Genomic DNA, 144,179 nt, shown 5'->3' on the forward strand with positions numbered 1-144,179 from the left:
GGTTTTCTAGGGACACCATGATGATTTTCCCCTGGAAAGCATACTGTATGAACTGTGAATCGGACCATATGCTACTTTCTAGAGTGAAGAACAAGAGGAAATCCAGTAAAGACAAATTAAAATCAAATTAATGCCTAGCTATACTTTTCATTTCTTTTATTAACTTTCTTTTATTAACTGTTTCAAGCATTACCATTACAGTGACTATTTAGCTTCAGTGGCTGGTTCTTGTGATTTAAAAAATGTAATGCTTAACGCTTTACTGTTTCTAACTTAGCCACTAAAGAGCAGTGGTGAAGTTATTGTAAAACCCCCCAGCACATATAAAGAAGGTATAAAGGTCTTGCACATCATCAAAGAGTGGAGATTCATCTTGTAAGCCACTAACGGTTATCTGACAGTGAAATGGGCCTTCCCCTCTCTGGATTCTGGCAGCTGGTGATGGATGTGTCTGTTGTCAGAGGAGAGGGTGCAGCAGCTAGCTGACCTTGCCTCTGACTTCTCTAAGTTCTTTCTGCACTGTCATCTTCCCCAGAACCAAACACAAATTACATAACACCGCTGATGCAAAACTGTTCTGTTTACGCCATTATTAAAAAAATAAGAATAAAATTGATTGACAATGTCGGAGAAAGTCACGGGAAACAAGCGGGGAGCGATTTGCAATTACTATTCTATTAATAGTAAAACTTCTATTAAAAATACAAAAGCATAAACGTGACGAAAATGTGCATTTCTAGGTACTTGTAGGTTGTTCTGCTTAGATAGTAATCCAATCTATCTAACATGGGTTAGACACCAGGTCAGCGCACTGGACTAGCACACTGAGCTGTACTGACCTTTCAGAAGTCTGTCACAAATCAGTGAGCCTCGAAATTACTCTTTCTGTTCCCACACCTGGATCAGAATTAATCAAAAACATTGTCATTGAGCGCCTGAAGATGCTGGGAGCAGCAGACATTGATTTTCACCCGTCATCTTGTTACATATCCATGTAATGAATAAGATCACCTAAGCAATTTTGGTTAAAATCAATATTTGTTTGATATATGTTCTTCAAAGGCAGTTTCATTATCAAAAGAAGCAGTTCCTTTCATTATATCATGCATTACTTTCAGCTAAATGTTTTCTTGTCACAAACACATTTCCCTAACTATGACATTCAACAATATCAAAATGTATTGCATGAACTAAACTATGCATATGCAAACATATACTGCACATGAGTGGCGTAACTAAGGCCCATCAGGCCCTGGTGCAAATTATACTCAAGCCCCCCCTCCCCTTCAGTAGCATTACCCACACACACACTTGCGCACATGTACCAGCCAGTCAGAACCACAGACAGTGGAGCACAGGGATAAGCCAGTCCTCCTAACAGATAGCAGTCATGTTACTACCAGATAGGAGACATCGCAATGTTACATTACTCTTTCTCACTCACAATTGCTTAACAGTAAAAGCAAAAATTCTGCTCACTCATTTAAAAGGACATACGGCAAAATCATCCTCCAAGTTCCTGGCTCAATTGAAAGTATGGATAACACTCTCTTCTCTCTTGTCCCATTCTGCTCTTTGAGCAGTGCTTGATACATTTTTAGTTTTGAGAATGAGCCTTTTTTTGTGGCAGTCACTAGTAGTCTATGGTGAAATTGAGAATGAAGCAGTTGCTAGTTTAAAAAAATTCCAGTTCCTCCTTTTTATTTTTCTACCACTAGTATTTATATTCAAGCATTCTCTCAATTTTTTTTTTGCCAGCTATCTTTTGCTGAAGTACAGTAAGGCAATCACGAAACTGAGCATGATAGATCGAGCTCAGTTCAAAGCAGGCCAATCATGTGATAGATCTTGAAAAACAAATAGTTTCTTACAAACCTTCTGCGAAGCACAATTACAAACAAATACATTTACAGATAATAGAAGTATGTCATTTGCTCTACTGCCAAACTGAAAAGTAGGAAAAACACATTATTGGTTTGTAACCATGGAAGAGAAGTGGTATGCAAATACCATGCCCTCCCTACCCCTGGCCACAGTGCGATCGCACTGCCAGTCCTGTTCTTAGCTACACCCCTGCTGCACATAGTTCAGTTTAGCCACATTCCTTCATTTACATTGGTAAAGACAGTTTTGTCCAGGACAGTTACAAAGAAGACTAATGAGACCAATATGGCTTCATATAGTATGTGTGGCCATTGCAATGTGTTTATTTTCTCCAACATCACATTCCAAAATATTCTAAATATCATATCCAAAGACACAAATGAATAAATATAAATATTTATATGAAACTGTAAAAGCAGAATATTTCAATTTAAGGCCAAATGCAGCATGCAAATGTAGGAGAAAATGAATAAATGATATAAATACATATTTGTATTTTTCCCCTTTACAAAAAGTGCCTGCATTGGCATTGCATTATTTTCCTTATTTTTGAGCAGTTCCTCACCTGCATCCACGGCCATTCATTTACTATTCCATATCTCCTCTGAAGAGGGAATATGGTGAAATTGATTTTGGTGATTGAAATTGATTTCAGCGAGGAAAAGAAAATCTCTTGCCACAGTAGTGGCTCTGCAGTCTGTGTCTTTTTGAATGATGAGTTGTCCGTTTCCAAAGGGGATAACTTTTAAATCTTCCTTCTCGACGCAGCATCAAGAGTCCAGTGAGAAGAAAAATGATTTACTCAATGAAACAAACACTCTTAAAACATGTAAATTGAAGACAAAATGTCGGTAATCTGTATTTTTATGTTGTGCATAATGGCGTGAAGGTTGGCAGACCTTCGTAAGGATAAATAACTACAAGTGAGTTCACATGAGTCTACTCTTACATGGACCATACTTTATCTTTAATAAATACAATATTACACTTCGTCAGATTTAGTATCAACTTATATGATTTTAACAGGAGACATTGTAGGCATTATAGTATCGTAATATCGACAATTTTTTATGTGTATCACTCATTTGCTTATTCTATTAATTTTAGGCATGCTAATTGAATAGGCCTATATTTACAGCAGGCACAGACTCATGGCACTGAAGTCTATGCTCTACTAATCACTAATGCAGATACAGTGGCCATGCCCTTTAGATATATTAATGTATGGAGCCTGGTCTGGCCAAGAATAAACAGACAACCTCTCACAAATAGCCCCATATAATTTGCCAACCCAAAGAATATCTCAAGGGTTACTTGGGACTTCTCAGCTTCTCAGCTCGAAAATCAAGAAAGAATAGCTTCTAAATCGGTAGGCTATCCCTCTCTTGTTTCAAGAGTCATGACCTGCTCGGAATGATAATGCGCCATGTTATTATTTTTTGGGGGAGCATAAATGTTGTTGGAGCCCCGGGGCCCACACACTAGTCTTAATCCGGCCCTGGAGACGGTCTGTATTAACAAGGGACTAACAACTATAATAATGCTAGCTGTCACTCACCCATCACATTAACTCCTAATGATACTGATTAAATGATCATTTCTAAATATATTCACTGTCATTTAATTATATTGCAATTCCTTTATTTTTTATTATTCATTCATTGTGACCTACAAGACTTATATAGGCCGATCAAGGCATGATGTGTTTGTGGGCATATAGAAATATAATTTTATTTGACTACTTTTGTTGGCTGTCATTATATGCTGGGGCATGTTGGTTCATTTCAGTAATCCACCAAATTACTGTGTGTGTTCTGTATTTTAGCCACTCGTACTGTGGCTAAAATGCAGCGAAAATGAAAGCAGGCTCAGAGTTGTTTTGCTACCGTTTCTGTTCCCGATCTTTAGTTCAGTACAAGGGGCTTGATGACTGAAACACATTTTTAGTTGTTTCACATCGATCAAAAGTGGGTGCTCAATAACATGCCAAAGGAGAACATTGCAGATCACTAAAACCCTCTTTTTCTAGACTCAAAGCGCCCCATGCTGACACCTGAGGACGTTGTGCTATATCCATGTTAGAACAACAACACATTTAATACCGTGATGGAACAATGGAAAAATTTACTTTTTCGTTTTGATGGCGTACAGACTCTCACAGGTTCATACGGTACGTGGCTGAAGTCCAACGCACCCAAATGGTGTGACGGTGTTACTTTATGGAGGCAGGTGTTCGCTCATACTCCTTGCTGAGGTAAGCATTACCTTGGGAGTTTATTGCAGATAACATCAAGCGGAACAAACAAGCCAAGAAAGCAATTTAAGATTTCATCAGACCTCTCAGCTCTCATCTCAGAAAGTGCTTAGTGTCAGCACCTGGTAAATAGATCAAATAAATGTTTGCTATATACTATACAGTCACAACAGGAGGATGCAAACACTGTACTGCGTGTAGGAGGTTGTGGTGTAAGCTGGACATAAAAATGCTACTTGTGCTACGATGCATTTTATACTGTATTTGTGTGACTCGTCTCAGTTTTAAAGAAGAAAAAATAGAGAGAAGAACTTAATGGTCTATTAAATTACCATTTTAACAGGATCATATGCCCCCAAGTGGTTGTGTCCATAAAGGTGTTCGTTACTAGCATAGGCTAAGGCCACGTGGTCACAGGTCTGAGCGACTAGCACGAGCAGGAGTCTGCAAAGATAGGACACTTTTGGCCCCTTCCCTCCAGGGCAAAATTAGGTTGAAGTCATTCAGCGTTTCTCAGATTGTCTCTGCATTAGTTCCCACAATGCACCTGCTGCCCACGGGCAAGACCATCTCTTCCAATTCACACTAATAGCTCTGTATTACTCCTGTGTGTCTGTATAATGTAGAAAATAGTCATTGGGCAGGAGGAAGACACTGCAGAACTCACAGCACTGCTCTCCGCACATGTGCAGTTCGCACAGTGGCGGTAATGTGTGGGCATTTATTTTCAAAAGCAATGAAAAAATTATAATCAATAAAAATTCAACCAGTTTATGACCCAGCCAAAGCCTATATTCAACATTTTACTGACTAATACTCTATAGTACATTAATGGTTTTGTTTTTTGTAATTTTTTATCAAAGTGTAATTTTTTTATTGAATACATTGAACATATATTTTTGGATGTGCCATTGATTTAACTATTCCTTCACTATATAATCCAAAAATATAGAGTATATCCTAATGTGTCTGTCACACAGCCTATTTGAGTTGTTTGCTATGATTCTTTAGATAGAGACTCAATATTGTTTTGAAAAGCATGGCTCAGTATGCATTTCATTCATGTAATTATTTCTTTATTTGCGGTGTAAGATCTAAATTACCACCTGTACTCACCTCAATACGATAATATATATTTTTATTCATACTATGATTATTTGACTATTTCAATACTTGACTATGCATATCATTTTGTCATTTTAAAATTATTTTAAAACATTTATTATTGAATACATCTATTACAATATCTAATCTCTGACAATACACATTGTCAGAGCAGCAGCAGGGAACCTTTGTCTTCAATCTAAATAAGACCCCAGCCTTTGGTCTCCATCAGACCTGTGCTTCATGGCAACAGCGGTTTCAGCCAGAAAATGAATCTAATCCACAACACTGCTGCAAAGTTTATTGGCACAAAAGCACACTCCAAACTGTCCAAATTACTTGTAGAAGAGCTTTATAGTGAGAAACAATCAGGCACAGAAACAAATCTGGCATCCACGCAAAACCACTCAGCTAATCAGACTGACTCTCGTGGAGATTTCTTTCCACTCTTGTTTGTCAGCAAGTGGTTATGGGAAGTGGTAAGAATGCCCCCTCTGACTGCCTCCCAGTCTGGACTAGTACCATCATAGACCCACAGTGAGAGGGCAACTGAGGACAGTCACTAGAGCATACAATAATATACACTCACAGAGCACATTATTAGGTGTTTATTAGACTTCTTTTTTAGACTTCTACTGCTGTAGCCTATTCACTTAGAGTTATGATGCATTGTGTGTTCAGAGATGCATACCACTGTTGTAATGTGTGGTTATTTGCATTACGGTCACCTTCCTGTCAGCTTTGACCAGTCTTTGACCAGCTTTGAAGCTGCTCACTGGATTTTTTTGTTTTTGTTTTTTGCACCATTCTTTGCAAAGACATTTAGATCACATTTCTTCCCCATACTGATGGTTGATGTGAACCTTAACTGAAGCTCCTAACCCGTATCTACATGATTGTATGCATTGCACTGCTGCCACACAATTGGCTGATTAGATAATCGCATGAATAAGTAGGTTTAATAAAGTAAAAAAAAAAATCCTAATAAAGTGCTCAGTGAGTGGGTACTGTAGTCTTCTATACTAGTACTATCTCCCTCAAAGCTTGAGGCTACTTACCACTCCCATCAACACACCAGGCACCCAGCTTACCTTGGCGAAAAGCTGGTTTGAATCTGGTTTTAAAATTGTCAAGCTGGCAACAGGATGGTGGAGATGGCAACTAAGCTGGCAAGATCATGTCCAGCTGGTGAGCCAGCTTGGTACAGACAACAAACCATCACCAAATTACAGACAGTGTCCAGCTGGAGCAGCTGGTTTCGGCTAGACGCCATCTGAGAGAGCTTGCCTTCATCTCCTCCAATCAATGCTAGCCCTCTTCTGTAATACTGCATGGTCTCTAGGGTATCAATAACCATTGGCTTGCATAGGGGGGTCTCAAGAATGCAAGCCCCTCCAATCCTTGTATAGATTCAGCTGGCACAGTGGAGGCAGGAGAGGCACAACGTATAGAAAACAAAACAAGAGAGAAGAAAACGGATAGTGCTGAAGTATTTTTAAGTCTATTGTGGTTCTTCATTTCTTTTAATTGGACAAGAACTCTATTTTGTGAGCATGTCCATGGAATTGTGTGGTAAATAGTCTATCAGCACTGCGAAAAAAAAACTGATTTGGAATCAAAAAATGACAAATTGTAACTCAGGCTTCATTTCTCTGAGCTCATTATTTACTTTGACAGTATCTTTCATGTTATAGCTATTAATTAATTGAAATCGAGGAGCTGCAACAATTTCTTGCTGAAAGAACTGACATCAATCATTTATTCAACATACTTTTTATATTCGGCAAGCAGATCTGATTAGATGCATCTGTAAAGCTGTGCAGACCTTCCATTTAATCTATATAAATTTCAGTACCCCTACGTACTGTGTCCCTACATATGTCCACTGTGTATAAATGCTTATTTATTTATGCATTTATACACAATATATGACACATGGGACAGGTCGTTCTCAGCATTTCAGTTTTTAAGCACTGGGCATCCCAATGGTGATCAATTATATATATATATATATATATATATATATATATATATATGCCCTTTTGCTAATAGTTTGAGAGCAGTAAGTAAAACATAAAGGCGTGCAGACTAAGTTTCATTTCACTTTATTTCATTCAATTTGTTTTGTGCTGTAGGTTTTGCTGACTAATCAAAAGCAAACATGGCATGAAACTAAATGCACACTGAAGCATGTATTCCTGTGCTCTGAAGTTTTAACTACAGTTGCTCTGAAGTGCAAAACACAAACACAAAAACAAAATGCAAAAACAAAAACGTTAGGCCCTGGAGTGCAAATACAACATATTGTTTTTGTGTGTTGCATCTGCACCTCAGGGCTGCTTGTTGTTGAGTTTCTATTTTGCACTGGGCTACTAGTTTTTGTTTTTGTATATTGCATCTGCACCTTAGGGCTGCTCGTTTTTGTATGTTTGTTTTTGAACCTCAGGGCTGCTCCTTTTTGTTTTTGTTTTATGTTGTATTTGCAGGGTTGAAAGATTTTGTTTTTGCTCTTTTAGCCATCGTATATAACACTGATATAACCCTTAAATTATTGTCTTCTTCACGACCATTCAATATAGTGTGTAGCCGGGATTGAATTAGCATTTGTCAACTTTGTTTTTAAACTTTCAACAAAATTAAAAACTATATTTATTACATTCACAGTTTGGTGAGTTCAGTAACTCACCGTATTAGCTTAATACATCTTAGTAAAGAAATTGCTTAAACCTTTCAATTACTTGCAGTTTTAAGGACAAATGTTGATTGAATATACTGTAGGAAAATCCATCCATCCATCCATTATCTGAACCCACTTATCCTGAACAGGGTCGCAGGGGGGCTGGAGCCTATCCCAGCATACATTGGGCGAAAGGCAGAAATACACCCTGGACAGGTCGCCAGTCCGTCGCAGGGCACACACACCATTCACTAACACACACAGGCAATTTAGACCCTCCAATCAGCCTAACGTGCATGTCTTTGGACTGTGGGAGAAAACCGGACTACCCGGAGGAAACCCACGCAAACACGGGGAGAACATGTCAACTCCACAGTGCTACCCACTGCACCATCCATGCCGCCCTGTAGGAAAATGTCTTCATAAATGTTAAGAGCAGAAAGAAAATAAGAGTTTCGGATTTTTGGCTTTGAGTACATACTTTATATCCTCTCATCCAGAGCAACTTCATATTTTATATCCTTGATATACAGTATGAAGCACATGAGGTTAACTACCTTTGTCAAGGGTACAGAATCAGTGGATTACTCGGTAATTGACCCTACAACCTCTCGGTTACAAATGCAGTTCCCGAAACATTAGAATAGTTATCACTTTGAAAAGGTAGCTTTAAACAGAAGACTGCTGACACAAAAAAAGTTTTTGAGATGAATGCCCTTTTACACACATAAGCTAACATTGACTTCACTATTCTTCTGTTTCAGCTGAAAAAAATGACTCTTTTTTTCGAAGAGAAGACCACAAGGGCCTTCAATAGCTGTGAAAGAAGTGGTGTGAAATGGAAAGAGCCATCAACTGCACTCAAACTGTGCCATGCACTAAAATCTGTTGTTTTACTCAACAATGCCAGTAAAAGGTGTGAAAAAGCTTTCTGGGACAAGCAGAAATGAGCTTCTTCCTACATGCCAGCTCAATGCATTGTTACACCAACAGCTTGAAAGTGAAAACAAACTAAATGAGGGAATTGCATATTCTCTTAAAGCAGTCGGTTCATTTTGCGAAATGCAATTTATTGCTGGTAAACGGGGCTGATAAAGAAGGGCTGTGCGTTCATATTCAGTTTATGCCAAACATAGCCATGAGTAACCGTGATAATATTGTAGCAGTAAGGAAGATTCATGAACACAGTGCATTGGGTGGGCATGCCCTTGCCATGGGGAAGTGGAACAATCAATAGGAGCTGATAATTGGAGAATGCAAATAACAGAACAAAATTTATATTTATTATTTTTCCATATAGCACCTAACACAGGGCTTGGCTGTTCAACCCAGGAATTAAACAATTGAAGTAAATCAATTCGATGCACGTTCATTCAGTCCAGATGCTACAATATTATCTCACAATAACATATTTTCCATTTTCCGCAATGAATATTCAAACTACATTGAATATTCACAGAACTATTTAAAGTGACTGTAGAAGTAAATCTGTGAATGGCTACAAACTGGTTGGTTACAAACAAATGGTGTTGTTATGGTATATATTAAGCATTAGCAAAATTAGAGAAATGCATTGCAGTATCAACTTAAAATCAGTCTAAAAATATCCATGTAATCCAATGTGGGGACTAAATGGGTGCAGTTCAATCTTTTACCAGACTATGAGCTATTGGGTCAGGGTCCTAGATGACATCAAGAATTCCCTGAACTGATGGTCAATAAATGTTTTAGTCTCATTGCATATCTCCTCTCATAGTTTCATGAGATTGGTATACAGAGATTCTTTATAGATAGCTTTTTAGCAGGAGCTATGTGGCAGCATGGTGGTGTAGTAATCACCAATTTTCTGGTGCTGGCTAGTAGTCCCTTATTAGTTATTAGTAGTCCCTTAGTTCCTGTTTAGCTTATTTCGGTTTTCTCCTCGATTTCAATTTCATTTTGCAGCAGAGCAAACTTCCACTGTGATTGGTTTGTGATTTGATTCACCTGCAGCATGTTTAGAACAGCATTTCCTGTGTATTTTGCTAGTTTCTGGATGTGATGCTCTGACTTATGGTAGAACCTATGGACTTGTAAGTCGCTTTGGATTAAAAGCGTCTGCCAAATGACTAAAATGTAAATGTAAATGTAATGCAGCTCAGGGTGTGGGAACTGGCTTTTAATTGGTGATTGAGAGCAGCCTGGTGCATTCCCCTCTTGGCCAATCAGGGTGTGACAACACCCTGCCTTTTGGGCTTAAGAGAGGAAGTAACCCCCCACATCTGGTTAGTTGTCTGATCCTACGTTTTTGTAGTGAGACTTCATGGCAAAAATAACAAAATAAAAATGATTAGAGCTAGAAATTCTGATGCTTGATGATCGGTTTTGAGAATTTTTTGCTTGCTCTAGTTTCTGTCAATTTTGAGGCATTTGTATTGTCACTGTTTTGCCTGCGTCAGAGGTTTAGGGCCTATCATTGTGAAGTCTATTGGCTAGCCCTAATGATGGCCTTGCCCTGCAGGTTTTAGTTGTTTTGTTTGAGTTCATTTAGTGTGAGTACCAGAACTCCATGTTCATATACAGTATGTGTATTTTTGGGGGAATCGAAGAGAGAAAAGTGGAATAGTTCAGTTTTCTTTATTATTGAAGAGGCATTTGTTCCTCAGTTTTGTGGTTGGGAAGTGGCTCTCTGGCTTCTTCCGGATCAGCTGAAGCTGGGTATTCGTGCTGCCACAGTAGTACAGTGGACAACACTGTTGCCTCCAAATCATGCCACTGGTTTTGAATCCTGAGCATGGGGCCTCTCTGTATGGAGTTTGCATCTTGCCATTTTTCAGCTCTTAATCCCCCTACCAACATTGTCCTTATCCCTGTCTCCCTCCTCCAATACAATTTACTTGTGGGTGATCAATTTTGGGAGTTGAAGATGGTGGCGTTGAAGATGGTTGAAGATGGTGGTGGGGTGGGGTGGTGAGGCAGTCCAGACCATGAATTCCTGACTTGAAATGTCAGTTATTATAGTTATTTACATTTCTTTGAATAGATATTTGACGGATGTGTAGTGGATACATCCCTCTGTAATTCATGGTTATTTAAAAAAAATATTGTACAGTCACTTTATCTAGTAATCCAGGAAATCCAGCTTATTCAATTATATCATTGGTAGACTATATCCATATCACTGTCATAAGTAAAGAATTACAGTATAGACTCGCCAAGCACTTTATTAGGCATTTATTAGACTTATTTTTTGGACTTCTACTGCTGTAGCCGATCTACTTAGAGTTACGATGCGTTGCGTGTTCTGAGATTCTCTTCTGTATACCACTTTTGTAATGTGTGGTTATTTGCATTACTTTCACCTTCTTGTCAGCTTTGACCAGTCTGGCCATTCACCTGACATCTCTCATTAACAAGGCATTTCTCTCTGCAGAACTGCTGCTCACTGGATTATTATTATTTTTTTTTGCACCATTCTTTGCAAACTCTAGAGACTAGAGTGCATGAAAATCCAAGGAGATCAGCCGTTTCTGAGATACTCAAACCACCCAGTCTGCCACCAACAATCATTCCACGGTCAAAGTCACTTGGATCACATTTTTTCCCCATTCTGATGGTTGATGTGAACATTATCTGAAGCTCCTGACCCGTATCAACATGATTGGCTGATTAGATAATTGCATGAATAAGTAGGGGTAATAAAGTGGAAATGTTCCTAATAAAATGTTCGGTAAGTGTATGTTTGTCCAATAATGCTGTTCCCCATGGACTTCATGTGCTCCACCCCCTCCCCATTGGTTCAGGTGTCATGTTGCCTGGATGAGCAAACTGTCCAGTATATTACAGACATGACACACAGATCCATCATATTTTATTATATTTTTTTATTTTTTTGGGAGGTGGGGCTGGAAAAAATAAGGCACAATGAAGGACCTTCAAGGGAAACTATACGGATGGAATTGAATAACTATCCTTTTAGGCAATGGAATTAATATACATAGAAATGAATTCTTCTCTGTATGTCCATGACATTCAAAATCTTTACATAATAAACGGCATGAAAAAAGACCAATCAATTGATGCTCTTTAGATGCTCTGGTCACAAAATGAAATGATTGTCAATATCTCCTTTCACTCATGTCATTGGATAACAAAACTATCTAAGTGAATGTTGTCCACATTGGTTTATTGACTATGCTTTAAATGTCATTTCATTTTGAAAACGCATGAAGCAACTGTTGGGGGGCAGCCACTCATAATTCACAAAAACATAATGAAAAAAGGTGGATATCTCCCAACCAACTAATCCAAGAGAAATGGATTTTAATTTAACCACATATAAAAACTTCCCCAAAAAACACATTTCACAATTCTTGCCCACCCCTGTTTTAATACTTTCTGCAAACATGCCTGGCAAAGATGAGAGCCGTGAGCTTTTTCCTATAATTTGTGATATGGTTAGAGAACACATTTGAAGAAATCTTAGACCATTCCTCCATGCAGAACTTTTCAGAGTCACTGATATCCTTGGGATTGCAGTTATGGACAGTTCTGATCACAAGTTTTTGATGGGATTTAAGTCTGGCGACTGAGATGGTCATTGCAGAACATGGATGTTGTTTTCATTTCACCATTTCTGTGTGGATTTTGATCATTGTCCAGCTGGACAATCTACCTATGATCCCAGCTTCCTTGCAGAGACAACCAGATTTTATGCCAAAATTTCCTGCCACCGTGCTGAATTAATTGTGTCATTGATCTTGGACCGCTGACAGCGAAACATCAATGACCCACCTCCATATTTACGCATTCCTTTTTTGTCACCAAACATGCTGATGGTGCGTATGGGCAAAATGTTCTATTTTGGTCTCATATGACCATAGCACTCTCTTCCAGTGTTAATTCCAATGATGTATGGCAATCCCCAGATGATTGGTTTTCTTTATTGTGCTCAGTAAGGGCTGTCTTCGTGCCACCCTTCCAAAAAGTTTGTAGGTATGGAGGTGCCATTTTATGGTTCTTTTTTAGATTTGTTGACCCCAAGATGCAACCAATCTCTGCAATTCTTGAACCGGGATGCTTCCCTCACCATCTTCCTCACCATCAGTGGGTTCAGTGTGCACTTGCCTCCTCTTCCTGGCACGTATGAAACCATTCCGTACACTTTACTTTTTTGGTATTCTTAAAATGTTATGTATTTTTTTTTATACATATGGATTTTGCATGCTTCTTACCTCATATGTATACTCCAGTGAAATGGTGATAGAAAAATAGTGATAGAAAAAGTGATAGAATGACGTATTATTGTTAATTTAGACTGAGATTAACTAATTTGAGTATAATTGCGTAAATAGCCAATTGAACTTTGTTTGATTTTATTTACAATAACTGTTAGGGGTGCCAATTTTGAGACCTATTGTTTTCAGAAAACAATTGATTACTCAATAAAAAAACATTGAAAAAATAGAATAAACATATTGAAATAAGAGTAGGCGGCACGGATGGTGCAGTGGGCAGCACTGCCGCCTCACAGCAAGGAGGTCCTAGGTTCGAATCCCCCTCGGCCGGGGCCCCTCTTTCCTCCGGGTACTCCGGTTTCCTCCCACAGTCCAAAGACATGCAGCTTGGGCTGATTGGGGAGTCTAAATTGCCCATAGGTATGAGTGTGTGAGTGAATGGTGTGTGTGCCCTGCAATGGACTGGCAACCTGTCCAGGGTGTATTCCTGCCTTTCGCCCAATGTATACTGGGATAGGCTCCAGCCCCCCTGCGACCTTGTTCAGGATAAGTGGGTTAGGATAATGTATGTATGTAAATAAGAGTACTGAGTCTTATATGTTTCAACATAATATATAGAGTATCTTTGTTTACTAAATACAGCCTTTTTTCTTCATTTTTATCAAGTGTGCCAATAATTCTGGAGCTCACTTTATATTATGGGCATGACTGGGTTGAATATGACTGCATTTCTCTATTATATGTGGAAATTGAAAACTGCTGCCCTGGCAGGATGAATATTTGTAAATTGGCATTGAAGGGAAACCATGCCTTCGTCAGGATATTCTCCTCAACACTGGCCACGCTAAAACAGGGTCAAAAATGTGTACAATGTCCTTGATTTAATTTCTATATTTATTTGTATTATTTTTTTATCTTTTCTGTTTTAAGGCATGCTCAGTTTTACCTTTTTCCATTTTCAGTTGTGTTTTTTTTTTTCCAAGATACAAAATTGTTGGCCCTGAACTGGCTCCATAGTAATTTTGCATTTTAGTGCCTTGGTCCCCAATGTTGAACATTTCCTTAACATTCTGGACTTCAACTTAGACTCAGTTAAGGTGGGGTAGTAAACAAAAATGAAAATTTGTCTGGCCAGCAATAATGATACTGCTCCTTTTATTTATACATTACAAAATGCTTTACAGAAAGTAACTTAAAAGAAAAAAGAAAAAAGTAACAAAAGCCATATATATGCATATAAAAGTACTCAAAAAAGGATGACATGAACTGGAAATGCCTATAAAACCTGAAGACTAATGCATAAAAAAAGACTAATCAATAAAAAGCCTTTCTGAAAAAAAAGTGCTTTTAGAAGAAAAATAAAAAGTTACTGATTCAGCTGCATCTGCCTTCAGTCCCGATTTTGGAATAACCAGAAGGCTCTCATCTGTGGATCTTGGGCAATACACTGCCTACACTGGGATAAAAGGTTTGCAACACAAATAGCGGCTAAACCATGCGCTGCTTTGATTAGTAAAATGCTAAAATCAATGAGGCTAACATAGGGGTGATGTGACTGGCCTGGAAGTCACATACAGGAGCATGGCAGCATCTGGGATTCAGCAGGAGGAACCACTTTGGCATGAGAAAGTCAATCAACTCATGCTTATTGAGCCAAGTGGGAATGCTCTGTTTCAGATGTCTTTCCTGAATAACCTGTGATTACTGAGTGGGCTCAGACCTAGGGTCTGAGATGGCCTGAGCATTTCTATAATGTCTACTTCTACTATTTAAATACTTTGTATAATGGCCAGCCACCTGTTCTCTACAGGTGAATTGTCACCATGAAAGATTACTCCTTTCTGCAGAATGCTTTAACACGGTGCAAGGATTATTACTGAAGTACATAGTACATTGAGTAATTGGCATTGGCTTTATAACAAGTACATCTGAGTACATACAGTACAATCTGCCAGGAAAACGTGCAGCAGATTACAGAGCCATCAGAGCAATGTTGTGTTACATATTTCATTATCTATCTTTCACTATTTCACTTAATTAGCATTCATTATTATACTTTTTTTTGGGTATTAACATATTTTGAGGAGTCATTAACAGACATCACATCAATTCAATGTGACTGTGTGTGCGCTAACGCTGTCTGATTGAAACCTCTGGGTCCACTCTACGTGTAATGCTTTGTCTTTGATTTCCCCAGTTCATGCTAGTGGAAGGCAGTCACCTTTTAAATAGGTTTGACGATATAGAGTTATGCCTTCTCAAATAAAACAGTCCCACATGCTGGCAGTTTAATTGCTTGTGATGTTTGGCTGAGTTTTGACGTCTCCCTCCCTGCGGGAAGACATCTTACAGGATATCATTGTCCTTTGAAGAGGGTAAAATTACTTCAGTTCACTACGTTCAGTCACTCATACGTGGGCTTGAAGTGGAAACTGACCCATAGGGTCATATAGAAATATTTAGCCATCAGACACAGGGGATCTGTCACTCATATAAATGATTAGAGATCAGACACAAGTGACCTGTTTTACCCATAGAGGTCTTTAGCCAACATACACATATGAACTGTTATACCATATTTTTAGTTATCATTCTCATGGGCACTGTCACATTTACTGACTGTAGCCATGAGACAGAGGACAAAATATATATCTTCAGTACAGCTATTAGACATTTCATCTTACTTAGAGATGTATTGCTATCAGATACATTAATAGTCTTCTGTATAAAAATGTGTAGCCATCAGAAACATTGGAACTATCCAACATGAAATCCTTAACCATCAGACGCATGACGACCTTACTCACAATGATGCCTCTAACTATGTCATGCCTTCACCATCACCAGTGTTACTGCTAGCATTTAAAATGTTTTAATCAGACTTTCAAGGTGCACTTACAACACTTACATACCAATGTGTTTCCATTCAATGTATATTTTATAGCATCTCTACACATACTCCTGCAATCACCTGAACCAGCAACATGTCAAATTGCAAAGGTTTTCATCTGCATATTGTGCCTCCACCTCCCGCTCTCACACATCATATTATTATGTTTGTAGCGCATGGCAGCATTTATCAGTCACCCCTTATTTACGCGAAATCTCTGAAAGCTGCATAACCGCACCCAACCTCACTCCGAGTGAGCGTGTTTTTGCGGCGTTTCTCCGATTTTCAGACTGACAGGTGTAGCACACCCCCCACCTCCAGAGACGGTTCCTCTCAGCTGCCGAAAGCAACGCCGGTCTGCACATTTTTTCCCCCACTCGCCCCAACATTCTGTCTGCTCAGGACCCGATACTGGCCTATTTATTTAAAGGCGATAAATATTTAATTTGCGAACGTGTTGGGGAAGATCACACGAGCCCTCACAAAGGACCCACAGCTGAATATGCAATGCTCTGATGAATATTTCATCATCCCATTTCACCAGCCCCCTGTTGACTTGCCATGTGCCGCTACCCAGCGCTTGCAAGAATTAAACATGTTTTGCTTGCAATATTTATTTGTTAAAAACAGTAAGTGCTTCACAGAGTCGCCGCATGCTGGATGCAGCTGCGCCTTCCGCTGATTTGTACTGTACCTCCGTGGTTATAATATTGGCTGTGACCCAGAGTAGAACGAAACACCTGGTGCACGGTCTTAAAGTCTGCCCACATAAATCACTTACCGAAATTAATCCTTTCGTATTTACACCATATTGTCACCGTCTTACTCCTAAGCACTGCGTCTCAACAGGTTTTCACTCCCAGACATAATTATCCTCATTATTAATTGATATAAATTGTACATGTTGTACATTCTGTGCGTTAATATCTACATAAAATGCAGAGAACAGCATTTTTTCCCCCCAAAGCCACTGCACAGAGCTGCCAAATTGATTCTTGAACCTACGAAATTGAGATAATCACAGACAGAATTCAGCCACGATAGGAACACTCCAAATTTGCATCTGTGTATTGCAGGAATGGGTATTATATGCATTAGGTTTAGTTGTCTTTATTCAATGGTAAGGAGGGTAGCATTGGCAAACTGCTGACCTGCCAAAATGTGGCAGTCAAATATTGATTGTCAATAGTGAAAATACACAGGAGTAGTAATTTTTATTTAGCCAAAGCATTGATATAGTACGACATAGTCATCCCGAAAATGAACACGGTAAACGTACTAGTGCTGTATAGTTTGACTGCACTGCTCAGATAGAGCTTGGATGTCCTGTTGGCTGTTGAACATCACACACAAACAAATCCATAAACACCCTCATTTCTGAGATGCAGCCATGTAGGAAATTTCATATTATATCACTTTATGAACACCTGCTATCCCAAGCATGTTTCATTATGTTTGTAGCTACTTATTTTTAAGAAGTGCTAGGGCTTGGTGGGAGGCCAATAGTGGGAGGCAAATCAACGATTATGGGTAATATATCAATATAAAACTTTAATAAAGAAATATAGAAACACTGTCTCGGATAGATATTTCACTCAAGATGTCAAACACGACCTTGTGTACAGATATTGAATTTGGGCCACTATCTTTACACTTTTAAATTGGAGGCAACTTTTAATATTTCTGTGGGTGTTAGCTTGAAAAAGCAATGACACTTCATTTTTAAAAATTGTATCATTTTTATGAACGATACAATTCAAGGCCAACATACATTTGCGAAAGGCCAGAATTCTCAAGGATGAAGCACTGCCTGCCACATCATAGGTCAGAAAAGCTACAAGTGCTCACATGAAAACAAATTGTGCACACTTTACATAAGTGTGAATAAAATGTGTGTGGCGGAACAGAACGCTTAGCATGGATGGTTGTTCCCTTGCTTGGCTGTGGCGCTGTTCCCTATATGATGAAATTCATCAATAAAGCAATTGTTTGAGCTCCCAGCAGACTGTGCTGTGCTGCTGCTTGTAAAATTTATGAGCAGTAGTAGAAACAGACAGAGAATGGATCGAAGAGGGTCCCTGAAGCGGCAGGAAGAGAGTCGTTAGCAATAACAACACAATCAATCACATCTCATGCTCACAGAACCCTGGGCCCTTCTGCTGCATGTACGCATGCATTCCCACCTCCACGTGTGCATTTTGGATCTTGTATTTAGAAGTATTTTCTAGGTCTTTTTTTGTGTTGCAAGGGGGCAGGGTAATATGATCGTTCCTAAATTCAATTTCAAAATGGCCCATCTCTTCTCAGTTGTGTCTTTACAAATGGTTTCCTCGCAGGCCCATCCAAATGGTCTTTTCAGTACTTTTGGAACAATCATGCATGCATTCATGCTTTTCCTCAATTCTCAACTGTTATGATGTCGTAGGACTTCCTGCAAAATGGATGAAACTTCTGCTTTGAGTGAGAAAGCAACAGACAAAGCGATGGTAAGGCCGACTGCCAAAAGCACAGGAGCTGTATGTTCTGTCAGAGGATATCGCAACAGCTATTGAAAATGTAAAACTATGAAAAATAATCACAAACTTATGAAGAGCTCGGAATGTCAGTGTCTGAAGCCTTTTGCAATACATTGCACAAGATACCAAAGGGGACAAGCACAAAGGACAATGGCATTACATTTCTTAAGGAAGCATCAATAGTTAAGTGGACACACATCGATAGTTGAATGGGCGACTTTGGCTCAGGCGGTAAGAGCAGTTGTCTGGGCTGCTGGTTCAATTCCGCCCTGTGTGTGTCAGTGTCCCTGAGCAAGACACCTAACCCCCAAATGCTCTGTTCTGTGATCTTTAAAAAAAAAAAAAAAAGGTTTCTGGTGCTTGACCAGCCATCACACCAACCTTATGAATGGCATTTTTTGGACCATAAATCTCACCAATCCTTCATGTTTTGATTATTCAGAATCAAGTGTATATTATATTGTCATTTATTCAATGGAAAATCCTGGGCATGGATTTAGGTGCAAACTATACTGGACTTGGTATAAATTGGTGGATGGATAGAAGAAAATGGTAATGCATTATGAATATAACTGCACAAGACTAGGCATCTGGTGCACACATTTCTGCCTGTCATGTTACTGAAATGTGAGTTTACCAAGTTTTATTTTGTGCGTCACATTCATCGCCTTTGGTTAACTCCCTGATCCCCATCCATGCCAATCCTTACTGGTCACATACCATATTTAATTTCTTCTCACTTCCTGTGGCCTGCAAATACAGCAGAGCATTCATTGGTTCAGCTGAACCCAGACCTTGATAAATATTTTGTAGAGGTGCACACAGGCCACTGCAAATGTATGACTACCGTGACACAAAACATCATGACACCCACCATCTTGGGGTTGCCTATTTGAGAAAATGTCACTTGTTCTCTGTGAAGCAATTGAATAACCAAACAGCTGTTTGTAATTTTTTTTCTCTGACCCCCTTTCTCAGTGGGTGAACGTATCTCAATTCAGCCCAAGATTTAAAAACACTCATGCTGGAAATAATTTACCTCTGGTCTCTGCGATATAATGGCGCCACACTGTTAATGGCGGTGAAGTGCGAACCCTCGTGTTTTGCCTCAATCTTTCTACAGTCTGCAGATTCTAAAGGTCTGACCCCTAGGTCCTGGTCCCCAGAGTGAATAAGGCATTAGTGGTGTACAGACATCGGGGTAGATACATTAATACCTGCTGATAGGCTGAAAGGTGAGGTGTAGGCATCGCTATGGTGCTCTATTTTTCAGTGAAGCTTCAGAGTAATTGTAAGAGAACTTTAAAGCAATTGCAAGCATTCAAGCTACATCGCCAAGGTGTGAACGCTTCCTCAATCGGATGCAGCAGGAAGGAGTCAGTGCACATTAATCAAGCTCTTTTATGCTACAGGACCTGCTCAGCTTTGGTGTGGGAACGGATTGAAAATATATGACACTAAAAGCAACATTTTGTTGAATTATCCTAACTATATGTGTGTTCATTTACTCAATCACTTGCATCCATTGAGAATCCAGAATGAGAAATCCATGGTAAAGGATGTTCACCGCACAGACTACACCCACGTAGAGACGCTGTGTCAGAGCAGCGCTGAATATTCTTTTGGAATCAGAGAACAGGCTTGGCAGTAAGAAACCTCGGTTTTCACCCTGTAAGAGAACTACGTATTCTAAGTGCTCTGTCAGTAGAAGAAAAAAATAAATAAAAATAAAAATAAAAATAGAAATCATAATCTGCTGAGATTTGTTTATGTATGTTAAAGTATCTTTGCTAGGGAATAACATAAAAATGTGTCTAATTTCGCACATTGGATGGACATAATTTTATATTAAAATCACCCACCATTGGAGGTAAAATGTTGGAATTACTAAAACGTTTGAAAATGTTTGCTATTGACTGGGGTCTGTCTCTGAATATTTGAGACTGTCGGCCAACAGCCAGACTCTGTTGTTCAAACCATGCACTGATGTTTTCTGTTGACCTGCCAAGGCAGATCAGAATGTCTTCTTTTTCTAATATTCCCTTTCAGCTTCCTTTGTTTTAATTAATGTTTTGAGCTTTTAATTTTTTAAGAGATGTTTTTAATAAAAAGCGGTTTTGCTTGCCTGCAACTTCACTCTAAAGGCTAGACTATTCCCCAAGGACCAGGGGATTTTTTTGTTCATGCTTTTTTGGCTTTTTTTCGCTGTAGTTAATAAAATTTAAATTAGCAGCAAATGTTTTCCTGTTATGCATGTATTCTGGTGCTGTTCCAAGACACGTCCAATATTTTATTGATAGCTTTTTATAACCGATGGCTATAAGTAGAGCGGTTGCTTCAGTTCACCACAGTCCCTCCAGCAATCACAGCATACCGGCCTGCCACTAGGGGGGTTGATTAGGGCGGTCACGCCAGCCCTCACACCTGCAGTGGCTTGTTCTGCCTGTAAAAGTAAGCCCTGGAATATAACACCAGACATGCAAATTGAGAATATTCTGTAATGAGTCGCATGTATCACATTGGTACCACTTTACAATCAGGTTCCATGAATTGGCATGAACTAATGTAGTTGTTAACTAAGTTAATCTGTACAGCTCTGTTAATGTGTTTGTATATCATGCATTCATCCATGTTAACAACTACATTTGTTATTATTTTTAGTTGTTATTATTATTATTTGTTAATGCATAACTAATGAGGTTCACCCTATGGTTTGCTCATGTATAAATATCATGAAAACATTTGTTAGCTTGTTAACAAATGCATTATCTAATGAAGTTAATTTCATGCTTAATTAATGTATTTGTCCATCATTCATTCATGTTAGCAATTACATTAGTTAATGCCAAGTCATGAACCTTATTGTAAAGTGTGACCCATTATTTTTCTCCTTTTTCTCTGTGACAGAGCATCACCATTCAAACATGAATCTTTATCCCTTCCTTTTATTTCCTGTCGTGAGCATCCACAGACATTACCAGAAGAAAACAAACCAGGCCATGAGGCAGGTAATGACAAACTTTTGCATAGACAAAGCAACAACAAAAAAAGAATACAATAGTATCTCATGGATGATAAATAGAGATTTTTCAGGGCTGATATCAGCACAATGTCATCAACTCAAGAGGTAACTTTTCTTGATTTAAGCATTTTAGCAAATACTATTGTATATCTAGCTAGCTAGTTATTATAAACAATATAATTTTAACTTCTATTTGAACTAGCTAGCAATCAAGCTACACTATAATTTACTTCACTTGCAATGATAAGAACAAACAAATAAAATGTTATTTTTCCAGTTTCCTACAGACCAATTGCTCCACATTATCAACATTATTTAGAATTGTGGGTGTATTAACTTTTTGTTCTCCCCTCTCACATTCAGAGAATATGCATGCAAATATCTGCAATGGGCAAATTTGATCATTTAAATGATCTTGAAGTGCAGGCTTTGTGAGAAAGGCTAACATGGTATTTTGTGTACTTACTGAAATTCATTCATTATCCTAACCCGCTTATTCTGAACAGGGTCGCAGGGGGGCTGGAGCCTATCCCAGCATACATTGGGCGAAAGGCAGGAATACACCCTGGACAGGTCGCCAGTCCATCACAGGGCATTACTGAAATTTAACATGTATTTAGTTCAATTGAATATCATATGAATTCAGTCTCCCATTATAATCTCAAGACAGACGTTGTGTGTTGCCTCCAAATGAATTATTCAGATCATTGGCATAATTTATAATCAAGGAAAATGAATGAAAACAGGTTAAGAACAATGATCAGTTTAAAGATACATTTTACATTTTACATTTACTCTAGCATACTTGTTGTTAGATTCAGTCGTGGAATAGTCAGTGGCTCTGGAAAAACAAGCTGTGAAGTGGAGGGGCTAGAAGACAGGCTACAATGACATCAAGAACAGCTGTGAAATGATCATCTGGTGAATTCTAAAGAGAACAAACTGCAGATATCTGATTTCCAACTATTGTTGAAAATCACAGATTTTTTGAAAGTGTTAATTTCTTAAATGATTTCACAGATCTCATACAATGCAATGTGAGTGAGGGGAAATTGTCAGTTGCTAGGAAGAGCCTACGATTGAAAGAGGGTACCAGAGTGATGTACAGTTGATTAGACTAAGCAGGAGACAATCCCCCCTGGGGCAATGCAGGGTTAAGGGCCTTTGCTGAAAGGTCCAATGGCTGTGTGGATCTTACTGTGCGGGTCCCAGTCACGTACCTTTACCACTACGCTACAGGCCCCCCCATTTGCTTAATGTGGTCCATCATGGAAAGAAAGTCCATGCCTGTTTTGCCTTTAACAAAACATTGTTAGAAATGGAACATGCTAAAATTGAATTACAAAAATAAAATAAAACAGCAGTGCAATCCGGAATTTTCATATCTCCCTGTGTCCAGCTTGTATATATTCTCAGGGGTGTGTCTCTTTTTCTTGTTTTGGTAGCCTAGAATATGTTTTAGATCTTTTTTTGTCATGCTTCTAGCAGTTAGGGTTGACCGTTGCTATCCAAATCTTCTAAAAAATCTTTAAAAATCATACAGGAAATCACAGAAATGGAGCAAGTCACAGCATCCTTGAACCCAGCCATACTGATATAGCTATATCCCAATATCAACATGAAATTTTGTTATATTTAGTTTCTTATATCTCATCACCATGCTAGATCATTGGTGGGGGGGTTATTTGGTCTGTTTTGTAATCCCCCTAACCCCAGTAATTTATGCCCTTGCATGGAGAGTTTGTGCTCATGGAATGACAAGATTGGTTCCACAGACTGAATCAATATGGAGGCGGAACAGACAGTCTATAGAGATGTTTGGAGAAGCATAGGTGCTTTTTAATCATAGGGGTTCAGTTGTGAGTGAGGTTATTCTTTGTTTCATCCACAGCCTACACTTTTTGTCACTGATTCTAGTTTAGGAAACTGGAAAAATCATATTCTCATTCTTTGCATAACGAATATCAGTTGTGCAAGTTCCCAAAGCGCACTGCTTGACCATGATCACAAAAAGCAAACCACCTCGTCTCCAAGAAAGTTCCACTGTCAAGTAATGTGTTGCTAGGCTATCGGACTATCGTAGCTCACAGGCGGGGCTTAAAGAAAATACTCTATTCTGACATGTGACTTGAGGTATTACACAACATGTAATAACAACAGATTAAGAAATCGATTAATCATAGAACATTACGAGTCCATGTTACCTAAAAGTATGGGGTGCGAATGACACCTGTGTTTTTGCATGGTGCAATTGGGCATGCAAATAAATGCATATTCAATGTGGGGTATGACTACTTCATAAATCCTAAGCATTATTATAAGGTGCTCTAAATACTAGTTCCTATAATATTCTATTATTGGCGATTATCCGTCAGCAGCGCCGTGCACAACAGTGGCGGGTGCATAACGAGCACATTTGTAAAGCACATTTGTGAAATCCTGGTCAAGTCACCTGTGTTCCTATGTCCTGTCCAGAGCTCCTGGTCAGATGGTCTCATGGCTAGCACACTTGCCCTTGGCATGCTCGCAGCACATGACATGACTTGTGCTGATCATCACTATCCCTGAATAACAAGCAGCATGCCCGCAGTGCAGAGGAGGATTCTGATGGATGGGACCCTCCAATCTCAGACACACTGTGGGCACACAATTCACATATACACAGAGAGTGACCTCTTTATTAGACTCTTCTTTTTTGTAGGCGTATTGGTCCTCTGTTGCTGTAGCCCATCCACATCAAGGTTTGATGTGTTGTGTGTTGAGATGCTCTTCTGCATACCACACATTGTAGAAGTGTGTGAACGCTGCTCTATAATTAAGACCAGGCAGCATAAATTGGGTCAGGTACAGTAGAACTGCGACACAGCCATGGCCTTGGTGTTTTGAGTGAGGGGTGGCGAAGCACGCGGGCTCCATTGCAGTGTACAATTACGACTGACTGACTACTGAGTGGAGCCAAAGATGACTGTTGTATACGGAGGCCAGCATCTACAAACTGGGCTTGCGACAGTTTACCACTCATTACTGTTTATACTTTATAAAACATGGTCTAGCTGTAGTTGTGTAATGATCAAAAGAAACTCTGAATTGATCCAGGCTTTACAGAATATATTTATCTTATCTGGTGTTCAGTGAATATTCAATGATATACAGTATGTACTTTATTGATCATTATTGAGAACTTTTAAATGCACTCATGAGGATGACCCTAAAGAACATAAGTGGAAATATACAGCCAAATTCTGAGTTATGTTTTCATTAAATTTCAGGTAGGATGGATTCATTTTTAAGAGGATTTTATTGAACTTTTATTCAGATTAGTCTCTTGAGATTCAGAATCTCTTTTGGGAGTGAGACCTGGCCAAGAAAGCAAAATCTATTGAATGGAAACTGTAGTTATTATCACTTTCAGGAGTGATGTTCATACAGAGAGGTTAATTATATAGATTTCTTAGACTTTCTAAATAAAATCTTGTTTTTCTGTGTTCAGCACAAGCCTGACCTGATTAAAGGTTTGACATTGTACAGTCCCAGCCTCAAAACTGTAGCCTCAATCAAGCTAGGAGCACTGTAATAAAGAACTGTGTGATTTACATAAAAATGAAAACTAGTGTTTGATATATTCCTTCCTACATTATTTATATAAATAGTAAATAAAAGCAGACCAAGGCTCATCCCTTGGGGGACACCATTTAGGATGGGCAATGAATATATTATATTATAACATCTTCCCCTCAAGTTGAACACATGGAGTCCTATCAGAGGTAATTTATAAACCATCTCATAGATTGAACTGATAAACCTATATTTAATAAACTTTGTCTCATAACATTGAACAACTGTATTTAATACTTTGGATAAATATATAAAAGGAGACAGTGTTGTTATTGTTTTAAAGCATCAATGTCACTCATAACTCATTACAGCAGTAATGGTATCATGTTGTTCCCAAAACCTGATTGAAATGTTAGATAAGATGTCATTGTCAAATAAATACTCCTTCAGCTGATTGCTCACAAGCATTTCCCAAATGTATGCTTAAGCAGAAAGCTTTGAAATAGGCCTGTACATGTAAAATGTTTATCTGACAACATTCCTAAAAGTGGCACTTAATCACTGTCAGTGTAAATATAATACCTGTATTTGAACAGTGGCTATACATAACAATGGAACATTACATGCCCATGATTATTACCCCCATTCAAGCAGACTCTCCATATTGACAGCAGATTGGCTGTGTTAAATTGCGATGTCAAATTTGGACTTCCAGAATGCCTAAGGACACAGATTAATAATAACCTGGAAACATGTCTATATATGGGGCATTTTAGGTCAGGTTCTCCCAAATTATGTTCAAATGATGAGCCTATCTATTTTGTCAGAAGTTGGCAGGAGGCATAAACTTATTTATCTTAGCAATATAAATATTCTCAAACCGCATTTTGAGTAGTCAAAAGAGCAGTGAGCCAGTGTGTGCTCACCTTGTCACAAATGACAGGCTCAAATGAAAGAGTTCCAAACATCCTGGCTGATATCAGTGTAATGCACAAACAACATAGAGCTGTGCTTCCATATTCTCTTCAGGTGAACTATCCTGGTGATCTGCAAAAGCACAGTATTTTTATTGGGTTTTCTTTGCATAATATTATGTCATCACTGCCAAAGTTTCGATGCCAATAAAAGAATCATGCCCAAAAATGTTGCCATCAGTGATCCCAGTTACTTGCTGCCCAGAATGAAGATTTAAAGATCAAAGATGGCACACAATATAATAAAAACTAATCATATTTTCCCTTTTAAAGGCATGCTATGCAGGATTGTCACCTTGAAAATATTATGAAACAACCATGCTAAGCCATTACTATGATGCACTGACAATCTGTGTCTGTGTTCACTTCTGCCCAATACCTTGCTTGTCTACCAGTATTTGTCATTCTAAGAAGTGTTCAGGATGTTTCTGGGCGTGACCCATTTCTCTTTGTGGGCTTTATCTGAAAAGCATGTGGCCAATAGAAGAAGTGCAAGAGGAAACATTTATGGATTGGCTACTACAGCCTTAGCTGAGTTAGCAAGAGATAGGGTTGTGTTCTGGTGGTGGAAATTATTAATTGCTTTGCTGATTCAGATCAGTTTGTTCAGTTCAGTAAAACGACTCTAGTCAGTGACAATGTGATGCGGCCAGTTGAGCAAGTGCACTAATATTCCAACAAGCATGTTCAGTTCACTCTACTTGTAGTTCAGTGTTATTCGTTGCTCTATGTGCACAAATTCCATTCAGAAGCATTTTTTGTAAAAGCATCTTCGCGCATTTAAACATTTGGTGTTTTTCCCTTGTAATGAGTTTTCTAGCATATGCTACTGTATATGCCAAAACATCTACATATCTTTTGTTTTGCACCAGTTTTTGTCTAAATGTTGACAAAAAGTGACACAATTTTCAATTTCTTTTTTTTTTTACACTTGGTGATGCTAAATGTGGAAAAATTGAGCAGGATTACACTGCATCTTTTTACAAACAGAAACGAATACAGTATGCCTTTAAAGTATTACTTTTTGGCTTTTCTATGTTAACTGACAATGAGTCTTTGAATTAATATTTATCTTAATTAATGTCTCCATGTAATTTCCCCAAGACAGGGTTTCTTTGGGCATTCCCAAGTTACGTCTGTAGCTCTTGAAACCACCGTGGCTAATGAACTAGAGAAATTCTGAAGACACCCAGAGGAAATAAGATACTTTTGGCTTGAAATCCACCATAAACAAATCAGCACACCCACAGCTTTCACCGGGATCTGACTAGACTGAATACATTGTTAAATTGCTGCTCTTTCTTCATACTGCAAATTAACAGCAGACTAAGTGTATAATTCAAAGTGCTTGTCTGGGATTCTTTCTCTCAGTAGTGAATTGCATGCAGTTTGAATATGCCTTTCCTTTGTTGTCAACCAGAAAAAAACAACTGCATCAAAAGAACAGCATGCTGGGCCATGATCCATGTACTGTCTTCAGTCTCTGCTCCACAGGTCTCTCTCCCTTGGCTCAGTGTGCTCTTTCCCTCTCAAACATGTCTTTTGAAATAGCGGAGGTGTATGTAGGACTGGTGCACACAGCCACTCCCAGAATCAACCTCCCTGATCAGATTACTGCGCAGTGTAAAGCTGCCACCAGTGTTTAAACTGCAGGAAGTGTATTAAAGAAAATAAAAGTTGCCATCCTTGTGCAGGCAGAGAATGGTATCCCATGATACTTCAGCACATGAAAGAAATGATTATTGGAAAAAAATAAAATGCCACTGTGAAAAGTTTTCAGCTTCAAATTGAGGATGGAGGCCTTGAAATTGCAATGTTGTGATGCCACCCTCCAGGCCTCCCTGATTTAGCAGCTCCTGCAAAACTGCCTTTTTCGGTCAGAGGACAGGAAGGCCACGGAAACGGCCGCAGCCATTAAGGTGGTCTTTGAAAAGGGCTGCTTTCTTCATAAAAGCTGTCGCTATATATGTTTTTGTTGTCATTATGGTTTCTTTTTTTGCCTCAGTCCTTCAAAGGTTCAGTCACTCCACTCGTTATGAATAGCACACTGCTGGCTTGGCTCCAGCCAAACCCCGCTGTGTGGGCTGGGACACAAGTTGAGTCAAAACACAGTCCCTCCTGCTGATCCTTCATTACAAACCAAGGGCAAAGAGGTGTCATCTGTGCCTACTCACAAATTTCATCCTGAACTGCTTGTACACTTGAAGGCTGTAAACTAATGTTTGTCAGCTCAGCCCAAATTCATGGCATGCAGTGCAGTCAATGTACTGTGAAGAGTCTAATCAAGGAATGCAGGTCGCTCTCTATCTCACTCCCACTCTCCTCCCTCTCTCTTTCTCTCTCTCAATTGTATATACTGTATGTATAACTGTATTCAATTAATTTAATGTACAGTAATCTACTTAAATATTTCCCACATCCTATTTACAGAACTGGGTATACTTCATATAATTATACTTCGTATAATTAATTTTTATGAAGTTCATAAAATATACTTCAAATATAAACTTCATACAATTAATTTAATAAGTAGCCTATACGTAAAACAAACAAACGTATGTATTACTTTTAAGTAGATAAGGCAACACTTGAAGCTCCAAGAGGGTCACAAACATTTTTCATGCTGTGGACATCTATATTATTTGATTCAGTGTTTCAGTTGTGAGTTTGTCATATTTAATCTACAATCATGCAACTCAACGCAGGTGGATTTGTCAAGATAGCTGGATCTTGTTAATGCAAATAATGGGGGAGTATTAATGGTTTCTGAACTGTCAGGAGGCCTTTCTAACACCATTTATAAAAAAATGAATGCACTCATTGCACGTGGTGGAAGTGATTAATGTGAGGGAGTTTTTGTGGACACAAACTCCATTCTCTGTGTAAAACTGCAGACTTTACCAAGTTCATAGGCAGAATGCCTAAATTGATGCTGCTAATAGAACCATGTTCAGCGTTTGAAAATTAGAGGGTGAGACAACATTTTCATTTAATCAGTCCAGTCTAGATTTTAGGTAAAATCAAGAATGTTTGTTCTCCTTTACTGCACATGTGCACTGCCGACTGTAGTAAGAAGAATTTATAATTTTTTATTTATTTTTTTCTCCAAAAATTGCATTGCCACTGATGCCTCAGAGACAGCTTCACAAGAATGCAATTAATTGGGAGGGAAGTGTGCAGTGGGTCAGGGTTGTGTTGTGAAGATCTTTTTAATTAATACCTCTGGGTTTCTGAGGTCTCTGAGTGAGGAGTCATGAAAGACAAGCACTCAGTCAACCACATCGCTCCTACAGTGCGAGTTCCATTAGCATTAGCCGAGCGTTCACATTAATTCTTTCCTGCGTGCGCGTGCGATTCTTTACTGTGGTAAAATTAGATGAGATTTTACAGTCTGACCTAATGTCAGCAGTCAATTACAGGTCAGACATGGACATGTAGCAACTAATTTTGTTTGTTTTTTCTTCTGTTTTTTTGTTTTTTTTCTTTATACCTGGACCCCTAGTGGTATGGGCAGTGCCTCCCGCAGAACTTGGACTCATAAATCCGTGTTTATTAAAAAGGCTGACAAACAGGCTGTGAGTAAGCGCTCGGAGCCGTCAGAAGGCCTGAGTTAGCAGCGCTTCTTTTATGATTATCGGTGCTTCCTTAAGCTCAAGGCGATAAAACAAACTCAGCTTCCTCATTCTCCGACCCCTCATGACACCATAAGTCACATCGTAAACTCATTTTAAAAATATATATTTCTACAGTCACCTTGTCTGGCATATCTTTGCATGAAAAATCATAACCCTTTCAGCTTTATGGACAGCAGTGGGACAGCCAAATAAATAATTCAGAAAAAGTTTTAAATGTCCATATGTCATGTTATATACTTGCATTACATTTACTTCTGGCATATCCAATACTTGCATCTCAATGGTTCAGTTGTCCCTCTACAAGTTTATGATATTTAGGCAGTGTAGCTTTAACCAGCTTTAACAGTGGGCTTTTAACCAAAAAGTTGTCGGTAAGACTGCTGTTGTACTCTTGACGATGAGACTGAACCTGAATTGTTAGAGCATACATTCAGTGAGCACTTTATTAGGTAGAACTGAACTCCAGCAGCTTGTTAATGCAAATATTTAATCAGCCAATCATGTGGCAGCAACTAAATGCATTAAAGCGTGCAGACATGGTCAAGAGGTTCAGCCGTTTTTCAGACCAAATGAGAGAATGGGAAAGAAATGTGATCAAAGTGACTTTGACCGGGGAATAATTATTGGTGCCAGACAGGGTGCACAGCAGTCTCTAGACTTTGCAGATAATTGTTGCAAAATAATAATAAATGAATCTAATAAATAAGTTTATATCCATCTGTTTACATGTTTACTATGTAAGACTGCAAATCTGTGTCAATTGCATGGGATAAATCTGTTAAATGCCGTGACCTTATAACCTTATAATGCCGTTATAAGAAAAAATGTCTTGGTGCTGCCCAAATGCTTGAATTCTTCTTTCTGCCCCACCCCAATCATGACCTCTATGCCATATAAATGTCAGTCAAGTTATTGAACAGGAAAATTGTTGCTGCCCATTAATTGCTATCTTGACTTTTTAACATGCACTAGTCAGTCAGCCAGCTCTTAGGGATCAGTACGACATGGAACACATCACATTGTATAATATCCAACCGACTCACCAGCCATTGTTACGCCAACAGAAATTTAAATATCAATTAGAACAGTAATGACCAAAGGTGGAATATTTGAACAGAAATGGAGGGCAATCTCTTCAGTGGCAATTTACAATTTCCTAGGTTTTTGTGGATTTAGTGAACACCCATGGTGACTGGCGCTCATAAGAGCTCTATTCCACATTTCCATTCATACACATAGTGCTGGCTCCCCGTGACATACTGCCTTCTCACACGTTTCAGTTCCTCGGATCGTTTGAGTGGTTTCCTTTTTTCTCTCACTTTACAACTTGCGTTTTCATCCATTGTTGTAAAGTTGCTGCAAACGGACTGTGCTCGAACTCCTTCTCCTTCTCCTGTTTATGCAGCTTAAACTCATCTGCCTCACTGCTGGCAATACTTGTCTCGCAAGCTATGCATCTCCACACTCGCACCCAGCTCGCAACAGTCCTTTCTTCCAGAGGTTTCTGTGGTTTCCATGCAAACGGTATATTTCCATACGGGGCAGGAATGTGGCGGGCCCTCCACCAACTTAAAATGTCAAAATATAGAAATTAAATTAAACAATGTTCATTGTTTGAAAAATGCCAGTGGAAATATGTCTCAATTTGTCCAGATGAACAGGTCGTAGATTGACACTTTCAATGGACAAGAGTTTCCGGTAGATCATTTCAATATTTAAATGTTATTATCTCCATGAATAAAAACGTACAGAAACATGCAAATACTGAATAATGTCACAAATATTTCATGAACTTTCTTTAACTGCCAGGTCCATGACATGGTTAAGTATAATCAATTTCAAAATGTTCTGGTTACCCATATCAATATCTGCTTGGTACGTATTAAACAGCAATGTAATTGCTATGCCAATGTAGTATGTCAGTATTCCGATTCAAACAGGGTCTATGGTGTTTGGTGTTTTATAGGTTCAGTGAATCATTTAAATAGCTGGATTTAACAGATAACAGCCTAGCGCTGTCTTATAAAATGCAGTCTCTTAACTGATAATGATGCGTTTTGAAAGAAAAGTTTTTCACTGTGGCCAAGTTATTGAGGAGCTAGATGAAAGTGAATATTCGATGTGAAAAGTTGCACCCTCGTTGAATTTGACAGCTTTTTGTCATGTACTGATTTCTTCCCCAGTGGTAGAAAATATTTTTCTGATGATGATTGATGTACAATAATTTTATCACTATTTGAAGGGACTTAAATAAACAGAAGAGCAAGTAGGTTATAAGACACATTATGTTTTTATTATGTTTTTAGTACCAGGAGGGTAGTGCAAAAAAAATTACAATATCCTTTTTCATTGTTAGGGGATATAGGGTTAAAAAATACCTGTACACCAGCTTGTTAATGCAAATATTTACATTTATATTTTAGTCATTTGGCAGACGCTTTTAATCCAAAGCGACTTACAAGTGCATAGGTTCTTCCACAAGTCAAAGCATCACATCCATAACTAGGAAAATACACATGAAATGCTGTTCTAAACATATAGTCATCATAAGTGCAATTTTTTTTTTTTTTGGGGGGGTTAGACAAGGAGGATAGGGATATCAGAAAGGGGGGGGCAGGGGAAATCAGGAGGGAGGACTAAGGTAGAGTTTGAAAAGGTGTGTTTTGAGTCTGTGTCGAAATAGGGGGAGGGATTCTGCTGTAGGCAAGTCATTCCACCACTGAGGAACGAGAACGGAAAACAGGCGTGAACGTGCAGCTCGACCGCCAGGTGCACGTAGGGAGAGAACCATAAGGCGACCAGAGCTGGCAGACCGGAGTGGTCTAGCTGGGGAGTAGGGAGTGATCAAGGATTGTATGTAAGGTGGGGCAGTCCCCTTAGCAGCCTGAAATGCCAACACTAGGGCCTTGAATCGGATGCGTGCGGCAATAGGAAGCCAGTGGAGGCCAATGAGGAGCGAGGTGACATGAGCCGACCTTGGCTGACTGGTGATCAGGCGGGCTGCAGCATTCTGGACCAGCTGGAGGGGCTTGATGGCACACGCTGGGAGACCGGCTAGGAGGGAGTTGCAGTAATCCAGGCGGGAAATGAATGTGTTGTTAATGAGAGAGAAGGGCCAGACTGGTTGAAGCTGACAGGAAGGTGACAGTAACGCAAATCACTACACATTACAACAGTGGTATGCAGAAGAGAATCTCTGAACACACAATGTGTCAAGACTTGAAGTGGATAGACTACAGCAGAAGACTTAAGTCAAAAAAAAAGAAGTAATAAATACCTAATATGTACTGAGTATATGTACAGTACCACCTTTTGTATTTCATTGTAAGAATTATGACATTGCATATTGAGTTAACTGAACTAATTCAAAATGACTATTATAAATAAAAGTAAATCCTCAAAAGGTTTGTTGTATCTCTAACATTATCCCAAAGGAAATACAAACAGTAAGATAAAGGCTAGCTAAAGAGGCTTCAGGGGGGAGTCTCATGATATGAATGAACGATCAAAATCAGTGAGAATTTGAAATCCACTGTTGATGTAAAGGGACAGCACGGAGGCATTTGGGCAAATCCCTTCCAAGCCTATTGCCAGGCTGAGTTTGATACTATATAGTCACCTATAGCTTGAGAAAAGTGGGTTCTTAAAAATGCATGGGTCACTTTTTCAGCCTCTATGTTCCCGAGTTTCTTCCAGTACTGTGGCAGGGTGACCTTCCCGCGATGACGGGCAGAGGACAGGGAATATGTGATCAGTGGCAGAGAGTGAAATCCAGTCTGACAAGGTTAACACCAATATTGCTCTCAAATATAGTTAACACCAATGTAGTTTTACCTGAATATCGCCTATGAATACAGACCATGTCCTAGTCAGAACATTCCCTTTTCAACCAAATGTAGCCGGGTTTTTTCCTGAATGGTGTGTCACTGGGATGCACACCCACACTTGTTACCATAAGTCCAAATGACTCCAAATTCTTATCGCAGGAACTGTAATTTCTGAAAGAAGTGCCTGCAGTCAATTATTCATGTATACAGTATTAACAATATAACTTGTGGCTTTGTTTCAGTCCTGGAATAGATGACAAGACAATACTTTCGGACATTCAGTCTGAGGTATACAAGTAACTTTGTGGTCAATATAGATGATAGTCTCAACACAACAGGGATGTAACACTTTAAAAGATGTTCATATAATAATGCTTGACGATAAAGTTGGCATCCCTCACTCATAAAAAAATGACTCCTGTCCATTTACTCTGGTTTCATCGACCATGCCTCATGGACTCTGAAGCAAATGAAATGTTTGCAAATATTTTCAAATATTAACAAACTTGATGTGATGAGATGTAGACAGCCAGTTGGGAAGTGTCCATCAGTAGTTCAGTGCTGCGCTGGAATGATCCATTGGATTAGCTGCTCACATGAAGGACTAGAGAGCAAATGTTTAGCTTATTAAATCAGATTTTCAGATACCACGGTGTGAGAGATTTTCATCCATTTCCCGCTGTGGTGAACAAAAGGGCAGCTGTCACTCTCACAGCGACTGATATAGAGAAGAGCCTGCCATGAGTATGCAACCAACCTCCCAAGCCTCTTCAAGGGGGGCTCAGACTTTACCTGTTACTGCACGTTACAGCTGACACACATTCTGTGGCAAATTTAACCCAAATGTTTTTTCTCAGATACTAACTGTGAAAGTTATAGTCTCGAAAAAACTCTACTATATTATTTGGGGACAATTGCAGTAGCATACAGTACACATGGCAAACTGTGACATTCGGTCTATTTAAGACTAGACTGAAGGTGCCTGGTGGAGAGGGCACATGCACCTGGGTTGTGTTAACTAATCAGCCCAGGTGTGCCTATTTCCACAGTACAGGGCCGAGACCGGGAGATCACTCCAAAGCGCCATTTTGGTGAAGTTTTTATTTAATTTTGCTTCTCCTTTACTTAATTTCCTCGCCATGCCATTCGAAAGAAGGACGCGGCTGGAAGGTGGCCAGCTCACAGCGGTGAGCTGGAAAGCTGTAGCTCGGTTTTACTTTCTTTTGCCTTTTTTATTTTAGTTTATTATTTTTGCCCGAAGCCCATGAGGGGGAAGGGTGAAGACTTTTTATTATTTATTTTGTGTTGGTGTTGGCGCTCTCTCATTCTCCATCCGTCAACCAACCGCGAACATCCCACATCTGCCTCCCAGGGGAGTCACACGGTGTGTGACACAAACTAATTTGGATTTAAAATACTCCTGTTATGCTAAGATTACATATGCATTTCATGACATATAAATGCCATAAAAATAGTGCTAGTTGCGTTACAAGTGGGTTTTTTTCTCCCCTGGTGAGTATCCCAGCAATCCCATGCTGACTATTGTGCCAGATAGTCAAATCAACGCTCTCTCTTCATTCATCTTTAAGGAACACCATGGGACCACCAGCACTCCAATCCAACAAAACAGCAGTGCAATGAAATCCTTTTCACCATTCTCTCTTCTCATCTAGTTTGCTTCTATCCCTCGACAAATGACGAAGACGGCTCGGCAGTTCAGAAGCGTTCTGTCCTGGAACTGGGGGTGACCAGTCTTGTGGTGATTTGAATTTGTGTAAGCTTTATGTAAATTAGGATGTTCGATACAGAGCAGCATCATGAATACAAACATTCCACTCATTCCACCAGGTGTAAATATGTGCTCCCTTTTATCCATAGGTGAGCAATGTTTGAAATGCAAAATAGAAAGATGTTTGGACAGTATCTAATAGCCCATATTTATATATAGCATCGAATAATTACCAAAACATTCTGTAAATGCCATTCAAAAGATACACCAGTAATCTTCAGTATAAAACTTGTACTTGTATGCATAATACTGATTTAGTCAGTCATACACATTTGTCACAGCAAGGCTGTTTGAAAAATAAATCTGTTTACATCGATTTACATAGCCTTTTGTTTAGCTCTACCAATTTGTATAATGAGATAAGAGAAGTCCTCAGTTGGATTGGTTATATCTGAGATGGCCACAGTTCCTTGAGTGGTCTCTACCATCTTACCCGGTGTCCACAGGTTGTTATTGAGATTGCAGAGGCATCGTTCATCAGCATGCAAGCATTTAACACAACAGCAGTTTTGAGAAACTACACACTTTTCTTAGACCTCTACAAAGTACCGTTTTCTTATTACAGTGTGCAGAGTAGTGTAGCCTACTAATGAACATACATTTTAAGAAGCATCTCATTTATCTCTGCATATGGCAAAACAGTGTGCCTGAAATGGCTTTTGTCACATAACCAGAACTGTGCCAATGTGGATACACAGTAATATCACTCCCTTCAATTCTTATATACACACTCACCAAGCATTTTATTTGGTATTTATTCTACTTATTTTTTTGACTTATTGATCTTCTGCTGCTGTAACCTATCCACTTATAGGTTTGACGCGTTGTGTGTTTAGAGATGCTCTTCTGCATACCACTGTGGTAATGTGTGGATATTTGCGTTACTGTCAACTTCCTGTCAGCTTTGACCAGTCTGGCCCTTTTCCTCTGACCTCTCTCATTAACAATGTTTTTTTTTGCCCACAGAACTGCTGCTCACTGGATGTTGTTTTTGTTTTTCGCACCATTCTGAAAAACTCTGGAGACTGTTGTGCATGAAAAGCCTAGGAGAAACACAGTGTCTGAGATGCTCCAGCCATCCTCTCTGGCACCAATAATCATTCCCCGGTCAAAGTCACTGAGACCACATCTTTTCCCCCATTCTGATGGTTGAACATCAACTGAAGCTCCTGACCTGTATCTGCATGATTGTATGCATTCCACCGCTGCTACACAATTGGCTTATTAGATAATCACATGAATAAGTAGGTGTAATAAAGTAAAAATGTTCCTAATAATGTGCTGGGTGAGTCTGTATATATTCTGCAGGGATTTTTTACATATAGCTTAATTCCCATTTTGCTGAGGTGCCAAACCTGCCTTGAGCATGCATCCTAAAGTAGTAGCGGTATCATCTGTATTTTATTTCCATGGGGTCAGAGAGAATTATTTAGGGGGTTGAATGTTCAGAACTTACAATAATAATATTCAAATAATGACAAGCTAAATTGTGTAACCTTAATAATGTCTGATTGACAACCAGAATTATTTGAATAATCAATCCTAATGCATGTATGCATGTGCATCACTTGGATCGAGGTCTAAAAGCAGTGATGTCAATCCAATTCTGTACGTTTTTGGCACCCCGCCACTGTAAGGAATAGTAATTATGGCTTGCTGATATATTGTTCATTACAGTTGTTTATAAACAGAATCACGCCCAGACAGGTGCAGTTTAGATGTTTAATTAAGCAGCCCTCACAGCCAAAGAAGCGCTGCATTCTGCTGCAACATGATATTAACACTGTTAACCTGACAGCTCCAAAGGTTGGGCACAATATTCCTAGAGGCAGCTTTTCATCAACAGAAGCTCTCTTAAAAAGCATGAATAAATTACTACATTAATGTGCCAGGAGGAGGTCTGAATGAAGCGTTATTAATGGTGGTCTCGCCACGCTGAAGAGTTGTGAGGGTAATAAAGTGGCGTTGTAGCTTAAGAACTCGCTTCACAAGATTTATCTCGACGGACAAGCTCTAATGGAGGCTCGGCGGACTGACTGCTTCAGAGAATTTTTACTTCTGCGGAGCTTTCGGGAGTTGGAGTTGTGTAATATAAACTACTGTATAAAGAGCAGTAGTTAAAAAGGTTTAAAATGAGAAATATAAGTTTGCGGGTTCACACTGATTTTTGGAAAGTCACTGGAGAAGGTTTTATGCAGAAGAGCTAAGCCTATTAACACAAGCAGGCATCTTTGCACAACACCAGTTGTGTGGGGACAGTGCTCAAACGCAGGGGAGGAGTGGAAGGGGTAGTTCATGAAAAATGCATTTTTCTCTTAATTCAAAGTTGCTAACACAGCAATTTGGAACAAAGCAAAAATATAATTTTGTTTTATAATCTTCCTTTTTTTAACCTAAAACCAAAATACAGCTGAGGAGGTGAGACAAAGATATTTTTTTCCCTGGCTCTTATACAAAGAGATTAATATAATATACATATTCTCTCGGACTGCATTTGCTCCACAATCTTAAAATAAGCAGATTAATTTCTGTTGTGGCCTTTTATTCTATGTTAAAAAATATGAAAAGTGTATGCATCCTAATAAATAATAAAAACATAAAGATTAATTTATCAAAAAAGCATATGGTGCAAAGCAAATATATAATGTATAATACAATGTATAATGTATGATATATAATATAATCTTATTTCAGTTAGAGTAAAAAAAAAAAGGTTTCCTCTACATTGTCTCCCGGATACAGGAATGTGTATTTTATTTGCGACATGCTTGTCAAAAATGATAAGCCTTCGCTCTTCAACATCGTCTTAATTAAACATGAAATTATGAGACCAGCAATTTAAGTTGGTTCATCCAGAAAAGCGCTTAGATATCTTGTGGTCCTCTACGTCCGGAAGTCCCTCTGAAGCTGTAGATAAGCATCCATATGGATCCATCTTACCTGCCTGCCTTTGAAATGATAAAATCCCAGCAGGAATGGTACCAAATGAAGGATGAAATTCTGTTTGATGCCATTTTTTCCTTTTCCCAGAAGTGCTGGTTGACAGTCGTTTGAAATATTGCCTCTATTGGACCATACAGCTTCAATGTCCTTGAATGCCTGGTCCAAAATTAAGCTGTTTTATTCTCCAGTGATATTGTGTTATTAGACCAGGGCTAACTAAATAAAATAAATAAATAAGTGCCTATAATTCATGTGGGGTCATAAATGTGTGGGCCAATTTTTAGTCCCTATCCAGACATCTACCTCACCGAGAAGGTCTGGGAGTCTCCGGAAATTTGTCATCCGCGCCCTGATCCCTTTGAGTGGACAGGAATCTCCAGCGGTACAGATAGAAGTGAACTTTCAAAATTTTCATTATCTTGTTGCAAATTGACGAAACGTTGCAAATTGATGAATCACAAAGTGTGGAGGAATCACCCCCGGGTGCATAACGGTAATGTGCAGGGGAAGCCCACCGCCCCCCCCCCCCGCCAAAGGTCGGTCTCCCAGAAGGGCGGAATGCCTGCCACTCTGTCCCTGCATGTGTTTGACATTAACCTTTAAGGATATTATGCAGCTGCACAAAGGGCTGAGAATGCCCTATCATGAGAATACACAGAACCAACCAAGCGAGCGAGTGAGCAAGATATAAGCAATAGATGTGAACGTACAAAATGGTTAAGCCATCATTTTGGCTAGTACATGCAGCAATAGTGCAACACGATGAACATTTAGAACACGATTACACAACTAATAAACTGTAAAATGAATGCGGACACTACACTGCGTTGTGCTTGTGTAAGGTACTGCTACTCATAACATTCCAAAACATTCCAAGGAATCCAAAGGACTTTCATATAGCTAAGTTCCAAGTGCTACTAATAAATATTGCACATTCAGTTTTACTGATATCTGTATTTGTAATGAGAAATAAGAATTGTATCTAACTCTGAAACAGTCACTGAATTTTCAATTTACTAGACAGGGAACCAACATCTACAATCTTGTTTTTGTTTTTTTTACATTATGCAAATAAAACATAATTAAAAAGTAACATATACAGTAAATATACTGTAGGACACAACAGGGCAGGACTTAATAATTCACTTTAAAACATGCAATGTGTAAAGTAAAAGTACGAAGCACAGGGATTACACAAAATGTAGTGTTAAAAAATAGGTGGAAATATAAACCAATACTAGAATCATTTGATATATGAACATCAAAACAAAGATTTTGTTTTTAAAGCAGGACAATTCTTTACATTCAGATGGACTGCAGCTGTCCTTCTCTGGGGGGGGGGGTGTTCATTTATGTCCAGTGATCCACTTATTCCTACCCTATATAACTCTTGATTTTTATCTTTCAAACAGTTCACTTGGAAGAGGTTCTTAACCCTCCTTCTGAGTAACATGGTCCATTGTCTCTGGTAAACTTTAACATTCCTCATCTCCCACAGGAGTGGATTGATGGTGTTGCGATTGTCCATGGATGCTGGAGCTTAATGGTCTTGTATCCCAGGTTGTGCTGTAGGGGATGTTTCAGTGGTCACGGAGGACCTGTAGCAGGGACAGAGAAGACCACCATCAAATTGGCACATTGTGTTGCAAATTTGTATGAAATGTGCTCTATAAATAAAGCCTGTTAATTAATTGAACGAGAAATTGCTTTTTATTTTTCATTTACTTTTATTTTTAATCAATTTCACTAAAGGGGGGCAGCCTGCAGCCTAGTAGTTAAGGTACGTAACTGGGACCTGCAAGGTCAGTGGTTCGATCCCTGGTGTAGCCACAATAAGATTTGCACAGCCCTTAACCCCACATTGCTCTGGGGGAATTGTCTCCTGCAAGTCGCTTTTGATAAAATTGTCAGCTAGATAACATGTAATGTAATGTAACTTGTGTACACGTTATATCGAAGTTCTGTTTCAGCTTGTTCGAGGAGGCGAGAAGCTCGTGGCTGGAGTATTAAATGCGATTCCCTGCAATACTGCATGCTTAGTTGACAGCATTGGGATGACAGTAATGTAACATACAGACGCTAAATGCTAATCCATTAGACATTAATGATTTTTTTCCTTATACAGGTATACTCACATACTAACATTTAGCTGACATTTGGTGTCTCTTGTGGAGGGTGGCTAGAGGGAACCTGAGAAGTTCTGTCTAATGTTTTCCCAAAGCCATGCGACAGACCTTGAGGCCTTCTGGGAGACCAGTTAAATAGTCTGATGAGACTAATGTGCAGCTCTTTCTCTGAAAGCAAAGCTCTACGTTTGGCACAGACAAAACACAGCCCATCACCCAGGTAACACCATCCCTGCCGCCAAGCATGGTCATGGCAGCTCCGCACCATGCTGTGAAGCTGCTTTTCAGCAGGAGGGACTGGGAATCATGTTGTTATCAAGGGCAAGGACGGTTTGGGCCAAACACAGGGAAATCCTTTTTGTATTTAGGGGAAATGCAGGGCAGTGACCCAAAGCACATGGCAGAAACTACAAATGAATAGCTTATGAAGAGGAAGGTTAGTATTCTGGAATGGCCCAGCCAAAGCACAGATTTAAATTCAATTATATCCATGGTATGACCTAAAAATTGCTGTTCACCAAAGCTCTCCATTTATCTTGGAAGAGTTGGAACAAATTTGCATGGCAGAATGTGCAAAACTTCCTAAATCTAAATGTGCACACCTCATAGTCATATCCAAATAGCTGTAATAACTGCTCTGTAATTGTTGCCAAAGGCGTAGATCATTTTTTACTTGGGGAATACTTTTGTAAATGAGAAATGTCTTTCATTTAAAAGAAAACACTGAATGATTTTCTTTTGCATCATAAATGTATTTAATCGGTAGTTGATGAAGGGGAAAACATTGAAATTAATTCCAATTTTCAGGTAAAATGGGAAAGGGTGATGCTTATTTACTGAATGCCCTTCTTCAAAGCAATGTTTTAAATGAGCATAGTCTCAGTCTCAATATAAAATCATTCCAACAAAACATTTCCTTTTCTCCCAACCTAAAACGGCCTGTTTCCAACTGTTTGACATTTTTTTTAAGTAAACCCGAAGAGTAATATTTCAAGTTAATTTATCATACGACAGAAACATCAAATCACCACAGTGTCCATTGAGTTTTTCCTTTAACTATGTTTTTATACCTTCAAAAGCAAGCATGCATCATTTACTGCGTACCTCACCCTATACCTATAATAAAAAAATGTTAGAAAAGTATAAAGACTGGAAAATGCCCAGACACAGTTGGCGTCCCCATTACAGTAATCGTGGTATGGAGGTACAGTATACACTCACCAAGCACTTCATTAGGAACAACTACTTTATTACACCTACTTATTCATGTGATTAACTAATCAGCCAATTGTGTGGCAGCAGTGCAATGCATACAATCATGTAGATACGGTCCAGGGGCTTCAGGTAATGTTTACATCAACCATCAGAATGGGGAACAAAGAAGAGCATCTCTGAACACACAACGCATCATAACTCTAAGTGGATAGCCTACAGCAGTAGAAGTCTACAAAATAAGTCTAATACATACCTAATAAAGTACTCGCTGGGTGTATGTATTGTCTTTAAACTGCTATAACAAAGAATGTGGACGTAAAATCTGTCACAAATTTAGCTTGAGCTAAACACTGCACTCGGCAGGCACGACTTGTTCAGCTGTGTCCAGAGATTGCACTGCAGCACTCTCAACACCATGACTTATTGTTGACCTGGAAGGCAATTTCTTTACAGGATTAAAGACTGCAGCTTACGACCCACAGTCGAGTGCATTTGGTCGAAAGGCTGCCAAATGTGCCTGCTTTTCCACCACACTGTTTATAACAACTCACTGATCCCTTTCACAAACCAGATCCATCTCTTCTGCCTCACTTCTTAGGGAAACACAATATTTCGGTGCAAGGTTAAAGTTAGTGAACCCCCAGGCGCCGGCGGTCTCTGCTGACTGCATCCTCCCAAAAGGACATTACATTACATTATTGGCATTTGGCAGACACTCTTATCCAGAGCGACATACAGTTGATTAGGCTAAGCAGGAGACAATCCTCCCCTGGAGCAATGCAGGTTTAAGGGCCTTGCTCAAGGGCCCAACGGCTGTGCGGATTTTATTGTGGCTACACCGGGGATTAGAACCACCGACTTTGCGTGTCCCAGTCATTTACCTTAACCACTACGCTACAGGCCACCCATCCATACATCCAGACAGAGATGGGGAATGCACACTGGAGTTCATGTTCTCTACTCCCAGATATAAGCACCTTATGTGACATGGCATAGCAAACTAGATGAAAATATTAACATGTATGTGCTGCCTATCCAATTGATTTTGCAGTTTTTAAGGTTGAGAAATTATGGCGGAGAAAATGTATTATGGTAGTGCTTAAAGCTGATTTTATTAAGATGAAGAGTTGGTAGACTCAAGGGAATGACTTTTTGAATATTTCACAGTGCAACACTTTATTTTTTGTTTGCTGGTTTGGAGCTAAAACTGTTTTGTGTGTTTTTAGTGTTCTTTCCAGTTCAATAAAACTATATTCCCAGTAATTACCTTTGATTTGGTAATTATTTCATTATTTTTGGTTTGTGCTTTTTTGACCTTACAACGGCTTTATTAAATGGGTAATACATTTTAGTTTCTTTCATTTATGTGTGAGTGTGAGTGTGAGTGTGAGTGTGTCTGTGTCTGTGTCTGTGTCTGTGTCTGTGTCTGTGTGAAACAGAGTTGTCCTAGTGCTTTAATAAAACTTTATTTGAGAAACATTGAAAATCAGGGGGACACACTGGCTTTAACAAGTTAAACTCTTGTGAAAATTGCACTCCAAACAAAATGGTTAGAAGTCTGTTTGAAGTGTTATTTAGAGGACATTAAGATTTTATTCACTCAATTTTATTTACTCAATTCAATGGCACCGACAGAACCAGCTATACTTTTTCACTCTGATGTGACAATTCTACGGACAATTCCTCGGGAGAAACTGTAAAATGCACAATCTCAACTCTTTATGGTTTAAGCAATGGAAATATACGCCCCCCCCCCCCCAGTCTAAAATAATTGAGGGATGAATGAGAACTGTGGCTATTTCAGTTGGTAAATGCTAAATGCTGCAAGAGAAATGAGAAGAAAAAAAATCTACATTCATAACAGACATACAGGTGTTAACTATGTAATGCAAATCAGAACATGTTGTATGACTTGAGGGCTTGGGGGCCCAGTCATTGGATTTGCTAGCGTTTCATTTCGCCAATGAAAAGCTGATGTTCAGCGAGCGGGCGAGCGGTGGCGTAGTTTATCGGTGCGCGTCTACCTCGTCAGACACGGGCGCCCTATTGCCTCTGCACAACGACTGGAGTGGAGTGCTGGAAACGGAGCAGAAGAGATGCGCAGAATGTAAATCTCAGCTCAAAAGTCTCCCGTCCTCTTGTTTGGGAGTGATTCAAGCGCCGTATAACCGCTGAGAGACTACAGCGCCGTTGTGTCCAGCAGTTCCCGAGAAACCGGAGCTCTGAGATTCGTGGGCTAATTGCGTGGGTGCTTCGGGGAATACAGAGAGGAAGAGCATCTCTTTCTTGCAGCGACAGGGGATAATTATTTTCTGTATTTGGTCTGCTGGACAGAGGTGCACACATCGACTGCTGATCTGTGGACGCTGGTGTAACCTACTCTCGGAGCCTCTCCCTGGACTCAGTTTTGCTGGCTAATTGAGCTTGCATACCCAATTGTGGAAATGGTTCCGTTTTCAGTCTGTGTAAAGACAGCCAATAGCACCAGTTCTATTCAGTTCATATAGACAGTGGGATAAATGCTGAACTCAAAGGTTGGACCTGTAATTACGTGAAAAAGGGGAAAACACAGCATTTTGTTCAGCAGTTTGGTAAGTAGCAGTAGCCTTTATCTGGTTGTATTGTGGGAAATGTGTCGTATGCTGAAGTAGCATTGCTTTTTCCTTTGAATAGGACCGCTGGAGTTACGTTGACTACATTTTCTTTTTAACATGGCAAAACGTAAAACAAAATATGACAATTATTTCTGGTGAATATTTTTAATAAATCCCGCGATAATAAGTGTTCGTTCAATGCAAATATAATTTGCCGCATTATTATTAGTATTATTATTATTAAGATAGCCGTGAAAACATCATCCACATTGGTGAAAATACCGAAGGTTAAGAACATTTCTCGGCAACGACAGCAAAAGTTAGGCTACATTTATTTGATGAAATTGTGTTTACGGAGCGATTTTAATAGACATGCTGTGGGGATACCAGAAACCAGTCTAAATGTCCTTGTCAACTTCTCCGTGCAACGTGGTGGAAGTATTTAAAAAACAAGTCACTTCAAAATGATCGCATTTGTCGATACGGTTGGCTAGGACTATGCCATGCATATAATGCCTATGTTCTCGCGTAAAGCAGTGCAATGCTGCCCGAGGCTGTAGAGGTTTATCTCGCTGTGCTTTATATTATCATCTTGGGTATAACTCCAAATGGGGTTGTTGTGTTGTGTGCGGTCAGTGCAGAATATAGCTTTTCGCTTTTTACTGCATACAACTTCAGATGCTGTCTTTTTTATTGCACCCCCCCCCCCCCCAACTCTAGAGAAATGGGCAGGTGTTGCCTGTGGCTCTGTGCTTTTCAGCATTTCCATTAGTTTGATTATTCATCCAGAACGTAATGCAATTATTATTTCGCCGAGCGTTATTTGGCCTTTTCTATCCTTTCTCATAATACGGTGATCTTTGAAACACATTTGCGCGCTGAATGAGATGCTTTGTGCATACGATTCGGTGGCGTGACGGCGCGCGCGATGCGGCGACTCCTCTCCGGGGATTCTAGACTCTATTGGCAAAATCTGCCTCACCTCCGCTCTCAAGGAGCGTACCAACAATTCTCCAGAACTGACATTAATCCGCTGTCAGTGTAGGCGTGCCTCTTCAGACTGGCGATACTATTAGGTAGCCTAACCTCTGAGCAATTACTGGCCCCGCGCACAAAGGAGGAGAAAAACGATATTTGCGGAGGAAATACAAAATGATATAAATCTTCCAAGTAGTAGCCTACTGTATAGCAGTCAGCAGGGGTGCTAAATCCCCCCCAAGCCCACCCCTTTCCCTCCAAAAAAAAAGAAGAAAAAGAAACGGCAAATTTGAAATGCACCAAATTTACATCAACTATATCCTGACACAAAGTACTCTGGAATGCCATTTGAAGACTATACTATGGCCCTACCTTGTATTATTTCGAAAAAGGCAGACAACATTTTAATCTTATGTGTTTTTTTCTCCCCAACACCTTGGAACAGTGGGACTCGGTGGAATAGGTGTAATCATCGCTTTGGCAAAATCACATTGTGGTCTGTCGGACTCATTTGCTGGGCTCAGTGAGAAAGGACAGAGAGAAAGACAATCCCTTTACTGTCTGCCTCTTTGGCACAGTGATGCATACACGACCCTGGGGTTTGGGGTCTTGGGATGCGCCACCATGATAATGATGTATCGGGATGGATCACTGCTCCTTGTCCCACTCTCTATTAAGTGCACTCACTCTGTCGTGCTCCCATGGTTACGGTCTCCGGGACGCATCAGAGCATTCCATAGAGCATTCCATAGGGTCTCGGTCAGCAATCCAAGGTGTGAACTTCCAGGAATTCCCTTAATGTGCCACCTATAAAGGTTGACTTACCCTGGTACCAGGTCATCAAGCACAGTTTTGTTAATTCAAGTTTAAGGTTCAATGTGTTTATTTGCAGGGTTTGTATTTTGTCTGCACTATTAAACAGATATTGCATTATAGTATGGCACTAACTCCCTTTACACAAACATGCACACGCACACGCACACACACACACACACACACACACACACTTATTTGCACAATGATTTAAAAAACCCTTTCCTTCGCTTACACACAAAATTGTTCTGAATATATTTTTATAGTTCAATTACAATCTGCTGCCATATTCTTGCTTCTGTTTGTGACTCATGTCACGTTATCAAGAAAATCTCACAAAATTCTGGAGAAAGACATAAGCTATCACAAAGAACCTGAGAACCCCCTCTCCACTCCACACCCAGAAGATGATTACGTGAAAACTGGAAAAGTAATCATTCAGCCCTCTTTTGGTCAACAATGTTGTCCATTCTGAAGTTTGATGGTTAAAAAACAAAAACCCAGGCTATGTCTCTATTCCTACTGGATATGTGATTGTATGTTATATTTGGCTTTCTGTTGGTATGTGTGTGTGTGCATGTGCACATGTGTGTGAGTAATGCTTGGTTCGTCACCCAAACACAAACGTTATGTTATTGGTGCGTTTCTGTTCCTCCTGGTATCTAAGTCGTCACGTAGCAAGTAGCAAGCGCACTTGAAATAGCAGACAAGAGCATCTCAATAATTGCATTTGCATGAAATGCAGACCAGTGGCAAAGGAAAGCATTCATTCATTTCGTTCTGTCGTTTATAAATGTCGTGGAATATTTATTAATGTAGAAATTAATGCAATTTTGAAATTTTTATTTGCTCTCTGCTCTAATTTGTACTCATCAATTCAGTCTGTACATTCACAGACAGTCATCCATCTGCTGTCCCTCTTATGTAGCCCTTTTCCTTTAGACTTCACTGCACATCTATCAAATATTGGGTCCCTTTGTGCCAAAACGTTTTAATAATCCTATTTAGAGCGATTTAGTGCATCTTTAAAACCTCCGAACATTTCATACAGCAGGAGACGTGCTAGGCGGCTCGATTAGTAGGTTCAGGAATCTGGAGAGCAAGCGCAAGTGATTGAGGGCTAATTATCTACCTTGTCCAAGTGTCTGCCATCTGGATATACTACAGGACTCAAACCCTGTCATTCTCAACCTGATTACACGCTGAGAAGTTATACAGATAAATGTAACCCTCGTAGCGGTAACTGCCAATGCGCTCGGTTTCGCAATCTTGAGCTCCATCTGTACTTTGTTGCATCTTGGGTTAACTGCTGTTTAGTGCTGCTTTTCTCTTTCTTTATTTGCTGTTAACTTTTTTTTTATTATGCCAAAAACAGTGTGCACCGTGTCCTTGTATCCTGTAAGGCATCATGAATATTTCAGTGTTTGTAAATGACTGATTTTACTGTCAGATTTTCACACCCCGTTCCTCTGGCCTTTACCCAGTCTGGCCCCACCATCTTAAAACAAGTCACATCCTCGCATGTTATTCTGGCACCCCGCTCCTTCCCCGTCCCCCGCATTAGCCTCGGAGCAATTATGTAAGCCCTCCAGGGAGAGCGGACGGCTTTAACCAACCCCCCCCCTATCAATGATGTGCCAAACAAAGGCCTCACTAACCATGGTGGCATCTCATTAACTGGGGATCTATCTCGCCAAAGCCGTGCATTACGCTCGGTTATCGTGGAGGTGAAACTCCGATGCCTCATTACATTTGGCAGAACAAAGCTCGTGTTCAACATATCACTTCATAAGTCGATGGGCACCAACATCCCGTAGAGCCAAATGGGAGACATGCTGTAATTACTCACGAAATATGATGTTTTTTTCTTTCTATTCTCTGCCCCTGATTTGAGACACACAGTAGGCAGCACGTCATTGTCGTTCTGAAAGCGCAGCTCACAAATGGGCGTATTTGTTTACTGTATTTATTGATGTAATGTATCCAGCAGATATTGTGTGACTACATGTAGTTAAAGTAATGAAATTCTACTCGAGATACAGTATGTTTTTTTTTTTTTGATGAAGAAGAAGAGCAAAAGCATGTAATCCCATTTGACATGATTTACAGTTCTGACATGTGCCCTTTATACTTGAAAGCCAGGAGGAAATCCGCCGTGTTGCCATTCACATAACAGCGGCTGAGTAATAATTACTTGCACCAGGACTGTGGTGCAAAGCCAGGATTGTCCTGTGAATGATGTCATTTATAACCGATTCATGGGAGCTCCCACAGCAGAGTCTGTGTGGCCTGTTGGATTAAACTCTGTGCAAACCTCCGGCAGGCTATGTTAACATTGTAGCTTCCAGTCACTGGTTACACATGAGAGGGAAATGTTTCATCTCCAGAACCGGTATAGCCAATATAAAGTCATGACATAAGTGGTATGGTGTGTGTACTCTCATTTTGGCTGTCCACCTATTCAATTTGAAAAAAAGAATAGCTAATACAAAAACATGGAAAATGGTGGACTGTGCATTGCCATTAAGCAAGTAAAGAATTTTGATGTAAAAACTACTTGATAACCTGTCCAGGGTGTATTATTGCCTTTCGCCCAATGTATGCTGGGATAGGCTCCAGCCCCCCTGCGACCCTGTTCAGGATAAGCGGGTTAGGATAATAAATGAATGAATGAATGAATGAACTACTTGATATTAACTTTTGAATTGCAATTGTCAAATGCCAGTGATAACGCAAGGCACTGGTGAATTGCTTCGGGGCGCCATTGGTTCAGACGGTAAGATCAGTTGCCTGCCAATTGGAGGGCAACCGGTTCGATCCCACCCTGGGTGTGTCAAAGTGACCCTGAGCAGGACACCTCACCCCCAAATGCACCTGATGAGCTGTTTGGTGCCTTGCATGGCAGCCAATCACTGTGTGAGTGTGTGTATGAATGGGTGAATGAGACGCATCAGATTTACAGCACTTAGGATAAAGGCGCTATATAAATGCTTACCATTAGTGCATGTCCAACTCAATTTAGGTAATTTTCTGATCTCAGGCATAATATACACAACTGTGGTGCGGCTGGTTCAGTAAGAATATATTAACTGTAAGTGTGGCGGGGGTTTGATTTCATTATTGCTAATAAGATGGTCCTGTATTTTTCCCTTTAAAAACAGTGTGTTAGCGCCACACCCAACTGCTAATTTCGTCATGGCCGAAGAGCCAGCAATTATGAGAGGCCCTGTTACGAGAGTCTCTACGAATCATTACTCATGATATGAAAAGAAAGGTGAGACTGAATAGCTTAATAGTTCATTTTAATATTTATTTTCCCCCTCAAAGTACATTTCCATTTATATGCAAGTGCCAAAAACTAAAAACCGTGAACAGTTCTACAGGGTGAATATTCCCAGCCTGGCCAGGAACAGGAGAAAGCTGGTAGAGACACCCTCCAGAATTTACGATAGATTTTTTGGTTCTTTGCCGTCAATTTTAATACCATTATTTAAAATAAACAAAAAACAATTGTCAGCACTGCTGTAAGATCCAGCTCTGCCAGTTGAAGTGAGCTGATCAACCTGGTCTAGCTGGGTATGAGCTGGTCAACCAGCTAGTGCTTGTCTGAGCTGGTAGCTGGTCAGAGCAAAGCATGAGATGGTCAAACCATGTCAAGCTGGGAGCTGGTCTGAACTGGTCAACCAGCTACCAGTGGTTTCAGAGCTTGTGGTGTTTTTTCCAACAGGGAGTTTCATACATTCCAGAATGTACTCTCGCTGGGGAAACGGCTCTGCAGCCTGATAGTCCCTGCTGTCTTGTGCTCTCTACATCACTTGCAACTCTGCCTCTCTCCTTATGAAAGTCCTTTAAATCGTACTATGTGAGGTCCATGTCATATCCAGGGTGTATGGCTAATGTCATGTAGAACACAGCATGCCACAGAAAATCCACTTACTTTCCGAGGACTGTATTGTAATCTACTGTGCGGCCTGTCCAAACATCTGAAATGCATTTTCAACATTCGCTCAAGGTTCACTCAACATTGACCTAGTCCTGCCAAATATACAATTAAAAGCAAATTGGTAGTGTGTTCTTGACTTATGCTTTTATTAAAGTTGTGGCTACTTACTTCATATCTCACTCTATTTGATGGTTGAAGAGCCTTCTTCCGGTCTCCCTCCTTCCTTGTGTTTCTCATTTGAATAGCTTGCACTGTTACCTAACTCCATATAGATGCATTGTCTAAATTTGAGGCAAGGCATTGGATTGCATAACTGAACAGATTGCATTTGAAATGGTCAAATTGAAATATCTCTTGCATCTGTGTACATGCATTCATATGGGTAGCATGATCATAACACCACAACAAAAACATAATGCACCAGCATTTGAGTTAAAACCTGGTATGTGTCGGTTTAAATGCAAAGCACTATTCCCACTAAACTTGCACAGTGCTGATTGTTTCTATTGGCATACCCCCACTAACTCATGTCTACACCCATAGGTTCACAGCAGACTATTAAACTACCAAACCTGGCACAGGTGAAAAAGATTGCGTTTGCACGAGCCAATGCAATTCCACTTGCACCCAGGTGAGTTTGTGCTTGTGTCGTCACTAAAACAGCACCTTCTTCAGTTTTACTGCTTCATTTTGGAAACGTCCTCCCCTACTCACTCGCTCACTCAGTCGGTGAAGCAACTACCTTGACAGTTACTAGCAGGACAGTAACAGCGCCTTACAAATTCGGACAAAAGGGTGAGAGGTAGTCACAGGCATTTAACAATTGCCTGTTTGAAATGGTACTTTCAAGAGGGCTCTACATTTTGCACAAAGCACTTGGGAGCAGTGAAGTTAATGGAAGAGAATGCACATGGCTAAAATCCACAATCATCTGTGACAGGCCGGCATCCCGAACATCCATCTAAATGACAAAAACCTTTGCTGGTGGACCCACATTAAGCTGGTTGTCTCTGAGCCAGTCCTTTGGAAGAATTAATAAGACCACTGTGCCAAAGATGCTACGCAGTTCAAATCCCTGTGTATGGGTCTGGCAGGATCGGGTGATATTTCTGTAAGGCCTGCTATTCTTTCACCATGTGTGTGTGTAAAGGGCTGGTTATGTATGACACTGAGGGTTAAGTGAAAAGACTTCACACCAGGCTATAGAGCTGGGACGCTGGCAGCTCAGAGTTAGCGCAGCCTCTCAGAAGTACTATCTGGTGTAGGAAAATATAATGTTCATCTTTTTATACATTCACTTAACCTCTGCTGCTTCAACGGCAAGATCAGAATAATTTTATCATATTTTTTTCTGTCAATTCACAACTGCAAGAACATTCAATTTGTCACTAAACCCATATAAATATGTCAAGTGAACCGGATCCGTTTTTTCCATTTGTGTAAATCGAAGAAAGGTGATTCTATATTGTACCATATGATTCTATATTGTATTCCTTGCGACCTTGAATAGTTTGCCAGAATACAATGTAGCACCAAAGGGTAGTTCATTTCCTTAAAAATAGCAAAAATCATGCCGTTCTGGGTGTTGTTTTAAAACTTGACCATTCAGAAGGCAGCTCTTTTAAATATGCATAAAAAATGCTATTCCTGTGAAAGCTGGTTAAGCTGTGATTTTGACACTTTGAGCTGGTTTTAGCTTGCCGACCAGCTGTTCACCAGATGAACAACTTCTAGTCAGTTAGTCCACCAGTTTGAGCCAGCTTTGACTAGCCTCAGACCGGCTTAGACTCCCAGCTGGAATCTTAGGTGGTGTCTTTAGCAGGGATAATCTATGCTCATTGTGTAAATTGTGTACAAGACAATAGACATTTGTTTGACAAAACAAAATAAAAAAGCTATGTACACTCAATGATCACTTTTTTAGGTAGACCTGTACACCAGCTTGTTAATGCAAATATTTAATCAGCCAATCATGTGGCAGCAACTAAATGCATGCAGACTTGGTCAAGAGGTTCCACTATTTTTCAGACCAAATGTCAGATTGAGGAAGAAATGTGACTTTGACCAAGGAATGACGGTTCTTGCTAGACAGGGTGGATTGAGTATCTCAGAAACTGCTGATTTCCTGGGATTTTCATACATAACAGTCTCCAGACTTTGTAGAGAATGGTGCGAATAACAAAAAAACATCCAGTGAGCAGTAGTTCTGCAGGCAGAAATTGATGAGAGAGGTCAGAGGAGAAGGGCCAGACTGGTCGAAGCTGACTGGAAGGTGACAGTAACGCAAATAACCACACATTACAACAGTGGTATGCAGAAGAACAAATCTGAACACACAGTGCATCAAACCTCTAAGTGGATAGGCTACAGCAGCAGAAGACTTAAGTCTTAAACGTAAGTCTAATGAATACCTAATAAAGTGCTCACTGAGTTTATACTGCAGTATCTCATGGAAGACAGAGTTGTACAGACATTATTCAGGGGTGATTTGTTGGTACCTAAAAAGAAATGTACAAAATTAAATAAAACCCAGTTGGCATGCTTGGAGCCAGTTGGAGTGCACTCACGACTTTTGCAGATGGTTTTCAGAGGGTGAGTGAAGATTTCCGTGGTTAAAACTATTTTCAATGGAAAAGACTGAGTCTATCCCAAGTAGGCCCATTTCCCTCCCGGTTGCCAGCACAATCCATACGGTCCCCGTCCTCAGAAAATGGTAAACATTCAGCTGTGCACTCACTCCCTGTGCATTCTCTCAAACCCTGTTAATGTTCTGGAAACATTAAAAACCTCTTCGGTTGCGAACATGCGCACTGGTTTTGAAGAAAATCACAACACGGTTGTCCCTCCAAATTCTCGAAATGTCTGCTGTGAACTCACCCGCTGGTTCTGCATCTGCAGAGTCTACACTGCCACCAATCCCTCTTCTGACCATTTTTTGGCCAAAAAAAACTAAACTGAATCCCCCCCCCCCCCCCCCAAACCATTACATTAATTAAAAACCCAGACATCAGTTTAAACAAAGTAACAAACAGGCATGCCAGACAGGTCAACCAAAGCCATTTGGAAAAGAAAAAACAAGAAAATAAATTAGCCTCTTGTAGCTTGCTCAATATATATTCCCCTTTCCTACGAGGGCTACATTTTAATAGCTAAGTAGTATAGTTTTATTTAAGTTTTATAAAAAATAATGAATCAGTCAATCAATTAACAAAACATTTTTATGTTAGTGCACAATGAGCACAAGATAAGACAGACTAATACTGCACATGGAGCAAATATATTGCAAAAAGCAGCCTGCCATGACAGGTTTCCTGTGCAGTCTCTCAGTTTTTGTTAAACATTGCTGGTGTCATGCTGCTTCTTTTGCTTCCATATCCCTGGGTTTACCTTTAAAACTTGTTGAATACATCTCATGGGCTTTATTAACAAACTCCTTGGTTGTGTATGAAGAGGAATTAAATTGTTTTCGGTTGGTTCAAATGTATTTGTATGGTGATTTCCTTTCCACCAAAACAATAAATAGTTTGATTCAGTTGAAGACATTCATTTGAGGTCTGAGATCACTACTCATTTAAAGAGAGATTGATAAACCTGCTGCATTTTAGCCTTCCGAGAGTGGAGGGCTCCCATGCGTGGGACTAAAAGTCGTTCATCAATGAGCAGTTATTGTATAATCTACAACTGAGATTGTAGAGACTAATCTACAACCAGAGAATGCATAATGTTTTAAGTTTGGACTCCTGGCTGACAGCAGTCTACATTCGTCTGCTGTTCCCTGGACTATGCAGAAGCTACATAGCTCACTGTTTTTTCTCTCTGTCCAATGCTCATACACACACACGACTGGGAGACTGAGTAGTGGCTCATGATCAGCTCCTTAACTGCCCATGTTGCCTCATGAGCAGAATGCACTCATATAGTTTATTTCAGTCCTTATCTAAATGAGAGATAGCATTGCGCAGCATAATACTAAATGGGCGCACCGCTTACTGTATTTAGGTTGGCAGTCCGCTCCTATTAATAGGAGGAGAAAAGTAGCTTTTGAGGTCAATAATATCCAGCCCCCTTGTTCATCTTATGGAGCAGTTGGCGCTTGTTTCCTGGCTTGACAAGTAATGTATAATTCAGGGCACCTTTATGGCACAGGGTAGCTCATCTTTCGATGAATTTCCTTTACTTTTCCATTTTAATACTATGGTCATGCCTTTTGTTCAACTGCTTGAAAAGACAGGGAGGTTCTCATGCTGTGTTTAGCATACATACAGTGCATATGGCTTTTGCTGTACAGTTTTAAGCTCTGCCAAAAATAATTTGTACATCACCCCTTATTTGCAACTCACTCGATAGTGTCTTTGCAAGTAGGCAAAGTGGTGAACGGTTTGAAGATTACGCTGTCACAGAAATTTGTGTGCAAATAAGGAAAAAATGGCATTCAAAGGTGAACATTTAAGGGAGAGAAAATAAATATCCCCTTTCTTTCAAATTCCGGAAGGATGTTAGAGAGCTTGTCTCCACAGATTTGGTTCCTAAATATGGAATTTTAAATCTATTAATGAGCACAGCATTAGTGACAAGGAGTCACATTGTCAGACACAAATATCCACGTTCTATCTTGAGAGAGGCTATACCTCGCCTTTTCTGAAACTGCTTAATACGGGTTCATGTAATTACCTGAAATGATACTGGGGATTGACTTGCTATTTAAAATTGCCCACAATCTGGTATAACAAATGTGCAATTTGAGTCTTTAGAATATTGTTTGTCTTCGTCAATGGAATATATATTCTCTGTTCACTGATTCTTGTTCTCATTCTAAACCTTTTTTAAACCTTTTTTTAAAAAGATGATGAAGTAGAAATTTCAGATTCAAGTATTTTCTGTAACGTAAAAGCCTGCTATGTGTGGTTCAGTGTGTCTTATTTTAATTATGTCTATAATTACTTTTCCAACAGATTAAGAGTCTTGTATTCAAGGGAAAAGCATTCCATTCACAAGCAATTGGATGAGAGTCTTATTTGCCCTTGGCAACTGAAGATGACGTTACTATGGAAACGGCTTGTGCTCCTATCAATCATTGGCTGCCTTACAGGTAAAATACCTTTCTATTTATTCAATTTAGCAACGATCCATAGGGAAATCTTTCATTCCATGCATTTTCATTCAGCAATATATTGATACTATGTTTAATTATGATACAGACTTTGAATCTGAAAAAATCAGAACAGCCTGAAAAGCAAATGTTTGCTGTAGAAATAGTGCGAGAACTAGAGAGCTAGAATCGTATGTTATTTATACCAGCATGACTTTTATATTGACAACTCTTTTAATGCATGTTCTCTATATATGGTCCTATATGGTCTATATAAAATCCTACAAATCAAACAAGCCGAAAAGTATATTATTGAACTCATTATCATGTAAGATTAAGAAATATAGAGGGCCATATTTCATGGATGAAAAAGCAGCTGGCATAAGTTCAGAAATTGTGACAAAGGTGTGACTACTGGCCAAACAGGACACTGCATCATGCGCTGTACATAAACTGGCTTTATCGTCATAGTACGCTGCCATATTAAACACAGTGCATGTTGATGACGGAAGCTAGTTGATGTGACTTTGTGTAAGGAAAACTAAAAAAATATATATATATTCATTGCTTTTAACTACGTTGCGCTATGCAAATGAATGGTAGAACTCGCATTGAAATTGTTCAACTCTTTAGCTGCTGTGAACAGCACCCTCCTGTTCGTTTGGGTTGTGACCTAGTGCAGTGCTCTGTGGGATACTTGTGCCAGCGCAGTGTGCAGTGTTTACACACTATGATGTTTCACAGAATGTAGTGTGACGTCCAGGTAGCTTTAATACACTCTTTCATACGGACAAACTAATATTGTTTTGACATCCTAAATAGTGAGACAGTATGTGATTTCGGACGCAGCCATATATTTTTTTAGCAGCATAAAAGAAGACAGTATTATCCCTTCAGTGCTGTATTAAAAGACCCTCACATGCACACGCAGCTATTCCGTGAATTTTATTGCATCAGCCAACCTGTTGAAATACATGGCTCTAAATGAGAAATGTAGTAGTAGTAGTAGTAGTAGTAGTAGTAGTAGTAGTAGTAGTAGTAGTAGTAAAATGTAGTAGTAGTAGTAGTAGTAGTAAAATGTAGTAGTAGTAGTAGTAGTAGTAGTAGTCTCTCAAATATTTATTGCATTTGCCTTTCATGCTATCTTCCCAAAACAATTGGCTGCTTCTGTTCTTTTAATTTCATTTCAGTGCAACTGATGTCAATATTATTCGCCAGGTACAACAAAAATAAATAAATCACGAAACTCAAAGATCTGATTTTTGGTAAAAAAAATTGTTGACAGAGCATCCACATACTGTATAATTAATGTGTTAAGTAAAACTGTCAAAGCAATATGCTGAAACATTTCATAAAGATATTTTTAGGCCTTTTTCAGCTTTATTGGACAGTATAGTATAGAGAGACAGGAAGAATGGGAGCAAGAGAGGGGAAGACATGCGACAAATGTCAGATGGTGGGATTCGAACCGCCGACGTCGCGGCCCGCAGTGAGCATGCCGTCAGTGCTCTACAGGCTGCGCCACCGAGAGACCCTGGCTGAAACATTTTAATCTTTTAGCCCCTCCTTACATATCCTCACAAAGTAATGAATAATAATAACAATAATAATAATAAAAAATTATATTCAGTGAGTATTCAGTGAGTATGCTGGGAAATCTTTGTGGTTTCTGAATTTTCACTGTGATGGCACCGGGCTCATGCCAAGTTCCAATTTGTTGTAAAGCTGTACCTGTACATACCGCTGACAGAGTAGTTTTGATTTTGATTGTTCTTACCTTCACAAGGCAGCACGTAGGCATGTGTCATGGAGACCTGGTGCCTTTTAAAATATGGGCAATTCTTGCCGCACACCCCCAAACGTGTCGTCAACTTGCTTGATGTGGCATTTTATTTCAGTCAGACTGAAATCATGGCCCAAGCCATCTCTATCACAGCCATTTCCTCTTTTCTTAACTCAGCAGATGTATTCTCAGTTCTGCAGGGAGAACAGAGTATGTGTCAATCTTACAAACCTGCGAAATACATGCTGTGGTGCCAGGAATGTAGGTATGGCCAAAGTTGTGATTCATTGAAATCACTGTAGCTGTGGCCAATTACCTAATTTCTGGGCTACATAAAGGAGGCCTGTCTCGGCCCAGAGGGGGAGAGATTTTGAGAACTGGCTGGAGGTTGGGGGTGTGTTATGGTTTGTGGGGTTTGTTTGTGTTTTGTGGTTGGAACACTGCTTACCTATTGTTTTCCTTGGGAGTGTTCTGCTTATGCAAATTATTTTTGTTTCAGACTTTGCTGGCCATTTTGATTGGCCAATAAAATAAAAGGCAGCCTGCCAACAAATTATTTTGGTCTCCTCCTGTTTGTTCACCACAACGCAGTACAACACATACAATGCCTCACACAGAAATGTGACATTTCAATGGTACGTGCAGACTCTTCGGTTATCTTTGTGTAACATTCGAATGAGGGAGCCAACGGGTTACATTTTCCAGTTTGATTGCCCTACCATTGCAGACTCCCTCTTTGTGAAATCCTTGTTGGTGACCTTGCCAACCGTTAAAGGCCCAAACTTCATTTGACACAGCAATTAAGTTAGGTCGTGCCCTCTGCCTTGCGCTTGGCCATGATGAGCGCAGCCTATTCTGTGAGGAATGTGCTCCTCTACGAAGGGACCTTGTCTGTGTGATCCTGTGGAAGAGCCCTGTGTCAGCCACCAAACCTTTTCATGCGGCTATCAGTAAAAGGTATAAAGACGTTTCCATATGAAATTAAGAATGAAGTATTGATCATTTAATTTAATAAGTGCTTTACTGTTTATGCAATTAGTTGTGTGTTACATTGTTAAATTATACTTGCAGATAAATATCTCACTTATGCATGTAAAATGAAAAGGTACTTTATCTTGTAAATAATTGTATCTGTATGTAGTTACTGTATGAAGGATTTATATATGATGATGATGTTACTGTAGTGTCTGTGTATGGATATCTGCTCTTCATGTTCAATACATATTTGTTAACCCCCCCCCCCCCAAAAAAAAAACCCATAATCATCCTAAAGGTACCGCCATTATCTATGTTGGCATTTGTCTTTGAAGGCTAGTTTTCTTTTGGAAGACTGTTCAAAAAACAGTGTCATTTTATTCTCTTTTATGCCACTGGTAATAAGCTGGATTGTGTACTCCAAAATAATTATATTCTTTTATTCTAATGCAGTTGCTCAGGTAATTCTTTTCAGCAATAATGTTATTTCCACAAAAGACAGATGTAGAAATTATGCCTCTGTTTTGAGCACACTCCCTTTGCCAGGATAACGCGACTCAGTCATCTTCTATTGTGTTTTAAGAGACTGGCGAGCATATCGGAGGATCTTTGATCATTCCTCCTCACACAATCTGTCAAGATCATTCAGATCCTTCGGTCTGTGTGTGTGGACTCCCATCTTCAATACAAACCACACGTTTTAGAGACTGAGATGGCTAAACAGTAATTTTGTAAAAAAAATAATATATATTGGTCCTTGCTGGAGTTCATGAGTTATGTCATCATTGCGAAGGGATGTTATGCAAGAAATTATAGCATTTGTGACCATTTTTAAGGTGTATAGGGTTGATACCACTACACAATTGTTAAAGAAGAATATTCACAATTTCCACATATTTCAGAATTTAAATGTAACGCAGTACTTATTTTATAAAGGTGTGGATAATTTTGGAGGGCTCTGTATACACTCAGAGAGCACTTTATTAGGTACAGTAGCTTGTCACTGCAAATATTTAATCAGCCAATCACATAGCAGAAACTAAATGCGTAAAAGCATGCAAGCATGGTCAAAGAGGTTCAGCTGTTTTTCAGGCCAAATGTCAGAATGGGGAAGAAATGTGGTCTAAGTGACTGGAATGATTGTTGGCTCCAGACAGGGTGGTTTCAGTATCTCATAAACTGCTGATCTCCTGGGATTTTCACCAACAACATTCTCTAGAGTTTGCAGAGAATGGTGCGAAAAACCAAAAAGAAATATCCAGTGAGCAGCCGTTCTGCGGGCAAAAATGTGTTGTAGTTCAGAGGAGAAGGGTCAGACTGGTCATACCTGAAAGGTTTAAATAAAGTGCTTAGGGAGTGTATAATGACATAAAACTGTGTAATTTCAGGGACACTATTCTGTCAGAGAAAATGCCTTTCAGATGATATTTCTGTCTGGAATCATGATTAAAAGTACCATGCCACATAGAAGGCATAAGAATGCCCCGTAGGACCCTGCCCAACTAATCATCCCACAGTTTAATTGGTGGAACAAATAACTCCACATCTCCCTTCAGAAATGTGAGGCAAGGATTCTAACAGACATTGGCTGTCGTTGATCGCACAGGTGGAAACTGCAAAACACTGTAATGGGTGGTATGTTGTTGTTCATTCAGTGTTAGGCATTTTACTATTCCCCTGGGATATTGTCGAAATGCAATTAATCGCCAGGATCATCATTTAATATAATTTGATATCTGTATCTGTGAGCAAATGTGTTTACCCTCAAGGAAGTTCTTACATTGGGACTTCCCTTCTGGAGCACCATTTTGATTGGTTTTGGCCTGGTTCACAGTTCATTGTGAAAACAGAAGGGTATTGACCCAGTTATCAAGCTGTGCTCTCCCGGCCTCTGTCCAGACCACCTACAGGAACAAACATGGATTCTTAAATCAAACTATCCGAAGAGCAGCTTGGCCATTAGCCTCCCTTTTAGGCGTCTCTATCGGTTTGCTAATATTTTCCTATCCAATGACTAGATTAACAAGGATAGGCAACACAAATATAATCTCACAGTATTACGGCTGCATTTATGCATCTCTTTTTCAGTAACATATCATAAAAGTGGTGGTCATGGTAGCGATTTAATTGTGTCAGCATATAACCAAAAAAAAAGTGAAAATGCTAAGTCAAACAGTGGCAAACTCGTTCAATGCGACAGGCTAATTAGCCTATGGCACATGGAGAACAACTTTACATCTGGGGCAGGCTTGATAAATCAAACTTTCCCATAGAAAGCCAGTAGACAGTGGTGAACGTTGTCAGCCACACCAAATTAGCCCCAAACGAGGATATGGCAAGTCCTAGTTGGAAATCCCGGCGATACAGCCCTAAAAGCTCCTGGGTTCCATTTTCATTCTGAAAACTGTACACGCTTGCCTTGCCCCTGCTTCAAAGGTTTGCATATACTGTAGGCTATTGGCACGAACTGAAGCTGCAAATTAAAATAAATAACACAGACAGGGTTTGAGTTAAATCAGTACCATTCAGGAGAGAAGGGTGTTGTTACTATTTTAAACACAATAGCAGCAACTGCCGCAGCAGCAGTAGCAGCAACAGACAGTATTGTGCACAAACCAAACTATTCAACTATTTTGCTACATTCAGAGGTTCTTGCCATATGTTGGATATTATATTTTGTGGAAATTATGTGCATATGATATCTAAAAAATTGAAAAAAGAGAAACATCAGTTTTCATACAATCGGTGGACACAATTAACTCCATTCGTGTTAATTGTGAAAAAGCAGTTGATGAAGAACGTCCCTTCCGGTTGACGATGGAAATGAAATTATGTTTCATATTGACAAGGTTAAAGTGATTAAACGTGGCTCCTCGCCTGCTTCCTCCTCGGCTGTGCTCCGAGCTCACACAGCAGGCAGCCTGGATTCCTCCGCATTCACCGGCAGCTGAGATTTCATTCCTATTCCTGTGGATGACATGTCACAGATGATTATCTGGATCCCGAGGATGGAAGTATAGCTGAAACCGCTACCTCCCTTTCTCTTCTTGACCAATTGCCCCACGCAACCCCCCCCCCCCCCCTTCCCCTTCCCTGCGGGTTCTGAACAGAAATCCAGTTTTCTCCCAGCCATGATGCCTGTAGAAAAAAAAGGAGAGGGTGAATTTAACTGCTTCCATGCAGGCAAACGGCGCCCCGACAAATCTATGCAATTGATATTCACATGTCTATGGCATGACTCATTGGTAATTTGCACCCATTTTTCAAGGAAATCATCTCAAGGCAGAGCCATTTGGCTAATGTACAAATAAAATGTGTCATGTGTCACTTTCTTTGCTCAAAATAGGTGGGCCTGATTTCTAAATTAGGGAAACAGTTTGATGTCTAAGCTGCTTTTTATATGATTCACACTTGTATCATATTACATGTGTAAATGATATGAGGCATTTTATTTGACTTATGAATATAGATGAAGGTTAATGGCCACTACGCTGTTCTTGGAAGAAGCAGTCCAACACAGAGCAGATCCCCTCCCACATGCAGTTATGATTGACTGACTGGTTGAATCTCTCGCAATATGGTTCCCATAGTAATGGGAAGAGGACAATACTAAGCACTAGAGATATTAATGGGGCATACTACTGTGTTAAGGTAATTTGCCGACAGTTTCTCTTTTCTTTCTTATTTTTTTAAGCTGCAATAGGCAAATTTCGCTACAGTGGCACATCTTGAAAATAACACCCATTGGGCCTGCCCACAGAGAAAGAGACACACCCCACCGGCTCTGCAACACACTTTCCACACACAACGAAGAGCATAGACTGGCATGATGTTAGCTAAACTGAAAATGTCAGCTCCAAGAGTCTAGGTAAAACAACAAAACATGTTGAGCTTAGCAAAACATTTTTGGTAGCTAAGTGATGATATTACTAAATTCACTAGCTAGTCCAAACTTGGCTAACAAACATTCCCTGATGCTTCACAATCACAAATGTTAGCAAATGTTTTTCATTCAAGTTAATTTTTCTAACTTAGCTTGGCTAACCAGACTAATGCTTACCCAAAATGCATAGGGTAGCCCCAGTTTGGTAAAGCCAGATCACTGGTTTCGGAAAGGTAATTCAATATCACAGTCTTCTAATTGTATAATAGGCTGCTAAGATCATGTGCTAGGGCTGTCTTCGTCCTAAGACAGGACCCTATTGGAGTCTGGATGTATAAACAACAACTGATACTGGCTACAGCTGGCAAGCAGGGTTCAAGGCGGTTCTGTCTGACGTGATCTGACAGAAAATGTTAGCTTACCGAGCTAGCCTTGGTAAACTACCTAACTTCACCTACCACACCGTAACATTAGCAAACATTGAATTCTTCCATGAACTTGCCATTGATTCATGTAACATTATCAACACTAGCTACCTAGTAAATTAATTGTTGGTAACTTTCAGTCCCAACCCCAATATGATGTGGCCCCACCCAAATCCCATGGAGGTTTTGCTTTAAGTAGTTAAGTTGGGTTTAGGGTTTTAGTAGGGTTTTAATAGGGGCTCTAAACAATAGTATAGCAGTTATTTTGATTGGTTGAAAAGGTATACGGTGTTCCATATAGTAATCTTGCGGTTTTATGGTATGCTTGAGTGCCATATGGTAATCTTGGCTCTGAAAGGGTTAATTGACTGACAGAAGCAGAAGGTCCAGGTAAATTAGTGTCAAAATGTGGGCCTACCTGTCCAGCATGCAATTTGTCTGCGCCAATGTTTATTAGTTCCAGTTTTTTCAATCTAGCCAATTTGATTTTCTTCTTTTTGCATTCAGAGTGCTGGAGCAGTTCATTTGTCTGCCATTGGCAAAACTCTTTCTTTCTCGACACACCTAGCTATTCGTGCTGTTATCTGAATGAGGCACAAAGCCAATCTCAAGTTTATTGGTTGAAGACGTGAACCAATCTCTTTGCCTATCTCTTTGATTGGGTAACACTGTCAACAACTTTAATTTGTAAGCAGGTTTGGGCCAAATCCCTGGTTTTAGCAGAATTTGAGTGTATGGCAGACCTGGGTCAAATGATCATTGAAAATATTTAATAGCCATTCATATACATTTATTTCCATTATTTATGGATGAAATGTACAAATAAAAGTATTGTATTTGTTTTGTTTATTTTTAAATACTTTATTGCAAATCATTTTATTTACATATTTCAGCAATTAAATTTCAATAGTTTGACATATCATTGTCCATGTGAGGCTTGTAAATGATATTGGAAAAGGTATACATTTCAGCAGATTTCATTTCATTTATATTTTAACTGTAGGTTGGGGGATGGGGACTGGTATTTAGAAACAGTGACGTGAAACAAAAAGATTTTCCCCTCCTGATTTCCACTGTTATTGAATATTTGTCACGGAATGGTTTCAGATCTTTAGACAAAATTGAATATGAGGCAAAGGGAAACTGGATAAACACAAAACATTTTTTTAATTATTTAATTTATTTAATGAAAAATGAGATCATCCATATCACCCGTGTGAAAAGTGAAAAAGTAATTGGCCCCTTTGTTTCTTAATCAACCAGGTGATGAAAGTCTCAAAGTAGCCTTTTTTTAACAGTTGGGCCAGGTTGCAGTAAAGAAATTCCTAAAGGAGTTCTGGAAATAGGGGTCTGATGAGACTTGCTGGCAAAGTGTGAAGGCCAAAATAAACTTCCCAAGATCCAAAGTAGCCCTCTCCCTCCCCAATCTGTGAAACAGGTAGAGCATGTATAGCTGCCACAGATATTAGCTCATTGATAGCAGCCACAAAATGATTTGTGAAGTGTACAGAAGCATTATATCTGCTGAATAATTTAAGCATTTTAAGTTCAAGCACATATATCCAAAGTCATTGGAACAGCGTTTTATCCTACAAGACCCCAACCATACTGCAAAAACAACAAAGGAGTTCAAAACCAAAAGCTGGAAATTTCTTGACTAGCCAAGTCATTCACCTGATCTGTATCCAACCTGGATCCAAATTTGAATCCACATTTTATTTGACTTGGGCAACTAGCCCCAAAACCAAGTAGGAGCTGAAAATGGCTGCAGTGCAGGCCTGACAGAGCATCTTTGCACCTGGTGATGTCAATGGGAAACAGACTTTATTACTATGGATATGCGACAAAGTACCTGGCTAAGCATGTCTACTTTAATTTACACAACATTTTGGTGCCTTGAAATGGGGGGAGGGGGTCTGTTATAAAAATACTGTATGGTAACATTTCTGCATGGTGAAATCAAAATGTATACCCTTAACGCCCTTAAATGAAAGCTGCAAATGTGCCCTTTATGTGCTCTGAAAATGTGTGTTACTACAAATCAAAAAGGGCGGAGTACAGGGCCAACACAAAAAAATAGCTTTGTTCCAAATCGCTCACTGTATATAATATCCATAATGATATATTTTTTAATATAAAATGATAATTAGTTACGTAAACTAGTACTGTGAATTTTTTGGAGTGAGTGCAATTTATTTTGTTTGATGGCAATGAGGGAAACAATGTTTTTAAGGGTAATGCTGCTGTTTTCTATGTTCTGAAATTATTTATTGGTATGCAGTGTATCAAGACTGGTTAGAAAGAACTGATAAAAGCAACAATGGAATTGTATATCCATGACTGTGCAGTACATCTTTTTTGGCTGTTGGAAGGCCACACATAAAAACACATAACTTATTTTGATATGCCAGTGGCTAACCCAGAATATTCTATTTTATTTTAGCATTAATAAAGTGACATGCACACAACATCCATATTTTGTAGTTTTATGTTTTTGCACAGGAAGCTCTCGGCAACAATCTTTTGTTGTTGTTGCAAGTGACACATTCTCTCATTGTCAGAAGGCTGTGGCCCTTATAATTGGTTTTTAGACAGAAAGATATGGATGTGTTCTTGGATATATTTGCAAGGATTATGAAGAATTGGGTTCCACAGCTACTTGTTAAAAGCAGCACACAAAGTAAGCCGATAATGTTAAATTTATCATTTTATCTTGTTCCCCCAAGAAAATAAGTGAAAACATTTGGTTCACTTTCTTTAATTTTTCATTATTTAAATGTTGTCAGGAACATGCACATTGCATGAAATGCAGCATATTGAGATTTAACAACATTTCATGGCCTGCCAGTTGGGAGTAACACCCTAATCCCCAACCCCACCCATATCATCACCCAGTTAAAAATCATATACTTAAGGTGAGAATATATGGGCACACCAACTCTTAACAGACGTTACATAAGAAATACACTTCCATCTGTCATTCAAAGGAAATCAAAACTCTCAAAACATTCACTTGACAAATAACTATTTAGTTGCATAGTACAATGCAGTCATTCCATTTTTGTGTTCAGTTATTTAATGCCTCCTATAACAAATCCAATCATTATCATATGTAATGCAACAATTTCAGTCCAAGAAATAAGCTATACTCCTATACTATCATCATTCAGATTAAATTGTTTATAATGTAAAAACTTGTAACCAAACTCGCATAGAGTCACCGTTCAATTAATTTAACTGATTTCATGGCAAACAGCATTTCCTTTTGTGAAATAATTCATCATTATTCTTTGGATTTTTCAAAAGATTTTTCAAATGTCCAGAGTGATTCTGTTTGTTTGAGATCCCTGCCCTGCGCATTGTGTGCTTTCTGCCACCGAACACCACCACAGAGTTAATGCTCTGCTCACAGATGCACAGCGTCCCTGCCCTTCTACATATCCTCATCACGGATTCTCTGAAGAGAATGTGTTGCAGTGAAGTTACAGCATGTGATTTCTCATGAGTTTTCAAGGCAGTTTAACTCCACTTTAGAAGGGCCTAACTTCACGTCTCATAGATTGGGGAGGGGGGAATAAAAGTGTCATCGCAACTGCATGCCAAAGCGACTGGAATATTATATGACTTAATCTTCTGGGTTTTCTTTGGCTTTTCAACCATAATTTAAGATACACATCTTATTAACTGTAAAGTGGTAGCATGTTTTTTCTCAGACTCCTAGCAGAGTGGGCACTTCAGACGGTTTACAGAGCATGCGATTGTGGAGAAGGCTTAACTGTAAAGATTGTCTTCTGTATGCAACATTTTCAAGTGAATATCTTAAAGCAGTGGAACAACGAAATGATGCCAGCAATACAAAGAAAGATCAGTGCAGCACAGAATTTTCTTGTGGGTGCTTTTGGGAAAAGTTAAATACGCGTCGATGCCTAATGCTCAAGCCCGCACAGTTTCCCAAGAGAAGGGACCCGCGGAAATACTATCTCACTGCAGACTTTTCAGGATGCTTATATCCTTCCATTCCTACATTTTCACCTTCCTCTGATTATTACTCATTTAGCAAAGTCAAAGTAAAATATCAATATTCTTAATATTCTTCACCCTCATGATGTCAAAATGAAATTAAGTATTTAGTTGTCTTCAGTAATGCAATACTTCTGCTACTGTTGACTGAGGCTCTTCTGCATACCACTGTTGTAATGTGTGGTTATTTGCCTTACTGTCACCTTCCTGTCTGGCCTTTCTCCTCTGACCTCTCTCATTAACAGTGCGTTTTTGCCCGCAGAACTGCTGCTCACTGGGTGTTTTTTGTTTTTTGCAGAATTCTACCTTATTAATTGCTCACTGAGTGTGTATGAATTTTGAAATAAATCACACTAAACACATTCACTGGGACCACCTGTGTTGAATTGCATGACTGCAGAATAAATATCACTGGCTCGCTATTACTGAGGTCTTGGGACAGTTAGGCTATCCAAAAGACCAAGTCAATTGGCAAGGCTTTGAAAAAGAGGCACGATGACTTGCATATTACTGAACAATATGTCACAACTTGGACACTACCAAGATCAGGCCTTCCAATGAAACCAGGGAAGAAGTGTAATCTGTTAAAACACTGACAGAGTTCCAGTACTCTTTAGCTGAAATAGGCGAAAAAACATATTTTAAAATATTCTCAGCACTCAACAGATCTGGCCTCTTTTAGTGATTATCTCGAGGGAAGCCACTTCTGAAGGCCACACATGGAGTTCGTTAAAAGCTAAGCGACAGACCTTGAGACCTTCTGGAATAAGATTGTGTGGTGTGATGGCAGTGTTCTTTCGCCTGAGAGTGTGACACTGATTGGCAGAACCTGAACATCATCTCTACAGTCCAGCATGTTGGCGGCAGCATCATGCTGTGTGGCTCTTCGGCAGGAGGGACTCATAAGCTCATTGCCATCAAGGGCAAGATTGTGTTGATGAATGGGAAAATTTCAATGCATTAAATTTTAAAGTGTAACAGGGCAAAATGTGAAATTGTTCAATGGGGTGGATACTTTCTGAAGGCACTGTGTATACAGTTTAATATACAATGAAAAATTACCGCCATTAGCTGTCCAAATTAAAAACATATAACAACAACAGCCCCTAACAATGATACCTGAAACCACAAACTGTCTGTTTTCGTTAACTGTTTGCAGATTTGAATAAACACACAGGAGGGTCTTATCCCACCTCCTGAAAGGTGCTACTCATGAAAGGCTCAAGAGGGCTTCAGACATTTAATATCTTCTCGCAGCTCACAAGGTACTTACCAGTACCAATTATGAGCGCCTGTATGCCATGCCACAGAAGGTTTCAAGCTTTACAAAGAGTCCTGGCAAAACTGTGGAGCAGTGAAAAGCCAGGGATAAACTGGAGCTGAAATCATGTAGTGTGTACCAGGCTGGGCCTGTTGTGGAAACTAGGAAATTATTGTGATTAGGGACACAGGCACACACACCCACACACTCGCACATGCACGCACATCGAATATGCTTGCATATGTTCGGTGTTTTGCCAATTACATTTTTTTGTCATTTCCTACTTTTTTTGCATGCCAAATAGTGTCAATTCTTTTAGTAACACAGCCACTACTATGGGAGATAATGCTGTATATGTATTCCGTAATATTATTAACTGTTTATGCACAGCCAATAAAATATGATCATAATGTCCCATTATGAGAACAACTGCAGTATGTTTCTATTTTAATTTAAGGTTATGCAGAAGACGAAATGTTCCAAGGACCAACCTGGAGGATGGAACCTGGTGACCTAGTTCTCCCCATTGATTCCCCAGACCAGGAGGCCACGATAACGTGTGAGGCAGCAGGAAGTCCCACTCCACAGTACAGGTACCCCTCCATCAAAATGTTTTTTTCCCAATACACTGGAAAATTATTCAGATTCTGTATTGTATTGTATTGTGTTTCCTTGTTAACTCTATTTTGCATGTACAATGAGACTCATTAGGGAGATTATGAGTGACTATGAATTTGTACTCAGAGTTCCTGGATATCCTTTCGGATACTCCCTGGTAAACAGAATGCCTGCATGTAGCAGTCCACACCATTTTGTTGGAGATTGTGTTTCGCAGCTTGGTCAGCAACACGTAAATGCATAGCTAGCAGTCGAGAGATGAAATAACCTTGAGTGACATTCTGTTTAATGCTTACATTTCTTCTACTGAGTTTGTGCAGAAAACATTGGCTTAAAGAAGTGCCAGGGAGTATCAGTGCACTTGGTGTATGAGCACATCAATTTACAGAGAGTACATTAGAACTGCAACTTAAAAAAGTGAAGTGAAGGCAACAAGGGAATGCCTTTTACCACCATACTAAAGAATTTCAAGAACCAAATCAGGTTGCACAGATACCCAGCCACAGAAATGCCAGTGTTAACTGCATGTCTTTGGTACAGGGGGGTTACTCTTGCCGTAGAGAGCGGAACTATTTTTTGTTGAGGGGTGCTGAAAATTTGTTGGGTCGGGTTTGTTCAGCATAAGTTACTGTAGTTACTGACACAGGCTTTCTCTGATCCTTGAATTCTTGGAACGGGAAATTCATGAGTTTCCACATCTATCGCAGCTGCAAGAAACGAGAACTCTTCTCATCATTCATTCAGTTCTAGTGTAACACCTGCTGTTGTAGGCAGGTTTGTGCGTGTGTGTGTTGGTAGAATGTCCGTTTCTATCTATGAGTGTCTGGTACCGATGCTTGTACCGGGAAAAGGCGCGTCTGGAATAACGGCAGAACACTTAGTGTTCTGATCATGAGTACTTCCACCATCCCTGACTCTTGCCATAGTTGTATATTTGCTTAATTAACATGTTACCATAATAACTAGTTCAATGAGGATATTTTGAATATCTTTGGGGTATTTTACAAAGCATGGTTACCTGGATAGCTACCTGTATAGTTGCGCTGACGGCTCCTTTTACTTCAGTCTATGTTCCAGTTTTGTGAGCATTCCGTGTATTACTTGGTGCATCCAGCAACTCATTAACCCTGAATCGTGAAACAGGCCCGAATATGGAATGTATCTGGTGCGCTGTAATGATGGCATGTTTATTTAATATGGTTGCAGAAATCTTGATGTAATCCAGTTTGTTAAATCCTTTAAATTTTTGTGTAGCCATGTACATTTCTTTGCAACTGAATCATGGTTTGACATTGGTTTTACAGTATTGTGAAAATACACCTTCTGAAGGTTGAATGTAACAGAGTTTATTTATATTTCTTAGTTTTTTCTTACAGCTAAATTGCTCTTAATTGGCATCTATGCGACTGTTATTTGTAAAAGTGTGCATTATACAGTTGTAGTAAACAGTTATGAAACATGAATAATGCACACAAATTATTTGTATGACAGCTGTAAACATAACTGAAGTAATATACAGATTGTACAAAACGATTATGTATTTTAGAATAAAAATGTTGGAAAATGAAAATGACGAAAAGCCTGAATGAGGATACAGCATCCTTGTTGCAGGTCTCAAGTTGAATTATAGTTCAATGCCAAGGTGAGGTGGTGTTTTTACTGCTTCAGTGGAGTACTTGATATGTTTAATCATTTGTGTATGGTGCTACATGACTTTCATTTGAAGTGCTATGGAAGTGTTCATTGTGCCGTTTCTACCAGGCAAGTGAATTGAAACTCTCTCTGCCCCAAGAGAGACATTGATGGTAGCAGTTCCAGAGAACACAACTTTCTCTAGAGAGTTTGTGTACTGCTAGCTATGTGGTCACTTATACAAATATAAATATAGCCCAGAAAATGTAGTATGGGTACTGCTTTTTGTGATGATTAACAGCAAGATACCAAATTTAAACACTACATTTATTTGACCCACAGTGGGAGTACTAGCGGTATTGCTTGCGCTATAGCACCAACACTGCACAAATTGAACCATCTCCCCATACTTCCTCTTCTTGCAGTGACTGGATGAAATGATCCATGGTCCATAAACCCCAAACAGAGCTCTCTCCTGCAATTGGTCTACACAAACTGTGTCCTGCCTCCTTTTTTGATTGAGCAGATGGACATGCTATCTTTGCTTTCTTCTAGGCTTGTCAGGGTGTTTTTTACTGTACTTTTTTACAGTAGTGCTACGTACTGGTATCAAACTTCCCTTTAAACTGATCATTGGTATCAACCTGTTTTCATTAATTTTCCTTGATTTAACAACTGATCTCAATATTCACTGGGAGGCAAATACAGAGCTTCATTTTTCAGATCATGTTAGGGAGATTAAACTACAAATGAAATTTACAAAAGGTTTTAATCACCAAGTAGCCTACGCTGAGCCAAAATAAAATGAAATTATGCACCACTTCTTTAACTACCAAGTTAGCTTTAAGCGCAACCTACATAAAAGTCATTAACAAAACGTGCACTTCAAGATCATTTAAATGATAAAATCGGCCCTTTGCAGCGCCGAGAACAAAGAGTGAGTGTCCACTATTTATAATAATGTCAAAAAATATATACACAATTTTCCAATGTAAATATTAATTAAATATATATTTTATTTGCCTATAGCCAAATTGAGGAACACTCTCTATATCTGATGGCACTGAGTTTTATGTGCTTTATATTCATTTAATAATGTCGACTCTGGAGCTCTCCAGATGCCCCTTTATTTCTTTTTTTCTTTGACTTTATTTTTAATTTGTAATTACCAGTATTGATACACCTGTGTAGGCTCACACACCATATGCCACCACTTAAACCAAACACCACAACGAGCCCTCTTTGTTCTTTTTTTTGCAGCACTAAATAAACTAAAGCGACTTTGAAATCATAGACGTTCATCTGTTGAAGCTTCTGCCCCTTTACCGAGCCACTGTTGTTTTCAGCGTTCAGTGCATCGAACATTGTCACTTTCCCGTTCTCCATGATTTTCACAGCTGCAGAATCTGAATCTGCTCTCTCCACTGCCGGTGTGTCACTAACCCAATACTTTGAAGGCACAAGGAGTATACACGCATTTGTATGCAGTGTCGTGTTCGTCTAGGTTCGATTTCTGCAGCGTTTGACTTCAAGTATATTACCAGCTTAAGGGGAGAAAGTTAGACGTTAAAATCTGATTTGTGATGTGTGTCAAATACAAGTATGCACTATTTAATGTCCTGTAAGCTTAGGCCTCAAGCCACATCCTGAAGTTGATGACACAAAAATGGCCTTAAAGTAAGCCAGAGATTTTCACTGCACAACAAAAAAGCACAACCCCTGTTAGGCTGAGTTTCCCATGTGTAGCGTACTGTGTATCTCTAAGGAAAACAAAAAAAAAAAACATCTCGTATCAATAAGTGTTTTTGTTCACAGTGAGAATGTTATTGATGACAAATCAATGGAGTGAGAGGAACTGTTTGCCCCTTCAGCAAGTTGCACCTCATCATCATTGAGCATCGATAGGACTGACTAATAGACTTGGAATTGTAAGGGTCCATTTTGTATGTCACAGCTCCACTGTAACACCCTGTGCCTTTCGCTTGTTTCGAAGCAATGAAACCATAAGAACTGCACTGCTGTTTTGGACATCTTTTACAATATCTCACAATGACCCCATTACTGTCTTTTCTAAAAGCAACTGCTTTTTGTTTTGACCTTTCTTGATGACTAGACAGCAGTGATGCTGAACCTACACAAAGTACATGTTTCTGAACACAGACACTGAGCCAGTTGCTCATAGATTTGTGTTCACTGCTCCAGACTATTCTGCAGAATACAGATATATTTGTTTTTCTTTGCCTTGTGTTGTGGAATTATTTTAAAATGTCTTGACCCAGGCCTGAACTTGACCCAGACCTGAACTTCCATAGAGCTATTAATCCTAAGTGCTTGCAACTGCACAAACGCTGCATGCAGGAAGTTTCAACGAGATGGTGTTAACCGCAACCTTAAAAAATGTTAGGGAGTTAAGAACTGTTAGGGAGAACAGGAACTTCTAGGCGGGTGACCTAGGTCACTCAGATCGCTCTTAACAGTCGAAAATAACTGTCTTGAAGTCACAAGAAAATACTGTGGCTTCTTGGAATTAAGGATAAGGATGCCTTCTGATTGGAGGCGAAGCAGATGTTGTCAGTCCATCACAGACGCCGACCAATCAGCATAGGCTCATGAGGGAATAAAGAGTGGTTTGAAGTTGGAAGATGGGTGTGTGCACTCCTGGATGTCAGCTGAGCGTTGAGAGTCTGCTCAGTTGTTATCTGTATTCCTCACTTACTACGTTGTCTCATTAAATAGTTTATCATTGAATTTGGTCTCAAGTGTCCTGTCTTCATCCCCACCTAAACGAACATGCGGAAGAGGAAAATAAATTCACCAACAGTGTGCACCTGCGTATGCGCTTGTGTTTGTGTGTGTGTGTGTGTGTGTGTGTGTGTGTGTGTGTGTGTGTGTGCGTGTGTGTGTGTGCATGTGTGTGTATATGTGTGCATTTGGGGTGAGTTGTGGATCTCTGTGGGAAGTAGCGTGTGGTGTGCAGGGGCCACCTGTACCTGCAAGGTGAGGAGAGACGTGCCGCTAGTGTGGAGGATCTGAAGAGGCTCCTCTGTTGGCCTAGCTTTGATGAATGGACCTCATTCAACATTTATATGCACAGTGAGATCGGCCGGCGCTCCCAAACGGACGGGCTGTACTGTCGTACTGTACAACCATTCCTCACTTCACTTGATGGGGACCTCTCGCCAGGCCAGTTTCCCCTTTGCACAGGGCATAATTTCATTTATTTTCCAATAATCATTTCTCACTACCATTGAGGGCCTAGGGAAATATGCTTATTAATGTGCCACTTGAGTTCTTGAGAAGAACTTCAACAGCGACGGTGTCAGTACCTGCACTAATGATTTGGCAGTGATGGGGACAAACGGTTAAAATGTATTAAACATGGAGATCATTTGCGTATTCTCAGTCCTGTATTCATGAATTCTCTCTGGTTAGCAAGTAAGCAGCAAGTACCAGAGAGCTTTATTTTTTAACTGCTGTTCTTCTGTTTCCCTGAGCAAATTATGGTGGCTGCATATAACTTTTTTTCACTTGCTTTACTGTAGTGGACTAGACAGATTAAATCACTGCATCTTTTGATATTATCCTCTGGGTTTCTCATTCTGAACATAATAGTGCATATGCTGGTGGGGCTTTGCCTTCAAAATGTACTTAATGAGACAACTTGTGCGGCAAGGCTGTATTTCCAGCTAGCTACCAAACTATTGTTTGGCCTATGCGGTCAGTATTAACAAGTTTGTACTTTTTGTTCATATAATAGCTAGCTATTATTATGTTGGTTTTGTGATATTTTGTATTTCTCCTAAGGACATACTGTATATTGCTCGTTCAACTTCACTGCACTCAACCTTGCATTCAACCTGGATTCAGTCCAAATTCTACTGTGATGATTTAATATCAAAAAACATTACACAGTTAACTCACCTCTCCTGATTTCTTGGGTCTGAATTGGTTGCTGATATTAAGGCCGAAACAAAAACCAGCACACCCTGCGGCTCTCCAGGACCAGGAGTGAGAACCACTGATGTAGAGAATTCCTCTGGCCTGTGGACCAAACTATAGAGGGTGAGAATGAGCTGCAGTGTGTGTGTGTGTGTGTGTGTGTGCGTGCGTGTGTGTGACTGTTGTAAGCATTCCTGAGTCTCCTACATTACTCTGCTGATGGTCCCACATGCATCAGGGCACCTGATTGGCTCAGACTGCTGCCTGTCTGGTCCCATTAAGTACAGCCACACAGGGGGATGGAGGGAAGTGGGCTGGAACCAAGACCATGAAGCACAAATCCTACCCAGATGTCACTGGACGGCACGGTTGTGCAGTGGCCAAGCCACGGGTTCGAATCCCGACCAGGGCCTTCTGTGTGGAGTGAGCTTTTCTCCCCCGAGCTTGTGTGGGTTTACCCCCACATTACATATGATATACGATATGCAGATTGGGCTACTTACTGGGGGTATTAACTGGGCTTTGCTGCAAAACCTGCACACCCTGTATAAATGAAGGTTCATAAATGAAATCTCCTATATTTGACTGCAGCGATCAGCCTGGTAATTAGCCTATGACCACAGCAGACTAAGATCTACTATACTATGGAACAAAGTAACCCAGACATTGTTCAGTTTTGTGCTCCTTACAGCAGTTTTTGAATCTTGGTGGAATAGCAGTGGAAGAGCAGGAATCGCAGCCCTGTTATAAATTGCAGCGTTTCAAAGCTCACAACATGGCTTGTTTGTAGACTGGTTCACAGAGGGTGGATTCATTTCTGTGGTAATTCTTGAGGCTGTAGTTTTGAGGTGTTTAGCGACTAGCCTGTTAAGTGTCCATCTGTCCCTGTCGGTGATCTTTGACTTGCAACGACTGTTCCTCTTTGCCAATGCAGTCTGTTCGTGTTTGGCATATGCTGCCGTGGTTTTTGACACCGCCTTATTAAATTATGATTAAATATTATTCAATATTTTTGCAGTTTGCGCCTCATGTCGTTTTGGAAGCTCACACATTAACATGCTGATTGTCAGACCTCTTTTATAGCTGGCACATATTGCCATTTGACATTTAGCTCGACATGAGTCACTTGTGCAGCTCACTTGTTCTTTCCCTTTACAGTATATACTGTATATAGCAATAGTTGTGTCATTGGTGTCATAGTATTTGTAGTCATAAGAGTGGTTGTAGTGTGGTTGTATATAAAGGGGACAGATATGTTACAGTAATTCAGACACCGAGGCAAATGCAAGAAACATCATGAAAGATGGCAATACCTTTTCGCCTGTCAAGCGTGAGTCTTGGGAATGTCTTTGCTGGTTTTCAGAGCCTGTGGAGTTTTTATTTATGTATTTATTTATTTATTTCGCTTCAACTCTGTATCTATAAAATGTATTTTATCACATTCCAGAGAATTAGACCAAGAACTCACACAGTCAGAGTGACATGGATTCATTCTGCAAGTTTTGATTCGGTCAGATGGATGCAGGAAATAATTCCTTGATGATGCTATCACACCATGACATGACAGTGTAAAGAACGAGCTGCGTGTTTGGACTGATTAGAGGCTAGATTTTGGTGGTGACTGTTGCTACGGTGTAAATCTTATTTCATTGTACTAATTTACAGACATTTTTATTGTCTTATTTCCATTTTTTGCAAGTCATCGATTTAAATGAAGATCATTAAGATTCCGGGTGAGCGATATTTTAATGAGATCGTATTATTTGTTTTGCTGGGTAGCAGGAGTTCAGGAAGAGATAGCCGAACATCAATTATTTTCCTTATGTTGTCACATTTAGTCACTAACCCCTTTTTATTTATTATTTTTTATTATTTCTTATCAGTTCTACATCAGCTCTGCTCACAGCAGAGTATTGATTTTTATTATGTTTCCTTTTATTAGAGCAGCCCAGGGGGCGAATTTAATGATGGTAAGGAACATATGGAGTTGAAATGATACCACAATCTGTGTGGGTAAAACAAAGGCAAAGTCTCAGACTGATGGGAGATCAGAAAGAGATGTGACATTTCAATCATGTATACAAGTGTACAATATTTAAGCTATAATGTTTGCTTTTCCATTGAATAACTGGCAATTGTGCTGGACACATAATGAAGTTGCTAAATTGTATAGGAATGTGTTGGAAAATTTGCGTTAAGATGTAGCTGAACCCTTTTTGTTATTGGGCCAGTGTAATATAGCATCTATCTGAAAGATCTTCTGAAAGATACAGGAAAAAATTGTGGAGAAAGAAATAGTTTGTGTATGTTCTCATATCAGTACGGGATTTTCAGGTGTTCAAATGTGTTTTGCTATTTTATTATACACCCAGTGATCATTTTATTAGGTATTTATTAGACTTATTAGACTATTTTGACTTATTGGTCTTATGCTGCTCTAGCCTATCCACTTAGAGGTTTCACACATCGTGTTCAGGGATGCTCTTCTGCATACCACTGTTGTAATGTGTGGTTATATCTGAATATCACGCTTTCCCGCAGTTAAAAATGGGTACTTAATCAACCTTGCTAGCACAAATAATCATGGTCAAAGTCACTTAGATGACATTTCTTACCCATTCTGACATTTGGTCTGAAAAACAGCTGAAGATTTTGACCATGACTGCATGTTTTTATGAATTTAATTGCCCCCACATGATTGGCTGATTAAATATTTGCATTAACAAGCTGGTGTACAAGTCTCCCTAATAAATTGCTCACTGAGTGTATATTGCATATATCATGCACTTTTTTTTTGGTCTTTTTTTCTTTCAATCCTCAATATGTTGAGTATGCAGACGTGGTGAAGAGGTTTAGTTCAGTGTGATATATGTGACTTTGACAGTGGTATTATTGTTTGTGCCAGATGTGGTGTCAGAAACAGGTGTCCTCCCCTTTTGCACACAACAGCTTCTAGGGATTACACATAATGGCATAATAAACAAAAAAGTACAGTGAGAGGCAGTTGTGTGGGCAAAAACACTTTGTTAATGAGACTGGTCAGAGGAGAATGGGCATACTTATTAAAAGCTAACATGAAGGCCACAAATACTGAAAAAACAGCTGTTTACCACAGTGGTATGCAGAAGGGCATCTCTGAACGTTGAAGCAGATGGGCTATTGCAACAGAAGTCCACGCTTGGTTCCACTCCCGTTAAGGTGCCAATATGTAAGATTCACATTTTTGGTTGTTCTAGTGACATCTGCATTGGTAGATGGTAATTACAGGGGAATTGCACACTGCAAATCCCATGTCGCATTCAAATATTAACTGTCGCCTGTGTTGTGATGCAATTCAATAGGCACAAATAACAAACACCAAAAAGCCTCTTGTATCAAGACAAGCCCAATTTATGATGGTGTGATAGGTAACAAGTGAATGGTGTTTCAAGGTTTGAGTGGTGTTTACTGGGGGCGACAAGGCTCAGGCAGTAAGAGCAGTCGTCTGGCAGTCAGAGGGTTGCCGGTTCGATTCCGCTCTGGCTGTGTCGAAGTGTCCCTGAGCAAGACACCTAACCCCCAAATGCTCCTGACGAGCTGGTTGGCGCCTTGCATGGCAGCCAATCGCCGTTGGTGTGTGAGTGTGTGTATGAATGGGTGAATGAGAAGCATCAATTGTACAGCGCTTTGGATAAAGGCGCTATATAAATGCCAACCATTTACCATTTAAAGCCCATTTTTAACTGCTGGGAAGTGTGATATTCAGATATCGACCGACAAGTATCAGAAACTCCAACTTTCCATACATAGCCTAAGTTACATATACTGCTGAAAAAATCAGTTCAAGCTATTTTTTGAAAGAGCTGGTAGCTAGTTGTCCAGCTACCAGCTTGGAACAGCTTTATAACCCATGCTGGTTGTACAGCTCATACCCAGCTGGAGGGTTGGTCCTCAACACCAGCTTGTCCAGAGGCTGTAAATAGCTAATGCAGAGATATTTATCCAGTAATCATTGCTATTGCCTTAAGGGTGCCAATGATAAAACATATCTGAAATGAAATTAATTTATATCAAAAAATTAAATTACACCTTTGAATAAAAACAGGAAGATGAGGCTTCACTGGGCATGTGATCACCAAAACTGGATGATTGAAGTTTGGTAGAATATTGTCTGGTCTGACAAATCTCGATTTCTGCTGGAACATGCAGATGATAGTCAGAATGCATGCTTGTTAGTCAGAGCAGCATTAATGCATGGATCCATCTTGCCTTAGGTGAAATTGTGCAGGCTGGCAGTGGTTGTGTAATGGTGTGGGGAATGTAATTTTGCACACACAAGGCCACTTTATACCAGTTGAGCATCCTGTGAATGCTACGGCAATGTTGCTGGCCATTTGCATCCATGTATGTGGCCAATTGGATACTTCCAGCAGGACAATGCGCCACGTCACAAAGCATGCATCATCTCAAGATTGTTCCACAAACAAGACAGCAACTTCAGTTTACTCCAATAGACTGCATCATGCCCAGATCTCAATCCAATACTGCACCTTTGGGATGAGGGTGGAACAGGAGGTTCACAGCATGAACATGTGGCTGAAAAATCTTCAGGAGCTGCGTGATGCTATCGAGTCCGCATGGACCAAAATCCCTAAGGGGGAATCGCTAATGTTTCCAGCACCTTGTTGAATTAGACTGTTTTGGAAGCAAAAGTGAATGCGACCCGGTATTAGATGAGTGTGCCTATAAAGGTTCCCTCATACAGTAGCCACTGACCATGTATCTAGAATCCAGAGTGAAATTAGGTATTTATTATTTTTGGATTTGAGAAAAAAGTAGTGTCAATCAGTATACAGTATATTTGAGCTATATAGATCAGAATTATAGAGGCTACACTGCAAGATGCAAACCCCTCCCTTCAGCAGCAAGAATCAGAAAGTTTTAAGGACAGATGAGACCAAGATAAATCTTTACCAAAGCAAGAGAAAGCTATAAGTGTGGAGACATTAAGGAACAGCTCATAATCCAAAGCACCTCCCTCCCCATCTGTGAAATGTGGAGGAGGTAGTATCTTTGCTTGGGCATGTATGGATGTTTCTGAAATAGACAGACTCGTCTTTATTGATGATGTAACCGAGGTTGGTAGCAGTGGGATGTATTTGGTATTTGGAAGAGTACAGACAGATATTGTGGCAATCCTGACTCCAACAATGTATTTCAAGGGATCTTTTCTGACAGTCATACAGTTGTGGAAAACAGAGCCTCCAATTGAAACTTTTGTTGGAGAAAGGAGATCCCTGTAAGATACCCTCCAGCAACAGTGTGAAACGTGTCTTGTAATACCTCCATTTCCACTTGCCAAATGGAAATTGGGCATATGCAAGAGCTTGTCGATTCACATGCCCCTGTGAGAACCTGCATTCTTTAAAAGGGCTAAAAGTGTGGCACACACATGGAAAGAAAGTTGCTCACGCATTCTGGAAGGTAGATAATAAACCATATTTTCCAGCATCACACTTCCTTGATCTTATTTTATTCAGCACTGGCAGACTCCAATGACTAAAATCAGGGTTCAAAATTTGAAAGCCAAATTGAACATATTGAGCTAGTTTATGTAGAGCACCCACCCAGCAGGGAATGGAGTTCTGTGTCAGTGAAAGCTGGAGTTTAGCATAACTTCCAAATATGAGTCCAGGAGTATACATACACGTACAGAATGCAAGTGCTGAATATATAAGTGTGTTATGGGAGTCGGGCAATTGTCAGTAGAATCCTTCCATCTTGGTTCGATTTCCAAACCAATAATAATGTTATGTAAAATACAGCTTTCATATCTGATTTTAAATTTGAATCAGATTTGAATGTTGAACTGGAATTGCGACCATTTGAATTTTAAAGTATTTATTTTGTTGTATTTGTTCATTGACACATTCTGTTGATTTAAACTAGTTGGCTGTCACTCATTAATCTGAAAAAGCTGATACTAAGTTATGCTCTCGATTGCATAACTGCACCATGCAGTGAGTAAAAAGTTCATTAAATGTGGACAAATTAAACAGATGACCGGTACGGTTTGCTTTATTGTGGTTTGGTTATAACTCTGCTCTATTGGAGTCAAGCATTAGCACAGAGTAAGCAGTAAAATAATCGCATTTCTGATTCTTTGCGATAACTCAACTAGTCTACAGTATTCCAAATTAATTTTTGAAGGCCGTAGCTAGCCAGCTCAATGAAAAGTTCTGAAAAATAAAGCCAAGCAAGTGTTTAAATAAATGAATTGGTTGTATTTTTGGATCTACACATTTGATGTCTCAGTTGTCATAATAATGACATTATGTCTTAATGTTATGCCAGACCTTACCATTACCTTATCCAGGAATGTTCATCCAGGAATGTTCTTCTCCATCTTTTTGACCAATAGTCTACAGTTATCATACAGGCACTTATAAAATGTTGGCTAAATATGCCACAGGACTGTGGCATATTAAGCTGCCAAATACAGTAACTTTGTGACTACTATACAGTTTCAAAAGAAACTGGCTTACAAGAATGAATAATCTGTTGGTGTGGTGGGGATTTGTTTCATTATGTGCCACTGTTTTTCTTAACCAGCAAGCAGGCAATTCCGTCATTTCTGATTAACAGCAAGCACTAAGTTTAACAAGGCTCTGCCAGTAGTCTCTCTCAAGAGGAAACTAATGTTTGTCCAGGAGGTGCAGAGTATTTTTGCCATTTTCCTCAAGCCTCTTTGCTTCATTAATAGCAGATTTTTCTTCTGCTATTAAAATTTGCATTGCTAAAACTTGTATAGTCGCTGAATTACTGTAAACAGTGAGAGATATGCTAAATATTCACTGCATCAACTATGTTTCATTAATGTCGCACACATGTTGTGATTAGGTGTCAGGTAAACTGCTCTGCATCCTTTCGCTCAATTGTACCGTGTGAAACATTTCATTACCACAACTCGTGATCATTTTGACCTTTATTACAAAGTTTTTCTGAGGGGGAAAAATTTTAACTCGTGTCATCTTTATCAGCTGATCAAACTGTTTTCATTTTATTTGGCTTTAGAAAAACAGCCCCAATCAAGCGGACCATTATCCTTCAGTGCAAACTGTAATGAATATATATTATGGGTATGAATTTGTTATTTGTACAGCCATGTGGTCCTTTCTCTCCATGTTAGTGTCTCGTGTCTGCACCACAGACGACACGTGTAGCCCGGCCTTCCCCGGTCTGAAGTCCTGCAGTGTGTCTTTGAGCTCATCGTGGCTCAGGACTGTGCAGTGGAGAAAGCAGCAAGCCACAATGGATCTGCTTGCTTTCTCAGGGCTATATTTTCAAGGTTGCCATTGTAAATCAGAATTTGTTCTCAACTGACCATCCTGGTTAAATAAAGGTCTATTTTGTAAAGTGCAATACATTTTTTTATCATTCAAAAGTTTCACTCAATCAACGACCGTGCCCTAGAAGAGCCAGTCTTGAAAGCAGGATGTCTATGGGGTAAGCAGCGTAAATGATACCGTGATCAGATGGCACACGCAACTGCGCATTGTGTGCTGTCAGTGCTACTCCAGGGATTTGACTTTTTTTTTTTTTTTTTTTAAGAAAGCTACTGCTTAGTTATCTGGAGGCTGTCAAATGTAGCAGGAATTGAAATGAACACATTGTGCATGATGGGCTAGACTGGATGAAACTGCATTCATAGCTGAGCTGACAATGGCAGTTACAGAGCCAGGAAAGGCCCGATGGCCAAGTCAGCAAGGGTCGCTCTGACTTTCAAAGCGACAGGGAGGGCACAGAGATCTGCAAGGGTGCTCTCCATATTTGGAATAACTAGCAAGGAGGTTTCAGCTAGTGCTGGCCAGAAGAGTTGCAGTTCTGCTTGCATTCATCCTCAGTCAGGTGGAGGAAGCAATTGTGCTGGTGGTATATGCACTTAGTAGACATATGATACAATGTGATATGATATGATACTTAGATGCAGCATTCAATTAGGTGCTGCATTAAAAACAGTGAAGCCAGCATTCATATGTATGTGCTTACAGTCAAGTATAAAATAATATAGGAAATTGCCTATTTGGATGCTCAAAATTTCTGGCACCAATGTTTTAAATACTGTGTAAATTGCCAGAAATGAAAATAAATAAATATATAATGTAAAAATCTGTCAATATTATCCCTTGGAGCTGTCATTCACCATTATACAAGTGATTAGATGCACGGTACTGTACACAACACTGAGCTGCCAGTGGATGACAGAAGATGGATAGCTCATGACATGGAAATAGGCTAGCGCCTTATTCGTAAGCAGCCTCAGAAATATAACAAACGGAAAAACGTCATTGCCACCCATTAGCATAGCAGGAAGTACCTGCACTGGCCCTTACCTTTTTGCCACATCTGTACAAAAATATAGCACAGTGCTCTAAACCCATTTACCCCACAGCTGAAACAAAATGAATTGTGGAATGATATATATGATTTGTGTCATTAAGCATTAGCCTTGTCAATTTAATGTTAGCTAGCCGCAGCCTTGCCATGTTTGCATGTCTCGTCCCCACAGAAGCTGACATCAATTCCTTGACACAAGCAGGGCATGGAAATTTGCAGGGACACCAGCCCCTCTGCCCCAACATGCCTCTCTAAGTGTGGTAATTATTATCCCAGTCTGCAAAATGTTGGTTCTGTTGCCCTTCAATTGATCACATTCACTGGCAGCAGAGGGAGCTTTTGCTTCAACCAGCCAGCCAGCTGGCTCTTCTTTGGTTCACTGGAACTGGAGGTAGACCCATTCTACAGACTTAAACAGTGAACCATGCTGTTTAATCTTCTTTTTCCATTTTATTTTTAATTTTGCAGCCGCTGGGTTTGTCGCTCTTCATTTTTTGTATGCGAGTGTAATGTAGTCCTAGACTGTAGCGAGCAGTACTTCTCTCCTTCCCATTGTTCCTCCTTCAATTCGTATCTTTAATGATTGCTTTACATCAAGAAACATTTCTAGCTGCAAGAAGTTGAGGGCGGTGCTGCAATATGAGCTAACCATACAGCCGCTAATGGTGTTCTGTTTGCTAAGGCTACTGCACTGAACTCTGTGGTGTTCTGTTTTCTAGGGCTACTGCACTGAACTCTGTGGTGCTCTGTTTGCTAGGGCTGCTGCACTGAACTCTGGTGCTCTGTTAGGGTACTGCACTGAACTCTGTGGTGCTCTGTTAGGGTACTGCACTGAACTCTGTGGTGGTCTGTTAGGGTACTGCATGAACTCTGTGGTGGTCTGTTAGGGTACTGCATGAACTCTGTGGTGGTCTGTTAGGGTACTGCATGAACTCTGTGGTGCTCTGTTAGGATACTGCACTAAACTCTATGGTGCTCTGTTAGGGATACTGCCCTGAACTCTATGGTGCTCTGTTAGGGTACTGCACTGAACTCTGTGGTGCTCTGTTAGGGTACTGCACTGAACTCTGTGGTGCTCTGTTAGGGTACTGCACTGAACTCTGTGGTGCTCTGTTAGGGTACTGCACTGAACTCTGTGGTCTCTGTTAGGGTACTGCACTGAACTCTGTGGTAGCACCTTTGCAGTTTGCCATCCTGCCTGCTTGCAGTGTTGCTCAATGGTCGGGCAGACCTCGGGCACCCCAGGGTTTTCTCCTGTGAAATGATCCCAGTTCACAGTACATCCTGCAGTCAACTGCTGTTCTTCCCTGCGCATGGTGTTTGGTTTAACATGCAAAATCTGAATGAAAATGAGGCTCTAAGACTTTCATCAAACATGGTCCATATGCACTCCACTATTAAGAATATTCCAAGTCTATTGGTTTGCTCATTCATATGTTTGATTCGTGCCAAACCACTGTGGATAAAGACACACTGTAAGTTTGACTTTTGAGCCCCTTAAATGTTTGTGGTGCCATTTATTTCTCCCTTAATGTGATTTTATTTTAAGCAGAGGTCAGAAGAAAGCAAAGCCACTATCCTGTAATAATGTAATAAACAAAAGCTGCTCAGAATTGGTATTTGTCTAAGCAGTTTTGTAAACCCCAAAAATAATGGAAACGACCTTCGTGGTGAGCCAATCGTGGTAAAACAGGAAGAGCCATCAGGAGAGATTTGTCTGGATCTGTAGCTACATTCTAATTTTGAACATATCCGATGTTTAATGCCATTTAGGTTGACCTAGCGAAATAGATACCTCCCTAAATGTTATACTTATACTGATCTTACCAGTGAATCCAAATAAAATACTATATTGATTTACTATCAATGCATAGTAAGAAAGGTAGGTGCATGATGTTTACAACTGTTCATATGGGGGAGGTTTGCCACATCTTTTTAAAGTTACAGCTCTAATTTGTAACAATTTGCCAGATGTAAGAAAAATCCTTATCTCTGCTTAAATAAAGATATATCTGTGGGTAAGCAAAAAAGAAAAGGATAGGTGTAGTGTTAGAAGGACACCAATTGCAGATTAATCTGGAATTCAGTATAGAAGGAGGTTATCCCGTGTAATGTGACTTTAATAATTTTAAGGCATTGAAAAGCAACTATTATCTTTGCACACAAAAGTTGTTTTAAATGGAAGCTCATTGATAGACCGACTTGAAAATGACTACAATTATGCTTAATGAGACGGTCCACATAATCTTCCAGCGAAGCCATTGTTCAGGACTGGTGTAACAGGCAATAAAACTGTCAAACCGCATGTAAATTAATTAGGCTTACTGCTCAGATCTGCGGTTGAATCTTGATTATTTTTTTGCGACTAAGCTTGCAAATATTTTTATTCATATCGTTTTTCCGTTGCTGTAAGGTGGCTAACAAAAAAAAATAAAAATCTAATGAACTTTCACATGTCTGATTTGAGTTGCTCAGCGGATAAATTAATCTGGGCTCAGCAAATCAATCGCTGTGATAAATGTTTTCAAGTGCGTCTCTCGCGAGACCGGCTCGCTGATTGTGTTTGTGTCTTTGCAGATGGTCCCTAAACGGAACGCTCATCGATCTCGGAAGTGACTACAGGCGTCACATGTCTGGGGGCAGCCTGATCATTAATGGTCTGGACAGAAACCAAGATATGGGGACGTATCAGTGCACCGCGTTCAACACACAAGGAACCATCCTCAGCAGGAAAGCAAATCTACAGTTTGCATGTAAGATTTGGACTACCATACCCCCAACTGTGGTACTGCATTGTAGCAAATTTTTGTGTATGTACTTGTGCTGCGTGTGTGTGTGTGTGAGATTAATAAAAGTAATAAAATAAGTGCGGGGAATACCAAATAACAACAGCACACGCCGCGCTGGGATTTGACTGCGACTGAACTCGATGATTTGATTCTCATTAGTTGCAATGCCTCTGGCTCCGACAGCTTATGGGTAGGATTTCTTATTGACTTATGTTCTATTGAGCATTACCTGACCCCAGGAGGTGAAAACAACCTCAGCCAAATGCATTTATTAGATTTCCAACATTAACAGCATGTTTATTTTATTCATATCAAGCGCCGCAGGACGGCTGCGTTAAGACTGTAGCTATGTGAGGCTTTTGTCACACGGATAGGCAGGGTGGGGATGTGCTTTGTCCCTGAGCGCTACTTGGCACAGCAGTGACTGCAGGCTGCCTGCCCCCCTCCCCATCTCCCCGTCTGCTATTGATTGTCCTCACGAGTGAGAAAGAGAGAGAGAGGGAGCCTTTCCACTTCAGCACAAGGGCTGGGCTTTCATTATTCCCATGGGTGAGATGAAGAATCTCTCTTGTTAAGGCTAGAAGCCATTTTTAGTCGACAGTACGAGGTATAATTAATTTATTAGCTGTTGGTTAGTTAGATGAAGCGATGCAGGGCTTGAGGTCTGTGTTTCTGCTTTCGACACTGCTGCTGCTCAGACATGTATGTTTTATAGAAGTACTTAGACTGTGGCCCCTCCTAGGAATGCAGTTTCTTCTGCAGTGTTAACTGTTCACTGCTCTATATTTTTATTGTATCTAAGGTTACTGTGCCTTGTCTTGTGTCATCGGGGAGCAGGTTAAACGTGATCATTTTCCATACAGATGTGCATAGTTTGAATAGTTTTGAAATAGAAATGTGTGTCATGGTGCACGCTTATATAATCGAAATGATACAACTCTCACACCGCAAATGCTGATTGACATATTTTTGTATTATCATTTTTTGTCGGGTCAGAATTGAATCACTCTGTTTCTGTTTGTGGCAAGGACAATATTATTTTCTAAGGAATAAAAATCTAGGACAGATACAATGCAGTTGGATGGCTGACAGAGCATAGCTCTTTATGTTGCTTGCTTGCCTCTATTTGTGTCAGTTCTGATTGGATCCTGCATGCTTGACTCTCTGCTGAAGTGGCAGAACACCAATAAATTGCTTTGCCCTGCTGTAGGTATTCCAGCCTATAAGATCCTGTAAAAAGCCAATTTCCCACCCACTCGAGGTTTTAAAATTAATGTCTTTTTCATGTTTTAACCGCCGCTAATCATTTGAACACACTAGTGTGGCACTGTTTCTTCTTCTCTTGACACAAGGGAATGGTGCCAGTTGTAATAGTTATTTATTTTCATCCAAAATGCTATTAATCAGAGCGGGAGAGTTGCAGAGAGACAGAGGGAGAGAGAGAGAGGGTCAGGTTTTTATCATCTTAAAAAAATGGCCCATCATCTTGCCAAGCTACTCCTACTCTTCCCACCTCCATATTTCTTTCTGGCTGGACTGTGTGGGTTTTCACTTAGGGAAACAAGGGTTGATCCATTAATTAATCTCCTCCATACACTTACAGTAGCCTCCTTAATCCTCTTCAAAAAATCCCTCATAAATTGTCATATCTTTTGCATTGCCTGTCTTTTCTTTTTTTGTGCTTTGAGCCTGACTCTGGGCCAGTTGTGTGGAGGTGTATTGTATAGCGCAGGCTTCTGTGGGTAGCTCATCAGTCACGGCGTAAAAAAGTGTTTATCACGGCAGGTAGTGTACGACTGCTTTGTTCATTTACAGAAATGAATTGTGCCTAGGGAATTGACGTGGAAGCTAATGTGTTAAAAAGTGAGGTTTGCACTGCATTTGATAATGATATGGATTATCCTGGCTGTTCCTGTGTAGCCCGGTGTTTACTCTTGAGATGTTGCTCTGTCTCACTTGATGTTATCTGCCCGCGTCCCACCGCCAGTTAATCATGTATTCTCCTGCACAAACTTATGAGGGAGCTGTCATATTTTCAACAGAATTTCATAAAGCTTCATCAATATCCTTCAGAACTGCCTTTCTCTACTGTACATTCGGAGATTAATGGAGCCGCTCTTTGTCTGGGAAATGCTTTTTACTCGAAGGGCATCAGAGTTCAGGATATATAACTGTGTGTTGCGTGCGCGTGTGCATTGTGTGAATGGATGAAATCCAGTATTCACAACCTCTAATGTGACCTGATATTGATAACAGACAAAAATATATTGCATTGTATTTCACTGAATTATTGTAGTATCGTTATTTAATGATGTGCAATGGTATGGGAAATTAACTTCATGTAACTGTATTTAAGGACGTTTGATTGATGGATGGATGGCAGATGGATTGAAGACTGCTGAACAGAGAATTGTATCAGACTGTGAATTGAAATACATTCAGTTCAGTATATTTTAGAATTGTGTTTGAAGGAGTGCTTCTCTCTACAGTTGTCTTTTTACATGTCTTTTTATATCTTTTTATTTCTTTTTCTTATTGTAGACATAGAGAATTTTAAAACCCAGACAAGGAGTGCTGTCTCCGTCAGAGAAGGACAAGGCGTAGTTTTGTTATGTGGACCACCTCCACATTCTGGAGGTAAGATAACTAACGTATTCCATATCAATTACAAGAGGAATTGCACTTTCTGTCAAAACAGTCCCAAATAGTCCCTTATACCATGCAGATATTATCATATAATCGCTAACAAAGATGAGCTTTAACCTCAATTTTGTGTCATGTTATTCAAAAATCAATGCTCCAATTTTCTAAATATTGTTGTTGGAAATTCAAGATCAAAAGCCCTGAATAGGATTTGTATTTTGTACTTCTTATTGCAGAACTGGCTAGCTCACAATGATACTTTCATAGATTATGTGTTAAATATTCAAATATGAAATCTGCCTTATTCAATTAGAGAAAGCACTTGAGGATGATAACATTTTTACTATTGTACATATTTTATTTGATTGTCTTTGAAAATATGCAGATTGTACAATAAGTTATACAGCATTCTGCCTCCGAATTGTCTGAATCAAAGGATGCTCTAGTTGGTGCAGATAACTGCTTTGTATAGTTATTTTTAGAAAATGTCTTCTCAGTAGATGTTTGACAAAGGTAATAAGATTAGTAGGAAATAAAAGGGAACATGTCTATCTGGTCATGCATGGTCTTGGTGTATAAGACTGGTGACGTGAGGAAATGCACAGTGAAGCCATTCACTGGTGGAGTCAGATTCAGGTGACATGCAGCCATTTCTCATATCAAATGCAATCACAGGCTCATTATGTATATGGTTGTGCATTAATTTAAAGGGGAACTCTGGTGTGCTGTTCTTTAAAATAAACACAGTCGGATTTGTTATGACGTGTTTGTCACCCAGAAAAGGTAGACCTGGTGAGAGACCCAGATCCTGTGCTTATCTGGATGGACTAAGCACAGGCAGAGAGCTTGAGATGAGAAAATCCAGTCTGGATCTGGACCATTGTGTTCCTAACGTGTCCTCAGTGTGACATACACACTGAGGACACGTTACAATAGAAGTACACTCTTTATGAAGGAATCTCTATCTTCTTCTCCTGCATAAAAAAAGTGCAGGCATTAGCATCGGACTCCTGAGGTCGGAAATATTCAGCTGCGGTTGTTGAATATGAATATTCTTTTTATAGTACACAATTTTAGATTATTCCGATGCTAGATGCGATAATGGGCCTGAATCACATCGCAGCCACAAGTGTGAAACAAAAATGTGTCATCCTCCCACCCACAAACTGGAGCCTCTCACGCAGTTATTTCTTTATTTCTCTTTATTTTGTGTGTTATCCTGTTATGCTGCCTTCGACTGGCGGCATTAGAGCCCGGCGCCCGCGTTCGTCGGTATATGAGCCCGGTCAGTTTGCCGGGATATGAGACCGGTCGCTCCCTGCCTGACCTTGAACTTATTTCAACCGCCGCGCTTGAATTATACATTCCAACAGGGCATTCCTGCGAGGGGGTTTCTGCCTCGCTTGCTTAAAGCCAGGGCACTTAATTCAGATACCAGATAGAGCTGGTATTGTGCTTCCATAAATGCTACAGTCGAATAAAAAATACATATTGTCACAGGAAGAAAAGCAATGGCATAGCATTCCAATAAAACCATGTCCGCTCTCTCTCTCCAGGGCTCAATTAAGGGGTGTCATTTTATACACACCATTGATCTTTGTTTTTTTTTTTTGTTGCGTTTGTTTGTTTAGTTTTTTTGTATGGCGGCAGTTACGCGTTTATACACTATGTCTCTTTTTTAATGGCCCTTGTGTCTTTGTACAGGGCGTTTAGAACCGTAGCCATCTCTGTTGCTTACTGTACGTCAGTGCAGTACGTCAGACCCTCAGATCTGTTTCATCAGTGCGGATTGGTTTTGGCATTGCTGCTCCATGAGTGTAATCCGGACTAAGGCCGTGGGGCGTTGGTGGGGGGATGAGAGAGAGTGACAGTTGCTGCATACACCTTGCAGCTCCAAACGAGTCGGTCTGGGCGGGGGCTAGTTGCTACTGCAGCACCTCGATCTCTTGGGATCTGGAGGGGGTGACAGTCACTACTCCTGTGCTGGCCCAGTTTAGAGGGGAATGGGGGCGGTGTAGGCAAAAGCAAAAAACAAACAACCAGTATCATTGGGTAGCGCTGGGTACAGTAGGCCTATGTATCATTGGGCCTAGGTGTGTGCAGGACTGTCAGCACCCTGCCATCAAGCTGAATTCTTCCCTTGTCTTGTCTTCTCAAGAACAGATGGCCCAAGTAATATAAATAGTGTGGACCCAGGGGACAGGGGGTTTATTTCACTGTTTTGAACAACGTGTTTGACATACAGTAATAGCTGTTTACCATGTACACTCAATTAACACATTAGATATATCTTCATCTTTGCAGTTCATTTGTCATGCAATATGTAGAAAGCTCACACACTAAATATATATATGTAGGTATATATTTTTTTCTGGCATTGCGACTCCCACATTTGGGAATCAGAGGAGTAACGGACTGTCTTCTTCTCGCCCTAGAGCTTACATTTGCATGGGTCTTCAATGAGTACCCCTACTTTGTCCAACAAGACAGCCGGCGCTTTGTATCTCAGGAAACGGGGAACCTGTACATCGCCAAGGTGGAGCCCTCGGACGTGGGCAACTACACCTGCGTGGTGATCAACAGCATCACCAAGGGGAAGGTGCTCAGCTCCCCCACACCTCTGGTCCTGAGGACAGATGGTAGGCCCCCCCCTCCGTTATCCACTTTTATTTTTACCAGTTACTGATTTGCAGAGGTATTTGACTTCTTTGAAATCCTTTGTGTCAGGCCTCGTGTGGGCGTTTTTAAAATGAGAGGTAAGCAATCTCTGAGACTATAAAAATGCCCACAAATGGTATTAAATATTAACCTTCTATGCAAAAAGAGGCTAGATTTACACATCAGAAGGAACTCTACCTCCCCTGCTTTACACAGGGTGGTGTGTATTGTAAATTATTTGTGGACCTTCACTTCACTTTTCTCTGCTTTCCTTCAATGACTGCTGTGATAAAGATTATTAATTTTTCACTTCAGAGAAAGTGCTTTGTGTTTCTTGCTTTTGTTTTCGTTTGTCTTGTTTTGTAAGGCATACAGCGTGTAAGCTGTTCATTATTGATGCAAAAAGCCATTTCTGCATTGTTGTGCCATCGCAGGGGCGATGGGTGAATATGAGCCGAAAATAGAACTTCATTTCCCAGACACCGTGCCGGCTGCAAAGGGGTCGGTTGTTAAACTGGAGTGCTTCGCTCTGGGAAAGTAAGTCAGAATTGTGTACACCATGTTTTCAATCAATAATGACTTCCCCTGGTTAAAGGAGCTAACTTGAATCATTGAACTGGCATGCAGCAATTGAGTATGTCAAGAGAAACCTGCGGTGAGGTCAGTCTTTGTTTCCCTCGGCGATAATACTGTAGAATCTTGGGCTGTAGTCTGTTGAATTTTTTCGGATCAATCGTGTGGAAGTCATTTGATGACTTTCCCTTTTCCCTGACATAATGCTTTCTAACAGCCAAAAAATATACGGGCTGGTCTGTCAAGCTGATCAGTCATTCGGCCTGTCACACTTTAGAGACACCAGACCACTTCAGGAGCACCCCGGGAACTTGGGATAGACGGTGAAAAAATGGATCTGGGGCACTTTTGAACCCAGTCTTACAGGGAGTTACCCAGCCTATTAGCATTTCCCAGCGTTTATCCTCACCACACGCTCACCCCATCTGCGCTTACAGCCCGGTGCCCGAAATAACCTGGAGGAGAACGAACGGGGTTCCGTTCCCGGGGAAAGTGAAGATGAGGAAGTCCAACGCCGTCCTGGAGATCCCCAGTTTCCAGCAGGATGACATGGGGACGTATGAGTGCGTGGCGGAGAACAGCCGGGGCAAGAACACGGCGCGTGGCCGCCTCTCCTTCCACGGTAATTGCACCTTACCGTAACCCTTTTCAGTGAGACCGTAAATAGGAACGTCTCCGCTGAGGATATGCAGGATGAGGAGCCGTCCTATTGGTTCGAGGATAATAGTTCTATACTTAGCAGGAGCAGTGCCTGGTACGTACGTGTATAAATGACGGGCTGAAAGTACCTGTTCACCTTACTGTTATGTCAATGGCTGTTTTTCACTTGTCAGCGTGTCTTTGGTGAGCTTATTTATAGAAATTCACTGTAGTGGTTTAACACGGCATACTGTATGTTTTTCATTTAATGTGTGTGCGCATGTAGTACGTGTGTGTATGTGTGTGTGTGTGTGTGTGTGTGTGGATGTGTTCGTGATTGCATGTGTGTGTGTGTGTGTGTATGTGTGTGTGAGAGAGAGAGAGAGAGAGAGAGAGAGAGAGAGAGAAAGGGAGGGTGAGAGAAATGGATACAGAGAGCAAGAGTGTGTGGATGATTGAGTTTTTATTTTTATATAATTTCACACTCATTTATAATCAATATTCTTTTTTCTGGTTGCCTTGCTTCAGCAGTCATGGTCATGTGACTGAAAAAATAGTTTTTGTAATTGCAGTTGACAGCACCTTGCCGTGAAGTGCATTCTGCATATATAACAAGTGACATTGGTGCTAAATTACTTCCTATGAAGGCTGCTCTAAACAAAGCTTTGTTGCCCAGAAAGAGAGCAGCAAAAGATTCCCTTTTCATCAAATGATCTGAATACTAATAAGAATGACGGGTAATGGCCGGTGACTGGTTGAGATTCACTCTAGTGCCTGCAGAAAACAGTTTCCCTCTGGTTCTAAAATTGCCGGTTGATTGATGCTCCTTGTCAAAATTGAATCATGGTCCGGTATACTGTAAACACATTTAACAACATAAGTGTGCTTAAGTATACCACACTCTACTATTGTCATAATGGTCTACACCCTGAACACATTCTAACACACCGCAGTAATAAAAAGCCCTTTTTCATTTCTCTAGCAAAACCCCATTGGACCCAGACAATGAGAAACACAGCTTTGTCGATCGAGGAGAGCCTCTACTGGGAGTGCAAAGCCAACGGGAAGCCCAAGCCTTCATACAGCTGGTTGAAGAACGGGGAGACTCTCCACACCGAGGTAAAGCAGGCTGTCCAGAAGAGTTTCTCTCCTTCCTCTCAGACTGATGAATCGGACCTGAGCATCCAATCCCACAGACAGATCGAATCAGTATCCGAGCCAGCCCGTCATGGTTAAAGTTTTGACGTTTCTCCTAACGCACCGTCAAAGAAAAAAAAAAAACCCAGCCCTGTCTGAATAGTTTTTCCGACTCAGTCGCTATGGGAGATGAATAGCTTATTAACCCACCGGTGGTTGACTTCAGTTTTCCTGGTCACTGGTCACAGGAAAGTATTTAATCCACTGCGGCCCTCTTGCCCCCCTAAATTACAGGGCAGCCTGTAGCGTAGGGGTAAGGTAAATGACTGGGACCTGCAAGGTCGGTGGTTCGATCCCCAGTGTAGCCACTATATGATATGCACAGCTGTCGGGCCCTTGAGCAAGGCCCTTAAGCCTGCATTGCTCCAGGGGAGGATTGTCTCCTGCTTAGTCTAATCAACTGTAAGTCGCTCTGGAAAAGAGCGTTTGCCAAATGCCATTAATGTAATGTAATTATGTGTTTATCCTATGGATTAATAATGTATTCATGGAACTAATACATTATTTAACAAATATATTAAGTTAATTTGTATTTGTACATTAATTTATTAATGTTAAAAACAACATTAGTTAATGCCAATTTATGTACCTACATTCAAGTGTGACCATTTCTTCCTTTCTTTACTACAGTATATGTGAGATATTAGTGCTTCCCCACATCATGTGGTGCCCCATTGCTGCCTGTACAGATTGTTGTGTCTCATTTACAGGGCCGAGTGCAAATCGAAAATGGAGCCCTTTCCATATCGTCTCTAAACCTGTCAGATGCCGGGATGTATCAGTGTGTGGCTGAAAACAAACACGGCATTATTTATTCTACCGCTGAGCTAATGGTGTTAGGTGAGATTGCTTTTTTTCCCCCATTTCTATACCGCTCAACCTGACCATCACTGTGATTGTCTCATCAGCGATCAAGAGCCCACCACCCCCCCCCTCACACTTCCCCTTCCATCCGCAAGATAGTGCCTTTAGTGAAGACAATAAAAATGTGTCTAAATGTGCCATTTTGCATTCTATCGTTTCATTAAACTGATCTTACTGTTTGAAATGGCATTACACTATATTAGCAAAAAGGCTTGTTCATGTAGATAACATATTGATTCTATCTGTGGTGTTGAGCTATGTGTCTGTCTGCTGTTGCTGCCTGACTCCCTTTCTGGTGAGGTGGTGGACTGAGTGTTCTCTGCACCAGAGATCAGGCCCTCCTTTCTGTAGTTTTTTTGGGGGGTACAGAGAAAAGTCACCCCCGAATGAGGCTCCTAGTGGACAGCAATGTAAATCAATGAATAGTTGAAGATTGCATGTCTCGCGCTATCCTTTCCCCTGATACTGTCATGAATCACACATAGGGGAGCACTGGAGGAGAGGGGAACTCCATCTCTTCTTCTATAATGACCCCCGCTCAAATACCACACTGCTAGCCAGAGGCAGAGAGAAAATCAGTCGCCACAAAGAAAAAGCGCAGCGAGTCTGGCTAATCCCAACTGTGGTTTTTGTATTGTTCCCTGCACTTTATTTGGGTTTTCTACAGCCTCGTCACCCAGTTTCTCCAAGCACCCCTTACAGTCGCTGCTGAAAGCGCGAGCGGGCAGCGAGGTCACCCTGGAGTGCAGGCCCCAAGCTGCGCCCAAAGCCGTCAGCCTGTGGAAGAAGGGGAACGACATTCTGCGCAGAACTGAAAGGTAACTCACAACACTTTTGGTTTTCATCTGCGTTTGTGGAATTTATTACGAAGTCCGTCATCCATGTTGGGTGATCCTTGTAGGATATACAGGTTTTCTGGGACTAAAATTAATCGGACTGTTGGTGCTCACAGTTGCTGTTTTCGGTTGACTGTGTGGTAGTGCATAATTCGTTTGGGCGCTATAAAGCTAACAAACGGTCTAGAGTTGATATGTGGTGTTTGCAGTTTGCTGCTGTTGTCTCTCACTATGAGGACCAAGGAAGTGTCAATGGCAGTAAAATAGGCCATCATGAGGCTGAAAAATCTGAATAGGCAAAACATTGGGCATGTCAATATCAACTGTGATACATTAAAATGCTGGATTGCGCTGGTGAGCTGAGCATAAGCAACACCCTGGTCGATCACAGAAGACCACTGTAGTGGTTGTGAAGAAAAACCCCTTTTCACCTGTCAAACAGATCAAGATTATTGCATTTAAGGGCTATGCAGCCAAGACATTGATTTATTTTTAAGTTTGTCTTCTTACTTTTGTTTAGCTGAAAATGGAGGAACTCGGCACAAATACAGCTGTTTCTACAAAATGATGAATGTTATATCTTGGCCCGTTTCAGTGCGTTATTTTTCTCCTGGATCTATTGATTGCTGAAATGGGATTGGGAATTATATTCATTCGGTCTCAGTGTGTGGAAAGTATGGTGGGGAGGGGGGTGGATTGGGTCTTAGACTTTAATTAAAATGTGTCTTGCTCCATAATAACATTAATTTGATTAGATTAATTTAATTAGGATAAAATACCAGACGAACCCCATGTCAGCTGTAATTACACTGAGCACTAAGTATTAGCATTACCTATGCCTAAGAGCATAAGAAAAAGATGGAACTGGTGTATCAGGCCTGTGCTTGCTGTATATGCATGAATAAGGCAATAGCTGTCTCCAGAAATATTGTCATTAATCCAACATCTGTGTGGCTGTTGTTGGAATCACTTGTCTTGTTTACTTACTATGGCCTAGCCTAACGCAACATTCATCCTTGACTTTGACTCAAAAATAATGGCAACTTTTCAAACTTTTTCAAAATCTAGTACTTTACATTTACACTTGTAAGTCAAAGTAAAGCATTACACTTCATTTGAACCCAGGCCTCTGTGATGAGCTTTTCAACAATGTGTCATTTTGAAGTTTGACCGAAAACTTTGTTTATTCACAGAGGGTAGCTGAACACACTGTGACAGTTGGTTTCCAGACACATAACTATAACCTTGATCACTGTGTTAGTGTGAGCAGTTCGCACTGGCATGCTGAAGCTGTACACCAGTGGAATTTGGAAACAGAAGCAAGGAAAACAGCCGTGGATTGAACCCATCAGCAGTACATCAGCATAATAAAAAAAATAAAAAATAAAAAAAAAGAAATTTAACAAAGCACTTCAAAAAGAATTTGTCACTGGCTTGTCAAAATGTTGTGATCTGCTGTATTCTCTGGGGAACACCGAAAGGTCTAAGCAGAAAAACAGCCTGATTTTGCATTCACAAGTTACCAGCGCTCTAATGTGATGAACAGAACATATGCACTGGGGCTGGAGTAGGGTGCTGACTGAAGCTATCCAATATGATTTCAGAAGAAAGGCTTCAGAGACAAGATGAATGGGCCACGTGCAAGAACCACTCGTACGAACAGATTTGTTCTTAAATCGCTCGCACAAGTGAGTTAAGAGAACTTGCTGTATTCACTAATTTTCTTGTATTTAAAATTAAGGACAAAATTTACTGGTGGTACCAACCTGCCGTACGGCTCATGTAAGCAACACATCCAAAACACTTGGATAAAACTTTAAAACTTTCAGATTATTCTGCAATTATGTTGCTTATTCTGTTTTCAGAAACGCATTTTCGTGGACCAGTTAGGAGGTATAAGAGAAACTTCAACGCTTTGCTGTATTGTTATGTTTTACCAAAACCAATGAATCACAGTCTTCACAATCAAGTGCCGACTGTGGTAGACTACGTTCCTTGTTGTTGTTGATCCTATTGGCCATCTATCTGATGGAACCCCCCACCTACATCTTGGGGTTCTATGCCATTTTTATGAATGAATTTTCCTGACATGCCTAGTCTTATATGCCATTTTTTGGGGCGTCACTTATGCTAATTCACAATTATCATGGTTGCATGCTCATTTAAGAACAGGTTTTCCTTGTGTTCATGTGCTCATTTAAGAACAGGTTTTCCTTGTGTTCATGTGCTCATTTAGGACAGTTTAGGACAAAAAGTACGAGAAATTTACGATAAGAATACAAAAATATTATTGCATGAGGCCCATTGTCCCTGAATCAAAAAGCAGGACTGAATACAGGTTGTTTGTTTTAGTTCTGTTATCCTTTGTAAATTTTTTACCATATGCCAATTTTCTATTATTCAAATATTCCACATTTGAATCGCTTTGCAAGTTCTCATGCTTTAGCGAGACTGGTAGGTTGTTGCCATCGTTATCATGTGATTCCAGCAATGCGATTATAGCTGAAAGGCATAGGTAATTATCTTATTTTTTCAGTGAGGTTAGGTGAGAAACTGTGTCAGCAATGTAGCCAGCATGCTTCTGCCTTTCTCCCAATTTGGCACATCCTGTGTTTTATTCTCCGATATTTTGCAACAATCTGTGAAACAGAATCTACCAGAACAAAAGCCAGAGGCTCAGCAATGTATTCCAACCCAGTTGTCTTAGTTTCTGATGGAGGGAGACTTCAGTCTTTAAAGACATTCCCATCGAGATGCAATTTGTACCTCCTGAGTTAGGTTGAGTTAAGCGATAACATCATTCATCTCATCAGACATCTCATCTCATCACTTGCTTCCATTCCAGAAAAAGATCCAGTGGTTAATTTGTCATTGTCCTTTAAAGCTTCATTTTCATTTGCTTCCAAATGTGGACCGCAACTAATTACTTGTATGCATTTCTTATTATGTTCCAGATATGTGCAATGTTCATTAAATTATAGATTTCTAATGAGTGATTCATAATGTGTTTATCTTGTAGACCAATAGTAAAATCAATTTGTGTAATTCTGAATGTGTGTGTGTGAGAATGAGAGTGAGAGTGAGTGAGAGACCTTGCCCTACAGCGATACTGGATCGTACGTGCGTAACGGGTGCGCAACCCGTGAAAATTCTCTTGCGCGTTCTGCTCTAGCTGTTACACCAGCTTTGTACATGTACTGTAGGTTACTCCCAAGCATAAATATACAGTAATTAGGTGTTTTTATGCAATTATAGCCTAGCCCGCAGTGTTGATAATTTGAGGCCTCATAATCATGGCCTAATAATCTGAAATCTTCAGTAGCTGATAAATAGTAGATGGTGTTACCAACAATGGATTCTACCGGCTGTAAAGTCAATACTCAATACTGTACAGTGTATCCTGATATGATGTAGCATGTTTAAAAAAAAAATCTTCTGCTCGATTATGTTGCAAAGTTATAACATTTTTAGGTATTTTTCCTTAGATAATAGATACAATATGATTATCATTCTTTAATACATGCATGCATATGTTTGAAGAGCATATGCAACTGCCTACACTGCTGTGGTCTCCTGTGTGGAAGGGTAGGAAGATACTAGGACCAGAGGACTATGGGCTGCCCAATCAGTGCCTGCATGGCTGTCTGTTTATAGCCTGAAATGAAAGTGTCATTTTAGCAGGGATAAAGCCGTGTGATGGACAGAAGCTTGGCCAGGAATACGTAAGAATGTAACAATAGACCCTGTAAATCATGTGCAGGTACCAATGACCACAACTGAATCTTTCTACTAGATTTATGAATGGATCAGAATTTAAATTTATTAAAATTTTTCCTGAAGGATCAATCTCCTTCCTGATGGAACGCTGAGGATCTCCAATGTCACGAAGAGGGATGGGGGAATCTACACCTGTGTGGCCAGAAACCAGTTTGGAATCGCAAGCACAACTGGGAGACTGCTAATCACAGGTAAACATTGCATTTTGTCAATGACAACAATCATGACAATGATTATTCATTGCCCCTTACAACCATTATGAATCTGTTTTCATTTTGTTTTTTGGCATGCAGAAAAGTTTGACAATCTCTTTTTTACAATGCAAGATCACCTTGTGTCTCTATAACAACATACAAATTTAGAGATTGAATATCCCCATGGGGTGGACCTCGAGCATATCTGAAGAATTGGATTATCTCCGGTTTTTCTTTTCTCTTTGAAATTTATTTTGAGAAAATGCTTATGGGCGCTTTTCAGCCGCATCATGCAGCTATTTATAACCTTTGAGTTTAATAATTCAGTTCTGAGGCTGTCAACATGTATTCCATAAGTTAAAGGTGTATTTTACATGAATTCCTGTACTGTCAGCCACTGATAGCTTGGCCTGTTTTCTGCTAACTGCTGACATGAGGGATTGGGTTGGGGTGGAGGAGGGTTGTGGCGGGGGGGGGTTTCACAAAGTAGTCGTGTCCCGTCTGGACTTGCCGCCATGTGTGAGCTTGCTCACTCACTGTCTGATCTTTGCTGATTACTTCTGTCATGTCTCTCTGTCATGGAACTCATATTGCTACTGAAGGAAATGTACATGATAATGACACATGATAATTGTTATCATACACACCATCCCACAAACCAGCTGTGACCCCCATCCCCCAAGAAATGACCTATACCGACACTTCTGTCTTTTCACAAGCACAACACACAATCGGCAGCATTTGTCCATTCGATTTGGCATGCTGTAGTGTAATGTATTAATTATTTATTATCTATTCTGAAGTATAATTTGTGAAAATAGCTTGTGGTTGTAGTTTCAAAACCATCTCACTCTAATTGCATCCTAGTATGAATGGTATTGGGTAGTGTTGTTGACAACATGTTAGCCATCAGAAAAAAAGAAAGCATGTAACAAAATGTGTGTCTGTGATTTGAACAGAGCCCACAAGGATCATCCAGGGCCCGATGAACATGGAGATCATTGTCGGGGAGAGCATCGTGCTACCCTGCCAGATTGCTTGTGACCCAGCCCTTGATGTGTCCTTCTCCTGGGCTTTTAATGGCCTGCTTATTGACTTCAACAAGGACGGGGATCATTTTGAAAGAGTCGGAGGGGTGAGTCACACAGAGCAGGGTTTTGAAGCCTTTAAACTGCTGTTGTGCCTGTGTTGTGTTTTCATGTTCTGCCGTTAAAATGTCTCAGGATGGAAAATGAATCGTGAATCACAAATTTAAGACTCTTCTGATGCACCTCCTCCTCTACCACCGCAAATAGTTCAGTGTCCCCACAATCAAACTTGGGTAGAGGTCAATACTGATGACATTTTGACCTTACTCCTCCCACTATACCAAAAGTGTAAAATGAGTCAATGGTACCATTGAAATAATTCAAATGTGAAAAAGGTTAAAGGGGGTCCTAAGCTGTGAGCAGTAAACTGATTGCATGTGTTATTGCAAGTGTATGCCAAATGTTTGTGTAAGTTAGGCTCGAAAAGTATTATCTTGGAAATATATGCACATGCACAGACATACATACATACATGCATACACAGACTGTATGCCCACACACAAGCGCACACGCACCGTATTCCCAGCAACTTCAAGTGACACTTGCTTGTACTCACATATAATGAGATTCAGTTTTCACAGTTTTTTTTTTTTTTTTGTAGCTCCAGCTCAAACAGATTACCATCTCCTCTTAACTGCTTGTGATGAATTAATTATCATAATTAAGGAAGATCTTCCTGGTAGTTTTTTCTTTTTTTTTTCTTTTTGGACTGCCAAGGGAAAGAATAAACCAATAATTTGCCGGTGAGGGACTTGAGGGCAGGAGGCATGGCTGGAGTTTGTGATTTGTCAAAGCGAAACTAGCCTTTAGCCAGATAGATATTGCTTTGCTTTTTCACTTCTTCCCTAATGTAAGCTGTCCTCAAGCATCGCTGTGCAGCTGTACAGTTGTGGAGTGGTTGAAGCATGGCCTCTGTCCGTTACCCATAGACTCAGAGGCTTATGAATTCTGCCACGACTTCAGTGTTGCTAACCTGGAACCCTTGTGGGTGAATCGTTTTCGGACCAACCTTCTATTTTGAAATAATCCTCAAGGTTATGTTCAACTGTGACAGAGCCTGTCAAAAATATTGTCACACATTTTCCCAGAGGTGAAAAGGGTTGCAAAAGTGTTGTGAGGGGTAGAAGCACTCCCTCGTAGATGGACATTTCTGTATTTATTTTCATTGTTTGGTTATTCAGTATTGTGTCGATACATTTTAGGTTTTGTTGGGGAATTTCTTTTCCTCTTCCGCGTGTTCGTTTAGGTGGGGATGAAGACAGGACACTTGAGACCAAATTCAATGATAAACTATTTAATGAGACAGTAAGCAAGGAATACAGATAACAACTGAGCAGACTCTCAACCAATTTGCTCAGCTGACATCCAGGAGCGCGCACACTTCTTCCAACTTCAAACCACTCTTTATTCCCTCATGAGCCTATGCTGATTGATCGGCGTCTGTGATGGACTGACAACATCTGCTTCTCCTCCAATCAGAAGGCATCCTTATCCTTAATTCCAAGAAGCCACAGTATTTTCTCGTGACTTCAAGACAGTTATTTTCAACTGTTAAGAGCGATCTGGGTGACCTAGGTCACCCGCCTATAAGTTCCTGTTCTCCCTAACAGTTCTTAACTCCCTAACATTTTTTAAGGTTGCGGTTAACACCATCTGGTTGAAACTTCCTGCATGCAGTGTTTGTGCACTTGCAAGCACTTTTGATTAATAGCTCTATGGAAGTTCAGGTCTGGGTCAAGTTCAGGTCTGGGTCAAGTTCAGGTCTGGGTCAAGTTCAGGCCTGGGTCAAGTTCAGGCCTGGGTCAAGACATTTTACAATAATTCCACAGTTTATGCACGTTGTTTGCCTCTATAGTTCCGTTTAGTTGTCCTGTTCCTGATGTTTCCCTCCCTTTGAAATCTCCTGCCCCTCAAATTAGTGAAACACCTTTCTGAGCTGCCATCTTAGAAGTGTATATTAACTACATTACCTGCTGTAGCACACCCTCCGCTTCTTTCCTTTCTTTTACCTCCTTTTCCTCCTTGGCTTTATTTCATGTTGCATTTTATTTAGAACAATATTATTACTGTGCTATTCTGGCTGTGTTTCCTTTCCTGTTTATGCAATTAGGGATTAATTTGCATCATCTCCCCAATTAGCCAGTGTGCATTTGTTTTGTTGGATCGTGTACATCGCTAGAGAGGATGGGAACCACAAGGGGCTGAACTATATTCAATAGGAATGTTTATTTTAGTCAAGTGTTCAAGCAAGTTTGCTTGCTAGCTTATGCCACTCTCCACCCATCCTGGAGGTTACATATTGGAAATGACAATTAAACCCATTTAAAATTCCATGGGCAATAATGATTACATTTTAGGTTAAGTATTAATTTCCCACATATATTTCCAGCTTTTGTGTTTATACATGTACATAATGTGTGGGAAGTATATGTATATATGTATATACTGCAAGCATACAGTATGTTAATGTATACTGTACACTCTGAGCACTTTATTATATATTTATTATACTTATTATTTTTAGACGTATTAAGTCTTTTGCTGCTGTAGACTATTCACTTAGAGGTTTCATACTGACTTCCTGTCAACTTCGATCAGTCTGGTCCGTCTCCTCTGACCTCTCTCATTAACAATGCGTTTCTGTTCGCAGAACTTCTGCTCACTGGATGTTTTTTGTTTTTCGCATCATTCTATGCAAACTCTAGAGACTGTTGTGTGAAAATCCCGGGAGATAAGCATTTTCTGAGATACTCAAACCACATTTTCTGGCACCAGCAATCATTGCACGGTCATCTATCTATCCGTCTAGCTATCTGTCTGTATGTCTGTCTGTGCAGGAGTAAAGGTTTATGCAGTAGATAATACTAAAGTGCACGTCAGTCCCTACTGAAAAGGGGTTATTTTTGTATAGCTATGTATTATGTTTGTAGATCAAACGACAGCGTGTCTCGAAAAGTCCATCCAAATAAAAGGGATTTGCATAATACTGAATTGAATACTGAATTGTGAATTTCACATGATACTGAATAAGGACTGATAGAGAAATTTCACTCATACATTTCATTCATGTCTTATGTATCAGAATGGCAGCCCTGTTGCTTGTGCTCGGAAGAGCAATGCGTTTTCGACCTGAGAAAATCTTTTGGAATTGTGCCCATCCACTTGATTCCTTTTTCAACCATTGAATTGATTAAGAATTGCAGATTATCCCAAGAAATTATGTTGTGTGACACAAGTGATGGTAAATTTATTTGATAGTTCATGGAAGAACCCATGTTGAGTGTTTTACTCTGTATTGATGTATTAGGTGTCATTTGTAATTGACCTTTAGATGGAATGTTGACCAGCTCACGGTTTACCAGTGAAACGATGGCCGGCTGGGGAATGGTAACGATTTCTGAGCAACAGCTTTTCTCTGAGTAGTTTTCTTTATTTCCGTCAGAGGTATGTCGGAAAGTCTGGCCCAGGCTGGTTCTCCGGCTGTGGCTTCCTTAATCACCAATTGTGGTATGTGTGGGTTTCTAAAGCTGGTGGGATTCTGGTTTCTTTGTTTTGTAGATTATCGCGGGCGATTTGATGATCAGAAACATCCAGCTGAATCACGGCGGAAAGTATGTCTGCATCATCGACACAGATGTGGAGAGTTTGTCAGCTGCTGCAATCTTGATCGTGAAAGGTAAGAGGCAGCTGTAGCTCCCCTTTGAAATTCTTCATTACGCTATACTGACTCAGCGGGGAGGTTCTCCATACACACAGAAGAAGCCCTGCCAATTCAATACACTTCTGTTGAGGAAAACTTGTACCATTTGTGTGACAATAAGAAAATCTAGGAGTGTACAATAAAACAGGTATCTCCTTTTTTGCTTGGATACATACTTCCTCCAGTGTGGATCATGGCAAGCTTTGTTTTCTGGTGGCATCATTGGCTCAGAAATACATTATGCAAGTTTTTACAGGGCTGACTGCTTGTGTTAAAGCTCAGCAGTCTGGCAAGATTTCATCCAAGCACAATGAGCAAATCAGCATAGATTAATATGATGAAGTGAATTTGAAACTGGAGCCTAAATTGCATGATTAATTTGTATGTGTTAATGAGTACACATTAATAAATCTGCTTATCAAAGCTTCTCCTCAAAGCAAGTTTAAGAATGGTAATAGCTATCAAATTAACTGATGCAAAAGCTTTGAAAATGATTCATGTTTTTAGATGCCAAGTCATATAAGACTATTGCAACTAATAGGATCTCAGTATCTGAGTGATAAAAATCTGGATTGCAAAACCTTGAATGTTTGTAGTAAAGTTGCAAGGTGCAAAACTCTGTAAAATACCCTGAAACCAGTAATAGAAAATCTCCTTTGTTGTTCTTTTGATATCAAAACAGGTTTAGAATTATAGAGCATAATGATGTTTTCCCTTTATTTTTTCACCATTGTTGTCATTCTCCTGTGGTCTGAATTGGTATGCAGGCTTGTTATATTCCCGATGCTCTGAGAAGGTGCTGTGTGAGATAATGAATTATAGGAAATGTCTTTAATTGCCTCATTTGCACATGGGTAAAACAGCGCACCAAACCTGCAGATTACACCAAGGCTGGGGCACAGAGAAACGCTGTAAGACAGCAGTGAACATTCTTTGGAACTAAACCGAATCTCTCGCACACAAACACACACACAGCGGTATATCTTGACAGGGTAAGGACCAGTGGACACCTGCAGTACGCAACCTGCCTTTAGTGTACTGACTTTGTCTTTAATGTACTGTCTATGAATTAGAAATCCTTCTCCGCAATTGAATAGAAAATTCAGATTTGATTAGAAGCGAGCTTATGGCTCTTGGGAGGGGGTGCAGTCCATAGCTGGGCGATGCTGTGAAAGCTAACTTTGCTAATTGTCTGATTGAGTCAGGTCCTCCAAGTGCCCCGGACAGTGTAGCAGTGGAGGAGATCACAGACACCACTGCCCAGCTCTCCTGGAGCCCTGGTAGAGATAACGGAAGCCCCATCACAGGCTACATCATCCAGGCGAGGACGCCCTTTACTGTGGGATGGCAGGCAGTCGCTACAGGTACCATGACACGGCCACTGAGACCGCATCGCAGGGCAGCAGGCCTGTAATTCAAGAGCAGCGGTAATGTAATAACACTCTGCCTTACTATTGAAAGGGTATCTAGTGGTCTATTCCACCAGTTCTCAAACTATCACTGTGGGGGATTTGGGATCTAAAACAGAAAAAAGAAAAAAGGAAACTTTAAGGAATGTTTAATTTCCTGCTATTATTTCAGGTTTCGTGCAAGTTTTTGCTTCCAATTGGTCCAGGAACATTTTTGTTTGCGATGAAGGATATTTTGGCATAGTTACTGTTTCTGACATATCTGGTGGCTTTACATTGGCCATTCAATGTTTGTGGAAAATAAACGTCTACTCTAAAGCTGCTTGGACAATGATGTTATGTTCAGATAGTGTATGCATGTATATTAATGGATAAGTAATAATGTTTAATGTTATATTCAGTTGGAGAGATTCCCCCTGGCCATGCAACCTGAGCTCAAGGATATTAAAGCTAGGCTTTCAGAAGCAGAGTCCTTGGGAGCGAAGGGCTCACAATGTTTGAGAACTGAGAAGGAAAGATGAGTTTGGACAAAAGAAAAGGTTTTTTTTGTGTGTGAATACATTATAAAATAATTTTTAAAAGAAATCTCCATTCTTTGGAGTTACTTAGTATACTGCCGATCAGAAAACTGACATGGAAAAACCTAACAGAACGTATACAAAACACTAACAATCCATTTCAATTAAGGCTTCCCTATTGGTTCCCTTATTTTTTCAAATGTAACAATTTTATTCTTAGTGTCTGTGATTAGCAGGCTCAGACAGCAGTTACTGCTCGTTTTAAGCATTTAATTTGAATCTTCGAAACATTACAGGTGTCACTGTGTTTTTCACGGAAAAACGAGAGAGTGTGAAGTAACACAATCTGCGAACATTATCTCTAACTAAACACAGACGTGCGGCGAGCGACTGCCATGAAAAGCACCCCTCCCCCGCGCCGCCCTATGTCACCTCTGTTACGTTTCTGCTGTCGTTTGACGGAAAATGACGAGCTCTCGCTCTGTCGTGTATGAGACCAGTTCCGGAAGCCATCGACGGGAACACTCTGACGGCGACTGTGGTGAACCTGAACGCCTGGGTGGAGTATGAGTTCCGGGCCGTGGCCAGAAACAGCGTGGGCATGGGGGAGCCCAGTCCGGCCTCCGTCATGACGAGGACTGAGGACTCCGGTGAGTATCATCAGCCTGTTCAATTCAGTCTCGCTCAGTTCGCTTTATTGTCTTATTCTCATTGGTAAAGAGTAATACAAAAATGCTTGCGTATATCAACAACAACAGTACAGGGCCGAAGAGAAATGTACTGTTCCTATAGTTCTCAGATAAAAGGAATATATAAATGAAGCTACGCATTCGTGCCTGTACATGCACATACATACCTGTCATAAAACTCTGCATACAATGCACACCAACACACACACACACACACACTCACACACAAACCACAGTTCTTGTATTTTATTTGATCCATTTGCCCCTCTGACATAGTAGATATTACAAATATATCTCTGGATGCACATGAGCGGTCCCCAAACCTACAGTGGCAATATGCAGCACAAACAGTTGTCAACCCGTATGGTGCTCGCTGCATATTTAAGATGAAACCTGGAACTCTGCAGCCTTAAAAAAAAAAAAAAAAAAACCCCCGCGTGATTTCTCTCCTGTCTTTTTTCACTGTCCGAGGGGAGTGTGCTCTCAAATGGAAAACGGTAGCATAAGTAAACGTGTAAAGCTTTCTCCGGAGCCTGGAACGGGTGGCGCGCGGGCCTGGTGCCCCAGTGCTCCTGACTGCATTGTAATATCCGTCCTCTGGGTTTTTGCCATGCAGTTCCCGACACCGCTCCCACGGACGTCGGAGGCGGGGGTGGCACCAAATCAGAATTAGTAATAACATGGGAGGTAAGTCATCTGTCACATTTTACAGTTCTCTCCGTCGCCGCTTAATGGATTTGCTTAATTGTGTAGAATTGTGCGGGGCGTTTTATGATCTCAGCCGAAGCCAGCTCATCTACGGGCAGCCCTTGGGGCCCCATTACCTCCTGCAAGTGTGACTGAGCTCGGAAATAGTGTTTCATTGAAGCCTGCCCCAGCCGCCTTTCCCGTGCCAAGGCAGACGACGTAGATTCACACAGGACGGGAGTGTATTTATGCACAGGATTCTCCCTGTGTTTTTCTCCTTTTCTGGAATGACCGTTTGAACCCCTCGAGCTGTTCACACCTCAGCTGCTCCTGCTTCTGACACCCCGCCTACGGCCCACACGGCACTCCAGGAGAAAGCTCCTGCTACTAGAGGGGATGCACAACGACATGTTTTAGGTACATGGCATCCGCTTGAGAAGAGGGTGGTGAATCATTTATCCCTGCCCAACCGCAGTGTAACGCCTCGCTTGTAAATCGCGGAGATCCCTTGGTGGCATAAGTCGTGTGGACAAAGGCTAGCTGAGTCTGTGTCTTTGTCTCTATGTGTTTTAATATCACTATAGTTTTGTGTTTTGCTCCCAGCCCGTGCCCGAGGAACTGCAGAACGGCGAGGGATTTGGGTACATCATCGCCTTCCGTCCCCTGGGTGCGGTGACCTGGACGCGCGCTGTCATATCGACCCCCGGGCTGGCCCGCTACGTTTTCAGAAACGACACCATTCCGCCGTTCTCTCCTTTCCACGTTAAGGTCGGGGCGTACAACAACAGAGGGGAGGGGCCCTTCAGCTCAATAGCCACAGTATTCTCTGCAGAGGAAGGTAAGAATCACAATGCAGAACATTCTGGAACAGTCCCGGTGCTGTTATGCTGAGGTGTTTTTTTTTTGTTTTTTTTTTAACAGTAGTGATGAAGACCGTTATTTAAGAACGTCATCCTCGGCGAAGTGTGCAGCTTACGCTAACTTGATATCAGTTGTCACAGCCATACGCCTTTACATCAGTGAGAGATACGGCCACTTACAAAACCTTCAACACGCTTCTGTGTTCATTAAGTTTGCTGTACCTTTATCCGATTCATGCCGGGCTCTTTAACTATGTCAGTTACGCAAGTTGAATTCTCACCCCAGATTTTTTCTGTTTAGTGCCGAGCATCGGCCCTGAGAGAGTTGTGGCAAGAAGTATTTCAGCATCGCAAATTGAAGTAGCCTGGGCGGCCCTGCTTCCAATCCCTGAAAGAGTCCTTGGATACGAGGTACATTGCCTATTTAAAATGGAAATGAATTTCCAAAAGGAAAGCACAAAATGCAATGACTTTGTTTACCAGCATTTAAAGTTTAAATTGCATTTTTTTTTTATCATAACTGTCCCCTAGAAAACGTTTGGAAAAAAATAAAAATGTATATGCTTTGGGTTTAAATGACTTTGGCTGCCTTGGCAGTGGCAATAAAAGCATCCCTTCCCTTTTCCATTTAGAAAATATAAAGAGTGGCATGCATTTTCACCCACTGCTCTTTCCATTTCTGTCACCTCTGGTCCTCGGTGGCAAAATGTAGTGTAGCCATGGCATTGATATTATTGTCTTGGAAGAATACTGCTATTATGTCACCATGCAGGACTTTGGAAGGACATTTTACAAAAGGGTGGGGGGGGAACTAATTATCTGCATTCTGTGCTTGGATTCAGCGACAGCCTTTGTTTTCAAGTAGACTTGCGAAAACAGCGTTGCTCACTGATATCACTGATATGCCGTGGAATAGGCAGGAAGCTAAATATTGTCTAATTATTATCTAAATTTAAAAAGGCTTTAATGTTCTGTTAGAGGTTGTTGCATTATTTCACTACATACAATATTTATGTTGAACAGACACCACTGTTGATTGAAATGTTACCTCTTTATTATTTGCAGTAGGAATGCTCATGCTGTTTACCACAATTGCCGATATCCTCAAAAGCCTGAGATATAAGTATGATTGCACGGTGCATTTCATTTATTTGACTAGAACTGTCTGCCTACAGTCTGAACACTAACTGCTCACTCGGTCTTCAGGGTATATAACACATATTTCCCTCTATAAGTCATCTTAATGCCATTAATATTATAGCAGTTATAATTAAGATAAACTCAGCCTTTCTGTTTTATTTATTTTGTTGGGTTTGTCTTGAATTATAATGCAATGTAAATTTTCTCAGACATTCCCCCAAAGGATATAAAACAAATGGCTCTCGTATTAAATCTAATATTAAAACCAATAGTTAATTTGGAGTGGATAATGTGCTTACATAAGAATGTAATTCGTTTGCCACCTTTTTCTCTTAGTGTCTATGTTTAATTTTTCAGTTTTGGTGGATTTAGTGACATGTATGGCCATTGGTGGTCATTCTGAACTGGTTTGCTTCGGGGTGTAAGCCCGGAGACTGTCCAAAATGTTGTCCGACACCGTAATATTGAGCAACATATGAAACCTCATTTTAAAGACAAAGTGTCAACATGTGGTGACATTTGAAAATTCTTGTAAGAGACACTGTAAGAGACATCAACCATGACAAATAAGGGAGATTAGGTTAGGTAGCGATGTCAGTCTGTGTGAGTAGCCTATGATGCTAGTCGATAAGCTCAGTAGTAGTTTTTATTCATAAAAGGAAGGAAAGGAGGAGGTTACGCTAGGTATCGATGTCGCTTTGTGCATGAACGATGTAAGTACAGAGGCTCACTTTCACTGTTAGTGAAAGAACATCTTCAAATTCATTTCAGAGGAGCTTACCGGACCAAAAGATAGCATGCTACACATCGGTTACCAGATGCTTTTTTTCCCTCAGCTTTCTCCACCTTGAGAAACTATAACTTATATTTATTTTAGTTTTCCCTTGGTTACTTCAGCTGTGGGTTATTATCTGAAGATGGTGTTCTTCTCATTGATTTTTTTGCCATTTCGATTGTGTCGGCCCATGCAACCACAAGTAGCCTCGTTTATCAAAAACTTTCTACCACTGGCGTTTCGCTTCCACTGTCTTCTTCTCTGGATGCAAGCAGAGATTCTGGAGAGGGTCTCTGACTTAATGGCAGGGATGCACAACTTCGGTCCTGGAGGGCAGGCTTTTTGTTTTTGTTCTAACTAGTTTCCTAAATTTTTTGTTTTCTGACAGCTGTATTAATTATGCTGGCTCACCCCTGCACTTGAGCAGAGTAAAATCTTTACGATACACTTGTGTGACTGTAGCTTGTGCTTAAACAAATGTCCGATCAAGATGTGATTCAACTAATTCAATAATTAAGAGCAAAAGTTGGCACAAAATCCTGAAACGGATCGGCCCTTGCTGTGCACTGCTTAACGCAATGTTCTGTGTGTGCTTCCTGAAATCCCCTTGCACCTAGCACCTCCCGTGTTATAGCACGTCGATGAGCTATTTAAGAACGCAAACACATTGGATTGATATTGCTACAAAAATGGGCAATCAGAAGATATCAAACATGTTATTTTTTATGAAACTATGATATGTTTTATTCAACAAATTATGGATTGACACTAAGTCCTCTTCAGGAGAAAAATGCCTTTAAGAACGGTCTCTTCACACAAGCTGCCATAATCTTGTTTTCTCACTCTGATGAAAGGTGGTATATTGGGAAGATGATACCAAGCCAGAAACGGTGGGGAAAATGAGAATCTCTGGAAATTACACTTCCCTTAACGTCAGCGGGCTGAAAGGAAGCAGTCAGTATTTTCTGGCCGTGAGTGCTTTCAACACCGCTGGAACAGGCCCTCAGTCTGTGTCAGTCAACGCCACCACTAAAAAGCCACGTGAGTTTCTGAAACGATGCACGCTCCTAATCAAGTTACAGTTAAGCCACGTAACTACAGTTTTCACACGTCCTCACACACTCACACACGCGCACGCTATCGAGTGATGCAACTGTGATACTTTGTATTATTTTCCACATTGTACATTATCATAGATTAGGTGTCAAAGGGGATTTTCCAGGAAATTGCATTTCAATTGTCAAGTGACAGGTGCCTGTGAATTTGATATGTCAGGTTTCTATCGAGTTAGCGACTGATAATGCATGACATTGCTATCTGCTGACCTGGATTTGACTCCGATAACCTGATTTGCACAACGAATGGGGGGAGGAGGGGGGGGGGGGGGGAGTAAAAATAAAATGGGCTACGGCCCTTGAGTCCGGGATGGTACTGTAGATGAGACGGACATTTTAGAAGTGTGAACTCACACGTTTTGGGGTTTTTCTCTCACTCAGCCCCAGGACAGCCCCCGCTGAATATAGAGTGGAATCTGATTGGCTCACAGCTTACCCTTCACTGGGACCCTGTCATAGCCTTGGAGACAGAGTCAGAAGTCACGGGGTACCAAGTAAGTGCCAGGCTGCTGTTCTGCTGCCTGCCGAATGCCAACTGATAGCGCGTTTATACAGGCAACAGCACCTGCCTTTTTCCATGGCTAATTAATTGGGTGAATTGCAAGAATTTTGAAGTGGACATTTTGATTGGAGCATTCATTTCATCAAAAAGATACATATGCAGTGCAGTCTGTATGTATTTAAGGGCATTTACATCCGTATCAGGTAATCCATGTGGGAATTACATCCCTTTTTATACATAGTCCCTCCATTTTAGGGGACCAAATGTAATTGGACAGCTGGCTTCCCAGCTGTTTCTGATTAGTCAGGTGTATTCAATCGCTTCCTTAGTGCAGATATAGTATACGTAAGAAAGCTTTCAGTATCTGTTGTCGATTCGAGGCATTTTGGTGTCCTTTGGAGTCTGTTATGTTTGTTAATGTCTAATGACTGAGTTTCTCTCGTCACAGTACAGTGGTGCGGGTGCAATTGTGAGTAACATTTTGTAATGTTGGAGCATCAGCAGGTCTGAGCTCAAATAGCTGACCTTGTGCTCTGTGGCTGCAGGTCAGAAGCACGCAGACTTCTTCCAAGCACAGGGTCAACTGCGCAGTTCACCTCACGCTAACTAAAGCAAACCGAGCACGGCGACTTCAGGCTGGCTCAACCCCCTTGTTAACACACAACCTGCAGCTGTATCTCTCAATTTAACAAGTTTAGCATTCTCACAAGCAGTCTCTAATGCATTTCTACCAGTGGGAAGTTATTTTCCTCTGCCTGAATCTATGATTTTGGTTTTCGTCTAAAGGTCTCGTACAGAAGACAGCGACACGGTGACATGAACGCAATCACCACCAACAAAACCACAGCAGAACTGACCCTTTCTGCCAATGACGACTATCTCGTTCAGGTCAAAGCCTTAAGCGAAGGAGGAGAGGGCGTAGGAAGTGAACCTATCCATATTCATAAATTAAGTAAGTTCACCCCCGCCCCCCACACACACCTTATTCTCCCTCTGTGTTGCTTCTTTAAGAATTGATAGGCTTCTAATGATGACTCAATCACCGTAATGGCACATTGGTTTCGGGCTCCTCGGATCCTGTTTCATCCGCGTGTAATAGACTTCTTTCGGGTCGAAGAAATGTGATTTTTTTTTGTTGGGGAAATTCATGTGCAGTGCAATCCATCTCTGCCAGCGGGTTATTATTCCTTGTTGACTGGCCGGCGCTGCAGCATGCAGAACAGGGGCAGGCGTCCTCCTCAGCTGTTCGGAATTGAAATGTGCTTCAGCCCCACTCTGAAGAGATCTGCTTTCCCATGCAATACAAAGCTTATCATTTCACAATTCTTTAATGGCCTTTCCTGTTGAAAGCCATTAATAATGAAGATACGGAGGGCACTCTGTATTCAGCGTAGGCCCTTGATTTATGATGCGCTGTCAGAAAATTTGAGGCGGCAGATACGCAGCCGAAGGTTTTTTCCACCTTTGAAAAGTAAACATTTTTGGTCTTAAATATCTGTAATGTTTGGGGTTTTCTTTTTCTGTTTCAGGCATGGGCGCACGGGGCTCGAGAGCGGGAGAGTCCGTCTCCCTCTGCCTGGAACTGCTCTTCATCACGGTTTTCTCCTCATTCAGGTTCAGCTTCATCTGAGCACTGGGGCCGCGGTCTCCTGCTTCATCTTAGCGTTTTCTTTACTCTGTAGTGAGCGTGAGCAGTGATATGCTCACCCCTCTGTGGTTGTATGTATATGTACGCATTGGTACTGAAGTTACAATTCATACAAAAAGAATAGTAATAATAATGTTGATGGCAAGTATGGCATAATGGGGTAATGCATATTGTAATTTGAAATGTTAAAAGAAATACTATTATTGATAAATTAGCATGCATGTTCTTATGCACAGTGCCACCTTATGCCATATTAGTGCCATAATACTGGTGTATGAAAAGGTTTCAAGATGCCAACTATACATATTTCCATACCGGATTACTGATGTCAACATTACTAATTTATTTGCCTCGAGGATCCTTGAAAAATACAAATGCCTTAATTCCATTTACATACCAAAGTAGTTGACAAAAAATGCATATCATATTCGTTTCTGTTGATGACATTGCTGGAAAAAACACACTATCCGGGTCATTATCTCTCACATTTGTTCTGATAGGTCTGAAATAACATCCCATTTGAGAATTGGTATTCTGAATTGGAATTGGTACTCTCACCAAAAGATGTGTGGTCATTTACAGTAAGGTTTTTCTGAGGGGATATGATGAAAACCTAAGTACATTCTCAATATTAATGGAATGCATTTAAGATTAATGCAGTGGCAACAGTGGAAATAAGCAAATATGTCAACGTGTGAACTCTTTAAATACCCTTGTCTTTATGCGAAAGCCAGAACCAGGCAATGGACCTGCCAACTGTAATTAGCTCCTAATTAGCTAAACGAGGTGGTAAAAAAGCACAACGCGGCCAAAGTTTACCACTCTGTCATCTGTGTGATTAATTTAGCTAAAACTGGAATGATCAGCTCAGCTTATGACCCAGACATTGGTGTGATGACGTAAAAGCAAAATACAAGTGAAAAGAAACACAATGTATGCCATTTATATGTATGTCTTTATTAACAGGGACCAGGGCTAGAAACTAGTACGATCACCTGTGCCTCTTAACAAACTCACAACTATTATTTCATAATAAAATGTCCTTAAAGATTTTACAAAAAAATAAAAAATAAAAAAACTGAGATCCTCCTCACTGCACATTTGGTCAAATGTAATATTTTATACTGTGCTTTTGGGTTTATATATTTAAAAAAGCATAGTATGGTATATATTCTGTGCACAGTGAAATATTCTTGGGATTTTGAATATGTAGAGCATCTGTGTGATGCTGTTCATGTTTTTTGTTCATCAGACTCACTTTTTTTTTTTTTTTTTTGCTGTATATTATAGTTTCATCAGTAATATGCTTGGCCGAGCATCAACGATAAAGATAATGACAGCTGCATTTGAAAAAAGTTGGGAGTCACCTTAAACTAAAACTAGTGCCTTCACTAGCAAACATATACGTACGACTCATGTTACTGATGAGGGAGAGCCATAAATTACAACCTAATCAGTGATATTTAACTAAGCTGCTGTAAGTTCAAAGGCTAAAAGCCCAGATGCGAAGTGCACTAATGGTAAGAGAGTGCTTATTAAAGATGCTGACACTGATAATCACAAACGCATTGAAAGCTTGGCAGGCAGCAGAGATGGGTGGGGAATTCCTGGAAATTACCTGCTTTACATTTCTGGTCAACTGTACACTCCGGCATAATAAATGTGAGCTCAGATCCGTGGTGTGATTTACGAGCTTTTATCTAAATAAAGCACACCATGGCAGGGGAAATCAGAACGAAATCAAAATGGGTAAATCATAGCAAATGTGTGCAGGCACGCTTCGAAAGAACCGGAGCGTGTCAGGACAGTTTCCGACCACGCGGATGACGGACAGTGAAAGAGTTCACCGGAAGGGTCTCCCCGGATGCTTCGGGGGACCGGGGGTTTGCGCGTGGACTCCCATTTTGTAAAAACGAGGGACTGTGCCTTCGACCCTGGCTCTGCTCGGACAGTATTTCAGGCGACGGCCTCGCGTTCGCACTTGTTTTCAAAGTCGAACGAAAGCACAAGGAAATGAACCAAGGTGACACGGTGCCCCGCAGTGTTCAGCCACTGGAACAGGTGCACGGGCCCCAGAGGCCCCTGAAGCCAGAGGAGCCCTCCGCACCGGCTGTCCTATCTGCTCCTCCAGGGCTCTCACAAAGGCCTGGCCTGCTTGATTAGACTGCCGCAGCCGAGTCAATGGGATATTGATTTTTCTCTCCTATTATTGCGGCTGTCACAGTCCCGACGGCTGATTGACTGATGCCACCGTTCCTGTTTGCGGGTGTCGCGAGGTTATGGTTTCATGCGTCCTCCCGCTTTCCCACGTCTCTGTTCTTCAGCTTATTTTTAGAACCACGCCGCATACCGAGCTACGTTTAACATACATTTCACCCTTTTAACCAATGAACATAATCAACTATGGAAAGACAAAAAAAACAAAAACAATCAAAAAACAAAGTGATCTGAAATGTAATATACGTGTAATACTTTTTAATCATGTTCCCTTGTTGCTGAAAAGTTGTGTTAACTCCATTGCTATTGTAATTCCTCAGTACTCGAGTGATAACATTTTCTTTTGTTATTTTAGTGGGCTCAGAAACTATATTAGATTATGGTCAGTGGGTTTGTAATACTTAGCACTTACAAATCTACCAAAAGGATGGAAATGAAAGTTTTCATTCAGTTCGTTAAAGGCCAAGTGTTGTGAGAGAGAGAAATTGCCATTAAACTAAACACACTAGGAGCACAGCTCTCATTGATACCATGCTCAGGTTGTGCTGTTTCACGCTAACTATACTGTTGGGAAGGGATCCCGCCACTGCAGGGCAAAGCAAAAATGAAAATATCTGTCAATATAAAAAAGGGAGTGCAGCATCAGTGAAGTGACAAATCAAAACACAAAATGTGTAAACCCAAGGGCACCCATTGTTATTCAAAACCCAAAAGAAGAGCAAAGAAATAGTCTCTGTAATAGCATTCACCCGGAAGCCAACGTCTTACTCACATGTACAATGTGGAACGTACATATTCCAAAATGATACGAGGTTTCTCGCATTATATTAAATGGGCAGTCTTTTACATTGGAAGTGCATAATGAAAAACCATGCTATATCTATGTAAGTAAATGTTTTGATACAGTAATGAAGAAGAAAAGTTGACTTTGAGTTTCAGTATCCCATACACAACCATTTAAGCCATCTTTACCGAACTCAGATCAAACTTGTCTTGTGGTTCTTGCATAGGAATTACAGTTACTCTGTACTTATTGTAGATGTTTATGTATTCATGTGTATTATAAGTGTTGTTACTGCCCATTTAATGTAAGGAAAAGCCTGCCATCTGAATTGCTTCAACAAAAGAACATGTTTTATTTGTGTGTTGTGTTATCACTTGTAAGCTGTAAAATGAATTGGAAACAAGATGCTGTATTTTTGTTTATACTGCGGGCAATGGCTCTAATGAAACAGTATGTTAAATATGTAAATGTGAGACCCAAAATACAAGGACACGAGGGTATATGAAATTAATTTGATATAATATCATTAAATCAACTGGAAAATGGATTGAAATGTATACAACACTGATACATTTCAGATAAGTATGAAAAAGATGTGACACAGCATGGCGTAGTATTGTTAAAGTAATAACTTTAGCTTTCTAACTGGACATACAAGTATTTTTGGTAAAACTGTATTTGACTGTGTTCATCATGACATTGAAATGGCTGTGTTTTTAACATGAAAAAAATACCTGTCAATAAGTGTCATGTCCTTTCAAATGTTTGTAATACTGTTGTAATGTCACAATCTACAGTTTGTGTTGACACAACTGGCTTAAAAGCCTGTAAGAAGGCTCACTATGACAGGAGTGTCATAACTCTGATTCACCACGACTTTTGAAAATGATGATGCCAATAATTACTTGACAGCTATGTCACTGTATGCCAGCTTGTCAAATACTTCATGCAAAAACACCTTGTTATGAGTTCTTTTTGTTGTGTGTAGGTTGCGATGAGTTCCACTTGATAGATTATGTATGTGCCAATGTCCATTTGCTTTAAAACATACCTTAGCCTCTGGACCTCACAACTACAGTATGAGTCCGTTTGCAGCATTATTAAGTAACAACATGATCACCACAGTGATAAGACTGACAGTGACATAGTCATCTTCAAATGGTGTGGTTATGAGACCCCTGTCATAGTACTCCTTCCATACAGGTTATGTCAGTTGTAGCAAAACACAGACTGCCGGTTGTTTCGTTACAACAGTTTGTCATAGTTATGAAAGGAAATTACAGTACATGACCTGTGTTATGTCACGCTGACACTGTCATTTCCATGTCATGACAACAGTTGTCAAATAAAGTGTTGCCCTCTCTTTTACAACACTTGGCCTTTGATTTTAATACTGCTGTATTAATTCAATGCTTTGTGATCTCCATGAGATGACCAGTCTAAAATAGTGTTTTCATATTGAAAAGCAATTGGTTTGTCTTGTATACTAAAGTTGTGCATGTGAAATATTGTTTGGTGCATTTGTGTTGAAATTTTATAAAACTAACTTAATAAAAATGTTTGCAGCTGCATAATGCTTGCATTCTTTCTATGAACGGGAAAATTGTTTCTATACCTTAACAGGAACTGCCTCTGGAGTGGAGTAAGAAATGAGAAGCTCCGTGTAGGTGAGACAATATGATGTGGGTATAGTCCACAATTAGTCATGTAATGCCTTTAATAACACAGCTGACCCTGTCTATACGATGTGGTCTGTAGCTTGTATTTCAATCATATGCTGCCTTCCTTGCTGAAGATGTCTGTATGTCTGGCTTTTCTGTGGCATCTGCCTTCCCATCAAAAGGCTTCTACAAGACTACCAAATGAGACGATCCAGGGTAGATTTCAGGGAGCAGTAGAGCACACCTTGCCCCTGGTAACCAAACGGTTAATTCAGAAGAATTATTTTAAAAGGGGGACAGTTACATTATATTTCATTAGAGGCAGACGCTCTTATCCAGAGCTACGTACAATGCAGTTGTGCGAAGAAATCGTTCTTATTGACCAGCTAGCTGAATAAAGACAAGTGATTTAATCTATGGCCAGCCATGCCACTTTTCATACATTATGACCTCAATAGACATGTGTCCATATATTTTAGTCGCAATGAAATTTTTTTCCTGAAGGCCATCAGTCACCAAAGTGAACTCTTCAATGAATGCTGTTGTATGTCATGTCCTGAATGAAATGAACCCATTAACCTGGTTTAAAGGTACTGTATATAGCCTCCAAGCTCCACTTATGAGAGAAAAAAATATTTCACTTGTTCAATCCATTATAGCAAGCAATAATCCTTTCTAAATCTTTGCCTGATTTCCATCAAGTGGGTTAATTCATTATCTCCTGTGGTCATAGGAGCAATTAATTTCAGTGCAAATGGTTTGTGGGGTTCATTTTTCCAACGCTAGCTTATTTGTATCAACAGTCTAATCTCAATTTAAAATATTTTGACTGGTCAGCTGACCTTCCCCCCTGCACACAAACTTTTTAAATTCTCTCTCCATTGTTAATATGCAGGCAAAGTCTAATGCCCTTAAAACTATGCACCAGTTGTATGTGACTTGTCAGATAGTGTGTACATATATATATATATATATATATGATTAAGATGGTCAATTCGGCTTTGAAGTCGCTATTTGGTTGGTAGTTATTTATAGACATCTTTTCAGCTTTGTCCCTCGACCAAACAATGTTCCTGAACAACATTAGGCAAAAGAAAATTCTGCTTTGCACAATTCTGTCATGCAATGCATTAATACGTTTGTACATTGTGGGTTTTAGTATACACTGAGCGAGGAAATGGTAAGCTCGTTTCTTTGGGCGGGATTTGTGCTGTGCCATCCATTTGAGCTTTAATCGTCCTCGGCTGCCTGAATGCGAGCTTGTGGTTAACATGGCTATGGTAAATCAATTTGACTGCTGGGCATAATTTCAGAAAGCTGATAGAATTACAGATATGTAAGTGCTGCATTACGTTTTTTCTTTTTTTTCTACTTGAATGGGTAAAAGAATGCGATACTTAATTGGGTTGAAGGCTGTTTCCTTATGTAATCTAATGCCAGGATTGAAAAGTTCAATAAGTCTTCGGGAAGCTCAGCTCCTGGGATTCTCACATTGATGATGAGTAAGACTTTTTAGTCTGCGGAATCCAAATAGGATTACATTTGACCATAGCAGTTTGTCGAACAAAGTACTGTGTCTCCATGTAATCACATTTCCATTAAAAAGAATCACAGTTCTCCAGAGATTTAAATACTTTCCTGTTTAAAAGCCTTGAGCCGTCAATGTTTTCCATAAATAGTAATTTATTTTATTCACTTTTCAAAACTATTTTGATTTTTTACCATTTCGCATATTTGGCCCTAAATAGCATTGCTTCAATGTGAAAATATTTTTTTATGTCCTGTATTTCTGAGGATTAATGTCAAATAAACAATCATTTGAGATTACATTTCTGCACGCATTGTTGACAATGCAAATGACAATGGTGACTCATAGGCAAAAATAGCATTGGCAGTGTGCTAAGTGCTCTTCCTTGCATCTCATGATTAAGCATCCTTGTTTAAGGAAAAGTAATCCAGCAGCTACTGGTTCTATGTTTTACAATGCTGTTGCATAGTCTTCACTTCACATACAATAATCGCACAAAAAAAGAGAGAATAGGTAGTATTGCATTTAATAGGCTGGATGTCCTCTTTGTGCTTATTTAAGATACAAAGGACATAACTGGGCATATTCTGTACATATCCTTTCAAGGACCACTGAAAGAAATGGATAAGTGGAACAGGGAAACATGTATGCCATAACAGTACTCTCTCTCTCTCTCTCTCTCTCTCTCTCTCTCTCTCTCTCTCTCTCTCTCTCTCTCTCTCTCTCTCTCTCTCTCTCTCTCTCTCTCTCTCTCTCTCTCTCTCTCTCTCTCTCTCTCTCTCTCTCTCTCTCTCTCTCTCTCTCTCTCTCTCTCTCTCTCTCTCTCTCTCTCTCTCTCTCCCTGAGCCATCAGTAGCAATGTTGCCCTGTGGTTGGAGGTCATTAGTATTGACATTCCCCACTTTCTTCATTGTGTATAATTAGAGGTGTAGCTGCACTTGGTAATTGCCTAATTAAGAAAAAAATGCTAATCTCCTTAGGTTATCTCCTTAGGTAATCTCCTATCTATGGTAACCAGAGCTTTTATTTACAAACAACATTAAATTATAATGCAAATTTAAATCTTATATAATATTAACACTCCACTGTGAAGAATTCTCCAAATGGAAAATATACACCCACATAAGGAACTTCAGGATTCAGTTGAAGCCTTTTCTGAGTGTTGCATAAGAGACTTAACTGTGGAGGAGTAGGAACACAAGGCAACGCTATTCACCACCATGCCCGATGTGTCAAGACAAACTTAAAAACATTGAATTGGGGTTATTGTTTAGACACTACACGCACCAGACTTCAGTGAATCCCATGTGAAACTTTTGGGATAACCTGGAAAACTGAGGAAAATGCAGAGACACCTGAACTAATGTAACGTACATGTTCCTTGTGAGATTTGCTTCTGCAGATAGTATGCCAAAGACACAATGAAGGTTTTCATTTAAGAACCTTTTTTCTTTGAGGAGAGTAGTTTAAGTGTGTGCTGTTCATTAATATGATCAAAGTGTGGGGGGAACTGCAGTGTGGTGAGTGGGGTGTTTTTAATGCCTCCTCTGGCTTTTTTAAATTCTGTTTCTGTGCTTGTCAGAAAAATGTAGATTCTTGTCTTTCAAATTATGTATGAGTTCTGTCTATGACATGGCGTGGTAAGCTGTAGACTGACAATAAGCTGCAAAGTGTTTTTGAGATCTCAAAGCAAAGTGTAAAAGTTCAGCACAAAACATGAAATGACTCAAAAAACTTCACAAACAAGAACAGTGCTTTTTACGGTTTGTATGTAAACCTGAATAATGTTTAAAATGTATTTTCCTAGTGTTTTGAAATGGCCCGTTCTTTTGCTCCAGTTACTGCTGTCTCCTGCAGCTGCAGAATTTGTTGATTCACTTGCCAGCAAGTCTTTCAGTTGAGTACACCCCAAGAGTGTGCATAGTACTACAGGACAGAGCCAGTGCCAGCAAGTCAGTGGCTATTTTAGACCTCTACAGTTTACATAATAGCACAGGATAAAGTCAGTGTCAGAAAACCAGTTCACATACAGTAATACTACAGACCTCTAGAGTTCATATACAGTAATACTACAGACCTCTAGAGTTCATATACAGTAATACTACAGACCTCTAGAGTTCACATACAGTAATATTACAGACCTCTAAAGTTCACATACAGTAATACTACAGACCTCTAGAGTTCACATATAGTAATACTACAGATCTCTAGAGTTCACATAATAATACAGTAATAATACAGTTTAGAGCCAGTGGCTATTTCCGCACCTCTACAGTTCACATAATACTTCAGGATGGAGTCAGTGCCAATTAGTGGACGAAATACTGATGCAAAAGCCTGTGGGTGACTGGAAAGACATTGTTTTGTGGTAATTTAACAACCGTGGCTGACCAAAACCCACGCTACACTGGACACAGTTAGGGAACCACTTCCCATGATACCCGCTAATGGTGGACTGATGTTGAAGTCGAGGTTTAAACCTGTTATTATCACCAGATCCAAAAACCTTTTCATTATTTTGCCCCCCAAAAAAGGATAACTGTACTTGCACATAAAACATGTTGGATATTCAACTCCTTTAACCATATCATATACATATCATGTATAATTGATATTAATCAGCAATTGGTTGCAATTATGCCAAGATTCACAATTTCTGAGCACATCTGAAAAAGAATTATGATTTGCTGGATGTGCTTAACTGTATGAGGGCCAGTAATGTACATACAGTTTGTCCACTGAAGAGAAAAGGTACAGCAATATGTTGGCAGCTCCATTACATTATTGGCATTTGGCAGACACTCTTATCCAGAGCGACATACAGTTGAATAGACTAAGCAGGAGACAATCCTCCCCTAGAGCAATGCAGGGTTAAGGGCCTTGCTCAAGGGCCAAACATCTGTGCAGATCTTATTTTGGCTACACCGGGATTAGAACCACCAACCTTACGTGTCCCAATCCTTTACCCTAACCACTACGCTACAGACCGCCCACTCCCTGATCATAAGTCTGGTGGAAGTATTCAGAAAGGTGTGACATCACAAAGGAATAATTAATTGAACTATAATATTTCAGGACATGTTGAACTGATGGATATGGAAAGATTGAAATGTGCATGTAATAGATGAGATTCCATCTGATCCCTTCAGACGAAATTGTCTACTGATTAAGGTGGTCCATTTTTATATATATATTTCTATTACTGCAGTGCAGTGGTTATTATTAAATAATAAATCATCTTTGAGGGCTGAAAGAAGTGGAAATCTACTTTGCACCCTATGCTCCATAAAGGTTCAATGATGTTTAGATCTGATTATGGACACCATGGAAGGAATTTGTCCTGGTTTTGATGAAACTACGCCTGGATTTGTTCATCAGTTTGCATGGGTGCATTATTCTCTTGTAATATTGGAGCACCATGAGGTAAGAGCATTCCTCAGCTGTTATATGACTATTCAGAGCAATGTGAGGCCCAATGAGATGGCTGTCCATAGTTTTACAGAACCACCACCACGTTTAACAGCTGGCTCCATTTAACTCTCCAAGCATATGCCTGCCCAGATGCAGGAAAAAATAAAAGATGACTCGTCATATTACTTTTGCTAATGGGTCCAGGTTTTTTGAATGGCAGTCCTGTTTTTGGCAACAGTTTTTGGTGCATGTAGCAACCATCCTGTCTGGGCAGCCAGTAGTGTAGTGGTTAAAGTAAATGACTGGGACCCTTAACCCTGCATTGCTCCAGGGGAGGATTGTCTCCTACTTGGTCTAATCAACTGTACTTCACTCTGGATAAGAGCGTCTGCCAAATGCCAATAATGTAATGTCTGTCTCTGTACCTTTTGGTGAGCTTGCACAGACAAACCTGCAATAACGCAATAAGTGGGGTCCAAGATATCATGTAAAATCTGCGTTATTGTGATGTTAATGAAAACATAATATTTAATGACACTTTTATTCAGACTTCCAGTTACTGGAAAAATTGGGGAAATGTTTTTCTCATTAGGACCTGCATTATAAGGCCAAATTCAAAATACACTCAGTGAGCACTTACAGGTACACCAGCGTGTTAATGCGAATATCTAATCAGCCAATCATATGGCAGCAACTAATTGCATAAAAGCATGCAGACCAATTATCAGAATGGGGAAGAAATGTGATCTAAGTGACTTTGACCGTGGAATGAATGTTGGTGCCAGACAGGGTGGTTTTAATATCTCATAAACTGCTGATCTCCTGGGATTTTCACGCACAACAGTCTCTAGTTTTGTCAGAGAATAGTACAAAAAACAAAAAGCATCTGGTGTACAGCATTTCTGCAGGCAACAATGCCTTGTTAATGAGAGAGGTCAGTGGAGAAGGGCCAGACTGGTCAAAACTGACAGGAAGGTGACAGTGATGCAAATAACCACACATTACAACAGTGGTATGCAGAAGAAGATCCTCTCTGAGCAGAAGATCAATAAGTCTAATAAATACCTAATAAAGTGCTCACTGGGAGATGCATTTACTTCTAGTATTTACTTGAATAAGAAAAACATGATGCTTATGTTTATGTTTAACTTTATACACATATTCTAGTATAAACAGAAGTGAATGTGTAGGAAATAGTCTGATTATTACAAACAAAATGTACATGTGAGGTGACAAATATAACCCATAACAGAAAATCTTGCTAGAAATGACATTGCTTTGGTTTTCATTACCAGCACCAATTATGATACTAAAGGAGCAATGCTGGGTGCATGATATAAACTTTTACTCAGATAATAAATGTCTTCATCATAACATAACATTTCAAATTAAAAAGTTTAGGGAATGGGAGACAAGCGATAGTTTTACTGCCTACATAAACAGCGGGGCTCATTATTGTGGGGTTTTACTGTACTTGTGATCACTCTTTGCTGAAGTAATATTTCCATGTTTGGCATATATTATAATCATTTTTGACACTTCTTCTTGCCACATAAAATAATTTTCAGTTTTTGTGGCCAATGGCCAAAACACCGACAGTTTGGACACATCCTATTTGGCTTCTCTTTAGTTTAGTTGCCTCTTGTTGCTTTAGAAATTAATATAATATGTTAGGCAATACACACATTGCAAGATTCTAATTATTAAAATAAGTACAACACGGGAATGGTGTTTTTATAATGTAGAATGTATAGGGAAATTAAATAAATAATGGAACCGTACATATTAATATTGTACAGGTGCAGGCAGCATGACACTAATCTGTTCTGGGTTAAACCTGTTTAAACATACAGGATTGCATCTGTCAATACAAAACTGTTCCCTGCTAAAACATGCACAAGTGTCCACTCTTGAGATTGCAATTGCCACCAACAGATTATTTCCTGTTTATTCCCAGCTGTTTCTCTGTATTCTCTTTTTTTGCAGAGCAAATATGAATATTTAGCATAACTCACATACATTTTTCTTTGGTGGATAGCAACTCAGATGGAATATCTGGCTCAAGAAGAGCTCCTGCTGGAAACCAAATTGGAAACTTGGTTAAAGGGCCAGTTTCCTACAGTAACTGTCACACCAACCTACTGTAGTATAAAGATTTTTTCTGGTTTTCCAAACCCTTGGTTAATAGAAGAAACAGCATTATATTTCCAAAGACAACAAAGCTCACATGGCCAATATGGATCACATTATATTTTTAATAAAATATTGTGTGGCCATATGTAGAGAATATCCTGGGTCACATGCAGACATATTTTTGACAAAGCCCTAAGCTCAAGAAATGTCGCTTTTTTCTTCTGGTTTTCTTACTATTTCATCACTGTGCTTTGAGGATATGAATATAATTCATAATATTTTAGGATCTGCCCCGGAGCTTAACAGAAGGATATTAATTCCTGGACCTAAATTTAAAAGCAAAAAATGCACACACATGTTAACAAGCATCGCCTGAAAACATTTTGAGGATACTGAAGAATGCGTTGTTTTGAATAACAGTTGTTATGCATTTACTGTGTACAACTGGTTTATGTAGGAATTATGATTTTTAATGTATTATTATTATTATTATTATTATTATCATCACCATCATCAGCAATGTTTTATTTTTATGCAATCTATGCAAGTTGAGTTAATGATGTGAAATTAGGGTTTCCATTGCATAGACCTATCTATGGGACCTATCTGTTGTGCACCACTACAATATCAACAAAGCCACCATAAAATACGGTTTTAGTGGGACAATACCGGGATTTATTTGATAAAGGTGTGTTTGGAGACGAGAAGTCATAACAGATTAATGACTACAGAAACCCAAGACAATGACAGCACAGCAAATGTATATACATTTTCCGATGAGTAATTTTACTACTTTTCCTCCCATAGAGTACATTATATCCTCATTGGATGTCGATGCTCTTGCATAGTTGATTAAAGACACACTTTCACTCTGTGGGGAAGGAAACCATCGAAAATGTATGTTGTATTTTAGTCAACCATTCAGTGGGAAGTAGGCTTACTGCCATTTCGTGGGCAGCCTTTGTTTTATTCTCCATACTACCAGAGCCCCAGTGGGGTGATCAGCAGGTCTCCGGCGGTCCTGAGGAGTTCCTGCGCCATTCACACAACGTGGACGAAGAATGAACGCAGCCACACAGCTCAACTTCACATGGCCCGCCCAGTAAATAACTGTTACGGTTTAGCCTATTTGGAAACACAATTCAGGATTTTATTTTTTCTATAGCTCTCGAATCTCGCAAACATGACAAGAGTACATCCATTCACCTTCAATTTCATTTTCTAAATTAGTAACCATTGGCAGGGTGTTACCTATTGGATTTCCATTCAGTTCCACATGTGTTTTTTTCTATTTTACTTGTTTCCTGATTTTTATTTATTTTGTATTCGTTTTTTTGTAATTGCATGTAAAATGCATGGATTTACAGTTTTAGTTCATGCACTGAGCCAGTTACTATGGTAAAAGTATTTGTGTGACAGGTCTCTGACCCTTAGTGCATTGTGGATTACAAGAGTAATTGCAATGTGCTGACATTTACCCATGTTTTCTTTGAGCCCTTTAAGCAAGACCAGTCTCTTTCTCCGTTTCCACTCGTTTGAAAATAAGCCATCAACATCTGGGATAACAGCTGTTTCCAAAGGGCGAAAAGTACATTGGAGGCATTTCGCAAGAAAGCCAAACTTTTTGTTCCTAAAAAGGTTTTTGTCAGTCAAGCGAAAAAACTACAGAATCTGCTTGTGTCAAAGTATGGGTAATTCTGAGAGAATTTACTTTCACGGTATACACTGCCAGATGCAGTTTGAATGTTTAACCACTGGTGTGGTTCTGGTTCTGTTTGTTTATTTATGTACTTATTTTTTTGTTTGTTTGCTTGTTCGAAATTCTGACTTTACTCATGTGGAGGTAAAATGTAAAATTCATTCCGGACCTACAGTAAAGGGCAGAAAGTTTCAATGCTGTGTGCTTTACACAAACAGGAGTAGTTGATAATATGATAGTTATCACAGTTTCCTCATACACGTATATGCTGGTTATATCCTGAAATGGACAGCGCAGTGCATGCATACATTCACAAGGTGTCCTGGGGGTAGAAATCAGCCGATAGCTTAATGTAAAAATGTTGCGGCAAGCACAAAGCCCTCACTTATGGACCGATGAGGAGACAGATGTCAGGGTTTTCCTACTCATGTTCCAGGCAGTATTGTTTTTCGGGCTCACACATGCAGATTGCTGCCTTGGTTAATTGGTTTCCAGGTGCAGTCTAATTACTGACCAATTATCTCTCATTGGTAGGCAGGCCCTACCCTATTTAAGACTCATTGCCCCTCTGCTCTGTGCTTGAGTGTTACATTGTGTTTCAGACACTGAGCCAGGTAGAGGTAGCCTTCAAGGCTGGTTTTTCATTAGAGACCCTTTATTCGGGTAACCGTATCAGGTTTTCTTTATTATTTTTCTTTCATCTATTAAGTCAAAATAGACTTGTGTACCAGGTTTTCGGAACTATTTTAGTTGGCGTTTCGCCAGGGAGTTTCTGTCCTGTTTTCTGTTGTCCCCTTTCTCCTCCCCCTAGTGGTTCCCCCAGATTATATTGGGGAGAATCCTAGATTATTTTAGCGGTTATCACACTTTATGTGGGTAACTTGAAGATTGCCTATTCGGTCGCATCTGGTCCTCTGTCCCCGCTCCCACACAACAGAAGTCTTAATGAATGTATTCAAAGAATTAAACAAGCAATATATGGATGGCAGAAGACATCAAAATAGTGATTTGTTTAAGGCTGGAGCAGGCTAAATTAAAGGTGGTGAGTTTAGTCAAACCACAGAAGTAGACACAGAGGAAGACTGAAAGAATTTGCAGAAAGGCTGTAAATGTCATTAATTTCAACAATTATAATCATAAATTATTGTCCAATTGTTAAAGATAGGATGGTAGACGAGAAATCTTGTCATGCACTTAGTGCAAACTTTATTAGGTATTTATTAGACTTATTGGTCTTCTGCTGCTGTAGCCTATCCACTTAAGAGGTTTGATCAGCATTGAGTGTTCAGAGATGTTCTCCTGCATACCACTGTTGAACAGCTGAACCTCTTGACCATGTCTGTATGCTTTTATGCATTTAGTTGCTGCTACATGATTGGCTGATTAAATATTTGCATTACCATGTTGGTGTACAGCTCTACCTAATAAAGTGCTCACTAAATGTAGATCTGCCCTTACAGTATGGGGACTGCCACAATCAAAATAAAAACCCATTAATTGTGTTTTAGAAGTTACAGTAGAACTATTAAATTAAAAATGGCTTAACACATTTCAGAAGTTCACACCCAGCTAATTTTGTACACTTCACACATGGAGGAATTACTTGGAAACTGTCTTTTAGCACTGACCAAAGAATGTAAATTGGATGTTCAGCTAACCAAGTATACGGGAATAACATTGTTTTATTATTTTCATGAAGCGTGTGTAAATGGCGTTTGATTATAACCACAGTAGGGTTGGTTATTTGGAAAATGGTATGCATGGTCAATCATGCTAGTCCAGGCTCATTTAAAATCCAATTTGAAACGAGTGTTCTACAGCTGTTTGAAAGGGTAAAAGGAACAGGTTAAGGCTGTGGTACGGACAGAGATCATGCGTATGTTCATTATCTTGGGGAAAGTCATGATTAAAGCAATGAGAATGGTCATCCACATTAGGATATCAGAGATCAAGAGGTTAGTAGGACTCCACAGTACCAGTCAAAGTGTACTCGACATGCCTGTGCCCATTTAATTATCTCTTATATGGATTAGGGCAAATAAGATCCTAGACTCTCCCTGATGTTCCAACGGTCAAATTCCGTTTGGTTTGTATATATTTTCTGACATCTGTTTTACCAGGAGGCATGATGGCATTTAAAACATATTTTCCAAGTGTGACCTTGTCAGTGCAGTGCATGCACAGTGGGCAGAGGTTCATATATACATACACATATAGACCGACTATTTAAAGCACAATTCTAGAAACAAGACAATGATATATCTTTCATGGAATCATTTTACTACCAATATTCAAATATGTCAGTTCTTAATAAAAATGAAAATGTTCCTGTGATCCTCAGGGAGCCTAATATTCTTGGCATTCAGGTCTGCTTAAGCTTGCTAGGTTGTAAGATTGAGATTTAAAGATCATTCAATTCACATTTGTCCTTTTAAGTGCATTTTTGGCTTGGCTGTCCTGCATCTCACTGACATCAATACCAATGTGCTCACACCCACAGAAAGTGTCCACTTGTCACAAGCTGTTAAAATACTGAAACATCTCCAACAAAACCCTAAACCATAGGTCTGTATCTCCGCTGAAGTGTTATAGAAGGTTATACAGTAGTGTGCAGTGATGATTATACACCACCACGTTTGTCTAAAAGGGGTCCTAATATGTGACTTCTTAAAAATTTTGGGTGAAAATGTATTGAACAATACTATTGTAGGCAGTGAGAACAAAAATAATCACTGCACACTGCTGTATGTTATGTAATACATTACATATTCTATACAGCAATATTGTTCATATTTGTGTATGAACTGCATGTCCACTATGGATTCAATCACAAACACTTACCATGGACAGAATAAAATTGGAATAGAATTACATACAGTACACTATACCTGAATACCTCATATTCATAGCCCAGTCAAACAAACAAAAAAAGTAAAAAAATATATTATTGCAGATTTAATGTTGTTTGATTTGACTCATTTGTGGTAACCATAATTTCCCATGAACTTTTTGGGAAACATATTTATTACTTACCTTATCTGACTGATTTTTATTAGAATGGAAGAATATAGCTTTCCCATTCTGAGCGGAAAATGTTGCTCATTACTTCTGTTGTTTGTTTCGCTCATCTTTCTCAGAGGTGGCAATCATTTTAAAGGTGAGTGCACACACAGAAAAAGTGAGTGAATATTACTCGCGGTGTGCAATGCAGTAGTGCATGAGGCCATGAGAACGCTTCAAGGATTACAACTTCATTAGGGTTCTCTTGAGCACCGCGTTAGACTGTGCTGCCTACTCTCCGAACGGGTCATTCAGCGTGTCTCCAACTCAAGTATTTCATGATTTAGAGATGCCTATGAAACTTCAACGTAAGAGCAATTTATTTCAACCTACTGGTTTGCAAATATATATGTTTTATAGCATAATGATTTGGAGGTGTCTCAAATAATTCAGTAAATTCCTTTACAGAATAAATATATACTGTATCAGCTCACGAGCGGTTCCGTCGGTCAAGGTGCTTACCGTGGATTTTATGGACTTTTATGGACATTTGTCAAATTATATATTCATAATTCAGAATGCCTAAATTACAAACAAAAATCAATGGAAAGAGATTAATTGTAATGGCGATGTTATCAACACCAGATTATAAGTATAGTCATTATAATGCATCAATCACAATGAATACCTCGCTAAACGATTTACCATGGTGGGTCCATTTCTGTCACTGCTCCTGAGTTATATCACTGCATGCAAAGTCCCAGTGGCTGAAATTGGGTAGCTTGCTGATCTTATGATCAATGTCACCCTTATGATCACGATCGTAAAACCTTCCACATCCATCTAAAAATGCGGAATGGTGAATATGGGCAAAGATAGCTCTCCAAATTTACGGGGTAATGCATATCTGTTTTAACAGTCAAGGCACTGTCGTCGAATGCTAGCCTAAAAGTGCAGGTGAATTAGTGCAAATGATTTCAGTAATTTCATGGCATCTGGCTTTAGCACAACTATGGGGCATTTGTAAGAGAGGCTGGTTTGATAGGAATACATGAACTGTGGGTGTGATGGAGGTTTGGTTTCATTATTGCCATTAGATAGCCCCATTTCTTTCCTTTTAAAAACATTGCATTAGCGCCACAGCCGTCCGCTAATTTTGTCAGGGCCGAAGAGCAAGCGAACCATTACACTTGATATCAAAACAAAGGTGAGACTGAATGGCTTTCATTTTCATATTTATTTTCTCCTCAAACAAAATAGATTATCCATTTATATGTCACTGCTTGTTTCTTTTCCGCAGTCATTTCTTGTTTAATGCCACTTTTCGAAATTAACGCACAAAGTACCACTTAAACTAAGTTTAATTTCCAACCTGACAAGATAAATTTGCACTCACTTGAGAAACAACCAGTCCCTTCCTTCATGCATTTTTTTTTTTTTGCATCCATTTATAAACAGCATTTGTATTTATTTATTTTTACATCCATTTATATAGCTGAAATACACTCAGTGAGCACTTTATTAGGTAGACCTGTACACCAGGTTGTTAATACAAATATGTAATCAACCAATCATGTGGCAGCAACTAAATGCATACAAGCATGCAGATGTGGTCAAGAGGTTCAGATGTTTTTCAGACCAAATTGGACAGAAATGTTGTGTTTTGGTTAGCCTATTGTTTGGCCTACATGTATGTCTTTGACTGCTTTCTCTTCTTTCTCAGCCTCAAAATGGCTTCTTTGACGTTCATTGGCACAACTCTGGTCCTCATGTGACAAATGCCAAAGGCAAAGGCCTAGAATCAACACTAGATACTGAAAGCTCTCTTATACCTGCACTAAAGAAGTGATGGAACACACAGACTCATCAGGAACACCTATGAAGCCATTTGTCCTATGTGTAAACAGGGTTGAAATTCCTATATACAAAGGTTACTATATGGATGTAAATAATACCCTCAAGGTAAAGCTGGCAGTCTGCACTTTAAACATATTCATTGCTTCATTTTGAAGCTGGGGCACAGAAATTTGGTCACTGTCCAAATACTTATGGACTGCACTAGTATATATGAATTTCTTCAGTATACACTCAGTGAGCACTTTATTAGGTATTTAGACTTATTTTTTAGACTTCTGCTGCTGTAGCCTATCCGCTTAGAGGTTTGATGCGTTGTGTGTTCAGAGATGTTCTTTGTTTTTCGTACCACTCTCTGCAAACTCTGTGCGTGAAAATCCCTGGCATCACCAATCATTCCATGGTCAAAGTCACTTCGATCACATTTCTGTCCAATTTGGTCTGAACATAATTAAAAAGAGCTGAAGATCTAGAATTTTCTTTGTCCCTAGACATATGGAGCTCTGTGTATGTCCAATTATGTTCTCTAAATGTTACATACCATATGATGTGGCATATTCAAGCTCACTGTTGGGCTGAATCAGGCCTTCCAGTGCATTTGTTAAGGAAGGGAAATGACCTGGTGTGGCATACGGAATGCAATTGGAATGTCTTGATTACATATTCTGTATATGTTGTTGCGTCAAGGCTATATATAGCAAGCTAGCTTGTGGCAGGCTTCTTGACATCGGGAGGATAGAGTGGTACCCACCCTGATGAGGTAATAGGCGGGGAGCACTGCCCAGGTTGATCTAGGTCTGAGCCAACTGTTGGCCTTAATGGTGAATGTGTCAGGAAGTCTTACAGACTGCCCTTGAGATGCTCTCCCTGTGTGCACACTGGTAAATAAATTATCGCTTATTGGACCAGCTGTTGCCATGTCGACTCTGGAGTTCCTGGAGCCTGTTCCTGGTCACCATCTGATGACATCACCATTTTACATTTGCACTAATCTCAAGACCTATTTTTATCTGTGAATGTGAGTTTTACACTGGACGTAAGCTTATTTGAAAAGAATATCCAGGCATTGGTTCCGGTGATGAACACTACAATTGTTTCTAGTCACTTGTGCTAATACAATATTCTGTGTGTTGATTTCGCTGTGTAAGGGGAAAAAAAGATTTTAAAATACTTCCAAGTTGTACCCGTGGGAAATGTGAAGTTGTACCAATTTCTACCTTTGTTCTTGATAAAACCAAGTTAGAATATCTTTTGTAATCCAATTAATTCATCCATTTTAAATATTTAAATAGCTTAATCAAATGCAAGTCCACTTTGGCTCAGATGGTTAAAGAGGGAATTTTCAGAAGAATATAAAAAGGCACACAAATCTGTTTTAATTGACAAAGACAATGAGCTGAAATATCTGAGAGCGACCATATCTAAATACAAAGACCAAGCTTTGGAAGAAACATGTACAAGTACAAAAACAAGTTTTACATCATCACAAAAAGAAACTTAAAGTAAATATGTATTGGCTGACCAAAAAAGGCATGCAAAGGAGAAACAAGCAGGGCTGCCAGATTGTCTTGGCATTCTCCTCCAAAATATTTCAAAATCTATCTTCACTTGATCAAATTTCTAGTCTAATCCTTTGTGTATCATTGATCCCCTGATGTTCTACAAAATATACCGTGTGAACATACTGTAGCCTTTTGGTGTAATACGAGAACAACTGGTAATGTCACAAAATGATTTACAATGCGGAAAAATCTTTTGTATATTTCCTTTGTTCTAATATTATTCTTTTTTTGATAAATACAGGGGAAATAAGATTTGCCCATAGTTGGAATGAACAACCCTTAAATGCATTTTTTTTTCTCACAAATTTAAAAAACAAAAATGGGTAAAGGTTATTCATCTAATCCAACATGTCCAAACATGACTTCAGTAACTGCCATTCATTACAAGCTTGATGTCTTGAAGTTGAGAGTGTTATGGTTCAGCTTATCTGAGAAGGTACATACTGTATATATTGGGCATGGAAATCTGGAAGTGGTTACCATGAAAACACCCAATTCTGGTGTCTGTTTAAGAAGTCTGATTTAGCCAGGATGAAGGAGATAACATGGGTACAGGGGTGTCCAATACGTCAATCTTGTATATGGGGCAGTGCAGTCGTGGCACTAATACAGTAAATCAGGTCCAATTTATTCAGGGAATTTTACGTTCAATATCGTATGAAAAAGACTGACTGCTTGATTTTGGAAGTTCTGCTGCACACATACTGTACACATAATACAACAGTGCTGGGAATTTTTTAAATGATGCTGAGGTAAGTAAGTAAATAAAATTTTTAAAAAAATGAAGTTCTGCAAGTTTAATCTCTACAATGTCACCAGATTCATGCTTCATTTCTTGGGCAAACAAAATGTCAGGAAGTCTGTTGTAAGGATATCATTTCATTATTCACTTGGAGCCTCTCACTCAGGCGATAGCTCCATTTGTTTGAAGGATTTATGAACAGCTGTCTTGAAAGCTAATTAACCTACGGAATTGTGCATTAATTCTGCTTTTAACTTGTAACCTTTATCTTCTTGGAAGTATACATAGTGAGATCATCAACATATTGTTTGTTTCATTGCCTGTCAACAGTTATCAGAATTGCTTTAATGCATACTTTGTACACTGTCAATTAAGCATATGTATCTCTCTTAATGTTTTAAACTATGAAGGCATTTAGGATTTTCAATAGTAAGACATTAACACTCAGTGGCCATTATTAGGTACACCGATCTCGTACCACGTTTGCCACCAGAACAGCCTGTGTTATTTGTAGCATAGATTAAAACATGTGCTGGAAATTCGGCATTATTGGGATTTTGGGCATGGTGACTCAATAACATCTTGCAATTCTTGGAGATTTTTTGATTCATGCTGTGAATCTCCCATTCCACCTCATCCCAAAGGTGTTCTATTGGAATGAGATCTGGGGACTGTGCAGGTCATTGGAGTAGACTGAAGTCACTATCATGTTTAGTTCATGGAATAAAAGTATGCTTTATGACATACATTAGGGCATTATCCTGCTGGAAATATTCATTTGGAAAAGTGTTTTTCGCGTTTTGTTTGTTTGTTTTGTTGTGAAAGTTGAGAGGTCAAATTTCAGTAGTTTTGGGGAGAACAGACAGGGCGCTGTGCACAGTATCTTGCCCAGTTTCAATGTAAGGGCCTAACATTGTGGGGGACTGATAAGGCTTTCTTAGATATTGGGGTGGGGACACATCCCACACATTTCCCTTGTAAATGACACCAATGCTATAAACTCTCGCAACATTAATACAATAATTCCTATAATGCGACCATTAATGAAATCAGTAGGTCACAAGACCATTATCTAAGAAAGGAAACAAGGAAATATTGTATGAAGTGGAAATGCCAGGGAATTGTTCATATAGCACTGAATTAAATCACTTGTCCTTAACTGTACCTTACAGTACAAGTAAATGCGCAATACTATTCTTGGTTTGTTGAGTTTAGCTTCTACCTGTTTTTGAAAAGATATTTTAATATATTTGTACTAAGAGGTAAACTGAAGGACAAGTCAATGTTAAGAATCCAATATTATGTTTTCCATGTGCAGTACGCACTTGAGAGTTCATTGGAAGTTTGTAAGACTGTACACTTATTTTTGGGAAATGTCTTATGCCATGGAGCATTCCAAAGAACATAAACACTATGTTATATTAAATAAATGGCATTGTTTTCTTGCACCCTCGTACAAACTTTGAGTTTTGAAAGTTCCAGGAGCTTTTCATATTATTTCAGACTTTTTATATGTTTTTATTTGTCCAGAAGATGTATTGTGTGATGAAGGATATTTCAGATTTTTTATTTACATTTACATTTTTGTCATTTGGCAGACGCTTTTAATCCAAAGCGACTCACAAGTGCATAGGCTCTACCACAAGTCAAAGCATCACATCCATAACTAGGAAAATACACATGGAATGTTAAGGTACAGTGACAGTATACCTCCAGAGGTTGTACTCAGTATGACCTGATTCTTTTTTCAGAGAATTGTTTACTCTTTTGCTTTGTTTGTAACTATATATTAGGGCACATACAAACAGACTGTTGCCCTGAACCAGCATTATATAAAACATATATTTACAATTGCAAACAGACTCTGTAAAATTAGGCTGTTCATATGTACAGCCTCTACAAATGTACCTTCGATATAACAAGATCTTCAGTAGTCATTTGAAGTGCATTATCTTGCTTGCTATTCTAGGCATTAGAAAGCCTTCATGTCATCAGAAACTTTTGTACAAAAGTACAAAACTATGACAATAAAAAACATTAAAACTGAAATTATATTTTAAAACTAGGGACAGTGAAATTTCCCTTTGAAGTTAGTTGAAGAACCCCATCTATGTTTGAAAAGGGTACAATGGCAAGTATTTTTCTTTATATAAAAGAGACTGCACACCTTTTATCAGAAATGGTTACCCTTTGCAGCAACAAGAACAAGGCTGAAAGTAGATAGCCTTGATTATTCTACTCTTTAATGGCATACCAATTAAGCATCTCAGGGGCTTTTGGAGACAGAATAAGTTGCTGAAGTAACCTATTCAAAGCATTCCACAAACTATTCGTTTTTTTTTTTTTTGAAACTCATTTATAGAGTTGGTTCAAGATAAGTAGCTTTTCCTGTGGTACAACAGCAGCACGCTAGCTGGCCATCGAACACACAACCTTTGTCTAAAGCCCACATAAGTCACAGTTCTGAAGCAATAGCAGACTGGGGCTCAACCAAATCCAAGTAGAATGCCTCAGGATGAGCCACCAATGATGAACAATGAACCAGTCAGTTATGAGGAAATAATTCCCCAACTATTAACTAACTAATAACTAATATTAGCTTGCAAAATAATAGTAAGCAATTTATAGAAACTATGACACTGAATTCCAGACTTCAGTGCCATGCAACTGAACAATTTTGAACTGAAGCATGGAAAGACCTCAACATTTTGTTGCATAATCAGTCAGCATGCCTCATACGAACTTCACACTGTATGTAGTTTACAGAGCATATCAGTGTACTGAATATATTTTAGTATATTGGTTCGTTCCGGGTCAAAGTATATTGCTCTACGCTTGTGGCATGAATTATGGACAGTATTGATCATTCTCTCCTCACTCACTCATAAGTTGTTATTATTACTGCTAAGTTAAAATGCAGGGTCACATTATGTTTGAAACATCTTTCCGACAATGCAAAGTGTAACTCAATGCAATGTTGCCTACAGTAACATATTTTCAACCAGACTACTGCACACCGCTTCAATCTGTCCTCATTAGCAATGTTATACAAAAGTAATGCACACCCAGGTGACACGTCTCGGCCAATCAGAATGCCGTATTTTCCCTAGGTGGTCGGTTATTTTTCAGTGCCGTGGTATAATAACTGAAATGATATTCATCCCTGCTAATACCTCTCCCCACCTGGATCTCTCCATTTCCCTCGAGGATACCACACTCACGCCATCACCCAGTGCAAGGAACCTCGGCGTGGTGATGGACAGCAGACTGTCCCTTTCCGAAAACATTGCGGCGGTAACCCGGTCATGCAGGTTCTTCCTATACAACTTATGGAGAATCCGCCCCTTTCTCACCCCCTACTCGACCCAGCTCCTGGTCCAAGCGATGGTTCTGTCCCGCCTGGACTACTGCAATTCCCTCTTGGCTGGCCTCCCAGCGTCCGCCATCAGACCCCTCCAACTTATCCAGAATGCAGCAGCTCGTCTGGTCTTCAACCTTCCCAAATACTCACACGTCACCCCCCTGCTTACTTCCCTCCACTGGCTGCCTGTCATGGCTCGCATCAAATTTAAAACATTGGTGCTAGCCTTCAAAGCAGTTAAGGGGTCTTCTCCAGCTTACCTACAAAAAATCATCAGACCCTACACCCCTGCCAGACCTCTTCGTTCAGCCTCCACAGGCCGCTTGGCACCTCCCCCTCTCCGAACCTCCACCTCACGCTCACGACTACTGTCTGTTCTGGCTCCACAGTGGTGGAACAAACTTCCCGTTGAGGTCAGAACTGTAGAATCTCTCCCCATCCCTCCCTACCTCCCTGTGAACCTTAATTGTTGTCTTTGTTTTGGTATTTTTAGTTGGCTAGGTAAGCAGTATTTGGATAGTTAAGTTTGGTCACTTTTGCTTTGTTTGTTTATTTGTTGATTAAAAAAAATAATAATAAATAAAAAAATAGGCCCTGATCCTTATCTTTGTTGTACGGGTAGCAATTGAAATTGTACTTCCCTCTAGGGTCTTTCAGCACACTTAGCCCTGGTTATGGGTATGCACTTTGTTGTACGTCGCTCTGGATAAGAGCGTCTGCCAAATGCCAATAATGTAATGCAATGTAATAATAATTGTGTAATTAATGCAATAATGATTTATTGAGGGTCTGATTTGCTTTACCATATGTCAATCATTTTAGCACATGCAAAACTAATAACACATCTCATGATTGGTGCAAAACAAATGTCATGGCCAATCATTGGTTTTTCGCATGGCAAAGGTCTCAGTAAATCAGGCCCTGAGTGCCCTGCACCATATGATACAACAGCTGCACAATAGCTGTTATATTTTTGCTAGTGTTGCATGGCCACTGTTGGAAAGTCGTACATTCTACCGTAACGCTTGCTCACACACAGATTCTCATGACATGCTGTTGTAAAATTTCAGTTTCTGTTTTTTTTACGAGTTGAGTATATGTAACCTGCAATATATTGTGATGCAAAAATAACTTTTGTTTTTAATTTTTGAAGCAGACATATTGCAGGTTACCACATTATCTAAATGTAACGGTAAATGTAACATTAAAAAGCCAGTTACCCTAAATATAGTGTATATCGTGCTGTAGAAATGTCTTATTATGATTCCCTACCCACTAGTACAAAGTACACAAATGCATCTATTACAATAACAACAAAAGCCTCTTCCAGAAATGTTCTTCCCTCCCTGATTATAGTCCACTGATAATCGGATTTCCAGAACAAAGAGGTCTCTGATGATGTCTGTCTGAAGTAGGCTACTGCTGCACTTCAGAGAAACATCATTCCCCCCACCCACCAGCCACTGCCCCACTCGCCACAGACCGATGGAACTACTTTTAACACACATCACGCAATGTCATCAGGAAGACAAGTATTCACTATCTTATTGGTGGCAGATACTTTATATGCTCTGAGTGCTTGGCAGAGACGTAGCCATGGTTTCTGTAATGGTCAACACATAAGGAGATTTACAGATTGACAGCTAGCTAAAAATAAAGGTAAAGTGATATAACATTGTTTCAATAGTGAGCATATAAATGCTTTAAAGCCTGCAATGGGTTATTTTTCACATAACTCATACTTACCAGTGGTGTGACAAAAACTGACAAAATATTTAAATATTGGCTGTGGGTATGCATCAGGGGAGCCAAAATCATTTTTAAAGTATATCCATTGATTATATTAAAATGATTAGATTAGATTCCTTTTTATGTTTGCATGCTTTATTTGACCTTTATTTGTCTTAGAGTTGACGGGAATGCATGCAACATCCTTTTACTATAAGCTTTGCAACTTTATGGAATTAGCGGGGAAACTGGGAATGTGAAAGCGGGGGAGTCAATGTCCCCCCACCCCCCCCATATTCCGCGCCAGTGCTAAGCATCGATAACTGATATATATTCATGGCATGCTAGCCAGGCTTTCACATTGGCAGCAGTGAATAAATGACAGACAAGTGGCGTTGGCTGAAAAAAGCTGTAGAATCTCTGCACATTGTGTAAACATGAGGAGTGCAGGCATACAAAGGCAATGGAGTGTGAGGCAATGATGTGTGGAAGGGCTTTTTGGCAGCTTCAAAAGGATGACATGCAGTAGAGAATGAACAAAAAGTCTGTTGATCAATTGAATTGACTTATGATTATGAATGTTCCACATCTATTTCAAACAATACCTGGTTCTGTGTCCTTGTGCTGGAGAATATGCCCTGTCCCTGGAGTTAATTAAGGTTTTGTCCTCGCTAAATTAGTCACACTAAGGCCTTCAACAATAACAACCCTACAGCAGCCTTACTGCACAGCAAGATGGAGTTTTCAGGGCATTTTTACGATTGGTTTAGTTGGCCGTATTATTTGTCCTTTGTATGTCTGTCTGTCTACGTATCTATCTACAGTATCTGTCCATATACAATATCTATCTATCTATCTGGAGTAGAGGGGTCCACAACTCAGATTGCATCTGGAGTAGATGGGTTCATAACACAGATCACAAATGGGAAAATCTCACAAGCTAACCACTAGATTGAATCACCGTAATTTAAGGTCTAAAATTTTCTTTAGCACCCCCAGTGCATGCCTGTGAGAACAAAATATTTGTTTTGCAAAAAAGTATTCAGAGATACATATTTTCCCTGAGACTGGGTGTGTGATGATGATGGTCATTGTTTTTTAATACAGGGCCATAGAAAGGATATTAGCTATAGCTGACTTTCCTTGCTGTATTTGCTTAGCTAATTCAGATGAGTGTTTGCTCTGGAAATTCATTTTTGTCCCCTGTATGAAACATGAGACTGGTCTTCGTCTCTTGAACCATATATTCTACTTTGCTGAAACCCACTCTTATTTATTTATTTATTTATTTAGTCATCCAAGACAATTGCATTAAGAAAATGTAAAATAATGAAGGTGTTTTTCTGCCAGGTCTCAGGAGGATGTGACTACTGAGATGTGCTCCCTTTTCAAAGGCACACACTACCCAGGCCTAAGAGGAACAAGCTGTTAAAATATTATCAGCCAATTTGATAAAAAAGCAATAGCATTCACTGCACTGCCTAACCCATGCAAAATGGTAGTTGAAAATGAGGTCTTTTTCATTGTGTGGCTGAGTCATTGGTTATGGCAGCATAATATGTGCCTTCAGTCCAAATGCCCCATCTGCTACACTTACAGTATATGCAGAACTGGTTATTCTCCTCCAGGAAGTACTGGTGGCGTTCTGCTCAGGCTACACTGTACTCACACGCTACAGTCCGTTGGTCCCAGTATCATTAGAAATTAACGTAACCGTAGTTTTATTTACAAGTGAGTGAGGGCACTTTGTGCCTGATCTAGCCCTACCTTCAGAAGGTTCACGGATCACTGCGCTCAACCAGCAGAAGATGGAAGGATACATGTGTCCAGCAGTTATAGTTCCAACCGTCTAACTAAAACAATGTCTCTGGTTTATCATTTTTGCGTATTTCAAATACACATGATAACTCGTGTAGCCAGAATAAGACCGCTTCGGAGTTGCTGTAAGGTCGATTTCTTCACTTTGAAGGAGAGAGAGAAGGTAGACTACTGACTCCTATAGGCTTCAAGTGTTCATGCTAAGCTAACATGTAATGCTAAGATGGAAACCGAGACAGTGAATGCACATGAAATGAAAATGAAATCGAATATCTTGTCTAAGTCTGGGTCAGTCAGAAAAACGGTTTATTTCCCAAAATGTTGGTATATTGCTTTAATGTATTTGTTCATGGTTAACTAATCCTAAGTCCATCCTTTGATTTGCTAATGTATAATTATTTCAATAACAAATACATTAGTTCATTAGGGACAATGGAAAACCGGCTATTCTAATGAACTGAGTGCTCCACTTTGAAGCTGCATCAGTGAACTGTTGAGGACTGATTTAGACTGATACTGACATGAACAAAGTGAATGGTATGGGCTGCTGCTGGCTATGAAGAGCTTTTTACCCTCCCCACCACCTGACGAGAGAGCGCTAGTTGAGTGCGTAGCAGTCTGAGTCTGCCAGAGTTAGAGTAGTATCAGATAGATAGAGGCAGAAAGCTAGTAGCAATGGACATACTAAAATGTCTTGTTCAGAGTAGTTACCTTTGTACAATGGCTAAGAAAAATGGAGCAGCATGCCTGTATTCTCCCGGGCCAGGTTTATGAGTGTATGGGATAGGGAACAGGTTAGGTGGTCTGTTTCAGGGATAGGGATACGCTAACTTAGCAAGCTAGTTAACATTAGCATGGGCTGGTTTCCGCTTTCAGGATAAACCTTAGTTCAAAAAGGTTGGGTGTAGACACTCACATTAATAAATTGTGTGGACTGAAAATCATCCATTTAAATTCTCCCCTATGGTCCAGCATACGCCCCTGCTGTGTGTGCTTAAGATGTTTTCTACCTTTTCCTCCTCTGCCATCTGGGGAGGAAAAGGTAGAAAGATACTGCATTGTGTTTAACTTTGACTTATGCTGTAGCTTAATTATTTAATTGTAATTATGCAACATACTCCAATTCATTGTTTATAAGCCTTTTGATTGGCCAATCAAATTACTTATTTGCATAGTACACCACTCACCAGTACTGACTCTGCCAAGCTTTTGCGTCAAAGCATATGTAAAACTTAGTGAGCATTTTCCTAATGGAAAAATTATGAAATGTCACGCACAAGGCACGTACTACTAACAATGCACAGATACTGGCCATGGCACATAGAAAAGGCATGGCATTCTGCTTGCCGGCCAGTTCGATGGTGTCTACACCAGTTCCATGTTTCTTCCACTCTTCCTGTGGGATTTCTACCAGACGTCATTTGTTATACAGTTGTATTAGGCTATCATAACATCTCTGAATAAGACCATTTGTGATTCTGAAATAAGTCCAGTCTAGATTGTTGCATTTTGAAAGAATCAATTACATTTCAATTTACTTGATAAAGAGACACAATTAATAAAATATGTGAATATAAGAACATTTTCATGTTTTAAATTCTAATTAATGTTTGGAAATAATTCATTCGAAATTAGTTGAACTATGAGTAATGTCAATTGTTCAGTAAATGTAATATCAGTTTTTATTCTAATACATAAATTTAAATGTATTTTTAGAAAGAAAAGCAGTATGTTGAAGACTCATGCTGAATCCAGGGAGAGTGGAAATGGTTCAAGCTAGATATATCAAACTCATACTGTACCTTCCAGGCATATACATAATATCCTATCTACACAAAGGAATGTTTTTTCAAAATCTTGTGGAATCCATGCCACAAAGAATTAAGGATGTTTTGAGAGCAAAGGGAGGCCAGTATTAGTATATAAGTGTTCAGTAGTTTAACAGCTCTTTTATTGTTTCCAAAGGAATGACGTCACTTTGGGCAGAGCTTGACAAAGGTTCAATCATCACCATCACCACATCAATAGCAGCTGAAATGGAAACATTGCACCTAAACTGCCCTAAAATACCCCTAAATTTACTTTAGGTTAAGAACAAATTCAAAGTGTATCACGGCAGCAGTCATACACAATAAAGATTTACCAGGATGCGTGTGAATATAATGTTAAATGTGACTGGTAATCCCCTGCTTTCTATCAGTTCTCTGCTACTGTACTGTTGCTCATTAAATACTGTTGCTCCCCACAAATAGCCAGTAAAACAAGTTGCATTTTGAAGTTAAAATATACAAATAAAAAGTACATTAAAAAAAAGCCTGATGGATAATTGGAATTTTCTGAATCCAAAGTGTGCAAGTTGGCGAAATAATGTCTCATTCAATACAGAGCAGTGTACCAAATGTTTTGCTGAAGTTGTAATTTTGAGTTCACTCGCTTGTGGTTATTTAAATTAGTGCAGCAACAATGGATTGCTTTTATACACTACCATTTATCCCTGGCAAGTTTCTAAACTAAAGTTCTTAAAGGCCATGGAGGGTGACCTACATTAGTAAAAATCAATGTATATCTTGTACCTAGGTGATGCCATTTGTGCTGCCAGAACACATAAATTGATTTGGAGAGGCTGATTGGACAATTAATTAGATGGCTAGATTGTAACTCAAAATGAAACTATGGATCACTACTTTTTAAGATAAGCTCTATGGGTCTTTTAATTGTGACAGAGTCAAAACTACTTTCTTGTTTTAAGTGATCACTTATCCTCTTATCCATATCAGTGCAGGCTGGCAGTAAGCTCTCAAACAGAAATCTGGCATTCACTGAAGGCCAAACTTCTAAATCTAAGTCCAGCCCTACTTAGCTTTCATCAAGAGAATGGTTCAGGGTGGGGTGTATGTTTGTCCTGCTATTTAAGTAATTCACCAAGTGATATTTTTCACCTGTAAAAAGTTAAACCTCATGAAACAAGATACTGGTGAATAATGGATACTTATTCACCACATTATCCATTTTTTAATATTGAGTATCTTGCAAGATGAATCTAATGCTGAAAACATTTAATTCTGTGTGAAATGAGGATACTGATATGGATATCAATATTTTCCCTTTGAACTTTCTTACTAGCAAACTTTCTTTGGATATAGTGCACCTTATGTCAAAGGAGTAAGTGTATGTGGGGGAAATATATCTGACAGAGACATTATTGGCAATTAATCAAAATACCAATTTCACATTTTATGAAACTTGAGAAATTGCTGGAGGTTTACAGGGATGAATTCAAAATATGTGGCTGGGATATGTGAGTGATGTCTGACCTTGAGAGAGGGGGTCCCAGTAATGATCAATAAAAGACAGACAATGGGCTCAAACATGAATATAAATCAATTATATTGATAAACCACAAATTTGGTCATCATCATAATTTCAGAACCTTGGAATTGATTATATTTGGAAACACATTTTATGCTTTTGAATTATTAAGTCTGCTATAAATATCATGGCTTATAGCTGTTATTCTCAGGTCACAAGGAGAAAACCCAGAAATTGCTCTGTAAAAACTTGAATATAGAATGAATTTGGACAAATCAAGTATCATGATCGAAACATTTCTTAAACAACATACAACATAGATAACATTAGCAATAACAATTATAAATCATTCCTTAGTAAATTAAAAGCTTCACTGAAGGTGTAAGTATAAAATAATTAATTAAGTGTTATAGTTTAGGCATGTATGGCTGCCACAGGTGCTGGCTCACTTGCCTTCATTGATAATGTAACTGTTGATAGCAGCCGAATGAATTCCGAAATTTAGGCAAATGTTTCAGCAGGTAACATGCTTCCAATCTTCTCAAAATGTCAAACAGTTGTCTCCAAACTCATTGGATGGCGTTTCAACCCAAAATAATTTATCATAATGGCTTCCTTGAATTTCATTGACTCCGGTCCTCACGTTGACAAACGCTAATACAAGTAGCCCATCTGCTTCAAGGTTGTGTGTTCCTTCTAAATTTAACACTATGGTCAAAGCCGCTTAGATCATGCATCTTTCCCATTTCTTCACCATGTCTGCATGCTCTATATTGAGTTGTAGCTGATGAGCCATATGATTTGCCGTTTCTTTCTAAAAAGACCAGCATTGAATGTTATAATTCCCATGGCCCCTCCTTCATCTACTCTCCTAGCTTTCCCCTAGATGCAGAAGCAGCAATCAGTCCTGGTCCAGCAGACACAGAAGAGTTCATTTGGAGGAGATAGTTTGAGCCCCCAAGAACATTTTTCACCTAAGACCGCCCTGATGAGCATGAAAACATACAGAGAATGGGAAAGACTCCACACCTTTACCGTAAACCAGTGCTTATCTGCAATATGTGTGCATAGAATGTAATCATGTTGCACAGCGCTTAGCCATCTGAACTTAGTGT

At 39.8% G+C, this 144,179-nt stretch overlaps 1 protein-coding gene across 1 annotated transcript; it reads left to right on the forward strand.

Annotated features, from left to right (window-relative positions):
• The first annotated feature begins 67,880 nt into the window (after positions 1 to 67,880).
• On the forward strand, positions 67,881 to 112,412 carry cntn3b (contactin 3b). The gene is made up of 22 exons (XM_061219678.1): positions 67,881 to 67,984; positions 84,534 to 84,709; positions 87,287 to 87,382; positions 89,824 to 90,027; positions 90,481 to 90,583; positions 91,057 to 91,241; positions 92,241 to 92,377; positions 93,166 to 93,295; positions 93,987 to 94,137; positions 97,996 to 98,123; positions 99,086 to 99,261; positions 101,462 to 101,464; positions 102,773 to 102,890; positions 104,120 to 104,278; positions 105,342 to 105,491; positions 106,147 to 106,217; positions 106,821 to 107,055; positions 107,379 to 107,488; positions 109,847 to 110,033; positions 110,489 to 110,601; positions 111,396 to 111,561; positions 112,139 to 112,412. Exons 1-22 carry the CDS (start codon positions 67,890 to 67,892, stop codon positions 112,237 to 112,239), a joined length of 2,994 nt encoding a protein of 997 aa, XP_061075662.1. The 5' UTR covers positions 67,881 to 67,889; the 3' UTR covers positions 112,240 to 112,412.
• Positions 112,413 to 144,179: the final 31,767 nt, after the last annotated feature.

The sequence above is a fragment of the Conger conger genome, chromosome 14 (assembly GCF_963514075.1).
Source record: "Conger conger chromosome 14, fConCon1.1, whole genome shotgun sequence".
NCBI lineage: Eukaryota > Metazoa > Chordata > Actinopteri > Anguilliformes > Congridae > Conger > Conger conger.

What these genes read in the sequence shown, in the direction of transcription:
- cntn3b (XM_061219678.1), top strand. Translation starts at nt 67,890, where the DNA reads ATGGAACCTGGTGACCTAGTTCTCCCCATTGATTCCCCAGACCAGGAG. An exon ending in ACCACCTCCACATTCTGGAG is followed by an intron (nt 87,383 to 89,823) that starts GTAAGATAACTA and finishes TTCTCGCCCTAG; the next exon opens with AGCTTACATTTGCATGGGTC. An exon ending in AATTAGTAATAACATGGGAG is followed by an intron (nt 106,218 to 106,820) that starts GTAAGTCATCTG and finishes TTTTGCTCCCAG; the next exon opens with CCCGTGCCCGAGGAACTGCA.